This window comes from Archocentrus centrarchus, unplaced genomic scaffold, assembly GCF_007364275.1.
Source record: "Archocentrus centrarchus isolate MPI-CPG fArcCen1 unplaced genomic scaffold, fArcCen1 scaffold_90_ctg1, whole genome shotgun sequence".
Classification (NCBI taxonomy): domain Eukaryota; kingdom Metazoa; phylum Chordata; class Actinopteri; order Cichliformes; family Cichlidae; genus Archocentrus; species Archocentrus centrarchus.
In genome coordinates, this window is record NW_022060299.1 from 116,234 (window position 1) to 246,465 (window position 130,232).

General features: G+C 42.6%; 2 protein-coding genes across 2 annotated transcripts; both read left to right on the forward strand.

Annotated features, from left to right (window-relative positions):
* Nucleotides 1–2,136: 2,136 nt before the first annotated feature.
* On the forward strand, nt 2,137–108,058 carry lrp4 (low density lipoprotein receptor-related protein 4). Its single transcript, XM_030725997.1, has 38 exons — nt 2,137–2,476; nt 48,291–48,437; nt 70,394–70,510; nt 75,111–75,224; nt 75,324–75,440; nt 76,233–76,361; nt 81,479–81,598; nt 81,757–81,882; nt 82,826–82,951; nt 83,758–83,892; nt 84,959–85,084; nt 85,561–85,791; nt 87,104–87,260; nt 87,853–88,070; nt 92,224–92,400; nt 93,578–93,703; nt 94,369–94,577; nt 94,939–95,020; nt 95,135–95,240; nt 95,572–95,773; nt 95,882–96,071; nt 96,845–96,976; nt 97,218–97,358; nt 97,452–97,538; nt 97,619–97,790; nt 97,915–98,077; nt 98,324–98,549; nt 98,723–99,026; nt 99,233–99,451; nt 99,710–99,844; nt 100,012–100,120; nt 100,452–100,596; nt 101,099–101,212; nt 101,412–101,523; nt 101,891–101,952; nt 103,437–103,524; nt 103,654–103,795; nt 104,904–108,058. Exons 1-38 carry the CDS (start codon nt 2,416–2,418, stop codon nt 105,243–105,245), a joined length of 5,709 nt encoding a protein of 1,902 aa, XP_030581857.1. The 5' UTR covers nt 2,137–2,415; the 3' UTR covers nt 105,246–108,058.
* A 9,792-nt stretch (nt 108,059–117,850) lies between these two features.
* On the forward strand, nt 117,851–120,706 carry LOC115777967 (homeodomain-interacting protein kinase 3-like). Its single transcript, XM_030725992.1, has 8 exons — nt 117,851–118,048; nt 118,176–118,367; nt 118,450–118,631; nt 118,803–118,926; nt 119,032–119,151; nt 119,312–119,398; nt 119,482–119,669; nt 120,082–120,706. The coding sequence occupies exons 1-8, from the start codon at nt 117,851–117,853 to the stop codon at nt 120,704–120,706; spliced, it is 1,716 nt and encodes a 571-aa protein (XP_030581852.1).
* The last annotated feature ends 9,526 nt before the right edge of the window (nt 120,707–130,232 follow it).

Sequence of the window (130,232 nt, forward strand, 5' to 3'; positions counted from 1 at the left end):
TACAAAGACAAGAAATGAGTGAATTGTTCAGTATCTTAGTGTTTTTTTTCTTGAGAAAGTCTAAGTCATTTGTCCAGAGCATTGTTCATTAAAATGTTCTGCATCAAATCAAGAATAAGTGACATTGCAGACCACTTTTATTGGGATGAAATGTAATACTGTGATGGATACGCCGCAGGAGAGAGGAGGGGAGGCGTGTGCTGAATGATGATGTCCTGTTTAGGAAGGCGGGAGCTCACATCCCAACTAAAGCTGCCTCGTAATTGGAAGGTGGAGTCCAAAGCCTCCCTTCCAGTGGAAGAAGAGAGACACCAATATGAAGCCTGTGGACATGTGTGTGCTAAGCAGTATGTTTAAAATTAGATCTTAATGTTGTAAATACACGATCACAGTCTTATAAGAAATTTTGCTTTGTCACCCAAATGAGAAATGCTCAAACTTATTTACTATAAAATATTGAGTAGCACAACAGATGACAGTAAATCAATAGAGACAAAAACTGCCCAGTGGTTATAGTCATGCTGCAGACCTTAATCCGGTTGCTTTTTTTCCCCACTAGTCTTTTTTAGAGACTTACTGTAAGATTTCAGAGCTTTTCATTGACACTGAAGCCTCGACTCTCTGCACTCTGAACATCTCCTTCACAGCTATTCTTCCTTCTTTAATACCGCTGTTGATTCTCTCTGCATTCAGGCGTAAGTGCAGAGACATCACGAATGTCAGGCTGAACTGCAATAAAAATCACACAAATTTTACAATTAGTCTCTAGTTTCAGCTGCCACAGATGTGCTTTGTTTTACATTTGGGACCACATAACAAGGCGGGTAATATCATACAAAAGTGCGATCGGGATATTGTCAGAAGAGGCTTTTTTTCCTTGTCTTTTTACACATTTGTGACAAAATAGAAGAAAATAGAAGAGAAAGCTGGAGGAAAGCTCAGTTATGAATTTAACACATAAACATTTTCATGACATCTCCCATTTGTTCAGATTACGAGCTCATCTGGATGTGATTCAGTACATGTGCATTTACTACAATGTACCACATGAACTATCCTGCTATTATGAGGAAATGGAGCATTTTATTTATTTGGGTTGATCGATCTATCTATCTATCTATCTATCTATCTATCTATCTATCTATCTATCTATCTATCTATCTATCTATCTATCTATCTATCTATCTATCTATCTATCTATCTATCTATCTATGCTCCTTGTGTATCTCTAGTCTTGAGGTGACTTTATTTTGCCTAAAAACTATTCTGTTTGGTCTCTTTCATGTTGCCACAGGGTTGTGCAATGTGTGTCTCCTAATGAGTTTAGTGACTTTTTTTGGACAGAACTGCATGGTATCAATTTGTGGTGTAACTATGTCATCCCCATTGGAACGTTTTGTAAGCTAATTCAGGGAAAAGAAATAATGCTTCCACAGCGACCTTATTTTAGAATTAATTACCTTTTAATATAACCATTACTTCCCTCCGGCAACTTTTGTAAATCTGCGGTAGGCCTACTGAATAATGACTGTGTAATGACCTCATCTCATGGTCATTACACCCCACTGTAAAAACCACTGCTCTGTCATTTGCCTCCAATGACTGAAGCGACAACAGAGAAGCCCCCCCCCCCCCCCCCCCCCCCCCCCCCCCCCCCACACACACACACACACGTCTTCCTCTTTTCTGCAACCCACAAGAGAAAAGAAAGGCAAAGTGAGGAGAAAAAAGAACTTTTTTTGCGATGAATGAAGACACACAAACTGTTCCCTCACGGCCTCAGACGCAGGTCTTAAGTCTTCGCGGACCAGCAGCCTTTTAAAAAGACGCAACTTCACAAATGACCCGGAGAGCTGAGATTTTGGACGAGGCGATTCCTTCGTGGATAGGGGAACACACAGCGGGATGAGGAAAAACAAAACGTAGAAAAACAACAACTTGTGGAGACTCTCGATTTTATTCTATTATACAAAATTTAATATCATGATTATGACTCATTCTCAGCGATTTACCCTTACTTTATTTTAGAAGCACTGAGGCATATATACGCAATGCCCCCTAAACTCACACATGGTACAGTCCACAGCTCCTTTTCGTTTCACAGCGTCGGGAACCACAGCACAACATGTAGGAGACCGTACCCGAGCCTTGCAGCAGAGTTAACTTTTTAATCCCGGTTTTGTCGCGTTATCGCACACAAGAGGAGGAGGCGGAGGAGGTGGTGGAGAGAAAGGGGGATAAAAAGTCAGTCATGCTATGAGGTTAGGGTGAAAGCCGGAGCGTCTTCTTGTAAAAGAAGCCCGTTGATATTTAATTGTGCACAGGAGAAGAAGAGAAGAAGAAGAAGAAGAAGAGGAGGAGGAGGGAAGAAGGGGAAGGGAAGCCCAGAGAAGAGAGAGAAAAGCGGGGTACACGATGCAGCTGGCCGCGGTGCTGTGGGGCGCCCTCATAACTTTGCTTCTCAGCCAGAGTCCAGGTAAGAAAATGCGGGTTCAACAACGCCGCGAACCGGGCTTGAAACTGCGTGTCAGTGGGTTTTAGGAAGAGGGGGACGGAGGTGTTTTCGTACCGCTGTTGTTTGGTACTACAATTTAGTTTGGTTTTGTTTTTTAAATTCCTTCTTATGAGCGCATTCAACCAGCACTTTTAAAGTTTGCCCTTTAAAAGTGAGGGAGGCATGTAGGTGATTAAACTAGTGGAACATGTGTGTGAGTGTGCTGTATTAAAATCTTGTTTGACAAAACACGCTTGTGTCCGGGTTCAAGCCGATGGTCCGACCTCACGGGTCTGCAGCTGTCCTTAGTAATAACTGAAACTTGTGAAAGTGCATTCATAATTTAATATTTTCACTTTTAGCACTCTCTGGGGCTTTTTTTTCCCTTTTTTTTGTAGCTTCCCTTTTTCTGACAGCATATGTGTGTTAGTGCTGTATTTGGATGAAATGAGTGTGTGTAAGGTTTCATCAGTGTTTTCTGGTGTTGCATGGAGGTTAAGTACAGATTTTTGTGTGTGTGTGTGTGTGAATGGGTATGCCCGATGCTCTGTCAGATCTGCCACATATCTTGGCTGATGTTGGAATAAGTAACCAGATGTTACATGAGTGCTTTTTAATCTGTGTCTTGTCTGGGATGCCTAGAAGCTGAAAGGCATAAAACGTATGAAAGGGATTTTTTTTTATTCTTTGCTAGAGATAATGTTTGCTTTTTCCTGGGATATTAGCTGGGAGACGTGTGCAGTTGCTTAAATATTCCCTTTTTCTCTTTTGTGCAAATATGAATAATTTAGAGCAAAACTTGAGTTATTGAAATGGGACCTTCATGCTCTTATTTGTCTGATAACTTCCAAGAAAGAAGCAAATGTGGAGCACACTCCTCTGTGCTCTGATTACAAGTGAACCACACTGTTTATCTAGGATAATTTATATCCCCCCCTTCCCCCACACACCACAACAGCAGTACTTGTAATATTTCCACCACCCCCTTTTCTATGTTTCTCGAACACCTTGCATTTACAACATGTTACAACAGCCGCTGGAATGCAAGGACCCAGCTGAAGCACTGTCTACACACACACACACACACACACACACACACACACACACACACACACCGGGCTTAGTGTCATGCACACATGGGCGCTGCACTCTCTGACATGCCGTGAAAAGATTTACCTGACGGGGCCACAAAAATTACATCTGTAATTGGCTGGTCGGACCTCAAATGGACGTTGGTGTAATTGTAACAACTTCTAAATGTCACCAGAAGACTGTCTCTAAAATGTCAACCAGATAAGAGTCAATATCCAATTGAAAACAAAAGCCACCCTGGATGACATCCTATATATAGCGGGGCCTTTTATCCTTCCAGATATAGTTATCAATGTTTCCCCCCTCCCGCCTTCCCTCTTTATCTGGGGCGGAGGGCCGCGCTCGTTTGATTATAGACTTGTCCTGTCATAAAGCAATTAAGCCTGCTGGGACTGTATCGCGTCTTAAACATTTGATTGTGCACTGGGCATGAATGGGAGCTCCTGCTGTTGGCATTTTCCATTGTGGCACACAGCAAACACCACAGCTCCAGTGCTTTGTAATTCTTCTGCTTGATGGTTTTTCATTCCAGTCTTCAGTTGAAGATCCTTAAATCTGAGCATTTTCCTGTTGGGAATCCTGAAAATTGAACATTTATTTCCTCTCTGGTTTATTTTTGTCAGGGTGGAAAAGGCTCTGAAATAGCATTCAAACTGTAATTTGACTCGGACAGTTAGACTTGCACTTAATGAATGATTATTTTAAGACTAGTGGCTCTTTAAAGACAGGATCTCGTACCACAGCTATCCAGTGGTTGGGGAAACTCCAGGATGCTTGAAAATCTGACATCGATAAATATATCTTTAAATGGGAGAAGGAAATTAAATTCCATTGGACTAAACCATGAAATGTTAATCATCTTGGCCGTAAACATTGTCAAAGTGATGCATCAGTCTAACCTTGACAAGCGAATTTCTGTGTTTTGACTGTTGTATTTTAAGATATACATTATGGGTTCATGTGGAGATGAATAAAATGGGAAAGGCTATAATTTCTATGCTGTGTACAGTAAATGGCATTATGAAGGCCAGCTGCTGGTCCCATTTGACAGAAGATGCCCCAGGGCTATAATTTATTAAACTGTGTGTGTGTGTGTGTGTGTGTGTGTGTGTGTGTGTGTGTGTGTGTGTGTGTGTGTAACTGAGTCTTAACTTGTTTGAGGTCAGGATGCCTTCTCAGCTCTAGTCTAGTGGCCTCACCGTAATGGGCTGTGTTGGACTAATGGTGTGTTGGAGAGAGTGTTATACACTTTAATTATGTGCTCTGGGACAGCACAACCTCCGCACCACCACCACCATCACCCACCCACTCCAGCGATCTCCACCGTGCCCTCCTCATTCACCGATCAACTATTGATTGGACTCAGAAGCTGCGGCGCCGTTCCACTGAAGGCGTCGCTGAACATTCGATCACTTTCATATTGCAATAAAGCATCATTTAAAGGTAAATCCATGACGCTTAGGGAATGTGATGAAATACTCTCCTTACACGATGATCCTTATCCTGCAGAAGTGAACAGGACTAAACTGAGACAGTACTCCTGTATGAATCTGACAGCTGGGCAGCCATCCAAAAAACCTCCTTCCTTGAGTGGGTTTTTTTTTTTTTGGTCTGATTTGCTGCAGCGGCCAAACAAAGAAGAAGAAAGGCAATGATGACAGTAAAATACAAGCAACAGATTTGGGCTGAAAAATTAGATTTTTTTTTTTTAAGTCATAAAAATATCCCTTGCAATTTCTAGGACGTCAGGGATAAATCCTCAATTTGGGTTTGTCCAATTAAAATTATATAAAAAAACCCTGTGGCAGTCCATTTAATGTTATAAAGCAGAAAAACATGGCACTGCTCTGAGATGCTAAAAGTGGGGAAATGTTTGACATTAATGCTTGCTAAATGGTTCAAGTTAGTTTCCAGCAGGTTACTGTAGCAGATACGGCACACCTCGGTTGGAAAATAAAACATAATTTTGGACTGTCTTTATTTGCAGTGAGGGAAATAATTATTTGAATCTCTGCTGAGTTTGTACGTTTGCACACAAAGAAATGAACAGTCTCTAATGGAGAGAGAATATCAACCAAAAATCCAGAAAAACACATTAATAAAAATTATAAACTTATTTTCTTGTCATTGAGTGTAATGAGTATTTGATCCCCTACAGATGGGCTATGTGCTCATGTGACACACAGATTACAATCAGTCAGTTACAGATACTCCTGGTCTCAGTGCGTTCTGTGTATAAAGCACACCTGTCCACAGAATCAGTTTCTTCCATTCCAGCCTTTCTGAGCTGTCTCCAGACTGACAGAAAACCTGTGGAGGGAGCTGAAGTCAGCAGCCAAGAAACGTGAAGGAATTAGGGAGCTTCTGTAAAGCAGAGCGGGCCAGCATCCGTCCTGAGATGTGTGCAAAGCTCATGACCAACTACAAGAAACATCTTACAGCTGTGCTCGCCAACAAGGGTTTCTCCACCAAGCACTAAGTGATGTTTTACTTGTGGATCAAATACTTATTTCACTCAATGACATGCCAGTCAATTCATAATTTTTATGTTTTGTGTGTGTTTTTTTTCCTGGATTTTTGGTTTATGTTCTGTCTCTGTCCATTAAAATTAAACTGCCACAAAGTTGATCATTTCTTTGTAAGTGAGCAAACTTACAAATTCAGCACAAGATCAAATAATTATTTATCCCACTGTATATTTCATTATATATTTAATAATTTTGGTGAAAAAATTTAGGATAAGAGGTTGGAGTTAAAAGAAGAAAATGACAAGCATAAGACCAGCAGACAGCGGGAGTTAGAGGAACAGTGGCTGGAAAAGGGGAGGTGGGGAGTTTGGCTCTGTGCTTGCTCTCTGCTGTCGGCCTCTGTGCCCTTCCCTGCCACCTGTATTCCCTTGTCGGATTGATTAGTCCCTTGACATTGCCCTCCCCATCCTGGACCCCCCCAACACACACACACACACACACACACTCATTTAAACACAATCTCACTGGACTTTTCACACAACCTGCAGGCGTGGTTTTGCAGCAAAAAATTTATGGCTTTGTCTTGCAAAATTCCTCCAACACATTTGATTAAGTGTCCTTGGAGTAATTGGGTTGGTATTAACGCTGTTGCAATGTTGATATTTCCAAATAACTCAGCCTACAGACAGATTGATGGCGTGCCATAAGTTGTTTTTGGTACTGATTCCACTCTGTAGACGACTTTTCTCTGACAGGGAATGGTTGATGTGGAGGATGTGGCCGTGGTTTGGGTCAATGAAATGCAACTGCTTTGTCTGTAGTCTTGGCCAGATTTGATTGTTTTGGCTGAAGCTTTTTGGTGGCTTCAGGGGATTGAAAGTTTCATTAATGGATGTGAGACTGGAGCTGCTGTGCTAGATGAGTGTATATGATTTTTGTGGCCTGAATGAGTATGTTTGTGTGTGCCCTCCTCTGGTCTAGCTGGTTAGGTTGGTGTAGGCCAGGCTTTTGCTTGCACTAGGGGAAGGTAAAGTGGGCCAACTGACACCCCCACTGTGCTTTGTGTGTCTCTGCTGAGGGGATGGAATTGCACCTCCAAGGTAGCAGTGGAGGTAACCTGTGATTACTTAATTCCCAGCCCCCCTTCCAACATTCTCGTATGGATAAATGTCAGACTTCTGACCCCTCTCCTTTTTCTCCTCGTGTCCTTCTACCTTCCTATAAATCACCTGCTTCTCTCCCTGCAAGACCTGACTCCGTCCCGAGGGACCCCCGGGGCTGGCTTTCGTCTTCAGGGCCGTATCAGATTTCAGAACATGATGCTACAGCCCCTGGGCCCATTTCAGTTATATGCTCACTTCACTCATATTCAGCGTGTTGCACATGTCAGGTCTTATAGCACACAAGCAAGCAAACAAAGTCAACTGCTGGCAGCGCTCAGTGCAGAGAGCAGGGGCTTCCCAGTCTAACAGCAGAAATTATCCACTGGTAGAAATCTGTGCCAAAGTTGTGACTGTGTTATATTTTTCCTGCTGCTTTTGCGTGCTAAAAAGATATGAGCGGTTGCTTATTTTATGTGTGATGAAGTTTGGTAGAATTTAAAGTAGAGGACTTGATCTCTGAGTAGAAGCAAGCCAAAATTGATCTTAACATCTGTCCATGGGTGAGAGATGTTAAAATGCATTTTAATAGTTTTTCATTTGTATCCATAGTGTAGTGGTTAACACATACGCCTAAGACATGAAAGATCCCCAGTTCACTGGGAGGGCTGCATCAGGACGGGCATCCGACATAAAAATCTGTGCCAGTTTAAACTATACAGATCCATCCACTGTAACTGCTCCTTTGAATTAAAGGAGCAGCTGAAAGAAGTGCTCTTATTTGTATTACGCTGTACAAAGTTGATTGATGGCTGTGGGTCATGCTTGATCCAGTAATTGTAGAGCAGGACCAAAACCAATATTTGGATATTGGTTTGCTGGGCATTCACTTTTCAGTTTTGCCAGTTGGGTGTTCACTCACCCACCCTAACAAGCTTTTTGTCAGAGCCAAGTGAATATCACCAGTTTTGTCATGGAATTAGTATTTTTAACCTGTTTTGTTCTTTGTGATTTGACCTGTCTTGGAACTCTTTGGCTAGTCCATTTTTTTTTTTTTTTTTTTTTGTGTTTGCAGGGGAGCTTCTAGTATAGCCAGCAGATATCTGAGCCAAGATTTCCATGTCCTTTCCATTGGAAATGGAAAGATTTCCATTTGCTAGCTAAATTAGATGGTAGCCTATGTAACCAAGCTCAATCAGGCAAATACCAGCCCTCCTTTGCTCTCCACAGACTGTCTGCATCCATGCAACCAAAGCCTGCTCAAACTTGATACCCAATAGCACTTGGACTACCAGAAGGTTAGAAATGGAAACTGTAAAGCTTCTAGTACCAAAGGTCTTGCCTCCATCTACATATTAATGTTAGATATGTGTCTGTAGAGATTAGAGGTTCACTAAATCAACCACAATGCACATATTCACTTATCCACTGGTCATACATTAGAATGTATTTCTGACTAATAAGGTAACACACAGTCATTGGTTTATTTATATGTGAACAGATCATACTTAATGTCTTCCAAAGAGACCCCCCCCCCCCTTGTTTTTTTTAAGTTTTGCTTGCTTTTGTTTTGGACCCCCCCCCCCCCCCCCCCCCCCCCCCAAAAAAAAAAAAAAAAAAAAAGGTCTGTAAGCTCAGTGGCTGTGTTATGTCTTTAAGTAGCCAAACCCCAAATAACTCAGTGGAGAAATTGGTCAGCAGTGTGATTTTGATACAGATGCAGTTTTTAGCTGGTAACATCAGCAGCAAACAAAGTTTTAATTAAAATCTTAATTTCACATTTAAGTGCTTGGAACAAAGAACTGTTCCCAAGACAGATTCCCATCACTGTTTGACAGTGACTCTGAAACCTCAGGTAAGAGAGGTACTTTCTATCACCACTGCAACACTCTGTCTGCTGTCTTTTATAATTTTTGTGGCATAGCAGTCATGCCATGCCACCACACAGGTCTGGAAATGAAAAAGAGATTTTTTAGGCCATGTAATATGAATCTGAGTTCCTTGGGGGTTGCAGATTATTGGGGACTGTAATAAACTCTAGTTCTCTGTCTCAGCGGGGGTCTGCTGTAGAGGACAGAAAGATAAGCAGGGCTGGAGACTCACTGTCTGAGTACAACCAGGGGAGGGGGAGCAGGGACACAAAGACATTCTGAAGGACACTCACACATACTGATCCATAGTAACTTAATTCTTCATCCTTTCTTGCTGTGACAGAGGCAAAATGTCCACAGGGACATTAATGACATTCTGTCAGATGTGGTAGAAGACATTAGTGTGAAATGATCATGGCATCAATGGATTGTTGTCATGAAAGGGCTCTTTCCATCCCCAAATGTGGTTTTAGCCACGCACTAGAAATAAGCACTCATTCTTATGTATTATATGGGTAACCAAGACATCACGGAATACTCTTTTCAGACAAAAAGAGGACATTTGTCTGGTGCCAGTTTCTGTATGGTTTCAGTCTTTACTTGGGGGCACGAAGGGAAATTTGTGCAGCGATATATTCAGCGTGTCTAATGGGTTAACAGCAGAGTGCAGGGCACACACAAACATATGGTTTTGAAATGGCTTTTGTGTGTGGGTTGAGAAATTTCTGAAAAAGTTTTGAGGACTGGACAGTGCCCTTGTCTTTTTTTTTTTTTTCCCCAGCAGTTGAACTAGGAATGTACTGTACCTGTCACATGTCACGTAATTTATTTGGATTACTGTCATTTCAGCTCTTTGTGAGATTCTTTACTGCATCATGTTGTCTTTCGTGATTGCACTAGTTTCTCCTTTCCCTTCTCAGTTTCACTGGGAGTGCACTGTGCCACACAGGTGAATATTGCATGTGGTTTTGAGCTGATAAGTGATAGAAAATAGTAAGTAAAGGTTTCCCAACAGCTGCTATGCCAAAAATAAGGAGAGTTAAGAGTCACAGAGACACCAACAGGGAAAGCATCGTTGTCCAGCAACTCACTTGATCGTAGTCAAAAACGGCTTTCTCCGTGCTATGTTAGCATAGCTACCAGTGCACTGCTGCCAGCGTGTGGAGCAGCAAACGCAAATGAATAGACGCAACTGGACGGTGTCCCGATCCCCAGTCTAGCTTTTTAAGTCAAGATCCAAATCCAGTCCGATCGGTGAATCCCTACGATGAACTCGCTGGGAAAATAAAAAAAACCCTCAGAGAAGGGAGATGGTTTGTTACTCTGTGCCATTAAAAATCTTTGATTTTAAAAAATACAAAAGTGAACCACACTGTGGCACCGGGGGACATGTTCATTTAACACCCACCACACAGCCACTGTAGTTTATCTTGACTCAGTCTCACACACATCATTATTAATAAATACTCAGTATAGCACTGAATGATTGTTTAATTAATGTTTGCTAAAACTGTAGAAAAACCACATCTTTATGCTCCTCTCACCTTGTAGACTGCAGACAGAAAGCAGATTGGGTGAGAGTTAAAGGTATAAATAACTACAAACAGAGACATATTTCTTTCTTCACCGAATATGACCTCATTCACTACACTGAGGTCAGCGACTAATTTTGTGGGTACGCGTGCACATGCTTTGTTCTAGACTGCATGGCAGCTCGCGAACAGCCTGATATTGATGCAGTTTATGGATCGATCTCTTAATTGATGTCAAAGTTGTGACTCGTGAGCTTTTGTTCTGCTCTACAAGACTCATCTTCAGCTTACCAACTTTGTTTGAACACGCACGCACGCACGCATGCACACACACACTGAGCTTCCTTTCCATTCATTTTGTCAGATCTCCTCCTCCTCTTAGAATGAACACTGCAGAGAAGATCTAGATTTGAGCATCTCTCATTGCTTGCAGACTCCAAAACCTTCAGTTTTCTGTTTTTTTTTCTTCAGCTATGATTGGGTCACTAGTACAGTGTGTGAAGTAACTCCCCTTTTTTAATCCATAAAGTCCTCTATATTGCAAAATTTCCATTATGCTTTTGTGTTAGTATCATTTTTTGTGTTGTTTGCTTGGTTGGTATTGGACACTAAAAAGAGCTTTTTAGCAGAAAATGCAGCTCAGAGCTTCTTTTGATGTTTTCCTGATCATATCTCCTGTTCCTCTTCTGCTCTTTGACATTACTGGCAATCACCCTCTCTGTTCACCAGTGGGGGTCCTGCAAATGGGAGACAGCAGCTGTCTCTTAGATTACCTCCAAAAGGTGCCTTAATGAAGGCTCTTCACCTCTCTCAACACGCCTGCATGCACAAACGGCCTGTTCAGACATTGCTTTTAGGAACACACACTCGCAGCTTCCATCTCAAGCTTCAGATAAGATTAGAGTGTGATATGAGTTTACTTAGACACCACACACAGAGAGTCAAGTCTTTCCATACTTTTAACTTTAAGTGCTGGGCCTAAAGCACAAAATCCTCTCTCCAAAAACCAAAAAAATCCACCCCCAAATAACAACAACAAACAATTTAAAAAACTTCCCCATAATCACTCTGTAATTACTCAACTACAACTGCAAGGATAGAATGAGCTCTATTGATCAGGCATACATGGGAGAATTTTGAAATTAATACTTCCTGGTCTTGTTACCAGGTCAAAAATGGATTTAGATATACCCCTGGCTGACTCCGCAGCTTTCTTAATTTTGTTGCTTTTCTAGCACGATGCTTGTTGCGTCTCTCTGTGCAAAAACGGTCTTGTGTGTTTTCTCCTGACCCAATGCCACAGACTACCTTATTACATTATTCTCTATTCTCTATGAAATACCCCCCATTTTCCCCACGCTTAGTGGGTAATTGTTTTCTCAGTATTCACCCCCAAAATAACCATTTTACAGTAACTGAGCAGCTCTATTAATGGCTTATGACTGTAATCAAGCTCAGCATTTTAGCCTAAATCTCACGGTTAGCTGCTTTTAATGTGTTTTGCAGCTCCGTTAACAGAGCTGCAAAACAGCTGAACGGAGTGGGGTGACTTTTGTGATCACTGCGTACAGTATGAGCACACGGTATATCAGTGTCGCCTTCCCCTCCCACACCTCCCTGGGATTGTACAGCTGCAGGAAAGCACCTGTTACATATCTGATGTCCTCCTAGCTGCTGAAACCAGGAGGAGGCATTCTGTACCATCTATAGAATTAAATCCACACACATGCGTGTGCGCACACACACACACACGCACGCTTACTTGCTTTAATGTAACACTAACTTCCAAAGGCTACAGTCACTATCACGTTTTATAACAAAGAAGAGAGTATTAAGGATATCTATGAGCTTTTTTTTTTTTTAAATACATCTGTCGATCTAAATATATATATATATATATATATATATATAATCTATACATTGCATACCATAGTTGTGGAAAAACAATATTTTATTTCTCATTATACTATTTTAATCAAGTTACTGTTTAATTGTAAAGAGACAAGTCAGTGTTTATTGTTTGAAGCACAGCTTCGCTGGGATTACCAAAACAATTTTGCAAATTACTGACATAGCTCTCCATTTTCAAACACGCAAGTGTAACTGGAAAATTGACTGATTAGTGGTGTTCTGGCCATGTGGGGACTGTTTCTATATTATTTCTGGACAAATTAAGGAGATCAAAGGTCTGGAGTTTTTTCCAAGTGGTAGTTGTTCATGGAAACTGTAAACATGTGGTCCAAAGAGGTGTGGATGTAAGTGAGGGAGGCTATCATCAAGCTAAAAGGCCTATCTAAAAAAGAGCAGAGGCTTTAGGATTGACCATATCAGCTGTTTTTTACATTCTCAAAAGAATGAATGCTCTGGAGAGCAAACACCGACAAGCCTGGAAGACAGTGGCAAACAACTAAAGTGGATGATTGCAGAGTGATCTTTGTGGACTTGGCGAGATTCACAACATCTAGCCAAGTCAAGAACACTGTCCAGGAGGTAGACATTTCATTGTTTGAGTCTGTACTCAAGACATGCCTTCGAGAATGTAAATACAGAGGGCTTTACACCAAGACACAAACCAACACTAAAGAGCAGAAAGGCCAAATTACACTTAGTAAAAATAAAAAAACAAACAAACTGTGTTGTGATTCTTTACACAGATGAACGAAAGGTTGACTGAAGGAAAGAGAGGAGGAAAAGGGTGTGGAGTAGAAAAGGAAGGGCATGTGATCCAAAGTGTACAGTATCATCTGTCAAACAAGGCAGTCAGTGTTATGGTATGGACATGTATAGCACCCAGTGGAACTGGGTCAGTTATTATTATGCTGATGGTATTTCCGATAGAAGGAGGGTGAATTCTGAAGTATTTGGAGTTATTGTATACATACTGCGCTGATGCAGTCATATGGTAGAAAACTGACAGGATTATCCCTCATAGTACACATGAATACTGACCCAAAATATAATGTGTAAGAACCCCAACAGCTCCTTAAGATAATGAAATGGAAGCCAAACTTGCGTTTAATTGCAGATTTTCTGTTCTAAATGTTCCATAACACCATAACAGTATATTTTTGATGTGGACAAATATACTTGCTTTATGCAAATGTATGTTTATTACATATTAAACAATGGCAAACACTGTCCAGATTATTCTCCAGAAAAGCCTCAAAGGTACACTTAAGCATACACTCACACACAATGTAATTGTGTCTAACCTGACGTGAACAAAAATTAAGAAACAGGGAGAAACAACAGCACAAATTAAAAAAAAATTTTCCAGACGTCTCCGTTGTTTGCCGTCCAGCACGGTCTGCCTTTGGCTCGCCGCGTCAGCTGTATGCTTGGCCAGCAAGTGGTATTTGAGACTTGACGTACTACGGTGGTAACTCAATTCACATCGACAGTAAACACAAATAACTTTGGTCTCGTAAAGAGAACCATTTGGCAGAGCTTTAAAGCTAAACATGCCGTTCTTTATCCATTTCTGCTTTACCATCCACGACGTTACTGTTACATCGCTTTCTGACGTCCCAAACCACAGCAGCGGGCCAAAGTTCACAGACCGTGCATGCATTATTCACGTCAATAAAAAAATAAAAAAAAAATAGAGGCATTAAAGGGAATTTGGGAATTATATTAAATATTATAGGAAACTAAGGTGTATATAATCACTCTATTTTTACTTTCCCCACAGTAATTATCTCCATGTCCTTACACACACACACACGCACACACACGAACACACACACACACACACAGAAGCTGCCAAGACTTCCTTGGGGCTCATATGATCTCAGAGTGCCTTTGCCCTTCTAGAGTGACATCTCTCACTTTTGTCCCTTTGACACTGACACACAGTGATGTCACCCAAAAGTGTGAGAGCTGAAACCTAATTCTAGACACATATATAATCTGCAAGAGAGTGCTTGCTTCATTGCTGTGATGAAGGTGAAGCTCTATATCAGATCATTTTATATTTTTTGGAGGGAAAAATGTTTCTCCCACATTTTAAATCTCTGCCATGTCTTCGTGCCTGTGCTCATTCTTCACATCCTGTCCGCCGCTCTTTGTTCTCTGTTGTTTTCTGTCAATGGACCCCTACCCTGCAGGCACTAACTCAGGCCTGTGATGAGGGAAATGGAGGAGGTAGTTGTGGAGGTGGTGAGGGTCTTTATTAAACAAACAGTGAAGGGCTTTGGAGGCTCCATTGAAACCTGGAACTGGAATGGGGACGCGACTGAAAGAGCAGCACTTCCTAATGAACTCGAGTGGCCCATAGAAGCAAGGGCCTTTTCACAGAAGCCAAGAAGGACAAAGTGTCAAAACAAGCCCAGCCCCTCTTCGTTCAGAGGGGCTAAACGCCGCCTTTTGACTCTGTGGAGTGTGGGCATCTGAAGCGGAGGCCATGAGGAGAAAGGAGGGGGAGGCAGAATGTACTTGTTAAAACAATGGGCCCTTAAATCAAGCACCCCTCCTTGCTTCTCTTCTTCTCCTTAGCTCCCCTTCTAATATCGCCTCAGCATCCAATTAGACCTACTCTTGCACAAGCAATTGAAAGCCCCCATATATCGCATGGGGCCTCAGAGGAGAGGCTTTGGAGGCTTTGCGTCTCTGTAGCAGTGTTGCCTCTATGAAAGGTCTTAGTATTCAGAGGAGAGCCCTGTTTGGGCTCCTCAAAGCACTCAGTCTGCCACTGGGGACTTGTGTACCATCATGTCCTCTCCGTTCACCGCCTCTACGCTGCCTTCTTCCTTCTTTCTGTGCCACTCCACCCCCTCTATTCCTCTTCTCTCCCTCTTCTTCCCACTCTCAGCCAAAACTCTTTCTTCTGCTTGTGACCCCTCCATTCCTCCTCCATGCTTGGCTGCTCGCGGGGCCGGGACAGGAGCCGTGCATTGCCGGGGCCCGGGCTCTCGCTGCCTCCCTCCCCTTAGTTGTTTAGCCATGGATGAAAAGCGGAGACAAATATGTCTGTGGTTCAAAGTCCATCCCGGCAATTACAGTGACTGATTAAAGAGTTGGCCTACACACAGGCAGCTATGTATAATACTACAACTCCCACTCTGTGTTTCATAACAGTACCATCAGAATAGAACTGAGCAAAGCAGCGCCTGATAGCGGCCCTTGTTTACTGTGCGCTGATTGAGAGTCGGTGCCGTAAAAGTCTGCTATTGTTTTATGGCCAGAGTTTATAATAAGTAGCAGACAGTGTTGTATCCATGTTTATTAAATTTACAAATGAGACAGAAAAATAAACAGGCTAGAAGAATTGTTAAGGGAACAGTGGCTAAATTATTGCTGACGCAAGCAGTCAAATCACGGCTCAAATGTAAACATGTGCCAGCTTTTTGTGGAAACTTTGGCTTTGCTAGGATGGGAAGTTAGTATTATATCTGACATTTTTTAGATGCTTAAAGTAGCAATACATTTTTCAGTAGCATAGTAATCTTTATTTGACCCACTCTGTCTGTGGGCATGCACGACTGTTTTTTCTGCACAAAGTGTCAAATGTACATATTTCAGTCAGTCTCCCAGCACTGAAAGCTTTGTCACAAACAAAGGCTGTATTACTTGGTTTTGTCTATTTGTAAGGTTGTACTTGGATTTCTGATTTACCTTGCACCTCCCTGCCATCATCACATGCATAAATGTTCTTGAATTCGTTACTGTGGTTACAACATGGGTCGACGTTAACTAAAGGAATATTTAAAACTTTTGAAGCTTGGATCTCTTTATTGAAATGATGTGATGTTGATGTATAACACTGATTTACTTCATACTTGTTGGGAAGGTAACTGACTGAATTTCATCTGGATATCAATCTTGTATTTCTGGCATTATATCATTATATGCTATGACCGTAATGTTGGGTTGGCGAGCTCAAGAAATTGTCCAGAGATTTCATGTCAGCTGCCAAACCGTAGAGTACTGATGTGCCATATAATTGGGAAATCCTGAAAACAAATTATAGGTAAACAATGGAGTCTTACCAAACAGAGCATTGCTCATCTCCTACTATTGAATGTGTTTGGAAAAGTTCAATAGATGGATGTCAGAATATTTTTTTGGGCATTTTTTAAAAGTCTTTAAACACACAGGAAACATAAAAGAGAAAAGAAAGGTATGGAGGATTGAAATAGCACTCCCAGGGCCAAAGTTAGCCTTTAGGACTTGAGGCAAAATTAATAGTAGAGTGTTACAACAAAAACAACAACAACAAAACTCCCATCCAGAACCAGGGGACCCATATGCCTGAACGGTAGTGAATTGAAGCGGGCCATAACAATATTCTGCTGAGAGTCGACACTAATTGGGTCAGCATGATTTTCCACTTTTGTTGCTAGGTGGTTGATCTATGGGGTTTCTATTCTGAGAATCGCCTACTAAAGTTATTCCATTGGCCATCAAGAGACAAATCAGTCTATGTTGGGCAAAGTCCATCGTCTCACATTGTCCTCATTTTCACATAGCCCACATTTATTTTAGAGAACTTGTTCCAAATCAGTCGTGGCCCAAAAAGGGCTCTCTCTCAAAGACTTGCTTGACTTTTTCCTTTCGTAATTTTCGTGCATATATGGCCTTTAACTGGGAGGCCTCGGGCTTGTTTGCCTGTGTTCTTTCGACAGAAACTGCAGTGATACCACAAGCCCATATGGGGATAATTGTTGTTTTATGTGAGAACTAACGATTGGCCCTCTTGATTGTTGGGCCAGCTGGTAACAGGGATGGGGTTCTGTGGTTTTCTTGAAGCCGGTCCTTACAGCATGTCTGCATTTAAGATGAAGTTTAGCAGTAGAAGTTTGACCTGAGTAGAAGAGAAACTGAAAATCCCATGAAAAATAAGGTATTCATGACATTTCCTTGCTTGGGTGGATAAGAAGACATTTTGAGTGTTGCATTGATAGCACATTTTAGAGATTCCATTCTTACTAAGCTATGAATTAACTGGGAATAGCAATTTTGGCATCCACACCATAGACTGTAACATATATAGCTATTGTGACATCACCCATTGGTTCTGGACTCTGGCATTTTTAAGGTTCAATATTAGCATTTGGCTGCCACCATTTTTATTATTTTCTATTCCATTTTCCAGTCTTGGTGATTGTTGCTTTATCCAGATGCAGAGGGTTTTGGTAATAGTATGTATGTTAAATATATAGTATTATGTTAAATTGAGTATGTTAAAGTATGTTAAATTGAGTTTCCTATTTATTTAAGCATAATGCACAGCATCTGTTTCATGGTGATATAGTATTATGCTGTCATTTTTATGACTTCAGGTAAATTGTTTTTCATATGTAAAGAACAGCTAATAGAGAAATATTGGCTCAGTGGTGGTAGTACATGGACAGTCCGTGGGCAGCTTTGGACTGCCCGTCTACCTTCAGAGAGCATCTGTTGTCAGACTCGGGCAGCTTCAGAAATATGCTGTTATTCTGACTTGTGCTGTTGCTGGTCTGTCAGCCAGCTGTGGAGAAGAACAGAGTTATAACACCCAAAGAGCTGAAGCGAAACTCAGTCTTAAACAACCAAATGTGTCCATTGCAGCCACTTTTTTTTTTTTTTTGGTTTGTATGTTTTGTGCTTCTCCCATTCCCACTGAACTCCACTGTCTCTCACTTCCCAGTTTTGTTCCCTGTCAAGCAGCCAGTATTCGACCGACACACTGGATCATCCACGCCGAGCAGTGTGCATTTGGGATTTTGGAGTATTGCACGGGAGCACGTTTGCGGTGGTTGAAAACCCCCTCTCTACAGCCTCTCTGTAGACCTCTTTCACTCTTTATCAACCCTCGGTAGTTGGATGGCTTCAGTTTCACCCAAAAGCACAGCCTGGACAGTTGGCCTGGGGGTCTTTAGCCTTCAACCTAAAGACAATATACACAGCTTTGTGGAACTTGCTTTGCACCAGAGTGTGCGTCCTACACATAAAGCAGCATTTGGAGAAGACTTCTAAAGAGCTTCTGACAGTATCAGTCAGTGACCTTTCTGACTGTGTGTCCTCCTGCAGACAACTTTTGATGCTCGACTGATTCCTGTAACCTTGGCAGCTAAAAGAAGTCAGAGGCACGTTTTAGAGCAGCGTTCATACAATGCAATTGCTTCTGAAATTGCTCATATAACAGGGATGCTGTGTGGGCCCTTTTTCACTTAAGAGAACAGCGAAAAAGGCTCAAGGCTTTTTAAGCTTTTTTTTTTTTTTTTTTTTTTAATACCTGCAGTATTCACATTAACTTTGTGCTTGCGTTAACTTTACAGTTACCTTTAGGTGCATGGTTAGGCTCAGAGATGAGTTTTAATCCTGGAACAGGGAAAGAAAGGTCACGACATGTGGCTTTAGGAAATTAGAGGTGCCTCCTTCCTGTACATTTGCATCCATTTGTAGCAAATCCTTGACAGGTGCTGCATCTCAAATGTGAGTCTCTTTCATGCTGCGTGCATTTGCCTCTGTTATGTTGTGTTTTATGTTATGGGTGTGTGCATGTATGTGAGACAGGTGCCAGGGTGCAGGCATATTGCCCAGCAGTTGCAGAAATAAAAGGGTTCAGCTGGTGCCTGGTGCCCGTCATCCAGCACATAGATATGTGCCTCTGGCAGCGTGCCACAAAAACATACTCGCACCATCTATGAACCACTCAGCTCACCCTGTTGATTGTAATAAATGCACATATGTACTCCCCAAATCTTCCGCTGTTGTTTGCCTTCTTCTCTGCTGCCACAGCTGAAGCTGGCACCCCTGGCACGGCTGTCACCCCCGGGCGTTGAGGTGGATGCTGTCATCAAGCTGAGTGGTGCCAGTTCCTTTTATAATTGGATTTAGTGTTGGAACTCTTCTGCCACCCCAGCCGGATAGAATTGATTTATGAGGGAGGCCTGGGAGACTGTATGTGACCGAGCCCAACAAGCATTTCACTGCATTGATGGCTTTGTTCTCTCTTAGCTTCCCCTCTGACACCAAGCTGTGTGGTGCTGTGAATATCTGGACAGCCTACTAATTTAGATTAGCAAATGCGATATAATTTTATTACTCTTTCTTATCTCATAAGCTGATTAGAAATTGGTTGTAGTTGGTCTTCTGGCCCTGGCTTTCCAACCAGGCGAAGTGCAGAGATTTAGATTGTGGGGTGAGACTGTTTTCTTTTTTTTTTCTTTTCTTTTTTTTTTCAGTGTTTGTCTGATTGGTATCTGGTGTTAAACCTCCTCATCAAATATGAATCAGAAGCTTGAATCCCATTTTAAACCTTTTCAAGTTTTGCTTTTATGAAAGCTTGAAATAATACGCAACACTCTGATGTCAGTGAGTTCTCTTTTTTTTAAAAAAATATTAAAAAATTGAACCACATTTGAAATGAACCAGCTACTAGAACCAAACCCTTGTCACCATTTCAGTATCTATTTGAAGGCTTGATGCCACTCAGTCTCTCACATGCCACTTGCATACTGTAACTCCCCCCACTGTCCACTTAGTCCCAGGTGTAGAGTGTCAGCACCCTGCCCCCTCCTCCTTCCTGCCTCGGGGATTTTGGGTGAAGGCTATTCTTGGTGCAGGAGTGTGCTCGTTCATTTCCGTACACTCCCATCCTTCCCAGTGATAAAACGTCCCGCATCAAGTGACCCGCTCCCAATCCAAGGAGGACGCAGAGCTTATGTGCCTCCAGGATGCACAAACACCTGTCTGACCACTTAGGCAGCACAGAAGCACCCCAGGAATGCAAACAAATCCTCCCCCCAACCTTGAACTGCTTCTGACCTCTGTTCATGTTCAGGAAGGAAGCGGCGGTCGGGATGATGGGTGGATGCTGTACCTGTCATCCACCTTCTGCTGCCTTCTCAGTTGGAGCAACTGGAGTGTGAAATGTCCTTCATGTGGCCCAGTGTAGAATGGAGTCAATTTTTCCATATCATTTTGCTGCACAGCTGTTACTCTGACTCAGAAATACACAGCGGTGTGGCTGGGACCAGCAAGAATTAGGAATGGTGTTGCATAAAGAGATGAAGCCATGGCTTTGGGGTGGCTCTCATTTCATATCCTCGATGGGCTTCTGCTATTTTGGCACATCTTAACTACACTCCATCTGATACTCACAAAGTCTTTTATCACTAATAGATGGAAAGTTGACATAACGTCACAGAGAACAAAGGTAGTGAGAACCTGAAAAAACCTGTTTTTATCTGCATAATTACTTTTTGTGTCTCTGTCCCATAAGGATGTCAGTCAGGTCACATGGTGAGAGGCACATAAATGGAAGTTTTTCCATTTGCTTAATTCCCTTTATCACTGGCAACACCTCTTGATGTTAGCCTTGAATGGAGGTGGTGAGTCAAATGATGGGAGGAAGTACTCATATAAAAGTAAGACAATGTCCAGGGGACATCAGGTGCTGACCTCATGCGCTCAGGGCTTGCTGCTCTGCAACAGAGCCACCATTCAGTGCAGCGTCAGAGTGGTTAATGCCGATGCAACACATGATGCACCGCTAATGTGTTCGGGTCCACTTGAAACGTGCACCATTATGCAAAGAGTAATAAGAAAGTGCTTCAGACCAATTTAGGACTTATTTCTTTTGTCATTCCAGGTTTTCAGCTAGTGGGTATGATTCTTTCTGAACAAAACTGGCATGTTTATATAGCAAATGCAATGCTAGGCAATCTTTTTTTGTGTGTGTTCTGAATTTTTTTCCGGCCTTCATACTAGTTCAGTTTAAACCTTTTTTAGTTTCCCTGAAGCACTTTTGAGAACACCGAGGAGGAGTTTGGACATGTTGAGTTCAGCAGTGCGTTTGTGTGGATGTGTGGTTTTTTTTTTTTCTTTGTACTAGCACTAATTGTGATTATAGCATAGCAAGAGCAATAGTACTGACTCCTTCTTGTCAAAGTACTCATGATCTAAACCCTTTATTTAAAAAATAACACGCCCTGTTCTGCTGCTCCCTGGTCAATTAAAAATGCTGCTAGAGAAGCCTATCAAATAGTATTTGAAGCCAGAAGGTCCCATTCCTAAAAATTCCTTTCAACTCAGTGTTGTTTAAGAGTGAATAAAGCCAGAATATTTTTTTTTTAAATATCCTAATTGCAGAGAAACTTGAGTTATGACAGATATCAGCACATCTTTATTTGTCTCATTGCTTTTGTGTGGTGAAGCCCCGTTGATCTATCAAGCAATTTCGTTTTTCAAAAAATAGGCTGAACTCTGTGCAGAAAGGCACCATGGGTCAGCAAGACCAAAGACTGGTGACAAATGTTCACTATAGGTAAGACTCAGTGGGCTTATTTTGGCATGAAAGCAGCCACATCAAATATGCTTCACTTTCTGTAGTGAGATTGCTTTATCCTTTCTGAAGGCGAGCATGTCGCTCCTGTTAAAAGCAGCAGCAGCAGCAGCTCAGGATCTCTGTGCCAGCGCTGAGTCACGGACGACTTAATGGTGTTGTGCCCTGTTTACTGTGTTTACAATGTCCTTGCAGATATTTCCAATCCTCTGGGAGAGAGAAGCACTTCTTATCTGCAGAGCGATGGCACTAGAAAGGGAGAGAGAGTGAGGAAAGCGAGATGCAGGCTGGGGGAGGAGAAGGGGTGAACATCAAAAGGAAGAGATGCTAAATATACCCATCCCTTTTTTGGCTCTACATGTGCATCTATATCTCACTGTGTGGGCTTCACGAGAGGAAGCCGAACCATCAACGTGTAACTGATTCACTCCGCTGAGAGGTTCTTGACATAGAAACGCTTCCGCCGTAAGATGCCTTTTGGCGCAGCAATTGATTTCTAATTCAGTGTTGGACTCAACCTGCAGATAACACAGCTGGGATACAAGCTTTTTTCTTTCTTTTTTTTAAAATTTATTACCAGGCTGTGATGTACTTAACTTTACGTTCTTTCATTTACTTTGAAATATGAAATAGGCATGGCATTCTTTTTCAGCTGTGTCTGTGTCAAACACGACCAGACAAACTGTCAGTTATTAGCTGGCATTAAGGACATCAAAGACATTAGAAAAATTGAAGGTGAAGGATGGGTAAAAGTAACACAGCGTCACCTATAAATCTGTTATTCACTGACTCTGTGTCTCTAACTTGTCTCCAGTCCAGCCTCTTGATTATTTCCTTATCCCTCTCTCTCTCTCTCTCTCTCTCTCTCTCTCTCTCTCTCTCTCTCTCTCTCTCTCACACACACACACCCGTCTCCTTTAACACACTGTTGACTTTGCCAAAGGCTAATCTGAGCTATTTCCAAACACCAGTCTTTTGTTTGCAACCCTTGCAGGGACACTGGGACAGTGACATAGGGTGAGGGACAGCAGCACAGATAGAGTACCATGAATGTTATCTGCCATGCTGGACTTTGGATTGAACGCAGCTCAGATTTAAGCAGTAGTTGGCACTGAAAAGAAGATTGGAGGTGTGCCAGACGCTGCCCCTTTCTCAGTTGAGTCTGGTTGTCTGGTCCTTGATGTAACCTTGACTCCTCTAGAGCTGGCTTTATAGGCAGACTTCAAGTTCTAGATCTGCTCCAAGCCGGGACCAGCACACCAGACTGTCATGCCCAGACAGGAGTTTCTGTCTCCAGTGTGGCCTTACCTCATGGCTCCCGGGGCTGGATGTTGAGCTATGAAGGCTCGTAGCTTAAGTGGAAGAACAGGGAAATGTTATAATGATGGTAGATGAAGTTAGAGACCTTGATATGCACCCAACTTGTTCTGTTTTATGTCATTGTCCAGATTTCAGCATCTGATATGCCAGAATTATCATGCATGCTTCTCAAAGCAGCAACTCATCCAATTTGGCTCAGTTTTAACTCGTTGGAAACCATAGGGTGCCTCTGGCAGTTTCTTCCTTTGTTGTCTGTGAGCAGCCAGCTGTTTATAGACTTTCTTTGCCTCTGTCTGTAGTCTTGTCAGAGGCCTGTTTTTCCCCTTAGTGAAAGCTCTGTCTTGCTGGTTGTGGGACTCTCAGATCTTTAGAGGTTGACCTCTCCAAAACACTGGGTTGGATTCGGACACAGCTATGGTCATTGTGCTGGCAGTTAATGATTCTGCCCCTCCATTTTCACCCCCCCCCCAAGTCTCCTTCAGTTCCGCTGCCTCCTTTATAGACTTAGGAAATGGCTGCCCCCAAATGGACGTAACTTCCAGGTCAGTGGACGTGGGGTGAGGGGTCACGGTTGGGTTGTGGCAGCCATAAATTGAATGACTGGGCAACTTTTTGTGTTGCTTGATAAATCTGGAAACCTTTTGTGTTGAGCACGCAAACAAGCACATGCGCAGATGCGCGTGGCACGTGCACGAAGATGCAGGAACGTGGGTATGTTAGGATTCAGAGCTGAGAAACACGTGCACCCAGCTCTCGACTTATTCTGTTGATCTTTTTTGAGGTTTTCTTTCCACGCTCTCTCCTTTTCTATCCTCTTCTCTCTTCCTCCCGTTATAGTTTTTGCCCCCGCTTACTTCTTTCTTCAATCTCTCTCCTTGTCTTCGTCTCATTGCTAAGCAACAATGGCAGCCGTGACAGATCTGTGCTTTGGCTCACACAGTGTCACATCTGACTTTAGCCAACCCCCCCCCCCCTTCGTAAACACACATATACACCCACATACTATACAACCTGGTGCCATGCTGGTTTATGATTCTGAAACCCACCCCCACCCACTAAACAGCTCCCTCGTCAGCACCCCCACACTAAGGTGACAGGAGTGAAGCGTCCAGCTGGACGGAACTGTTGTGTTCCTCTCCTGAGGGCTTTGATCTTTTGCCCTTCATCCCCCAAAGCATTGCCTGCCCTGCCAGCCTGGAGAGGGGCCGGATCACTTCTTGATTTAGCACGGCACAGGGAACCGAAGCCTGAGGAGGCATAAGCATTGGAGAGATATGATGCGTGCTTGTGCTGGGTTTTGCGACAGCTGGGACAAGGTGGAGTCCCTTTTTCTAGATCATCCGTCCCCTGTGTCCCACCAGTCAGCCTCCCTGCCTTAACGTCGCCCTAACCAGCACTCACTCTTGGCTCCTCTTAGCTCGACAGCACAGACTCATTGTCTCTAAGCCCCCTCTGGTCTCTGGGGAGCAGAGGGAGAAGGCTGTGGCTCCCTCTCTCTCCCCTTCCTCGGTACCCCCTGATCCCGGCCCCATTTTTTAAGGCTTTAAGACTGACCTGTCAGCCACTCTCTCTTCCCCAGAGTCAATGCAGCCCGGCCCCCTTAAAGAGCCATCCGCATTGGCCTTCTGTTTGAACAGGCCCCACCAAAAGACCCCTTGTGCTGCCCTTTGTGTGCACATAAATAAGATCAGAGTTAAAGTCCCTGCACTCTTGTGTGCAGAGACGGACCCTGTGGGCTAGGAGGACTAATGCCGCTTGGCAGGCCCATTGATCCCAAAGCTCGTCCCAGGACGCTGACCAGCTCCACAAATGCCCTGATGGCTAAGATGCATACAATTTTAGTAGGAAGCTCAAATGTTTATATTGGGTGGTTTGACAATAAATAAAGAAATATATATATATATATATATATGAAACTGCACATTACATGCAACCATATAGAAGATTTTTGACACCACAGCCTATCTAAACACACATTATTTCTGAGATCATCAGCTTGCATGCGCTTCAACATTAGCGCAGTTATTGTATTAATGTTCTGATTGAAATTCTGACACTGTTTGAGTTGCATTCCCTGTCAGACCATCAAACCCATCAAATCTCAGTGTATACCCAAAGCCACGGCCTTATCCACGAAGCTGCTGCAGTGTAAATCAGCCCAGATTTATAGCAGGGCTTGGCTGGAACAGAGCTCTGCTTAAACAATCGTCTCTCTTGTAACTGAAGAGGCAAATAAAAGAGAGATGGCCTACTCTGCCGGCGTCAGGATGAGATGTCCTTAAACTGGAGGCTACCACATGTCTGTCCGATGAGGAAAAAACATAGCCTGTGCTATAAAACTGTGGTCTCTTGTCTTTGACGACACACTGAGAACAAGTGAGGAATATTTGAGCCAGGGTCAGAGAGGAGGAACTTGAACACTGAAGAGAATAACAAATAGACCAAGGTTAAAGGTCCAGTTGCTGCAGAAGGCAGGACAAACCAACTGAAAGAGTGGAAAGGCCAAAGGGCCTGCGAAGAGAGGAAGGAAACAGGTTATCAAGGCAAACCGTTACGAGGGGATTAGTTGAGGGGAAGCTGAGCTTTAGCTACAAACCAGATTACACAATATCAGTGGCAGCTTAGTTAATTAAGTTTAAAGATGCTGGACTCTGAGCTGGAAGTAGAGGAGTCTGGATGAGGCTGGATGATAAAATCCAGAAAGCCGTTTTCTTTTCCAAAGTCTCGTCCTCATATTTGGCTCCCAGTACTCGTCGGGGCAGGAGTGTGATTGTTTCTTCCTTGGACTTTACGTTGATGAAGTTTGTATACCGTAAATAACTGCCAGGCTGTAGGAGTAAAAAGTGACCAAGGAGTTCTCAGGGCATTATTTTTACATTTTCCCCTAACAATCACAGAAGTTAACACCAACCGTTTGTCCTACAAAATCCCTCAGAATACTGTGTATTTTGAATATATGATATAACTAGAGGTTAAAAAAGTTTAACCACCTCTATGTATTTGCAGTGTGGGCTCAGGCACAGAAAAACGTGTCGTTGTGAAAGCATGATGTCAGGAGATATCATATTTCCTATGGCTGTTTGCTCTGGATCCAAATCCCCTTGTCATGATGATTACATGCGTGACCATGCGTCTGGAGCCACTGGGCCACCTGTTCTCATTTCTTCATCATCAGAAATGTACTGAGAGCCTGGGGACAGGAGGTCACCATTGTTTTGTTTTTTACAGTTTTGCAGGCATATGAGATGAAAACAGTAGCAGTAGGTTTACCCATTGCTTTTGGCAAAATGTTGACCAAGATCACCCAAATTAGAATTATTAAGATAGCAACAATAATAAAAGTGTTTAAAAAAGAACATCCCATTTATGACCCTGCCTCTCGCCCTATGGCAGCTGGAATAGGCTCCAGCCCCCCGCAGATCAGTGGAAGAGGATTGGATGGATGGATGGATGGATGGATGGATGGATGGATGGATAAACTTTGTATCAGAGTCAAGATCTATATTTAGAGTTTGCCTGCAAGAAGAAAATCAGCTGGATTGAGATTTTGTTTTTCGGTGGGGAATCTTTGGATTCTTTCTAGGAAAAAAAAAAACCTGCTTTCCTGCTGACAGTGCCTTTAAGAAAAGAATCAATCTTTTCCTATATGTGTGTGTGGGAAGGAGGCCTTTGAAAGGTGCTCTTTTAATGAGTGTGAATAGAGTCATCTCTAGCTGTTTTTGTGTTTTATGCACAACTCAACCATTTTTCCTCTGCCTCTAATCAATCACCGACACCCTTTGCCCCCCTCGCCCTCTGTCTTTCTCTTTCCTCTGTGAGTAAGCGTCTCATTCTCCTCTCGTCTGTACCTCCTCATGTGAGGGGAGGTTGTTATTGGTGGTGAGGAAAAGAAAGGGATAGAGTGAGTGAAATACACAGAAATGAGTGCACAAAGAAGAAAAAGAGTTCCTCCAGTGTTTCTTTAACATGTTTAACTGTGGTCCGGGCTGCCTGGGGGCTTTTGTTTGGGAGCCCTGGTACCCCACCAGGCATTGTGGGAACAGCACAGGACTACAGGGGATGTTGAGGAAAATTTATATAATCTGTTACTGGCAACATTTATCTCAATGATGTCAGTTTTGGAGCTCCAGCGTGTGTGTTACAATGCTCCCCTATACGCAGTGTAACGCACAAAGTGCCATACGTTTTAGCAGCATTAAGAATACAATTTTTGTCATTAAAAAAAGTCACTAATAGTTTCAAATGGATCGTAAAAACACATGCAATATCTGTCAGTCAGTTAGTCTGTGGCACCATAGTGTAGTGGTTAAATACATTTAACACGTGAAAGATCCCCGGTTTGAGACCAGGAAGTGAAACAAATCCAGGAAGAGAATCTGATGTAAAAATGTGCCAAATCAAAAAAACAGGAGAGCTATAGAAACTGAAAGCAAAGCAAGCGTGAACCGTTCTAAGGTCTACAAGATCAGCAAGTTACAAAATCTTCCTCGTTATTAGCCCATTACAAGGCCATCTTGCTGGTTGTTTGGCTGACGCAGGCCAGCTTTGAGAGATGCTGCACTGAGGAAAAAGTTTAAGCAGCTGCAATTTATTTATAGACAACCTTTCTAGACACAAAAGATGCTGGCAGTGTCTTTTGGACTCTACTAGCGTCTTCTTGTTGCTTTTGACACAGGTGTATATACAGGTGATGTGGTGGTGTTGGTGGGATAAACCGGATGTTGTTGGTTTAGTCCCAGCTCACTGCTCTGTGTTGGGATCTGCAAAGTTGGAATGCTTTGAGGAGGAAGGGAGTTTTATGGGGGATGGGAGTTTTGCTAGCGATCTCTCTTATTCCTTTTCTGTTTGTATTGCTCTCGCACACACATGGACACGCACACGCCCCGAGAGCGGCTGTGCAGTTAACTGTAGCTCAAGTTCATTGTGGCTGAGTTCCGGGAGGCTGTGGTGTTGGGGAGGGATGGGGGGGTGGGGGGTGGCAAGGAGGAGCAGTAATTAAAGAGCTTTGGCTGAGGGGGCCCCTGCGCTCTGTTAGATGCATTTCACCCTCTGTCCCCCTCCCCATAATCCCCAGAGGAATAAACAAATTGGGCTTTTCAGCCTGCAAGCTGGGCCTGGGGGCTCCTGTAATGGGATAGACCTGAGGTGTACGTGTGCATCGGACAGGGAGAAATCGTGAATACAAGATATGAGAGGAAGAACATGTGTTTCTTGGTCAGTCTTGTGTGTGTGTGTGTGTGTGTGTGTGTGTGTTTCACCACAAGTGCCGTAAGTGGCTAATTGCTCCCAGCTCAGTGTTGAAGTGTGAAGACAGACAAAGAGGCCTCAGCTTCATTTCCTTAATCCGCGGGTTTGGTTTCTGAACCACATCGTACTGGGACGCCTGTTAAACACCTGAGCGTCCTGCTTGTGTGTGATAATGAACCAAGAGCCGGGTGTGGTGCGTGTTAGATCTGTAGTCCAAATGGACACCCCCCAGGCTGTTTTTATAACCTCTACTTGTGTTATTTCCTTAGTTTTGTGAGAATTATACCAGTTAGGTGTTTTTCATTTTATTTCCCTGAAAGTTTGGTCTAGCTTTGGTCTGTTTGCAGCCTTGGAGAGCCAGTGGTTTTTCCTGTTCCTTTGGACTCCATTGCAGAAATGTTGCTGCATTCCCAAATCTCATTATTTTAGCAGTGCTGATCTTGTCTCATGTCTTTATCTGATGTGATATTAGCGAGCACACAACTGCTTCATAGTTTAAACTGAACTTCTGTTCCTGAATGTTTTTTTTTTCTGTTCAGTCTGATGTATGCTTCCCGACCTGAATCCTCAGCTGCTGCTAATCCATATCTCATTGCGGCAGTGCTGCACACCTCCAAACATCCTAATCGGATCAGAAGTGCAGGAGCATGATGTCAGGCAAGCAAATGAAACCAAGGAGGGAGAGTGTATCTAAATCCTCGTCTTAAAGCTTAAATGAACATCACACGTCCGTCTGTCTTTCACTTAATGAGAACAACCAATGTGGCAGTTTTGTTAAGCTAACGAGAGCTGCACGCACGTGTGCGTGGGTGTGTGTGTGTGCATGCGTGTGTGTATGCCCGTCTGTTTTGCCATCAGGACCTAGGCCACAGCTGATCGATTGTGAAGTGTGTGAGCTTTTTTGTGAGCACAGGGAGATTAAATGAATCCAGCCCCTCTCGTCTTAATGAGCCTCAAGCACATATCATTTCACTGGCTGTTGCACTTAAAAAAAAAACAGAGAGATGAAGAAAAGCTCGCCGTTCTCTTAATCTATTCCTCCGCCTCCACTTTCACCAGTCTTTCAGGCGACTTGAGAGGGTTTTGCCGTGCAAAGCAGCCAATGATTTACTAAAAGGTCCTTTAATCATTACAGGTTTTATTCCCCTGGCCTGTCTGGAGGTCAGTCTCATCGTCTTTTTTTTTTTTTTTCCCCCCCCTTACACAAAAGAAGCTCTGTTTGTCGTTTGGTTGTTGACAGCAGAGGGGAGGAGGAGATTTAACAACTCTCAACTCATCTGCCTGCAGGTCTGATGAGGATCAGCGGGTTGTTCATTAAACATCACTCCCAGTCTCAACTTTTTTGTGCGTCGGCAGAATGTGGAGCCGCAGATGTTGTTCTGTCATTGAAGAAAGGGCAGGAAGGAGAGACCCACAAAAGAATTTTTTATTTTTTTTCTTTAGAAAAACAGCAATGATGCCGGCATCCTGCTGAAACCTCTCTGCCTCAAAGTCTCCTTACTAAAATATCTCTCAAAAAAAAAAAGCTTGTCGGAGAGGAAACGGCATCATCTTTACGCAAAGAAAGAAAGCAAATTTGTTTATGTCCCCAGCCTCCTCTCCCACCCCCTTCATCACCATCATCTTCCTTCTGTTTAGCACCCCCAGATGCTGTTACAGTGAATACATGATGCTTGCTTTCAGCACACATCTGATCTCCCAGCTCACTGCAGAGTCATGAAAAGGCTTCCTTTCTGCATCTCTTAACATGCCTGCCTCCCCAGAATCCTCTGCTTCATTCACTTCTTCCACTTAAAAAAAAAAAAAAGAGTAGGAAAAAAAAAAACTGAGCTGAGGGATGGGGAGGTCGGAGGCTGGCAGAATGGAAGAAGGAGAACAAAAAGAGAAAGTCGATGTTTCTCCTCTGATTCCGTCTTTAATCAAAGTCTAGAATATTCCATCAGTAGCTATCGCTGCCAGTGTTCCTCCTCCACATTCCTCTCTTCCAAAGCGCAGTGGTTTGTAACTCTCTCTGCACTTATCGTCTTGTTTTTTTCCCTTTCATTTTATTTCTAAAGTGGGCTGCGTTTGTTTTGTGTGAAGAATCTTCAAATGCGGCAGAACGAGGAAGAAACACGGCAGTACGAACTGTGACAGCCGCGCAGGAGGGTGGTGGAAAGTGTAATAGAAGAAGTGCAGAAGTAAAAAATTAGTATTGTCAGTGCTAACACCTGCATTTTCATGTTTATGTTGTGTGTGCGTGCGTGCATGTGTGTTTTGATGCATGAGTGGATGGAAGTAAGTCCAGACCTTGCAGGAAACTTCAGAGAATGCTGTAACCAAAATTAAGCCAATGATTTACTCAAGAGTCCTTTAATCATTACAGATTTTATTCTTTAGGCGTGTCTGGGGGTCATGTTCAGTGTCTTTTTCTTCCAGACAAAAGAAGCAGCTTTGTCTGCAGCTTTTGACAGCAGGAAGAGACAAAAAGCTATTTTCAGTTTAGAATTATATCTTAACTAAAAAAGCTGACAGCCAGCCAATGAAAATATGATGCAAATGGCAAAGAAAATAGAAACAAGTGGAAAAAATGAATATGTTTGAAAGTAACTCAGTCACGATTTATAACCCCGACCTATTTTGTAACATGCTCTGCAGCGTACTCTGTATGATTATCATTTTTCTCCGAACTTTGCAGCACCCCCACACACTGTGTCATCCAACAATAACAGGCAATTATTACAGTTTCACTTAACAAATGATTGTTATGCCACGTTCAGCTCACTGATGGGAACAGGGAGGCTCTATGTGTTTTGGAGCGTGTGTTCTCCAGGATGGTGGCCAGCACCCTACAGACATCTAAGCTGGCAGGCAGGCCCAAGCAGGCCCGGCACTAAGATCAGACCTCAGGCAGCATCTCTTTCTTCTCCCAGTCGGGGCCATATCATTCTGCCTGCATGGTGTGTGTGAGTCAAAGTGGCCCAGACAGGGCCGTTCTTTTAATCAAGGGTGTCTGAAATCCGTTAGGACTGATAACACACTTGCAGGAAGAGCTGTCAGTCAGCTTCAGGAGGAACAGAGAGGGAGTAGAAGAAGGAGGAATGGAGGGAAACTGTGGCATGAATAAAGAGATTTGGGACAGTGAGATGGAGGTTCGGCGAGTAGAGTGCAGAGCGGATAATTGAGGTGTGTATGTGTCTGGAGAGCGAGAGTAAAATATTACACTGTCACTCCGTTTGTCCAAAGGCAGGCTGTCTCTCAGGCATAGTTTGTTATGGCTAAGACCGAAACAAATGTATCTAAATGAAAGATGTGAAGACCGCAAGACAGACATGTTGTGCTTCATAATGTGGATGCTTTGTCAAAAATAAAAATGATGAAGAATGACCTTCAACTTCCCGTCTTGCAGCTGGAGCTCGTGGGAAAATATTTTGCTTTGCGTGCAAATAGCAGAAACTCAGCTGGGACTCGGATCAGTTTGGTGAATCCATTAGCACCTGACATGCCAGGATTCATGACGTTACACACAGATTTAAAAGAAAAAAAAAAACATTATCAAAGGTAAATCCAAGTTCCCGGTCTGAAAATTGAAACCATTTCAAAAGTGTATTAAACCTGCATTCTCTCTAATGGCCAGCGTGGGGCAGCTCCTCTGATTGCCTAACAAACTCTGGTCATACAGAAGTCTTTGGGAAACAGCCCCCAGCTCCCTTTTCCAGTGAGCTACTATCATTGATGACTGACTACCTAATTCTCAGCATTGTAGTGCAATAGTAGTGACACAGCATAAGTCAAATGTAAGCACAAAAGTAGCCTAAGGTAGTGTTTTCCCTGGAAACTTTAAGTAAAAGTATCAGATAACTGTTTAACCTTGTAATTCCTGCACAGTATCGTCACATAATAAACCTGAAATTGAAAAATGTTTTCTACCTGGGATGTTGTATCTTGGGTCGAGCTTTCTAATTGGTTGCTTAAAGCCCTGATTTTCCACCGTGTAAGAACATCAGTGATTTCCATCCACCGTTTGCTCTTCCTGTCAAATAGAGTGCAACTATCAAGTGCTCCGGTGATGCTCGGTTGAGTCATTTATTTATATTTGTGTCACACCATCACCAGCCGCCAGCATCTCCTTGTTCGCGTTGCCTAGAGGGGTTTCCACCTTTATCAGGAACCTTTTGCTTTGTTGGGGGTTTTACCTTTTTGTACCCAAATCACTATTGGCGCAGCTCTCTTTCTGGGTACTAAATCGTCATTGGAGTTGACACGTGGCTCTTGCTTTCAGACGCTTTGGACGTGTGCTGGGGAATGTAAATGCATGAGGTCACTATGTTGTTGATATTATCAGATGGCCCTTTTTTCATCATGTGAAAATGTATCCAGGTGTTATTGTGGACTGTATGATATGACAAAAACCTAGTCTGTGCTATCACAGTTGCTAGAGTAGTTATGTCAGGGAGAAATAATTTAAGGGTTCCTTATTACCTCCGCCAAGGAGGTTATGTTTTCGGTCGCGTTGGTTTGTCTGTTTGTTTGTCAGCAAGATTACTCCAAAAGTTATGAACGGATTTCGATGAAATTTTGTGGAGTGGTTGGAAATGACAAGAGGAAGAAGTGATTAAATTTTGGCATTGATCCAGATCACGATCTGGATCCAGGAATCTTTTTAAGGATTCTTCACTATTGCGGGATAGGGGGTTATTGTTGTCTGTCAGCATTTATAAAAATTCATATGCTCATAGGAAAGATTCAAGCTTTTAGATCCAGTTGGTATATTTCTATCAAGTAGGTCGTTATAACTTGGGTCTTATTGGGGAAAAACACTGAGAAATGAGGCAGTCAGACAGTTTTGGTTATACTTGTCATGTTGTATTTCTTTTCTGCTCCAATTAATTTTGCCCAAATTGTTTCTCTGTTTGAAACATTTTGCTGCTGTTTCCTTTTTGTTTTTGTTCCATTTGGATCTAGTTTTAGCGATCGCCCTGTTCTGACTCGTGGCATCTCTGCTGGTCCTGTAATTCTTAGAGACAATTTTAGTAAAACTGAACTGAGGGCCCTGGGTTTTAAAACAAGAGTGAAGTTGGGAAAACTCTCCTCTCGCGCTGTTCGCGCTCTCCCTCCCTCCCGTTGTCTTTTGCTCTCATTATACTGCTGCTGTTTTGGGTGATGACTCGATCTGTTGAATTTGCTGTCACACGCTGACTGGGAGGGGGGCCCGCATGAAGATTGATGTCTTCATTTTCTGAAATGCCCTGGGCCAAATTAACATTTATTGAGTTACATCCAAATTTTGCTTTTATGAGAGTCTAAAATAGGACCACATCTTCCAAGGCAGATATTAAATGACGGAGAACGGCGTGGGACACAAACACTCCTGATTGTTTTTACTTTTATTGTTGATCGAGGTGGGGAGTTTAAATCGAAGAACAGGATTATGTTCTAATTTGATGCCTGCATCATCTACAAATCAGACTCTGATGGGCATTGTTCTTTCACTTTCTCATGGGTGTTGATGTTCTATTGACAGTTGTTAAAATGCTGGAGCGTAATTATTCTCCAGCCTCAGGGGCTCCATAACTCACATCTTCACTGCAATGTGATGTGAAGGCTGTGGCAGGTTAAGCACCGCAGACTGACAGAGCAAATATTTGCAGCGTCTATTTAAGCGGGAGGTTTATTAGGGCAGCAGAGTGGGCTGCTGTCATTTCTGCTTCCAGACATGCGACAAAAGCTTTCTGTCATGTTTAACTTCCCTTCCGGAGTTAACCCGAAATGTGGCGCTGTAGAAGGATCCGGTAGCACGAGTTAGGACAGAAGCTCAGGTGACTGCCTTTTTTCAGAACGGCATTATTAAAAATGAGCTAATAACCTCTGCATCTACTTTTTAAAATTGAATTTGCATGAACAGATTTTGCTTTTTCTTCTAGTTTAGATACAGCAAACGCTCTCACATCCCCAATGGAATATGCACAGCATAGCAACAAAACCAGTTAGAGACGGTCTATAATTAGCTTAAGTGAAGCTGTACCTCTCCATCCTACACACACAGTGGAAAATTGAAAAAGTATGTTTAGTGGGAGTTTTGCTATGGTTGTTAAATTGAGGGCTGCACATTTACTGAGAAATCGTCACCAAATCAAATGTCAGGGAGAGAGGTACGAGGTGGTGGCCTCTTTTTTCAGACACAAGTTATCAGAAGTTAAAAATATAGACCATCTTTTCTCAGCGTTTAGGTATTAGGATGTAATATGTGCATATGCACTCAGGAGTTAAGTACATTCGATTTAGCAAGTTAGAACTCCAGAAGTGTACTATTCTCTCTCTCTCTCTCGTGATCCTGTTTCATGCCTAAGAGGAGTAATGAGTGAGTTTTGTGCAGGCAGACACTGCCTTTGAATTGGAAGCTGACTGTATCATCAGCCGTGTTCTTATGAATTCCAAACGAAGGTTTGAGGAAATGATCGATGCCAGTTGCTCTTACTCTCTTTGTTAGACCCTGACATCTTTCTAGTTTATGATCAATGAGCTGGACAAGGTTCTGACTCTGCAGATGCCTCTAATTTTGTACAGCCCAACACATTTCTAGCGCTGCCCTTTCTTTGCCTTTTCTGTTGTCTCCTTCCTCAAACAGGCAATTGGTTTGTATTGATTTCCTGAGCATCATTCCCGAGATGACTCATCCTTTTGCTCTGGGAGTCTGGCTCCATGAGGAAATGCTTTCTTTAGGTTTCCTGTTCTACTTAAGGTGAGGCTTGTCAAGGTGGAAGGTCCCGTCTGGGCCTCGAGGCTCAGAATAGCTGCTCGTAATAGTAGGTGGGAAAGATTTATAGTGTATTCTTTCTTTAAGAGAAGTAACATCTTTAGTGGGGCCGAGGCTGGCAAGAGGTGCGCTGTAGTGCCCCTGAGGAGAATTTGGCCTTCTTCAACTGTTTTGTAAGCATTTGACAGGTGAAATAGTGTGGGAACTGCGGGGAGTGTTGCTTTAAAATGCTTTTTGTTGCGCTTGTCGGGGATGTGGAGGTGCCTGGTGAATGCTCAATAGCTCTGTAGGAGCCGCTGGTGAATAGTTGAGTGCTGGGGAGAAAATGGCTTCCCGCAAGAGTTGTGCAGATTGTTTCTGAGGCTCTTTCTGTCGGGAAACTGTCCACATTTCTTTCTCCTAACTGTTGGCTCCCACAGAGGAGTTCAGAAACACTTCTTTTTGTTTTTGATTGATCAGACTGACATGCAGTTTGCCTGTTTCTCAGCCTGGAGCCAGTTGGAGAGTCGCCGTATGAACTGATGAGCCACATGTTCCGCTGTGGCCCAGCTTGCTCTCTAACATCCTCTGCCTGCGGAAAGAGACATGCTACGGAGTTTATTGTAATGGCTCAAAACTGCCTCACTGTCCACACTCATTTCCATTGTTTTCACTGTTGGGTTCCATGTGTTGTGGAAATCTCACATGGGGTACAGTAAATCAAAATCAGTTGTAATTTTGTACTGGGCAAGTATGCTTCTGATCAAACCAGTAATTGCTTTGTTCGCTCAGTCTCTGAGTTGGATCCAAGCGCCTTCAGGCTGGAAAGATCCAGCAGGGCTTTTTCAAAGGTGGAAAGACGGTTGGACGAAGACACGGTGATGGTGAATTGCCCATGTTTTGATGATTGGGTCAGTGGGAGGGTCAGACAAGGTCCTGAGAACCCACAAAAAATGTGGGGAGCTTCCTGCTCCCCTTCGTGCCGATTCAGTGTTTCACTTCATGTTAACCGACAAGAGAGATGAGAAAATCTGAGGCAAACAGAAATGGATGGCATCAATACAGGCGAGGATTTTCAGGTAAGAGAGCAAGGAGAGGCAAACATAAATGGAGAAGAGAAAATGGCTCATGTGAAGGAAGCAGCCGCTGACGGACAGTAGATTGGATGAAGGAATGTGGGTTTTGCGGGAATAGCTTGTGGTTGCTTTTAGAGACGGAGAAAGTAAAGCGGAGAGCGAAGCCGAGCGAGGAATTGTTCAGAGCCAGCGCCTGGTGAGGGCCATTGTTCATCCTTCCCTTTTGAGCTGAAGGAGACAGGAGAGTTTCACACGCCACTCGCAGGCATCCTGCTGGGCAGCCCCGGAAGGGGGCTATTGCTGCCGGTAAAGAAGGCCTGGCCATAGGGATAAATTACTCTGAATGGAGGGGTCTGTGTTTGCCGTTTTCTCCCCTTTTCTAAAAGGAGCCAGAGAGGGAAAGAATTCAACCCCAACCACAGGTTGTCCGCTTTGCTTCTGGAAAGCCTCTGCTTTCCAAGTCACCAATTTAACATCCCTCCACCCCCATTGCCCTAAAAAAACTCTCCACTCCCACCACCTCTGGAATGTTTCAGGGTTTTGTTGTCCCGTAGGGTCCGGGGTGGGTGTCTTACATGTTTCATAACTTCATGATGCGCATCACTGTGGTGGAAAGGGATAGAAAATGAGTCCAAATAAAATTTAGAGAAAAGCTGATATTGTCAACAAATGTTTGACCTACATAGTAAGAGTGGGATTTTTACATATCCTGTGTAGTTTACATTTAACTCTTCATTTCACTAGTAACTAGACATTTCCTTGGCTGGAGGAGAGACTTTCTGGAGAGGAAGTTGAATGATATCTTGACCGGCTATTGGTCAGCCTGCCAGTATGGAAACACTAGACGGGAAGGTAATATGCTTGCTGAGCTAAACTTTCAAAATAAGAGCATAGAATGGTTGTCTAGTAAAGCCAGTGGTGTTCTCTTGGACGGATGAAAAATGGAAAAAAAATTACTGAACTAAACCACCAAAAAGACCATTATATCTGGGCGACCTGCCCAAGTAAAGTCTGTGTGGGAGAAATCCTGTCATGTATTGTCATCATTATTATTCTTCTGTATTCTATAATAAGTAGTGGCCTTAAAATTCCAGTATCAGCCCAGCTGTATTCAAATCTATCTTGACTGGTAATTGGATAGAGTTGATTGCCAGACTCTGTGTGTGTGTGTGTGTCTGCGTGTGCTTATTTGCGGCCTCCTCATATAGCAACTCACTTTAATGGCTGCCTGTTGGACTGATGGAGAAAACAAAGAGGTCAATATACGGAATCTGGCAAACTCTCACTCAGAGATCTGAAATTTTACAAGCCCAATTTTTGCCCCAAATCCCAAATGTTAACATCATAGAGAGTCTGGTGCCAGCGTGGGGAGGTTAGAGCTGGGGAGCAGAGCCCTTCATGCTGCGTCAGTTTATAACTGGATATTACAGAGCTGGACCCCAGTGCCTGCTCTCCTCATCCAGTCAAAGCCCATAAAGTGAGTTACAGCTTGCCCGCATGGAATAATCTCCTCTTATTACACTTATCCCTTCAGTGTGAGTTCACATTCACAGACATGGACAAAATTGAGTTGCTAATACTGATCTGGCATCAGGCACTGCCTTGAAGTCTGTTCGAGAGCACTGTGCTCGTTTGGTACTTTACACAGCTCAAATGAGTGTTTGTACAGATGACAAAATTAGCTGGCATTGGCTACATTTGTAATTTATTCAGGTGCTCTGATGTGTACAGTGGCGGAATTAAATAGGGCATGGGTAAAATATGATTTGTGTGAACAGTTTGATGATTCAGTTTCACTGATCTCTATAAACTGGGGGTGTTGCACGGAGGGTCAAGGCCAGACATTTTTGTCCTGACAGGCAGCTCATGTAGCTCTCAGACAGTGACGCAACTGGATTGGACTTGATCTGGACTCTAGTTGCATACAAGCAGAGCAAAAGTCTCAAACTTCTGAGTATAAACAGCCTGTTTACCTTCTCTGCATATATTCTATCTATACTCTGGTTTAATTTTCATTTGAGCTAAGTGAGGTCCACAGCTTTTACCAGCTGGGAACATGGTAGTGATTTTTAATACATATGGGCCACTTAGTTTAGCCTTAAGGTTTCCTTCTGAGGCTTGCATACGTTGGTATAGATATATTCTTTATTATTCTATTAAAGTTCTGTTTAGCATAGTAATGTCTGAACCATGAACACAACACTGGCAGGATTTTATTGCTGATTCTGTCCCTAATTGCCAGACAGTGGCTCTGACCTCCTGTCCTAACTTGTCTTGGCATCAGCTGTCATTATGCAAATATTTTGTGAGTGTCACAACTTGTTTTTCATCTGAAAGATGTCAAACGGTACTGAAACACATCCGACGCCGCCAGAGTCCAATCTCTGAACTGCTTACTTCGTCAGGACAGCTGTGAAACTGGTACTCCAGAATGTTTAGTATTTTCTTAATACATTATTGAAACCAACAGTCCCCGGTTCTTTAGGCAGCCAATGGCTCGAAGGCACCGATTTAAAATGAACACGGTTGTGGGTACTTGGGAGCGAAACTGGGAACCATGATAATTAAAATATGCCAGTAGATTAACTGTTGAATTGACTAATGGACAGCTAATAATGTGAGCTCAGAGACCCGTAGGGAGGACCTCTACATAGAATGATTAGTGTAAAACCACATATTTACTGGACTGGGTATTCCGGTTTGAATAACTCGGACAGCATAAGCGAACTGAAAATTTAACCTAGACTGGAAAATCAACTCTTCTCAGAAAGGAAAGAGGGGCTCATTTGATGCTGTGACCTGTGAATCACTGGCAGAGGCCCCTGTTGGGGGGGTTTGGTGTGTGTGTGTGTGTGTGTGTGTGTGTGTGTGTGTGTGTGTGGTGATGGGGTGGGGGTCAGTTGGCCAAAGAGTCAATCTGTGGATTAGAGCAGGCTTGGACACCAAGTGCTAGCTCAGCACATTACCCAGCAAGCGTAGTGTTCACAGCCAGAGGCAGAGCTCAGAGCTCTGCCGTGTTTACACTGTCGGACTTGACACATGCATGCACACACACACAGACACACGCACATTCAAACAATCCTTTCTGTGCTAAAGCCTGTACACGGTTTTACGCTCCAAATGTCTCCCACTCTGACTGCAACGATGCTCTTTAATCTGTAGACACAAGGAACAGTCCAGAACTTATTAATTCTTCATATTCATTTAGTTATAGAAGATTATTGACAGTGTTTCCCACACCTAGGCTTTATTTGTCTGATTTATACTTGCAATCTCATTTAATCCCCCCCCCCCCCCCCCCCCCCCCCCCCCCCCCCCCCCCACACACACACACACACACACACAGGATCAATGATTTGATGCACTCCAACTGCACCAACTTGGATTGCGGCAAATTCAAGAGCTGCTCCACCGAGCTGACCAAGGCTGCCGAGGAGAACAAAGACTACTATCGCTAGCTGCTCGTGGCGATGGCGTCCATCGAGAGTCACTGTGGAAGGGCAGCTGATTATTATTATCTTCATAAGAGCATCTTGTTGTATTGTTTTAATTATTTGAAGCACTGTGGGTGCCCCTTCTTTTGTGCATCCTTTTCATCTCAGCGGAATTGTTCACACTTCTGCTTTTAAACCAGCCAACCAAATGTTCACTCTCTGTGTCTTTGCCCTCCTCTCTGACTCCATGCAGAACACTGTTGCTTTCTCACCCACTCTTCATAAAAACACCACAGGAGTCCTCCCACACAGGCCTAGGACTGTCAGACCTGCAGCTCTTCTTCTGCCTTGACTATGCTTCCACCATTCTGTACAACAGCTTTATTATCAGCATCAGCTTCTTTCAACACGTGCCATCTTTGTGGAAAAACACTCATCCGGTTTCCCATCAAGCCTCAAAACAGCTTTCCAGCACAGAAAATGGAGGAAATAGAAGTTGTCCTGATGGATCTTTTATGTGTTTTCTCTTTGATCATTATACTGAATCCTTCATTCAAGTCCTGTATATAGCGCGCACACACACATGTACAAATACACACAATTATTGGGTCCCAAAACCACATAAGTGCAGTGTGCAGCAGCCAGAGTCATCAGAGGAGGGTTACAGTAGTGGAAAGTGAAGCATATAGTACTCACACTCATCCCTCTTTCTCTTTAACTCCTCTTAAAAAAATCTACTTTTCTCTTTTTGTTTCTTTTTTTTAAATTAAAAAATAAAAACAAACTTGCATGTATCCCCTCCACCTCATGTCCACTCACATGCCTGTTCAGCAGCCGTCCACTCATCCCCGGCCAAGTTAGCTTTATCTTTGAAGTGACTTCAGAGAGAGACTGCCGGCTGGCCTTGCATGACTCTGTGTGTGTGTGTGTGTGTGTGTGTGTGTGTGTACACTGTACATAGCTTCCTGCTAAGGCCTTTAATTCTTAAACCCTTAAACCTTCACCGGCAACAGGATAATGTATCACTGTGCATGCAATTATGCTGTTTGTTCATTTCAAGTGACTAAAGGACGATATCCTCCCATGTTCTTTTGGGTCACATTTGTACATGGGAGTGCATGTGTGTGTGTGTGTGTGTGTGTGTGTACGCGTGTGCATGACTGGCATTATTTACTTGGATCAAATGCTGCATGTAGTGTGCAGAAATGAGGGTCTGTCTCCAGTCAGGTTGCAGGAGTGTTAACACGGCCTTAAAGGCAGGCTAGCACACACACACACACACACACACACACACACACATATACACACACACACACACACACACACACACCCTCTTGCTGAGTTACGTTATAAGAAAGTGACTGAGAGCTGCAGTGTGATAAGCCTCGTGTTTTAATGAAAGTCTGAGATGAGCAGGTGTGAAAAGACCCCCGCTGCTGGACCAGCTGCCTCACTTTCAGCCGGTTCACTCTGTGTTTGTGTGTATGTTTTGTGCGTGACTAAGCAAACCGGGAGGATGAGCTTGTGATGACGCAGCTGTCCAGAAAGATTTTAAGCAGCGCTGTGAAGATTTGACATCAACTCTAAGCTTGTTTGTCTGGTACTTTGTTTACATATGCGGGTGCACAAACTGGATATTGGAAGCATTTTAAGAATTCCCCCTCTTATAAAGCTTTGCCTGTGTACGACTGCTCAAGCATGTTGTTCCCCTACACTTGTCTTTTTTTACGCCAGCACGACTCAACATGTGTTGCTGTGGTTACCAGCTCGCCACATCAGGGCGGCCTGACCTACAGTCGGCAAATTAGTAGGTGGAGATGAGCCGATGGTAAGGAGAGGGACAGGCAGGCACGATGAGCTGTTCGGCATCATGCAGCCAGGTCAGCATAACCCAGAGCCATCGTGACCACAGGGAATTTGGTGAATGTGTTCCTTGAGTGTTGGTAGCAGCTTTACAGCTTCCATATGCTGTGAAGGATCAAGAGAAAGGGCTGATAGTCTGTTTGTGTAGTTTATATTGATGAACGCATCACCGATCGATTTCTTTCTACGAGTCTAAAAACTGAAAGGTAATAAATTCTCTGAGAATCATCATCAACTCTTGAACCATTTTCAACTTTTTAAGCTTATTGTTTTGGTTTTATGGAGCATTTAATGTGTGGTTTGGTTTTACTACTGTCATCAACTGTGTTTTCAGCAGCAACTAGCAGCTACAGAAAAGCAAAAGTATGAGCTACCTGTCTAGAACCAAACAGTGGAAAGATACCGAGCAGACAAAAAAGTGGACGGGACCAAAGCAGAGCCAAAAAAGGGGACCAGTTTTCTGATTTATGGTCATTACATGGCAGGAAAAAACTGGATGGATTTGTCAGTTTATTACAGCTTGTTACACAGACAATCTGTTCTACAAAAGAGACTTCCTTTTTAATGAATGAAACAAAATTGACATACTTTATAGCAGCAAATATTGCCTCTCCCCTCTGATCTCATCTCACTGACACATTTTCAAATTATAATCATTTTTTTTTTTAAACCAAGTAACCATCTGTTCAAATCTGTAGAGTGTTTAAGGTTGATTTCTGCTCTTTCACTAACTTTTCTATTGCAATGTTAAGCCAGTTTAAATAGAAGATGGCAGTGGTGCTCTTTCCTGTGTGAGGTGGGATCAAATTAAAACTTGAAATTCCTTGTATATCCTGGAAAATAACAGCTTTTGAGCCAAGGATTGCGTACTGCAGAAATGTTATCTGTTAAAGATGAGTTGTTTAGGTCTAAAACAGTCAGGATATTCTAATAATGAAGTTTGTCTATTATTTGGGCCACAGTATTTATGGCTCGCAGCATTTTAATAATACCTCAGAAAGCCAGAACAGCGCTGCGGTTCTTTTGTTCTCTGTTAGTCATGTATGAGAATCGCTGCAGGTGAACAGCCTTTCCGTGTACGTGAGCAGTCAGGCGCCTCATTCTGTCAGCAGCTTCACACAGCGAGAAGTGACGAATGCCGGGCACTGTTGGCTGACAGCGAGCCGGGACGCCAGTTGTGTCTCAGTGTGCAGTGCTGCACGGTGCAGCTGAGTGTTTGGGACGGTTCGGGCTGAACAGTTGCTGACATGCTGAGTCGCAGCTGTTTCTCTCTCAGGCTACGCTTTTACAGCTCGAAACACCCTTTCGGTGTCTTCCTGACACCGAAAGGGTGGCAGGAAGACAGAAAACACACAAAAGACTGGACTCGTTCCTTCTGTGCCCCCGTCCTACACCTCGCATTGTCAGATGATTCACTCCCGCCGACCCCCATCCCTCCGCCCGAACCCAATTTCCCGCTTATCACTTTTTACAGCCGTGCACTCACACACTGTAAGAAAGATGCAGCTCCGACCCTCCAGGTAGACTCCAGGGAGGTCCACGCCTAATTAACTGGTAGCCTTTTGACATTGTTCAAAGCGTGTGGCCACCCGCTCTCCAAGCCTGGGTTACCATTGTGTGTTTTGGCCCCACTGCTCTCCCTTCAACCCTTCACACTCGTCGGTGAACTATTTAACAGCAGCAAATTGTAAAATGGTGAAACACAGGTTGAATGTACCACCTGGTTAGATCTGAGACTCTTGTGCCATGCCAGCTTCCGGGCTTGGTTCTTGCTGTAGGCGGGTCGGGTTTAAACATGGTACCCAGGTTGGTTTGTGGGATGGCGTCTGTGTTTACCTTTTTGAGGACCACCTGTCTTGTTCTACACCAGGCCTGTTTAGACAGTTTAAGGTTATAGTGACCAGCAGTGGAGGATCTTTGGTGGTCTTTGTTTTTTTTTACTCTGCTTGAGGTTTTTTTCTGACTCACTCTCAATGCTGGGCTCTACCAGTAGCAGGTGACGGGAGAGTTTGATTGTCTGCTCAAAAATGACTGACAAACCGAGCCGCAGACCAAAATATGGTTTAAAAATATCCACGTGTGCATTTTTAGACCAACATCTATCCTTGTTTAACGCTAAACAGCAAAGCTGCTGTTGCTGCATGATCCTGTGGAACACACACACACACACACAGACACACAAATCCAGATTCTCTTTGTTGGAAGGCTTTTGAAAATCTACAAGTATGATAAGATCAAGGAATTTCCAAAAAAAGTTGATACTGCTCTAAGAGCTTTCTATCTCTCTGAAACTTGTTGCTGCCAGTTTTCTGAACTCGCAGTTCAGGTGATTACACTGTACGTGCTCCTCAGCCTTTATTCAGATGATGTATTGTTGCTAAACTTGTGCCTACAACTCAAAGTGAGCCGCTGTCTTTATAAAGACAGCCCAGCATGTGATCTGCTATCTGTGTGATTCATCAGAGGCTTGTCATGCTGGTGCTCTTGAAAGCACCGGCCTGCTAGGCCTGGCCACTGCATAGTGATATTGTTTGTGTTTGTGTGGCTTTTTTTTTTTTTTTTCCCCGTCTGCAGCTTTACATAACAATCTAGGGGTGATGATTCCCTCTTTGTTTCCTGACTAGGTTCATGCTCTCCGTATGAAAGAGATATCTGTCATGCTGTACGCTGTCTGAGCGAGCTTTTACCCGTTACCGTCTCGTCAGGGAACATCAAGATCTTTTTTGATTCCTTGATTTTCGGTTTTGCAGTTACGATTACAGGAATAACCTATGAATGTTTGCTATGCTTATTGGCATTTAACCCACAAGAAGGGTTTTTTTTAATATATATTTTAATATTGTCTCCTGTTCCTTTTGGTCCATGTTCACATTAGTTCACAGGAGGAAGATTTGATGACTTGATTGCTTCCTGCTATACTCTAAAGTTTCTTTGGTTGTGGTTGGAGCCAGTGACCTATGCTTTTTAAAGTATGTTTGACAAATGCACGGCCTGTGATGTGGCTTCATGTTGACAAGACTCCTGCTCCAGCTCACAGACTTTAATTTAGCTCAGTGCAAACCTACACCCACAGCTGAATAAAACACACATAAGCTTAAGGCTGCAAATCCAGAACTCTGCAGTATGAGCGACCCATGTTGCACTGAGGAGTGCACCATGGGGAATTTCTGGCTTCAGTCTGTCCAGCAGACAGGTAGTCTGTCTGTGATAGCCCTGTCTTTCTCTCAGTCCCCCTCGGTCTGCGGACTGTAGGAATTATAGAGTGTGCAAGAAAATTAGACAACTTTAAAGACAGGAAGACTTGGATGACGCCATCCTTGTTTACCCCCCTCGTGTTAGTGAGGAGTTCTGGAGTAAAGGGTAAGGAAGAGGGGGGGGGGAATAAGGGAGGCAACTGAGGGGAAAGTGTGAAGAGGGGATGATGGAAAGACAAGAATGAGGAGAAAGAGAAGGAGAGGGGGAAATGAAAAGAAAGAGGCCATTAATTTAGTGCTGTGGGAGGGATCTGAAGGTTACTGAGCTCTCTCTGCCAGGCCCTCCTGGGTTGACTGATGCCTTTGTGAGGAGGCCAGGAACCACACACACACACACACACACACACACAGACACACACACATTCACATGCGCGCTCCAAGAAACTTTGGGTTTGTTGCGGCAGGCCAGCTTCAGCAAAACAGACGTACACAGACACAAATACACACAGATGGTCATTAATGGGCTTCAAAGTGAGAGCAAAATGGGAAACCTTTATTTATTTCCTGTCCTGGTTATGGTTTGCTGTGATGTGTCTGAAGATGTGGTGTCTTTTCTGGGGTTTTTTTTGTTTTTGTGTGGTAGTAAATCAGACCCTGTGTGTGTGATTGACTGTGAATGTATTTTGGGATACCCGATGTTTATTGGTGTACAGACGCACAGTGTATGACATAAAAGGCCAGTAACTGATAGATTACTTACTGCCTCATATTTGATGTGCTTAATTAATCAAAATGCATTTGTGTTGCAGCAAAAATGTCCAGAAGCTCCAGAATTTTCTAGCATCTTACAGTTCACCTTAGATTTTATTATTCTTGTAGTTTGCATATAAAAATATTACTGTACTGTGCTGTGTACACTCTGAGCTTTACAGTAGAATACTATCATATTTTTAGTTGCCATTGTATTGTTATTTTAGTGTTTTTGATGTCATTTTTCCATAAACAGTTTATTACTATTTCATGTCTTAATTTCTGGAGCTCTATATCAATAAGAACACTAATTTCCATGCTTTCGGCATGTCCCCATTCAGAGTTTAGGTTAAAATCTGATTTTAAAGGTTTTAATGTGATTACAGGGACAAGTGCTGCTGTTTTGGGTGCTAGAAAAAATACATTTTCACTCCACTTGAGCTCACCGTTCCAGTAACGGCTTTGCCTGTTTGCTCTTCGCCTTTCGTGTGTAGACAGATCCACGTTAAACTATGACAGCATCATCACTGCTGCCTTTGCGTTATCAGTCTTGCTTGGGCTTAATGTTGTAATACCTTGTATTCAGAGGCTCCTAAATACGTTTCTATTGTAGGTCTATTTTTAGTCACAAATTTGGATGAAACTCTCACACTTACACAGTGAGCTCTACAGAGCCGTGCATTAAAAGAAGCATCGAAGCAAAAAAAAAAAATTGAGGATTTTTTGTGATCAGGTTACTCGATGAATCGCTGTAGTCCTGCTTATGAGTTTATGAGTAATCGGAGCAGCTGCCTGCTTGGCTTGCTGAAGTGTATGCCAGTACAGTCCCCTGCTTTTTTTTATTTTTTGTGTTAAATTACATAGTGTGATTTGATGAAGTGTGATTTTGCTAATTTGAATAATGGGCTCACTCAAGATGGTGACTGCGGTATTATACTGTCATGTTATACATTAACTTGCTATTTTTTTTAAAAAAAAGTTTTCATTTGAGACATTTAGTTGATGGCATTAGCATTTACAGTATTCAACTGTGTTCTCAAAGAATGGCACATTACTGCATGTACATTTGTAGTATGTTACTTACTTTTGTTGATTTTACAGTTTTCATAATAAAGGTTTAACTTTTGGGTTTGTTTAAAGTGCTCATAAGCCAGACGCCGTCACTTATCTCAGCACTGGAAGGCTGTGTGAGTCCACAGAATGGAGATTCAATATTGTAGATCTCACTGATACAGTTAGCCTAAAAGGAACAACCTAAAACTAATACACTTAAGTCACACCTCAGTGATTTTTCTGTCAGATGAGTGAATTGAGTACATTATCAGTTTTGAGCACACAAAAGCCATCAATCACTTTGTTAATCATTAGTGTCAGTACAGTCCAGCAGCAGTCCCATGTTTCACTGTCAGGCTTTCTGAGGTTGAGGAACAACGTTCAGGGGAAAATCTACTTAATCAATCAATTTCTGCTGCCTTTAAAAGACGCTCATCCTACTTATCACAAAGGATTTCAGTTGGGAACATCACAAGACATGTGTACACACACACACATGCACACACACATATACACAGATATATTAAACCTCCACACTCTTCAGGAGCTAAAACAAGTCAGGCTTAACTGCTCCTCACACCTGTTTCTAAATCCTCCTCTATTACACATTTCACACTTTACATTTTGAATTATTGTTATGTGTCATAGCTTTTTTTGTCACTTTGTTGCTGTTTAACTTACTTTAAACTTAAAGGTGTAAAGTCACCAAGACTCGATGTGACTTGCAGCAAAAAACTGACCTGTGAAACTCCCCGCACGGTAGAAACAATATATATTAGAAGGTGAAAGCAACAGGCAGCCTCTGTATCACCACACAGCTTAGATATTTAAGTAGGGCATGTGTGTTGAAAGGAAACGGTCTCAGCGTTTCAGCTGCACAATCACATATCCTTGAAAAGTTTAATTGCTCTGTCATTTTGGGAGCGGAAAGACTTTGAAAGGCTTGGCCTCGCTGACTTGATACGAGACGACTGTTTTAGCTTATTTTACTTTATTCTATATCAAAGGGGTTTGAGGGAGGAAGGAATTAAGACTCGCATGTTAAACTTTTTCCAAAGCAAGGATATTAAAACCACTAAAAAAACATCTCTCTATTGTGGAAATGCATTCAGCATCAAGATGGTTCTCCTATTTAGGCTGGTTTGCTGCCTTTATAGTTGATAAATTATCAGTTAATTTGTCGTTAATTTCTTAATCGGATTTTGTTCATAAAACATCAGAAAACTGTCATGAAAGGTGATGACATCATTAAATATCTTATCTTAAAAATTTACTACAGTGCATGACAAGAAAGGCAGCAAATTCTCAGCTCTGGAAACCTGGAACCATCAATATTTTATTCATTTGGTATTTTTTTCCTGAGAATACTTCTTATCATTAATCACCAAAATAATCATCAGTTTTCTTTTGACTGAGTGCATTGCAGCTCTGTATGTGTTCTGTTATTTCTGCAGCCAAGGACTCTTCAAAATGCTTTGAAAGTTGGTTATACTGAATGTACGCAGAGCCCCAGAGTTCACTGCTTGAGAATGATCAAATAGAAAATAGCATTAAAGTAAAAAGAAAGTTTTTGCTTATAGTTTAAGACTGTGGCTTTCTAAGGCTTCTGTCTAACATACTAAGCAGGGAGCGGTTGATTGTGAAGATTAAAGTAAGCAGGAGGTCACACGCAGGGGTAAAAGTCCCTGTCTCAATATCTACAGCATTTATGTGCATCTGGCAGAATCATTTTGTTGTAATATGAATTCCAATAAGTGAGTTATCCCGAGCATGTGCGGTAAACTAATCTTCTCTTCCTTTGTGTGTGTGCAGGAGTTCAGGGCAGCACTGAGTGCTCGTGTGGGAGGAACCACTTTACATGTGCAATCAGTGCATTTGGGGAGTGTACCTGCATCCCGGCCCAGTGGCAGTGTGACGGAGATAACGACTGCGGGGACCACAGTGATGAGGATGGATGCAGTGAGTCTCCGCCTCTTTATTTTTTGCTTTTGTTATCGTCTTCTGTCTCTATGGTCTTTATTCATCTATCGTGGAAAAAAAGATTCTAGTGTAATCATTTGCTTTTAAAATCCACTTCGAGCATCTCACAAACTAAGAGAAATCCTGTGTTGAATTCACCCCCGTGATCAATATGTGGTTGTAGATAACAAGGTGGCATTGAAACCAAAGCACTGAATTACCTGTGAAAGTAATCCATGCAATCCCCTCTTAGTTTAGTCAGCATGATTGATTTGAAAAGAAATCAACCGCTTGGAGATTAATGAATTTGGACAGTCTGGCATTTCAAAGGCAGTGGTCTCTGGAGCTTGAAAAAGGCGACTGGACTTCTTTTTGTTTCTTGAAGACGTTTCACCTCTCATCCGAAAGGCTTCTTCAGTTCTCAACCAAATGGTGGAGAGACCCAGGTATTTAAACCCCTGTGGGCGTAGTCCCCTGGAGGTGGTTATGACCCTCTATTGATCATGTGCGTGAACACATGTGCCCAGGTGTGAAGGGGGCGTGGGTCATATTTAATCAGTGGTTTCAGTTGAAACCAATTTAGGACTCCGCTCCATTGTTTCCTGTGGCCTATTGAGGTCACTGGAACAAAGGTGTGAATGGGGGTTGAGACGTCTGGGAAGGGAGCTCAGGACAGCACTGTAAGCGGGGGAAAGTTGGTGACGTAATCCACCTCCTCTGTTCAATGATGGTTGTTCACAGTGGACATAGATGGCTTCTTTCACTCCTCTTTCAAACCATCTGTTTTCCCTGTCCAAAATGTGAACATTGGCATCCTCAAAAGAGTGCCCTTTTTCCTTCAGATGCAGATGTACTGCTGAATCTTGTCCTGTCGAGGTGGCTCTTCTATGTTGTGCCATTCGTTTGTGAAGAGGCTGTTTGGTTTCACCAATGTAGAGGTCCGAGCACTCTTCACTGCACTGAACAGCATACACTACATCGCTGATCTTGTGTTTGGCGGGTTTGTCCTTGGGATGAACCAGTTTTTGTCTTAGGGTGTGACTTGGTTTGAAGTATACTGAGATGTCATGCTTGGAGAAAATTCTTCTGAGTTTCTCTGACAAGCCCGACACATATGGGATGACAATGTTGTTCCTCTTGTCCTTCCTATTCTCTGTAGTTTGTGTTTGGCCTTCATTCCTGTGCATCTTAGCTGATTTGATGAAGGCCCAGTTGGGGTAACCGCATGTTTTGAGGGCTTTCTTAATGTGTGTGTGTTCCTTATGCTTCCCTTCTGCCTTAGAGGGAACACTTTCCGCACGGTGTTGTAGGGTCCTGATCACCCCAAGTTTGTGTTCCAGAGGGTGGTGGGAGTCAAAGAGGAGATACTGGTCTGTGTGTGTGGGCTTCCGGTAAACTTCAATGTTGAGGCTTCCATCTTCCTCGATAAGCACCGCACAGTCCAGGAATGGTAACTTGTTATCTCTGGTGTCCTCCCTGGTAAAACGTATGTATTTATCCACTGAGTTAATGTGACGAGTGAAGGCTTCTACTTCATGGGTTTTGATTTTGACCCAGGTGTCATCTACATATCTGTACCAGTGGCTAGGTGCCATCCCTTTGAAAGAACCAAGAGCTTTACTTTCCACTTCCTCCATGTAAAGGTTGGCTACAATGGGAGACACTGGGGAGCCCATGGCACATCCATGCTTCTGTCTGTAGAATCCATCATTGTATTTAAAATATGTTGTGGTAAGGCAGAGATCTAAAAGTGCACAAATCTGATCTGGGGTGAAGCTGGTTCTGTTCAGTAAGGAATCGTCTTCCTGTAGTCGTCTTCTGACGGTCTCCACTGCCTCAGTTGTGGGTATGCAAGTGAAAAGTGAAACCACATCAAAGGACACCATGGTTTCATCTGGATCCAGTACAAGATTCAAAGGCAGTGTAAAGTGAACCTTTGCCTTTGTTGAAGTATGTTTTATATAATCTATCAGCTTTTAATTTAAACCAGAGTTATTTTTTATACTTTTTTCCAAAAACTGTTTCATGAAGAAACCAAACTAAATATTCAGTCTAAATCAATTAATTAATTAAAATAAAATAAAATAAAGACTTTCAGTAATTGACAGTTTTTGATACTTAGTGCATCCAGACATTATTAGGTTACTTGACCTAAATGATTTTGATTTGGACATTTATGAACTGATATTTATGTAATTTGTTCTCATGTAATTTCCTTTTTAAGGGTTTGATTTAAATCGAGATCAATTTTCCATCAACCAGCGTGCCAGATGTGGCTCTAAGGAGTAAATCAGCAGTTGATGACCAAATATTATACATGAGCCCCATGAGCAAGGCATTACACTCCCACCGCTTTGCCAAGACTCTAGTTGTTCTTGGCTGCTCTCTGGCACTAATTTTACATAACTGGATGACTTCTGAATTTTGCTATAAATGTAGAAATGTTCTCAGGCAGTTTTTTCCCCCCTACATGAATAGTGTAGAATAGAAAGGAGGAAAAAAAAAAAAATCTATAATTGAGCCCACATGGATCCCATCATCACCCGGTGAAACGCTGAATGGGTCACCGGTCAGGTGGGGTAGTACTTGTGAGCGAGACGCTCTGCCCCGTGCAGAAAAATGCTCGAGTGACTTTTGGCAACAGATGAAGTTTGGCTGGAGGGAAGTCTTGGCAGCTGAGGCAGACAGGAGTGTTCTCCTGTAGAGCATGTCAGTTTGTCAAGTGGAGGAGATCTCCACACCTTTTTTAAACACTTCGGTGTATCGCTGTGAAATGTCAATGTGAGAGTCTCCTTTTTTTTCCTGTTCCTCACTTGCTCACAGAGATGGAAAAAAAAAAAAAAAAAGCGAGCTGCCCCTTTCTTTGACACTTCCTCACACGCTTGTAGAGCTGTGTGGTTGTGTTTGTGCATGTGCTGATATTCTTTCTCCATCTGTCTTCCTCTGTCACATTAAGCTAGTTAGAGGTTGGGAGAGGGGATGCTAAGCGTTATTGATGTCTGGCCAGTTGAATATTCAGTGTGTCAGATTCCCGTGTATTGATCTGCGTCTTGTTACTTATTTAGGAGACGCATGAAAGCAGATGACGGATATCAGAGCATCTAGCTGGACCTTCCTAATCCATTAGTACTGTCTGATCGATCCTCTGCTCCACCACTGCGTAGCTGCATGCTGGTTCTCTGTTCTCTTGGACTTCTCTGGTCAATATCGTAATCGCAGTCCTCATATCACATAGATTTTGTTTTGTTGAAGTACTCAGCCATTTAAAAACTTCAGATACTGTCACGCAAATGCACCGCTTCTTCTTGCCGCTGCATCAACTTCATCAATGGTCCCATTACATCATGAGGGCCCACAGATCAGCTCATTGCAGTTGTTCAGTTGTTCACCAGTAAAGACTACAAATCATAAAATAAAGTATCACTTTTGTTGCCTTGGTTTCAAATATGCAGGTGAAAAAACCCTCAAGCTCTGATTGTCTACTTAAAGGAACCGTCTGAAAGCACAGCTGACCAGTTGTGGTAACAGGAAGGCAGCTTGAGTGATTAAGATCACAACTCCAAAATTCTGCCATTACTTTTTTCTTTATTAAAATCTTCTCTGTATTTCCAAATATCAGACCAGAGCACATTCATCAGAGGCAGGCGCTTAAAGAGCAAGTGTCTTCCCGTTCTTAGATTATTCCTCTGCCAGCTGAATTATACATTTTCTCAGGCAAAGGAATATTTTAGCTACTTCTTAAAATGAAATAGTGTTTAATTTTATAGTGTTTGCATGTGTGTTTGTATTCTTGTGTCGTGTAACTCTGCTTCTATTAGACTGATTAAATTAAGGGAAATGGATCGTAAAACTGAGAAGAGAGATTTTATGGTTTTTAACATTTTTCCAAACATGGCGAAGAGTTGAACTGAATCTCTGTAAGATGGAGAGAGTGCGGGTTCCTCGATTGAGCAGGATCAGCAGGTGTGTGTGTGTGTGTGTGTGTGTGTGTGTGTGTGTGTGTGTGTGTGTGTGTGTGTGAGAGAGAGAGAGAGAAAGACCGTGAGAATCTAGAGCGACACAGATAAGCACATAAAGATACATTGTCTTTCCTTCAGAATTGTAGCATTATAGTTTGTGTTGTTTGAACCTTAAACTAATTCTCAACAATTTTCAGACAAAGTAGAGTTGTCCTGAATCAGGCTGGAGGAATCTGTGTGTGTGTGTGTGTGTGTGTGTGTGTGTGTGTGTGTGTGTGTGTGTGTGTGTGTGTGTGTGTGTGTGTGTGTGTGTGTGTGTGTGTGAGAAACTCATGAAGATGGCAGTGAAGACAAAGTGTCTGACTGTGCCTATGAAGCTATTGGTGTAAACGTCTGATCTAATTACAATGTGGGGATCATGTGGAAACTGCAGTGCAGCTGTGGCTGTTCTTGTGTGTGCATGTGTGTGCGCGGGTGCCATGTGCTTGTGTTCCCCCAGATAAAGTTTCATAGCTGCACAGAGACCAAAGAGGGAGCAGGGAGGAACATTGGGGACTAAGAGGTGCATGTAAAAATGTTGTTGTGGAGGTTTTTGTGTGTATATTGGATAAAGTATGTGGAGTTGTTAATGTCAGTGCTGGAACTTTAGTCTGAAGGAGTTGGTGTTGCATGAAGGTGACGAGGAAATGGACTTTACAGCTATGGGTTCTCCTCTTCACCTCCCTGTTTATACTGGACCACACTGAGTGGGGGGTGGGGGTCTTTGCCGGTTTATCATAAATCTACCTGTTTTCATAAAATACTTCTCAAGTTTGTACCAGTGAGTGTGTAAGATTTTCTGCTCCACTTCCCTTATTTTATGTTATAATTTGTTCTAATACAAGTTCAAAAAATACAACTGATTTGAAAAGGACGTCATTTTGTGATTTCTTGGAATAGAGCACAACTGATGTAAGCCTGAAAAAGCTTATTTACAGCCTGGTACATAGAACGCGTTTGGCCTCCGTGTTTGGCCTCCCCTTCGTAAACACTCTGAGTGGGTGAAATGTTGCATAACTCATCCACCTGGATACTCAAATTGACAGGTGTCTGGATCAGCATCTGCTAAGTATCATCCAGTATTCATTAAACTGGACCTTGTCACTGTGTGTGTGTGTGTGTGTGTGTGTGTGTGTGCCTGTTGAAGTTTTTTGGAGTATTTTCAATGGTTTATTTGATTCAGTGTTATTGGAGATACACCAGGCACTGGAATTGGGCGTTTTCCTTGTCCCAATAACAAGCCATTTGTTTCGTGCATGCACGCCACGCGCAGAGTGTTGCAGGCAAAAAGTCACACAAACACTCACAGCCAGGTCATTAGCTGTGCAAACTGTGTGAGGAACATAACAATAAAGCTAATCAGAGACTTCAGAAGAGCCTGTAACTTAAAGACTGGTGCAGTTTGGGGGATATCGTAAAATTTAATTTCTTTTATTGTGAAAATATTATTATGCATTGAAGAAAAGTTTATTTTTATTTGCATGTGCTGCCAATTATAGTCCTTAAAATTAGTATGGGCAGGTCTCACTTAGAAAAACATCTGAATCGGCCATGAAAATTTCAGTCAGTGCATTTCTAAACATGATGGCTTGCTGTGTGGTACAGACCATCCCTGAAGTTTGTGCTGCAGCTTTTTTCTGTTTTTGTGTCTGTGCATCGCACTCTTAACTAAGGTTTAGCGCCTCCACCCTTTCATCCATGTAAGGTAACTTCAAAAAACCAACTTGGTGCCGGCTGAAACACTAATGCTGAAGCTCCAAAATACAGAAAACTTAGACTGTATATCATTTTTTTTTGTTTTTATAGAACTTAATGCTGAAAAAAGATGGTGTTATCAGAGAGAGTATTATTTACAATATTTTGTCTCAGGACTGTCTGCAGCTCATGCCCTGTAGTATTGCCAGGAGTGTTAATAAACATCGTATCATAAGACATAATATATGTATGTATGTATTTGTAAATCAATATCAGAATTTTTTATTCCCTAAACATTGGAATTTGTTCACAAAATCCAGGATCAGTCAGGCAGTAGTTTGAAAGGACTATAACACAACCAGCGCTTTGCTTAAATCCAAATTTCTTTTTTGAACCAGTTTCCCTTCTGCTTATTTGGTCACAAAGGCAAAAATAAATTCGTTTTTTAAAACTAAAGTGTCGCGGCTGGCCGCTGCGCAGGCAGGAAGGAGGACCCCAGTATGCAGACTCCAGGACGGTGTAATTCACTCACACGTTTATTTACACAATCTTACAAGAAATAACCATGAGCTCTCCCCGGAAATACACCAGACGGGGGAGAGACGCGAAACAGACTAGACTTCACTCACTAGAACTAACACGACTAAGCATAGGACAGCGGACAACAACCAATGACGCGACAAGCATGGAAACCACAAGACTTATATACACACGCGAGGTAATGGACAAATAGGAAACAGCTGGGAACACGGGTGACGCTAACTACAAGGACAGGACCAGGGGAAGCAAAACTGAACACAAGAGACAGAGACAGGACGACTATCAACATAAAACAGGAAGTAACTTGACACCTGACGATATGACAGAGGGATAACTGACACCAGCACAACAGAACGCAGGGGAACAAAAACAACTATATAACAAGAACATAGAATTCTGGGCCACCGGCCCAGGACCATGACATAAAGTGGCCCGGATAACTCCTGTCTCCAGCCTTCCCAGCCACTTCCCACAGCTATTCCTTCTAATGTTCAGCAAACGCGGTTTTCTGGCTGTTTTTCACAGCTGGAAAAATTGTGTCTATATTCCATAAGGAATACACAATCTTATTCTGTTCCAGTATCCAGAGTTGGATTGGAACATGAACTGGTAAACCAAGTTTGGAGTTCGGGCTCGGCACTTTTTCTCAATGACAGTCTGGTACAAATTCCCACATCAAAATAAACCCTCACACTAAAGTCCTCCTACTTTATTTTACCCGCAGTTACTTATCTGTCAGCGTAAGAAGTTTGTAATTTACGCTCAGTATGTGTCTCAAACTTCAGAATAAAGACCTAAAATAACATGATTTTGAAGCCATTATGCAGAAAAAGTGTGCTAAAAAATAACTAAAGACTGAACATGATTATTGCATTTTCACAGTGCCTGACTAAACTCATAGAGATCTTTATGACAGCATTATGATCATCAGAAGTGTCTAGTTGAAGAGCATGTTAGTGGGTCGCACATCTCAAGGACAGGATACTAATTAGCCTTGATGAAGTTTAATGAAGGCATAACTCACAGACTTTTAATCAAATTAATAACACCCCCATTCTTTCATTGATAGAGCTGTCTCAGCTCAGGGGGGTGTGCACGTCTCCATGTGGCGCACAGGCACATTTTACTATGTTTGATTGCAGGCCAAAAGAATGAGCTTAAGAGGTATGAAGTGCTGCTCCATTAGAGGAATACGTGTTTGTGTTTTTGGCACTCAGTTCCACATCCATAAAATCACATAAGAGAAGGAAGGGCATACTGGCTTTGTGAGTCTGGTTCCTATGGAAATGGCAGTAAGGGCTTATTGTGTTGAAGGTTGCACAGTGAGATCAGGAAAACCTGAAGTGGACAGTGAATAAAGAGGAAGGACATCGTGAGATTTGAAAAGAACGATGCGTGCCTCGTGTTGTGAGCATTCGTTCACCTAACCTTCGTTCTGCTCTCCACTCACTAAAGTGTAGTTTATTTAGAATGAAGAATAAGTGTGGGCGATAACAACTGTGAAATCGTGTCAAACAAAATGCAGTTTGACACGTTATCACAACAGATTACTGTAAAAACAAAAAAGCAAGAGAGAAATTTGTGTCGTCCTTGGATGTTTTTGTTCAGTTTGAAGGTTATAATTGATGTAATAATTGCTAACATTGTGTACATGTTTCACATTTCTCAGTTTCTTTCAAATTACAGATTTGAAACTTTCATTTAGTACTAGTAGCCAGATTTAAAGGGAAAATATTAACAAGGATAAAAAAAAACGCTTATGAGACTCGTAACGAGTTTAAACTTTGACCATCAGTTAACGAGGCTTTGGACTTGGCCCAGAAGACACCGGGAAGGTGCAGCTCTTTGCTAGAAAGAAGGATTATGGGGATTCAGTCCTCACAGAGGCTACAGAGACGCACTTGCGTGCAGTCCTCTGAAAAGCCATCAGCACATTGACTCATTAGATGACTCCACGTGTAGCATTTTATGGACCACCAAATCACTGCCGTGTACCCCGAATACAAACGGTCCTGAAGGACCTTCTTTTCTTTTTTTAATAACCTCGATGTTATCCAGTAGCATTTTTTCACATCAGCCTCTATGCTGCACTCCATGCTGGAAGCCTGTTAACGTTCAAGTGATCGGGCGTTACTGTAACCATCTTCTCAGACACTGAATGGGATTGCCATAGAGCAGTACTCACCTATTGGCTGTGGCCTGTCCCTTTGTAAAAACCCCTCCAGCAGCTGTAGTCTGATTCATTTTTCTGTCTTCCATCATATTTTATCTAGCTCTCAATTTCTCTGACCTCTCTTCCCAGTTCAAGGCAATGCGATTTATTAGAACACAGTAACAGTGGATATTCCCAACAACAGCAGATAAGATAGCCCGGGACAACTAATTCATCTTGTGTTATTTCACCATTCATGTCCTCCCACTTCATCGTCCTCCCTCACTGTTATAGGTCATCCTTCCAGTTATTTCTCTCCACATTTGACTTACACTGAAGCAAACACACACACACACACACACACACACACACACACACACACACACACGTTGCCACACTGTTGGCATCCCGCTGAGTTGAAAGCAGCTGAGGTTGTGAAAGAGTAAATGATTTCAGCTAGTGAGGAGACAGGGGGTGCAGAGGAGATATATGTTGTGTGTGTGTGTGTGTGTGTGTGTGCGTGCGTGTGCGTTGACGATGGATGTGAGATGAAATGGAAGAGGGAAAATCTCTGTTGGGCGAGATTGAAAGCACTGCATGAGACTTGGCTTCCTCTGCTGTCAGCTCACACAAGTCTGTGAGGTTTGGGAAGTGGGTGTGTGCGCTACAATAGCAAACACACACATTCACAGGTATATGTACACACACATTTGCTACTATGACTTGTGAGGACCCTCCTGTCAGGTATAACCAGGCCTCCAGGTGGTGTAATGTTCACCATATTCATGAGAAGAATTCATTTGTCACTGACTTGGTATTCACGACTTGGTGTTCTGAGAAGCTCTGAAGCTGGCACCAGTCAGTGCTAGTTTATTAATGAAACCTTTTGCAAGTTTCTTGACTGTGTATTTGGAAATCAAAGCCTTGCAGTGTCAATTAGTGTTCAAATATTTGTGATCTAAGTCCTTATAATAATAATAAATTATATAATATCTTTGGATTTAAATTGCCCATGTTTTCTTTTTTTACATTTATGTTCATGCTCTGAGACTTGACTCTGATTTTAAATCTAAAGCTAAGCGTTTTACACAGACTTAAGTTAAGCTTAAAGCTTGATTAGGTCTTTTTTTTTTGTCTGAGCCATTTTGACAGGAGTCTGAACAGCTCTGAGTTTTTTCCTCTTGCTTTTTTTCCTCCTAAATGAGCTTTTTGGGAAATAAACTTTAAATGAAGACAACACTAATCTCCAGGTGTCTAAGCCTAAGAGAACTGACAATACTGCAAGACTTCAGATATGTGTAAGGATTAATAGTCTAATCCTGACCCCAAACTCAAGATCAAATCTGAGACTAGTCAGCAAAGTAAGTGAGTGACCACTGTGTCCTTGCATTAAAGTGATTCTCACAAGGGCATTCATATAGCTTCCCAGTACCAAACACACATATACACACACACACACACACACCACCAAAAAATAAGAAATACCCCCCTCTGTCCTTTAATCCACCACTCTCTGCAGTCTTAGCCAATCAGAAAGTAGCTGGGACTGCAGGAGCTCAGCTGATCTGAAAGCAGGAGCGGAGAAGATTAGGACCCCATTCCCTCCTTCTCTCTGTATCGTTTTCTCTCTTCGTCCCCCTCATCTTTTTTCTCCCTCTGAAGCCCTCTGTTTTTGCATCCTCCTTGTCTCTGCCCTCTGACCACAGGAATCCTGCACACCCAGCTCACTTTGCTTTTTTTTTTTTTTTAAACCCAACACTTTCTCATTTAGTTTCTCACTATGCGGCTGAATTTCTGGCGTCACTCAGTTCGTCTCTCTTCCCCTTCTTTTTCACCCCGTTGTTTTGTCCGTCTCCCTCTTTCTGTCGCGGGATTTGCCCGTAGCTGTTTGGACACATTAGCATAATCCTCCTCCTCCTCCTGGCCGTCTTTATCCAACGCTCGCTCTGTCCTCTCCTCCACCTCCCTCCTAAATATTTACTCCCTGCTCTGCAAACGAGGCGGGCACACTTGTTCACACAGAAGAGGGCATGATTAGAGGCTGAGCGAGGGCATGGGGAAAGTGACAGAAGTAAGAGGAGAGACAAAGAGGTTATTGGAGCGGGCCTGGGTTTACTTTCTTTTTAAATCCTGTACAAACTTGTCTGAGTAGGTTTTAAATGTTAACCACAGCAGAGGTTTTGGATTAAAGCTCTTTAGAAGTATAATCAGTACAATTTCATATTAGAGGGCTCAGCAATATAAGCCAGTTGATTTAGGAATTGGTTTTTTGTGGCCCTAGTTAAATGAAAATACTCCTTATATATTCCTTTTGCATTCACAATTGCTTCAAGTTTTTGTTTGTGTTTATCTAGTTTATTAATCTTCATTTGGGTGCAAACAAAGCACTACTTAAGATTTGTAGGCCTTCAAATATAAGTTGGGCAGCTGTTACCATGTCACATTTATCTTGATTTGCGTGAGCCTTGTGTTAACATTGTTTTACATGTGTTAGCCAAAGCCGTGCTTTACCAGCTGATATTGAATTTGGCAGCAGAACCCCCCCCACCCTGTGTTGTTTTGTCAGAGATCGCGCCTATGCTTTGGTTTGATGAACAGAGAGAAGAGCGCTGTGTTGATGCAGTGCTAACGTATAATAAATGCTGCCCAAATCTGCAGGCTTACCTCTTACTCTGACACAGTTGCGACTTCTGTACTTTCCCATTGAGTTTAGCTGGTGTGGTTTACAGTCAGTTTTAAGAGGCATTTGGAAAACAAAAATGTGGGTCTGATTTGTTGATTTTTAAAAATCAATGAAGTGCTTTTGTGCTGTCCAAAACTGAGGTACACGGGGATGTTTAAATGGTGTAGCACTATATTTTTCACATGGCAGCTCAAATCAGAGAAATTGCAAAACTGCTGGCGGCTGAAAAGAATAAGTTTAGTGCAGCGTTTTGGCTCGGTGCCAGACAATAAGGGAATGGCGGCAGATGCCGGTGTTTTATTTATGTGAAGAAAACGGCAGCCAGAATTGAAAATAGTTTCACAAACACAGAGTGCTGTTGCTTCGCTGTACTTCATTATGTATCAATGAAATTTAATTAATTGCACAATTATAGCAGTTCTGCTGAGCTTTTTGACAGCCAAACAAAACGAGCAGTTTGCAGACATCACCTCAGGCTGTGAGAGTTTGCAGCGTGCACAATTAAAAGAATAATTGGAAATAGCAAATGATTGATTGATAGGTACAGGGAAAAGGTGAAGCAACACAAAGGAGGTGTTATATAGAGTCTGTTTAGCTCTTTCCACATAGAACATCATTATTAATGTAAAACAAATTTTCATTGTCAGGTGGTGTCAGCACGTCTGTTTTGGCGCTCGCATATTTTAGCTGGTTGTTCGGCGTTTTGATTTTTTTTTTTTCTACTGGAGGTCATGATGCCCCACATCTTGGAGCTCTTGGAGTTGCTGTATTTGGTGAATACATTTTTAAACGTACTTGCAGTCACAGCTCAGGTTCTAAGTGTTGATTTGGCTGATGCCTCAAGTAGACGTGTTCATGCATCTGATGTCACACAACCAGACAGACAACTGCAGCTGTGTTTGCTTTAGTGGAATCCTTTTGGCATGTGTGTGTGTGCGTGCATGCTTGTTACCTACCTGAGCTCTTCTCAACCTGTGCAATTGTCTACAATCAAAGCTACAGCAGCACCTAGAGTAAGTATTTTTCTGTTGGAAGCTGTTGGAAAGATGCCTTATTAAATTATTTGGTCTCTCCATTGGGATTGGGCGATGGCTTCACATGTTGCAGACACACCCACATTTTGTGAAAAAGGCTACAAACTCACCTTATTTGAGATTACTGAACAAAAACGGGCCTAAATGAAGGACACCTTTCATCCTCTTAACAGGTGGGGATAATATGCTGTTGACATAGGGTCAAGGCATACAACCTGTAACACGTGGTGGTGTTGGTGGAGAGAGAGCAATAACGGGCTAGTTTACCTGGTATGGGTTCCAGGATACGTTGTTAAGAAAGAAATTGAAAATGAAAATCTACAGTGCTGTGAAAAAGTATTTGCCCCCTTTCTTATTTCTTAATTTTTTGCATATTTCTCGCACTTGTCATCAAACATATTTTAATATTAAACAAAGATAACCCAGGTAAATACAAAATGCAGTTTTTAAATGATTTCATTTATTAAGGGAATAAAGCTATCCAAACCTCCCTGCCATGTGTGGAAAAGTAATCGCCCCACTTGTTAAATCGGGAATTAATTGTGATAAACCAATTTTATTTATTTATTTATTTTATAAAAGCTCAGGCGTGATTAGCAGCGAGACCATCTTGAACAGGCGTGATTACTGCCAGATCTGTTGGATCAAATCACTTCAATAGAATCTGTGAAGTAAAGCAGGCTAAAAGATCTCAAAAAGCAACACATCATGAAACAATGTAAAGAAGCAGCTGAGAAACAAAGCCACTGACATCTATCGTCTGATTATTATTATTACCATGTTCCACAAATGGAGATAACTTGGAACAGTGGTGAACCTTTCCAAAAGTGGCTGGCCTACCAAAATTTGAGCACTTTGAAAACTCATGGATTGGATAATTGCTGGTTGAAAAATGGGAATGCCATCTCACAACAGTATATAACTAAGCTGGTGACCAGCAGTTGTTGTGGATGTGTATGTCCCACTGAGACCCCTGTTTGTTAAATGGGTGAACTGTTAAATTGCCAGTATGTCTTGTTTCTTCAGTCATCACATCCAACAAAAAACACCAAACCAATAGAGTCAGTAGAAGAATAAGCTGTTTGACAGAGAACATTTAGCAAGTTTTTCATGGGTGCAACCCACATACTCACCTCTGCTGCTCAGCACGCAAATGCATTTTCCTTACAAATGTGGCAATAGACAGACTTTCCAACTGTACAAGATTTATTGCCAAGACGTCATTGATACAACAAAGAAATAATCGGCCAAACACAAATTTCCTTACTTTTTATGCTAAGTTTAATTATCAGGTTTAGAGGGCAGTTATTTTTTCACACAGGGCTAAGTAGGTTCAGATCATAATTTAAAAACTGCATTTTGTATTTACTCTGGGTATCTTTGCCTAATATTAAAATTTGTTTGATCTGAAAAATATAAGTGTGACACATGCAAAAAAAAAAAAAAAAAAAAAAAATCAGGAAGGCAGCAAATACTTCTCTACAACTCTCAGCTCACATGTTGGCATTAATAAGTTAAACTCTTGAGGAGGCAAACCTCTTAAGTAGCAAAATAACATTGCAAAAATTACACCAAGCTTCACCCCTTAACCCCCACCAAAACCAAAAAAAACTGATGAAAAATGCAGATGGACTCAGCCTGTAATCCAATTACCCAACTCTGCCTCTGATGACCCAAGAATGCTCATTGCAGAGATTATTCTGCTTTGGTCCAACAATTTAATCAGGTCAAAAAATATGTAGAAATCAAAAAGGCAGGCAGAGATGGAATTAACTGAGCAGATACATTACATAAACTACCCAGTTTGAATATAATGGCCCCATGAACCATTGCAGTTCATACAGTTCAATTCAGTCACCTCAAGGCAAGTGGTATCCTGACTGAAATGATTAATAATAATGTGTTTTGTTTTTTAAATCCTGTTGTATTTTAAATGTCTTTAAGTTGGTTTATTATCCTCTTTTCTTTTTTAGCTTATCTGGCTAAAGAACCAATGAGGTTATGCCATGGTGATAGTTCCCAAAAACCGCCGCTATTCCCAGAGTACTGGTTAGATTTAAGTGAAACGTAAACGCTGTGATCACCTAATGGGTCTTCACCCAAATTGTGGTCAAGGTTAAGGGCACATTTGTTGTTTTATGGGCAATTTCTAGGCAAATTAGCAAAGCTAATTACCCTTGTCAATTAAATGGATGAGTAGGCCACATTTAGTATATAAAAAGACGAGATTCCTGAAATGCATTCACTCAGCTAGTTGATGATCCTAATAGTCATATAATGCTGAATTAGACTGTATCAGAGTATTTCCTGTCATTCAGCTTCTTAAGAAGAGCGCGTGTGGGCTGTGAAGATGACAGCACTTGGGTGTTACTCACTGGTGTCAAGCACTCCACAGAGATTTGTCATGGCAACAAGCAAACGTTTCAGCATCAATCTGCCATAATGGACAGTAAAATGTTCAAGATGGTCTCGCTGCTAATCTTAGACACACTTGTGCAGTTCATTCAGTAAAGATACCATTGTGATGCATTTGTATTTTGAGTAATAGATTTTTTTATTGAAACTTTGGATACAAAGCATGCCTTTCTGAGGTAAAAATGATACTGTTTACTGTTTGTGGTGTGCTTTCAGGTGGTTGGATAAGTTAGTTGTGTTGCTTTGCGATGCAGACACAACTCTGCAGCGCTCTTTGCACGGTTAACTTTGCTTGCAGTAAATCCAAAATGTTTCCAAGCAGTGATGATGATGATCTGCCTTCTGCTCTGCCAGACATTTGAATCTTGTTGTGTATTTGTCTTTTAATGTAGTGTTACTCGTACAGACTAGTCCTGGAAACTTCGAGCCTCACGGTGCAGTGAACGGCTGTGATTGGAGCATGTAGGCACGTGGTCACGCACTGATTTATGGCATGCTTGATTTGATCGTGCTGGTTTGACTGTGGGAAGCCTGAATCATGATCGAGAGTCATATTGTGAAGCCCTAGTTGGAAGTTTAGCATTTCTCTCTTGTGCTACATAAGCATTAATCTCTTTGTATTGAGCATTAAAAAAATAAAAATATGTTGTAAAATGGCTCTCTGAATAGGGCTGTTTTAAATAAAGACTGTTCCGGTTTGGTGCTTAAGTATATTTCTGATGGATTACTTTCATATTGCTGTGATGCAGTTTTGCAGTGAGTATTGGACCCAAATAATTTCTCTGCCCCTGCAGTTCATAATTCCTCAGTCTTTCACTTCATTTTGCAGTTTTTACAAAGCAGACGGTGATAAATAAGGTAATAAAAACAGGAACTCTTTTTGAGGGTTTGCTTTATACACCAGACTATGATAAACACTCTAAAGAGTTGATTACTACTTTTTTGGGGCTACATAAACATAATTCTGCTGTGAGCTTTCGATGGGTTTCTGAATGCAAAGTGGGGTTGTGGCGAGGGCGAGGCCGGAGGTCTGTTTACTGTATAGGTGGAGGAGGAGGAGAAAAAAAGTCCATTACACAAGCTGCCGCCAGACACGCTGCCAGAAAAAACTGCTGGCAGCGCCACTGCGCTCTGACGGACTCAAATATGCGCTGGCTACCGACCAGAGCTGCCTAGGATCAGATAAGCCACCTCTGTCGGGGTCGGCTGTGAGAGGGAAAATAAAGAGTGAGTAGAGACTGAGACAGAAGAGGGGGACAGAGGGGATTAGTCTGGGTTTAAGGAAGGGCAAGGGAGATACTTTTAAATTTTGAAACTTATTACATTTCTGTCATTCTTTTCAATGTTGCAGGTTTCTGTGTGCTTTTGGCTTTTAGACTGGAAATGAACTGAATCAGAGGAACACCAGCTCCAGACTGTTAATGGCTCTTTCTGTGCCACACATTGTATTCAGGTCTTCATTAAGGGATTTGTTTTATAACAAACTTAAATTGAGTCTGTCCCATTTAAGCAGTGAAAAGGCTGAACGTATTTTTTTTAATCATCATCATCGTCGTCATCGTATAGCCTGCAGAAACAAAATGAAAGATATGAGGTAATGGGGACGCTAACAGAGAAACACAGATTCCGTTACTTTTGCTGCTGTGTCACAAATGTAGGGAGAAAAAAAATGAGCTCCCAAGCAGAAAACAATGCACATTACACAATTCACAAAGGGAAAAAGTAAGATTTACTGATGTGTACAGAAATTTCAGTTCTCACAAGCGTGTTTTGTGTGTCCCAATCTACACACAAAAGCCAAGCAATTTGAACACATGCGACTTGACAAGTAAACACGTGTGGAGTGTTGGGACTCTTCCATACTGTCAGCTCCACACGGATCCACAACTACATGCTGCGTTTACGTGGTGGTGGAAACGGGAACATCTGGACTCGCGTGTCATTTCACATTAGGAAAAGCATTTTCCAGATGGACAGAATCGCTTCTCGGCCCTTTGATTGGAACACGGGTTTAGCAGCTAGTTGCTGTACAGTAGCCAATAGAAGCGGTGTACAGACATGGGAACACCACGGCAGGACATCCCAGCGGCTCATCCTCTGAAGTGAGTATATAACAGTTTAAGGACTGTCATCAGTCTTCACCAGTCTTACCTCTGTGTATTCATGACATCCTCACACTTTTTAGGTCTGGCTCTCACTTCATGTTCGACTTGAAGAAATCTGTTTTGCTCTCTGGGGTACACATCTGTTTTTCAGTCGCTCTCTCTCTCTCTCTCTCATGTGTTCATCCTCCCATCCGTCGTGCTGGTGTGATAAGCGGCGCTTAGGCAGATATATTGGTCCCATTAGAGGCACTTGATTCAGCTACTCTACAGTGAGGGGGAGGCCATTAACTCAAGGCCATTTAAAGACGGCCACATACATCTTCCTAAAGACGCACACGCACAAAGACACACATGCACTTTGTAAGTCAGATGTGCACATTTTTACTGCAGTCAGTAAGCGTGCACAGTTGACAGAGCTCATTGTTTTCACTTGTAATTCATGATATTTTAGAACAGTATACAGATTCTGTTAGATCATAAAAATTCACACAGTATGTAGCAGTGCAGACGGAGACAGAAAGGGACATAAAGACAAAGCAAAACGAATCACAAAAACCCTGTAAGACCAAATGCGGTGTGGCACCCTCACACTCTGCACTGTTGGCGAATGTCTGCTGGAAAAGTTTAGGGCTTCAGAGCATGTGTGAAAACGGTTACATTTTCTTGTTATCTCTGTGAATATCTAGCTGTGCAAATAGCTTTGGCTGTATTTTGAATGTCTGTTTCTGAGATTTTAGCCTTCACCCTTTTAGCAATGAAGGTCATTAAACCTCTGCAGGGCTCACAGTGCTGAATGTTGTATTGGAAAGGAAAGAAAAAAACAAACCTTAAAAAGATAATCACTTTTTTTAGAAACTCAGTTCAGAAATCAGACTTTCCACAAATATTCCATTCTCCCATTAGACTGGGGCCGGAGGCAGAAATCTCACAGCAGGGACTGATGTGCCTGCACATCTAACAAGGATATTTCACCTTTGATGATTTTTTTTTCTCTCTCTCATCTCAAAACAGGTCATCCATCTCCGTGTTACTGTTCTCTCAACAGGAAGCATTCACTCACAGTAGAGACCCGTGTTTACTTTTTTTTTTTTTTTTTTAATTTCGGCTCTAGGTTTGACATAAGGAGATGACTTCATGCATACACGTGTTTGTTTGCCAGAGTAAAAAGCAGCATAACCAAACAATATCTGTTTGGCTACAAAACATACAGAAAATAGAAGATGGCTTTTATTCATGGAAACAAAAAGCTTTAAAAGTGAACCTCATTCTTTCCTCACAGCGGAGGTGCTGTGATACTTAATGCAGGTAAACCTTCAATGTAGTTAAAGAGGTCAACCTGTACAGTTACTGTCAGGCTTCTTCACTGTGTGTATCAGAGAATAACTGGGGAAGGGAGTGAGGCTGCTGGTGATGATGGGATTCGCAGGTGTGTGTGTGTGTGTGTGTGTGGGAATAACCCATGGTATGCAAGTGGGAATTCTTTAGCTTGGATGAGAAAAGCTCATCGGTGAAGGTCAGGGTGTGTGTGTGTGCGCGCACATGTTCTGTAATGTGAATGTGAAGCCAGCAGCGCTCTAGAGAATAAATGGAAAATGTTCAGGAGCGATATTTTGGAAAGACTTTGAAGCACGACTGAGACAAACATTTTTGTGCTGTTGGAACACTTCAAAGTGTGAGTCTGGGAGGTGAATGAACTGGTCAAACAAGTATTTCAAAAGAAAAGGCACATGAATGAATATCGGCTACAAGTGTTGTGTGAAGATGCTCACGAGGATGCGGATGATGCGGTTGTGTGATTAATGGCAACACCGCAGGAACAAAAGAAGCGACCACAACACACTGTGTTGTGCACCTGTTTTGAGTAGCTTGTAAAACCAAACACTACCTTTAAATGCGGTTTTGCTAATAAGGCATCATTCTCTGAGTGCTCTTACTTTATTGTGGGACTGGGAGGGCATGTACATCATTAAAGCTATTAATAATACCTGTGCTGTCCTGGGAAATGTAGGAGGGAGGCAGGTGGAGTTCATATTAGTTGAGTTCATCATAAAATGATTACTGGAATGCACAAAATGACACAGTGGACGGAGGGTCTTGTGAGTGTTGATAAATGTGTGCGTGTGTGTGTGTGTGTGTCAGCCTCTGAGGAATGCTGTGGTAGAGGGAAGAGCAGCGCCGAGCCGAATCCGTGTGATAAGAGTGATCAAAGCACCTACCTGGCAAACTCCCCGCTGATCCACCTGATACCAGGAGCAGGCCACACCCACATCCCCGCCGATCTCTCTGTCTCTATCACTCTGAACTATTTATTTGCATAACTTTTATATATCTCCCCATTTGCGTGCCTAAACAGTCCCGTACTGTAGCCAGTTGTGTGTTTATTTAGCTGTGCAGCGATGGTTTGCTTATGTCTGCGTGTGTGTTTGTGCGTGCGTGTTAACACCACAATCTCTTCCTCTTCAGATAAGCTGAATTATTTATTGAAATGTTTGCAAAGCGGCATTTTTCTCCTTTTCTTGTTCGAGGCCATAAATCTGTGGACGCCTGCTCAGAGAACGCACAAGAATGCGGCGCAACCACGCCAAAGGTTTTTACAGCTGTCACCAGTCTTCTGACAGGCTTTCAGGACATCAGAAGATCAAATAAATCTGTGCCAGTGTTGAGTTTCTGCTTATTTGGGAATTAATGAATTTATCTAGGCTGAGCTTTTTCTTTTAAAGGGGAATCTTATGAATTGAGAAGGAGCTGCTGCAGTACAGTGCAGGCAAGAATCTGATTCAGATTCTTCTTTAAAATGCCGTCCAAATGTATTCTAAACTGCACTGCTTCACCTGTTGTTGTCATTTTTCACTCAATTTACCCATCACTCCTTGCAGCTGCCCCATAGAAGTCTTCAAAAATCATTTCTTGTTTTTGTTAACGCATAATTAATTAATTCATACAGTACTGTGCAAAAGTTTTATTCTTGTTTTGGGTGTTCTCAAAAACTATCATGTGTTTTAGTGTTTCAAGCAATTCATGCAGTTAAGACGCATAAGTAGTTGTGATCTTGTGCAAGTTGCATAATTTTGATGGCAAAAAAAACTAGATCCAACTTAGTGAGCTTGCTGTCTCTCCTTTTACAGAAAGTGATCGGTGTGAGCATTCAGACATGAAGCTGATCTGTTCAGATGCTGTCAGATTAACTGAAAGGAGTGTCTTTATGAAAGAGGCTCATAAATGTGTCATGTATCAAGCTCGTCTGATGTCTCTGTGAGGTGATTTTCACGTTGCACCGAATGAATCCAGTGGCTGAATGGAGGGAAAAATACATATTACATTGAATGAATGAATACATATCTTGGTATTCTTGGGAACGTGGCTTGCTGAAATGCATTATGTACGCACACTGAGCCAAGCCTCCAGTGTGACTGTGTGATTTAGACGGAGTTCTTCAGAAGGTGAAGATAATCTGAGGGAGACAAAGACAGAGACAGGTTCTCTTTGCTTACATTTCTCTCTGAATAATGCAATATCCATGCAGGGGTATGTGGGTCAGTAGGGCTTTACTCCCCCTGGAGACCAAAGCCACACCCCAGAAAACACACACACACACACACACACACACACACACATACACACACACACACACACACACACACACACACACACACACACACACACACACACACTTAATTCACTCACCAAGCCCTGGCTTGTCTGCCTTTATGCCTGGCTGGTTAACTCACTGCGTGACGTCATACATTTTTCATAAAGTCTGCATTGCTTGGTCAATATTTCATATCTGCTATTGACAGGCGGGTGAGAGTCCACAGTAAGGAGCTGCTGCTCCCTCTTTTCCCTTTCTTTTCTCTCCCGCCTCCTTCCATCCCTCTCTGGCCTGTAATTAAATTAGCTCTGTCTGCAGATGACAAAGGGCCAGTCATTCGGGCTCTGCTTAGATAGCAAGTCGCTGCACTTAGAGCGGATATGAAGTTAAGGAGGAATGCGCTGAGCTGAGCTCAGTACTTCTCTTAAGGTAAAAAAGAGGATGATGCCTGGGTCCAGGTGAACTTAAACCTGACAGAGAATAAACCCTTTTGATTTAGACTGTTTGTCAAACTCTGACCTTTAGGGAGCTAGCGGCCTCTCAAGAGTGATGACTGTATTCTGGTTGTAGATTGGTGAATTCAGATATGCAGACAATCTCCAGGCTGTGATTCATTTTTTTTAATGGGAAAATGTGCACATGAGTGTTTGACTCTTTTGTAGCGCGCTCTAGATAATGTCAGAAATGGTTTTAAAAAAATGCCTCTTGCAGCTTTCCATATATATATATATATATATATATATATAATATGGTTGTCTTGTCTAAAGCTGTACACTGTCCTATGCTGATCCAGATGAAATATGAGCATCACAAAGGAATGGTGGCTATATTTTTGGCCGTGGCTCCAAAACTGCGGTGCTGTGTCACACAGTGAGAGCACAATCCTACTATTACTCATCAACTAATAGGACTGCAGCATGAAAAGATGCCCTTATCAACATGACAGTGGCTTCACCCTGCATTTTGAAGCCTCAGCATTAGTGCTTTTGGCTGCTGCCACACTGGTGTCTTTGAGCCAGAAGTTACCAGCTAACTAGCAAGCTTGGTTAGCGAGCTGGATTCGTAAACTGTTATACATTGACATACACACATATCTACTAATTAGTGCTAAGGAACATTATAAACAAATACTAGAATTTCACTCACCAAAACTGAAGTATAAACTTGAATTTTTTTTTTTTTAACCACATAGCAGGCCATGTTATTTGTCAGATAATGCCATTAAACTGCTCCAGTAGGCACCAACAGCACAAGCACAGTGAAGCGGTCCAGTTTAGGTACAGCTATCTGCTAACACACTTACCAGTCAGAGTGGCACAGACCCTAACATTCAGCCCTAACAGTATCTAGATGGATGAGCTTTTTAAAAAAAAAAGAAAGCACCAGGCTGGGCATGCCAGGCTGGAAGCATGTTGGCTTCATTTTTTTTAGCCATAGAGGTTGCTTCTTGGATAGAAGTTGCCATATGAAATGCTTGGTATTCCAACAAGAAGTTCAAAGATGACTTGTGACAGCTGAAGCTTGTTTACGTGTCCCTCTGTTGTCGCTGTGATCATGCCAAGAATGTGTTTTGGCCTGCAATTTAGTAGGTATTATGAAAGTAGTTATAATGTTGTCATACGGATGTTAACACGTCCCAACCCTCTTGTTTGCGTTTTTTCTTTTGTGGTCCTCGCCTCTCAGCTGTGCAGTTTGTTTGTTTTCTCTTGCTGACAGACTTGTTGTCTGGCCTTTTTCGCTTGCAGTGCTCCCCACCTGCTCGCCGCTGGACTTCCACTGTGACAACGGCAAATGTATCCGCCGCTCCTGGGTATGTGACGGAGACAACGACTGCGAGGATGACTCCGACGAACAAGACTGCCGTAAGTACACTTCGTCTCTCTTGAAAACACAAACAGTCGCAAGCACGTTGACAGACACACACAAGCACACACTCGACCTGCTCTGTCAGACTCAAGGGGATGAGTTATTAAAGTGGACAGATGTTTGAGGCAGCCATGTGCAATGAGGTGTTTGTTTAGAGTCTGAAAGAGTTGCCTGACTGTTACACTCACAAACGCACAGACACTCGCACGTGCACACGAAAACAGTGCGGCGAGAGGTCAGCTCTCCCACGGTCACAACACAAAACATTCTTTGACCTTTGACTTGACTTTATTTCGCTCCTCTGTTGTTTTGAGGAGCTATCCGTGTTCTAAGCAGTGTGTCCAACCTAAAATATCCCTCAGCTCCCTGCCCTGCAGGATTGTGACAAACACTGGCAAACCAAAAGGAAAAACCTGAAGCTGTGACCTCGACAGTCGAGGGTCTCCATTGCCTCTGCTTTGCTGTTGGGGGCCTTTTGCCGACGGGGGGTTGGGTCCAGTTGTCCTTAAAGTGAAGGGTCGATGCAAATCAATACTAAGTTGTTCTGAGTGATTCACCTTCATCCTGTGCTTTCCAGCACAGCGTTTTTGTTGTTCCCCCCTTTTTTTAAGGTGTGGCTAGTGGTCAGATTCTGCATCCACATTTAGTCTCTATATTTACCCACGGCCACTCAGAAGGCTCCATGTGTGCAACCTGATCGGAGTGGATGCATGCTGCAGGCCAGACATTCTATCACAGCATCAGAATTAAGTTTGGTGATTCAGTTCAATCAACTTTAACACTCTGCGCAGACGACTGGAATAGTTAGGAGTGTGACATGTCCCTGATGGACATGACAAATGGCAGTCAGGCAGTGTTCTTCAAGTAACTCACTTTTAAATCTGCGAGAGATTTTCAACCCACGTCTCCCATGTTATACAATTTATTATCAATACTTGTCTGTTGTGTTGCTTGGCTTTATTGATTTAGTTTGCTTCCAATAAAGGTTAACATTAAGGCAACAATGCCCAGAACTAACTGGATGGATGGATGGATGGATGGATGGATGGATGGATGGATGGATGGATGGATGGATGGATGCGTGCGTATGTAATTGCCCACCAAAGCACTAGCATTAAACTGCTAGAGCTAACATGCTGATTATAGCATTAAGTGTTGTGAAGGATTTGGTCACTCTAGCCAATAAATCTTGGAGGTAAACACAGAAGTAGCGGCAGCATGCTGTGATACTCCACTCACTTTGTCTGCTTTCTCTAAAAAAAATTCAAGTAGTGGATATGTGTGCAGCAGGTAGAGGATAGCTTGTGAATGATTTTTCTATCACCTGGTGATTTCTCCTCCTCCTGTGTTGACCCACATAGTGTGAGCAGCCAGACACTGACTCACTTACTGATGGGGGGGGGGGGGTCTGTCTGCTGTGAGGGTGCTATGAATTTTTTATCTTCATGCCCAGTAAATTTCCCTCCCTTCTGTTTCCCATACTTACTATTTCATGCTTCTTTCTTTCTCTCTATTTTTTTTCCCCCACCTGGTCTGGCTTTCTCTTGCCAATATGTGCTGGGCAGTATATGTTTCGCCCCACAAAGAGGTGGTTTCATTTCATTATTTAGAGCTGGGGAGACAATCCTCCACGCTCGGCTGGAACCGAAGTAGCTGTCAAGATTTCAGACAAACAGAGAGAGTGAGGTGTGCCCCAGTGCAGAGGTGTGTGTGTGTGTGTGTGTGCGTGCGTGCGCGTCTGTGTGTGTGTGTGTGTGTGTGTGTGTGTCTGTTGAAAATGAGATTGTTTGAAATCTTGAAGTTTAAAAGACATTTCAATGGGGGAAAAATACATTTCGACACCTTCTTCAGCACACGCACATGTAGAGAGCCTGGTATTGGCTCCCTGTGCTCTTTGACCTTTGACTTATGGCTGCTGTGTGAATGATGAGTTTCTTGAGGGCTTGTTGACCTCTGACCTCCCTCTGTTTACCCCACCTATGGGATGGGAGAGGCAGAGAATAGGGAGCAAATCAATTATTTTCTTGCAACCTAAAGAACAGAACGAGAGTGATTGTCAGTGGTGTAGGTAAAATTAAATTTTCATTGGGATCCACCCAAAGACATTGTTGAAAGGGGGAGGGCGACCTGGCTGAAGAAAGGTTAATTACCAGTTCTGTTCAATACACAGCCTTGCTATAAGTCTGTCATTTATGTGCTATTACATTGGTGGATGTTCATGTTAAACATGGATCAGTATTTGATTACTTGTACATAATCAAATACTGATTATGTACAAGTAATCTCTGTAAGCCAGCAACTCATGCTTCAAACTGCTATCAGTGATTAGTCTTTATAGTTTTTTTTTCCCTGCGCTTGGCTCTATATGATCTCACTGAGCGTAGATGGTCATCTAAGGCACGCTGCCTTTAGCTCTGAGCATAGAAGCTCCACCCATCTGTCATGTCAATCTGTTTGCGAAGGGCAGCCAATCAGTGGAGAACTGGCTTAACCCTAGAACACTAACATCAGGTGATTTTTCACAAATTATTGTGATAGTGTTATCGATCTGCATGTTACTGTTCTAGGGTTAAAGGGGGTGAGAAGGGAGCTAAAATGTCTTGTTTTAGAAATTGGATGAACTGCGGCAAGTCCCATTATGAAAATAAATAAGGATTACTTTGAACTGTTAATCATGCAGACCTACTTCAGTAGAATGCAGAGATGAAAAAAAGTGTAATAATTCCTGAATGTAGGGAATCCTTATCAAAAACTGTCTTTATGTTGTGCTTTTGTGTGAAACACATATTGGAAAGATATTTCCTTATTGGATCTTTGACATTGATCTTTGACACTGACATTGACTTGTATCCAGGCTATGTGCATGCAGTGGCTCTGGGTTCTCATGTCACGTCACTGATCTGAGAAGTGAAGTGTGCGTTTCTCAGGTGCATTGCTGTGATGTTGTAATACTCTTGAGCAAAGATGAGAGCTTTCAGTCGAATAAAGAAGAGCGTTATCCTCTTCCTTTGTCTGGTCGTCTCTTCTGTGGGCATCTTTCGGTTTTTGTCTCTTCTTATCTCTCTCACTTTGTCTCATCTGTCTAACACTCACACACACGGCAGTGATAAATTATAGATTATCTCCTGCCAGGGGCCATCCATCGCTGGTTTTCTTTGACAAACTTGTTTACTCGGCTCCAGCCGTGCTCAAGGCTGAGCATTGCCATCGACTGCACTGGTAACGGTAGATGGCGGTGCTTTGGAAGTGTGATTAAAGAAGCAAGGTGAAGCAGTTGTTTTGGTAAATGAAAGGGTATGAAAGTAAAACGCTGTCACAGTGCTGCACTCTTGTAAGAGGGAGTGACTTTTGTCTCTTTGTTGCATCAACTGTTTGTATGAATGACTAATGTTCCTTTTATCTCCAGTTTCAAGCTTAACTGCCTAATGAAACGCTTGCTAATGTACAGCAGCAGTATGTGTAATTAACACATAAAACATGCTGTTTAAGAGTCACTGCCATTTGTACTCGCACGCAATGTTTGGGCGCATAGGAATGTGCAGAGCTCTTGAGTAACAGTGCAAGAAAAAATACACGCGCACACACACACACACACACACACACACACACAATATAAAAATAGGAAATGGCAGCACAAGATATAAAATGTATCGGTAGAAATTTTTTATTTTTTTTTTAAAGGTTACTTCAGAATAAAAAGGATGCTTGGGAAAAGAAATCTCTCCAAAGTTCAAGCTGTTATAAAAATCATTTTTATTCATAATATTGCATTAAAACAACTTTACAGCAGAAACGTATGGACCTCTGTATGTGCTGAAACATGGGAGACAAAGGTGTTGATCCCTGACACGTTTTTTTTTTTAGCAGGCTTTATTGTCCACAACCATGATACCCTTGAATATGTCTAACTCAGATAAAAGTCGGCAAAATCAGTAAACTGTGCGGTTGCAATGCCAACAAGATACCTGTTAATACCTGTTAATTAGCACTAAGTACCAGACTAATAAAATACTAGAATTTTACCAAACCTGAAGCACAAATTTCTAGGATGGTCTGCAGCTTTTGGCAGGTCTACGCTGGATTCTTTTTTGTCTCCAGTCATGGATTTCAAGACCAAAAAGACGGCACACTCCAGGTGCAGCTTTACAGCTTCTCTAAATGCTTTCTGACCAATAAGAAAGCAGCTTTTTGTTAGTCCAGTACTGTATGTTGAAGTGCATTGATCATTTTAAGGCTTTTAAGGATTGTACCTCGAACATTATTCTGTTTTCTTCCATGAAAGTTGTCAGTATGACCATCCACTTTAACCACCATTCATTCAAGTAGAGCTATTTTCCACGTTTTTTTTTAAGTTTAATTTTATGGTTTTTGTGAGGTGTTAGAAAAGGTGTTTAGGACAGAAAGTTATTATAATTGTCACATTGAAAGCAGCCACTTTAACCTTCTCGCTCACATTAGGACATAAAGAACTGCAGTTATCCAGGTTTAAGGGCAGTTTTAGAGTTACTTATCACAGTCTTTTTAGTATCTGTGCCTTCTTTTTTAGTCCATCTGTATCACACGGTGCTCTGAAACCTCTTTTTTTTGTCTCTATAGCTCCCAGGGAGTGTGAGGAGGACGAGTTTCATTGCCAAAACGGCTACTGTATTCGCAGCCTCTGGCACTGCGACGGCGACAACGACTGCGGGGACAATAGTGACGAACAGTGTGGTGGGTACACACAAGGAGACACTCACCTAAGCCCTAGCGTGCAAGGCCATATACACTCAAACTGTCTTTTAATATGAATCACGTGTTTTTCTATGCCAGACATGCGTAAATGCTCAGACAAGGAGTTCCGCTGCACGGATGGGAGTTGCATCGCTGAGCACTGGTATTGTGACGGAGACACGGACTGTAAGGATGGATCAGATGAGGAAAACTGCCGTAAGTTACACAGAAAGCATGTGCAAGCTTTTTAAAATCTAAACGGTAAAGTTTCACTCACACTTTGATTTATAGCCGCACTGAGAGACCAGCTTTATTTTTGTAGGTCATCCTGGCTGCTCATGGAGCACATGCAGTGAAATATGTTTTTACTGTTAGAGTATTTTGATCACAGGGCTCACAGTCTTTCACATAACTACATGTGCTGCCTCTGATCAAAAAATAACATTAACGCTGTAGGATAGTGTTTATGTATACAAAAGCAAACGAAAACCCAGACACAATAAACTCAACAAGATTTTGAACATGGTGGTCCATGAAGGCTATACACAGGCTAAATGAAATAGGTTAGAAGCAATTAATCATTGTTACTGTATCCAACACTAGAGTAAATGAACAGATGAAGGAATGAATTAAACAACTGATGTGAATGAGAACAAATGAGCACGTGGGCTACTTCTAAAATTCACAGCAAACTGGTTCCACACGAGAGTCTGTCGAGTGAGTGTGATCATAAACTGCAGCGTCTAAAGTCAAAATTATGGCCTCGACAAAGGGGAAAATTTGCTTGCCGGTGTGCTGCATGTAAACTGAGATCTCACATTAACCAGTTTACTACAGACCATGTAAATGTGTTCACTGTCTGAAACTAGAACTGAGCTTCTGCATCGTTTCACGTATAGTTTCTGACAGACTCAGCAAAGTAGCATCCGAACTTCAAAGAGCCTCAGACGGCCAACTGCTGCACCATCTTTTCCAGCATCTGTTTAACATGTCTGCGTGTCTGTGCAGCTTCAGATGTGATGACAGCCACCTGCAGCGTGGAGGAGTTCCAGTGCGCATATGGCCGCTGTATCCTGGACATCTACCACTGCGACGGCGACGATGACTGCGGAGACTGGTCGGATGAATCGGACTGCTGTGAGTTCACTGTGGGATAGACAGACACACCTGCAGCATTGTAAACATCAGAGTTTAGCCTCAAACCTCCAGAGAGAGAAAAAAAAAAAGTGTACTAATCTAAGGCAGAAGTAAAGATTTGACAGAAAACACACTCGGTGTAAAGCTAAGTGACTGATCCAGACCAATCCAGCCTCTCCTGCTGGCATAAAGAGCTGCTGTCATCTGATTACACACAGGCACACATAAATACACATATTCCTTAGGATCACTGCCAGTGATCCTGGCTTTCACCAGACAGTGTTGTGCATGGTGGATGAAGACAAAGCTCCTTTGGGAGATTAGCTCTGTTACATTAGATGAGAGTTAAGTTTTTTTTTTTTTTTCTCTCCCGCTTCTCTTCCCTCTCCCTCTTTTATTCTCTGCTTTTCCTCTTGCTGCAACTCCGCTTCATGTCTTACAGCTTCCTGCACTAGTTCAGCTGGAGTTTAAAAGTACATTAAAGGCTCATCTGAACAGGAAGTTCAACATTAATCATTTTTAGTGGTTACACCAACCGAGTCTGTTCCAAAGTGGGCTCAGATACTGAGCACTGGCACGTAAATCACGCCACAGCAAAATCTCTGTGAAAGAGATGCAGTATCTAAGGGATATTGCTTCAGCTACTGGTGATTTTGTTGATGAGCTGATCTGTTGAGGATCATTATTGCTTCACCTGTAATAGGTCAGAAAATGATTGGTTGGCTGTTCAAAAGTCCAAAGATTTTAAGTTTACAGTGATATGAAACAGAAAATGGTATCACAGTAGATTCTCTATAAAAGACAGCAGGATGTCCGGCACCATATTTGCTTTGTTTTGTTTCTGTAGCCAGCCCTGTTTGGTTGACAGCATTCATCCAATCTGTGGCTACATCAGTATCATACACAGATTTCTGCCGGTGAAGTAATAACAGATTGTTTTGACCTGGGCTGTTTGTCAAAAAGGTCCAGATATATGACTCAGACTGGCCAGTGTGACACCTTACACACCGCTAGCAGCTCTCTCTCTACCCACACCTGTTCCTCAGAGCAGCCAAATACCTGATAAAACACAACATTAAGCCATGATGAAATTTAAACAGGTGAGTTACAAATAATTTTTCGCCTGTAGAGTTGTTCTGAAGAGGAAATTTAGCTGTAGATACCAAAACATTTTAAAGGTGGGAATTTTACCATCATAGTCAGTGGATATTGGCTTGTTAGATGGGTTAAAAAATAAATTGCCTAAATAAAAAAGGGTGACGGTTTGCCACTTTTGCTTGATCACTAATTAAACGAGAAATCAGTTGTTAAAATCATTGCTGATTCACTGTCTGTCAGTAATCTTGAAAAGTAAATCGTTTTATTTATTTATTAACATTTAGTGTTTCACGTCCCGACGTTCTGTTGATGGCAGGTTGAGCTCAGGAACAGCTGCTGCCTGACAGCCTGTGTCATAACTGGAAAGTACTCCGTTAGATCTGTGCTGTCATCACACACACACACACACACACACACACACACACACACACACAGTGAAGTGAAGCCACCGTCCTGACGCAGACTATCATGTTTCGTTCTCCTCGCTCCAGGGACGCTGCCTGCTGCTGACTAATCTCTCAGCTTCTCCCTCCCTGTTCCCTTGTCTCTGATTTCTCACGTTCATTTACTCATCATCTTTTAACTGCCCACCGCATCCATCTCATTCAGAGACACACACACACACACACACACACACACACACACACACGCTCGAACGCAGTGGTTTCCCCCACTTTGATGTGTTTATCTGCAGCGCAGTAAGCACAGCTTCAAAGTTTTGTAACATCGTTTGATCATCTGTAAGGTCAAATTATTCAACTGAGCTGCTCTCTGTTTTTCCCTCTCATCTCCTCCCACGTCCAGGTTTTTTAATTGCGGCCTCACTTTTGAAGTGTTGAACTTTTTTTTGAAAGTTGAGCTGGCATCAAAGCGTATTTGGAAAAAAAGCACAAAAGGGGCAGCAGAAAGACCTTAAGAAATACTTGAAATAACTGTGTTGAAAATACAGAAGCACATAACACATCCAAATTAAAGTATAGCTGAATAGATGCACACGCTTTCAGGTCCTTACTGATGGCTGCGTGTCCCCTGCTGCTGTCCTTCACTCTCACAGCCTGTTATTCTTTCATATTTTTCTATTTCTCACTTGCATTTGTTCAGTGAGAGCGTTCTTTTTCCTATTAGTATTTAAAGTCCTACTAAATTCTCTTTCATACTGTGTGTGTGTGTGTGTGTGTGTGTGTGTGTGTGTGTGTGTGTGTGTGTGTGTGTGTGTGTGTGTGTGTGTGTGTTTGTATACAAACACACACACACACACACACACACACACACACACACACACACACACACACACAGGATTCCTGAGAGGCATAAGACAGCCCATCCTCAGACAGCATTCCTTGGCATGGACTCTCCAGACACATGAAGGGGGCTTTGTTAGAGTCCTCCCTCTCTCTCTCTCTCTCTCTCTCTCTCTCATATGTGAATTCACACACACACGCCCAAAAGCGCTCACGCTTGCAAGCCTCGTTACAACTGTTGCCACTTTGGGCTGCGTGGCTGAGCAGATGAAAGAGCTTACTTGCTGTTTTTTTCTGTGAGAGAGAGAAAAAGAGAGAGACAAGAAAAGGGGGATGAATCATTTGGGTGTGTGAGTGTCGGTGTGTTAGTCGGTGTGTTAGTCGGTGTCCCACGCTGATTCTCTTGGCCAATAAGTCTCTCTCTGCTTCTCTCTTGTGGGAAAGCCACCTGCTGTTTTGATCATCTCTTGCCCAGCTGATAGGCCTGCACAGCGATGCTTAGAAGCTCGACAGCGTCTTTTTTTTCCTTTTTCTCTTTTTGACTGTCTTCCCTTGCATTCCCTCACTTCCTCCCATAACTCGCACCCACCGTAGCGTCGATGGGAGCCGACTTGTGCTGTCAGGAGGAAACATGTCAAAGAAACACACACGCGCTCACACACGGATGAAGGATTTAAGATGCTTATGTCTGATTCAGCTTTAATCTTCTCATCCACCTCCGTCGTCATCTGCTGCCAGTTTGAGCTTCACTTTGATCTGATCACATGTAGAGATGATGTGGGAGATTTAAAGGTGGGACATTTATGATCTCTGCTTATAAATGATCATACAACAGCTTAAATAAACAGATCTAATTACTGTATGTGGCAAAGGTAATATCGCTGCTTGGGGTTTCGCTCATTTCTTCTTCAGACTTTTAGGCACTTGAAGAGCACTCAGAGAGGATAGCAAAGTAAACAATTGTTTATTCTGTGTGACCTACGTGTGACCACACTCTCACTCTTCTATGTGACGATTTTGCAGGTTCACAGTAGAGATCTGACATGGTGAAACTCAGATAATTTACTTTTCTGAAAACTGGGTACCAACAGAGACCTGATCTGAATGGCCCAGAGGGTAATTGGATCAAAATGTGGTCGACCTGAATCAGACCCAAGCAGAGAGGGGAAACAAACGCTGGCAGCAGCACAAAGCTCGACTGATTAACAAGCAGCCACCTTTTATAAAAGCAGCAGCATGTGTGATTATTGTCTTGAAGTCTAAAAATCTGCGATTCCTGATGTGCACTATATTGTCAAAAAGTATTCACTCGTTTGCCTTCACACGCATGTAAACTTGAGTGATATCCCATTCTTAATTTATATCCGTATGTCGGCTCACCCTTTGCAGCTATAACAGCTTTGACTCTTCTGGAAAGGATTTCCACAAGGTTTAGGAGTGTTTATGGAAATTTTTGAGCGTTCTTCCAGAAGCACATTTGTGAGGTCAGACACTGATGCATCCGACGCTTTGCATTGCGCTTGGTGATGTAAGGCTTGAAGGCAGCTGCTCGGCCAAGTAAACCCATTCCATGAAGCTCTCTGTGCACTGTTTGTGAGCTAATCTAAAGTACACATGAAGTTTGGAGGTCTGTAGCGATTGACTCTGCAGAGAGTTGGTAACCTCTGCGCGCTATGCCTCTCAGCATCCGCTGACCCCACTCTGTGATATTACGTGGCCTACCACTTCATGGCTGAGTTGCTGTCACTCCCAGTCGCTTCAGCTTTGTTATAATATCACTAACAGTTGACTGTGGAATAATTAAAAATGTCCAAATATCACGACTGGACTTGCTGCACAGTTGGCATCCTATCACGGTATTCACTGAGCTCCTGAAAGCGACTCATTCTCTCACAAATGTTTGTAGAAGCATTCTGCATGCCTAGGTGCTTGGTTTTATACACCTGTGACCATGGAAGGGATTTGAATACCTGAATTCAATGATCTAGATGGGTGAGTGAATACTTTTAGCAGTATAGTGTAGAGTCATGATTGTAAAACAGCCTCGTTACTAAGTGTGGAAAAACAAAATGAGGGCTACTTTACCTTCAATGGGCTCTGACAGTGAGTGGAGACCTACACACTGGTGGTTTGTTCTACTGTACTTAACCTCAGCCGTACAGCATTATGCCCACGTGGCACCTCATTCACTAGTCAGACAAAAAAAGACTTTCCGTCATTGTCTTTGTACAACTCGCAACTGTAGCTGAACGCAAAAAAGGAAGGAAGCAGCACCTTGCTGCACTACTGAGCATTTGTGGTTTACAAGTAAACAAAAAATAACTCAGCCAATAGCTAAGATGACCTGTTTGGTCTCACTTTATGTTGGGACTGCACTGCATTTTCTTATGTCTTTACCACGCCATCCCACATGTTGAGACAGTGTCCTACATTTTGATTGGCTCTAGTCAATTTAACACATAAAGGTGTGTCTCAGTAAGGTGATTATTTGATGGCTGGACTCAATTTTAACAGTTGTTATATATGAGGAAAAAAGGGAATACAGGAGTGTTCAAAGACTTATCATTCTATAACATCAACCTTGAATTTCCTTTTGTGCTCGCTATAGCAAGGAAGCTGAGAAAATTGCATCCAAATAAAAACACAGTCAGACCTCTAACCTGTATTTTGTGTGTATTTTAATATCCTTTTTTTGGCCTAAGTTTACACCCCCAGATTAAAAAGCACTAATTAGCCATGCATATGTGTGTGTGTGTGTGTGTGTGTGTGTGTGTTTAGCTTCCCACCAGCCATGCAGATCAGTGGAATTCATGTGCAGCAGTGGGATGTGCATCAATGCTGGCTGGCGGTGCGACGGCGAGTACGATTGTGACGACCAGTCCGACGAGAAGAACTGCAGTGAGTAGCTGGTGTCCAGAATTAATGAACAAATCAGTGCTCTGTAATAAAAAAGGTTTATTCTCTTATTCACAATAAGTATTCACGTATAATATTTAAAGTCTTCTAATCTAAGAATGAAAGAATAAAATGTGTGTGTGTGCGCGTGTGTCCCGCAGCCACGTCCATGTGCACGGCCGACCAGTTCCGCTGTGGAACTGGACGCTGTGTTCGGTTGTCATGGAGATGCGATGGTGAGGATGACTGCTCGGATCGCAGCGATGAAGAGGGCTGTGAGAAAACTGGTAAGACTGTGGTTGTTATCTTGTTTTCAGAGGCTAAATATAGCACAAGCTTCAATTGTAGCCATGACAACAGCTCAGAGCAGCCCTCTGCTGAGAAACTTCTCTGTTGGGAAACACAAATGTATTTCAAAAAAAAAAAAAGAGTAGCTTGGATTTTTTTTTCCTTTTCTTTTTTGGGCTGTTCCTTCACTGTGCTGTGGAAAGACAAACCGCAGAAACAGGCCTGTGTGCTGTGATTAAAATAACAATGAACAGGCAGCAGGAAAAAAAAAGATGGAAACTTTTTATTTTGTTTTTGGATACTTTATTCACCAATAAAAGCAGGCATGGTGGTAAAGGAGTTTCACTTTGCAGGAAATCTGTGAGCACTTAATAATGTGTCCTTTCTGCATTTTCTCATTGCACCACTTAATAATGTCTCAGGTACATTTCCCTGTTGTTCGCCCTGACATGTTAGGAGGGGACGCTGAAATCTCCCTGTTAACAGTAAAGAGAGACTCAGTTGGTAGGCCCTGTGTGGTAGGGGGAAAATCCAACAAATAAAAAACTCTTGCTCTCTTAATAAACGCTGCTGATGTACTTGAAGGGCAGACTGGAAGATCAAGAGTTGTTGCTCCAGTCGTGTTAGCAGTGTGTGAAGTATGTAGTGTAGAGGCAGTGTATGCTGTTTGTGTTTGGAGTAGTTCTTACTGTTGTGTGAATGATATTCTAAATTCAGGGCACTGGATATGAATTAAATTTTTTGCACCATACTATTATATTTATAATGTCATATAGTTTAAAGCTGAAATAACTAGAAAGGAGTGATTTAAAATAAATCGGGGAATTAAACACATGTGAGCTGACCATAGCACATGCATTTATATTTAAGGGGGTAAATATGTGGATAAAAATAGCATCCAAAGTGTTTCACTTAGCAGATCTGTGTTGCGTCTCCTTGCAGAGAGTCCTCCGTGCGCCCCTGATCAGTTCCAGTGTGGGAATGGGCGTTGTATCGGCCTGAGAAAGGTGTGCAATGAGGTCAACGACTGCGGCGACGGGACTGATGAACACCCACACCGCGACTGCCGTAAGTATAAGGATGCTGACAAATTATATCGGTGTGTGCACAGCAGTGTGACCGCAGAGCCCGACCGATACAGGAGTTTTAAGGCCGATACCGATGCTGATATTTGGTGTTTTCAAAAATCCAGTGTATCAGCTGAAGTTGTTTTTTTTTCTTTCAGCCACACAAATCAGAATTACCATTTGTTATAGTTAGAAGTTATTTATAAGTCCTTGCTCAGACACTGTGGTTTAAGAATAATCTTACTTTATTGTCACAAACAGCCGTGCTACTCGTTCACTCTGCCTGACTTTGTTCAGATCAGCTGTGTTTGTGGTGTTTCAACAGGGAAGAGTGCCTTCTGAAACAAACGCCAGCACTCATAGCATGTTTGATGGATATTTCTCCCATCTCCTCTTTACTTTATCAATGTTGATTTATCTGCAATTTTAATTGCCAATAATGCAAATGCCAAAGCTGCCGATATATAAGTCAGGCCCTAATAAGCTGTAGTTCTTACATTTTAAAGCTTTGTTTCCTTAAAGTGCACCGAATATGAAGTAACCACTTACTGTGAAGAGGTAATGTTGCTCTCTACAGTATCAGAGGGGTCCTAATTAGAAGCTTATCTTAGAAGATTTTATAGGCTCATCAAGGTAAGATGTAGTCCTTATGTTAGCTTGGAGGGAAGCGCCTTGCTGCTTGTGTGCTTCAAATATTTTAAGGCCCAACAGCAGATGAGTCAGGCACTTTTTATAGTGTATGGCTGTATTTATACTGAACCAGCATGCTGTGTTTATGTTCCTGTAATGTTTCTGTGCCGTGCGCAGGGCCACGCTCCAGCGAGGGTAACTGCAACCAGAATAACGGCGGCTGCTCCCAGAAGTGTCAGATGGTGAGAGGACTGGTCCAGTGCACCTGTCACACTGGATACCGACTGATGGACGACGGCAAAACCTGCCAGGGTAACACTGACACGTGTGTGTGTGTGTGTGTGTGTGTGTGTGTGTGTGTGTGTGTGTGTGTGTGTGTGTGTGTGTGTGTGTGTGTGTGTGTGTGTGAGACAGCAGAGTGAAAGTGAGTGAGCAGGCGAGTGTTAATATTCATGACCTCTGCACAGTTTGACACCTGGCCAGTTGCTACTTTGTGTTAAACATTTGATAGCTTCACTGACTTCCTACATGTGACATTGATTTAAAATGGTTCTCAGTTTGCTACAATGCTACTCCTCACCCCAGAGATTCAACATGCACTTCTTTCATAGCCTGAAGATGGTCTTTTGGAAATTGGTAATATCATTTACATATTAGGGACTAAACAAATATAATTTGGTCAAGTTAAGCCAAGAATAAATGATTCAATTGTACAAAGAGACTCCCAAGCCAACAAGTAAGTTAGAGGTGTCTGGGAATCAACAGAAAAGCAACTTAACCAAAACTGAAGCTAGAATACAAAACCTGAGTGAGTTAAGGAAAAATACAAAAACTAAAACTTTGCCCAATTTGTCCGAATTTCAGCTTCCTAAATATGAGCAGGCACTGAAGTTCATTATTCCAGTCAGTGTTTCTATTTGTTAGCAGGGTGTTTCCCAAAAGTATGAAGAAATTTTCCATGGAATTTCACAGTGAGTTTGGCTTTGGAGTGGAAAGTTATTGATGATGGTTTTGGTCTGCATCTGAAGCTTGTATTTCTGACACAAGCCAGATGTTTTATTGCCAGAACTTTGAAATAATGGAGATACATTAAAATCTATTTGATATATTTTTCCAGCTTCCCACCCTGTATGTGTGTGTGTGTGTGCGTGCGTGCATGCATGCGTGTGTGTGTGTGTGGGCGTGTCAGGAAATTGGTTTAGATAAGGGCTGAAAAACATAAAGGTGTACATGTATTCCAAAAGCATGAATGAGTTTTTCACCTTCCAGCCACCTCTACACACTCTGTGCTTTGTGCCATCATTAACCCTGTGTGAGATTGACTCCGACATCTATATATCCCTCCCCTCCTTTCTTCTGCCTCTGTGGTCTGTTCCAGATGTGGATGAGTGTGCTGAAGAAGGCTACTGCAGTCAGGGCTGTACCAACACAGAGGGGGGGTTCCAGTGCTGGTGCGTTCAGGGCTACGAGCTCCGACCTGACAAGCGCAGCTGCAAAGCTCTGGGTACGAATCACTGTGATTTCATCCCCGATGTGACCGCAGAGAGTTGTCGTGGTTTGACTTCCAATAAAAGTACAGTCGCATAGTGTTTGTACTTGTTTCAGCGGTAACTGGATATATAACTATAACCACTGCTCTGCTCCGGGGTCTTGGACCTGCAATGAGGTCTCCTCATTCAGAGGGTCTGGACTTGATTTAGATATGCAGCAGAGGTAGAGTGCAGCCCATCAGTCTGCTGCAGACCAGAGTTAAATGCAGGTCAGAAATGTCTGTCGGACAGCTGCTGCGACCCAGACCTTTACGTCCACTGAGATTAATGTTTTGTCTCATTTAAAGTGACCTTTTGTCCTAACTGATTTTTTTTTGTGCCTCTTTTGTATGTAGCTATTCTCTGACTTTAACCTGCTAACCTTTTGCTTCTCCTTTTGACTTTAACTCACGCCGTCTCCATTCACATCCTTCTTTCTTCCTCCCTTCAGGTCCGGAGCCAGTGCTGCTGTTTGCCAACCGCATCGATATCCGTCAGGTTTTGCCACATCGCTCGGAGTACACCTTGCTACTCAACAACCTGGAAAATGCCATCGCTTTAGACTTCCATCATAGTCTTGAGCTCGTCTTCTGGTCAGACGTGACTCTGGACCGCATCATGAAAGCTAACCTCAACGGTTCCAATGTAGAGGAGGTCGTGTCCACGGGTCTGGAGAGCCCAGGTGGGTACAGCAGCTAATGGGATGCAGGTTCAGATGGAGGACAACAGGCTCATTTATCATGTTTCCAATTTACTGCTGCTTTCTGTCCAACTATACTCTGCCCTACTTCACTTCATCCATCACCTTATACATAAATGAGTTTAGCAGTACATCAGTACTGTGGAAACTTTGAGAGTCTTTGGTGCGTTCCCCTCGTCTTTGAATTTAGCTTCTTTCTGTGTTCTCTGCTTCACAGTCTTGTTTGTTTGTTTTTATGCATTTAAAGCTTCTTTTCCTTCCTTACATCTTGTTTCATTCTCTCCTGTTTAATCTCTTTCTCCACCCTAATTTGACTCAAACCTTTCACTTAACTGACTGACCAGTATACTGCATATAATATTTAAACTACTGAGAGGAAGACCATGGAGTGTAAATAGTAAAAGTTGCCATTTGGTGACAACAGTTCAGTATTGCAGTGAATAATTATTGTTTGCTCTCTTTATAAAATTTGGGTGCTGAGCATGGGTTTAGAGTCATATGTCATTTAGCTTAGCCTAGCATAATCACTGCCTGACAGACTACGCTTTATTCTTTCTCCTGTTACATCTGTGAAGTGCTTCTTGCTGCACCGAAGGTTAGCTGTGATTGCAGTGAGGCTGCAAAGGCTAGAAAACATCTGTGTAAGAGCAAACCTTTGGTGACTTGGGATCCAAATTTCCAAGGATTGCCCCAGAATCCTTTCACCTATTTACCTGTTTGGGCTCAGTGCCATTTGACAGTTACACTACTGACGCCATAATGTCTAGCTAGCTAGACAGCAACTGAGTGGCAGATGAGGTGTGTCACAGTTGTGAGTCAGTTTTAGATCAAAGAAACATGGAAAGGAGTAATTGGCCTAATAGTTCTCTTTTAAATAGTCCCCATCTCTGTGTGCTTTTTATTATGTGGCACTACAATATGATTTACAGCATATATTTCAGACCACTTGGCTTCAGTCCCCCACAGGTCCCCAAACCCCACTTTGAGAACCACTTCATTAGAAACCTCAAAAGTCACAGGGTTTTTTGTTGAGATTTAACAAAAGAGATACAACATTATAATAGGTGATGGTGGTTTATTAAGTTTTATTAGCTATTATTAGTAAGATGAAGGCTCCTCTATTGGCAGAACACCTCCAAAAATAAGAATTCTAAGTATACAAAGGAAATTTAGGCAAAACAAATGAAAAATAAACAAAGAATATGTATTGCATGTGTTGTTTTATAACACAGGTAACTACATAAGTGGCTCATACTTGGACCAAACTCAAAATGTTTTTTTTTCACTTTTAAAGGTGGACTGGCCATAGACTGGATCCATGACAAGCTATACTGGACAGACTCTGGGACATCCCGTATCGAGGTGGCAAACCTGGACGGGACACACCGTAAAGTTCTGATCTGGCAGAACATGGAGAAGCCCAGAGCCATTGCACTGCACCCCATAGAGGGGTACGAGTCCAAACACACGCACACACATGCAATCTATAATTCACCACAGATGGTTCCAAATGTACACACACTCGTATATACATATCCCCTCTGGATGTGTCCCAGTTGTAGTGTAGCAGCAGAGCAGGGATTAACGTTTGGCAGCACAGCAGTACCCACAGGCGTGCATCTGTGTGGAACAAGTCTTTCATGAAAGGGGCAGCAGCTAAGTGTGTTTTCTTCTTAGCTTTCATATGCGGCAGTGGCAAGAGAGAGTTTTGGATGAAGCCCCAGAGAAATTTAAAGCTAGAAAACTCATTCAGCTTAATAGGTTGCTCATTTGCATGGGATAATTGAAAATATATAAAAAAAAAAAAAAAAAAGTGTATCCTCCCTCTGAGGCCGGACAGAACAGATGAATGATGATGGGGAGGACATAAATTTTGAGGACAGAGGAGACTTTTCTTGTTAAGTCAGGCATCTGTTGTGTCTAGAATCCTGACAGCAATCTGTTTGGCTCTTGTCTTTAGCGAACACCCTGACTATCAGCTCATTTTCAGTCTGCAACTGCAAATTAATAAACTAAGCATGATTGCCCCATTTTCCTCTTCAGTAAGATCTACTGGACCGACTGGGGTAACACACCTCGCATCGAGTACGCCAACATGGACGGCTCTAACCGTCGGGTCATCGCAGACACACACCTGTTCTGGCCCAACGGCCTGACCATCGACTACGCCGGCCGCCGGATGTACTGGGTGGATGCCAAGCACCATGTCATTGAGAGAGCCGACCTGGACGGACGCAACCGCAAGGCTGTCATCAGCCAAGGTAAACGCCCACCGGCTTTGTTTTTTTTTTTAGCCTCAGGTCACTGTGAAGGACTAATATTGGGGCATCATGAAACTTGTGCGTCTGCTCGTTGAATCAATGAAGAGCCTTTAATTCTTCCATACTTGACTGTTACAAACATGTTTGCTGGAGCCTAAAAGGTGGGGCTAAAAAAAGTCCGTAAACTCCCCCAAAGATTATCGCCCTGGTGATTTATTTTGAGTGTGTTTAGCTGTTGGGAATTATTCAGGCTTAATGAAGACAAAGTTTTACATTCGAGGACTTTTCAATTACTAATTTCAGCAGTTAAGACTACAGGAGGCTGCAGCAGTTTTCATAACTGCCCAGTGAAAACACTAATCATGTTTGGATTCCCAGAAGCATAACTGTAGATTTAAATACAGATTCAAGAAGTTTTCATTTTTTTTTTTTTTTATTGCCTTGTTTTACCAGCACCATAGTGAATATGATTGATAATTGCATAAACTGGAGTGCTTCTCATCCTGCATATAAATCATGTGACCTACAGAAAAACCTCAGAAGCTGCTGAAGGTTTTATTTCTTTTCTGAGAGAGGCTGGAGAAACAGAAGAGATGCTGTATGTGGTGTGCAGAGGTCTGGCTGGAGTTCAGACTCTCATTTTCGATTTTCATGAATTATCACGCTCACGCTAAGAAACACACATGTGGTAAACAAAGGGGTAAATGTCGGATGTAGCACACTGACGCCTCATTACTCCATTATGCCATGTGGCGTTAATCAAAAACATATTCCCATTAAAGAGCATGCACATGTGGTTACTGCTGAAGTGCAGACAAACACACACAAACACACACAAAATCCATAAATGACGATGTAAAGCCAAATGTGTGTCTCTGTTTATATTGTTGGTTCCAACTGAGAAGTGTACACGTGCACTTAAAGTGGGGATCCTGCAGTGTGAGCAGGCATGATACTGATCTGTCTCTCACTCACACACACACACACACACACACACACACACACACACACACACACACACACATTCAAGTCAACCTGTGAGACTTTGTGTTGTAGAGAGATTTGTGTTCTTGGGTTCTAGATAGTTTCTGTTGTTTTCTTGCTGCATTTGTACTTTTCATGTCAGCGAACGAGTAGCCATCAGGGCGTCCTGGTCACAGCACGTTGGTGGTGTGGTGATAAAACCCTGCACTCATGGGCAGTGAAAGCAGTGCAATGGTACCAGATCAGGTTGTGGTGGAGGACCGAAGATGAACAGCGGCAGAAACACTTTAAGGCAGAATATCAGTTATTCCAGCTTTAAAATTCCATGGTCTTATGCTTATATTCAAGCAAATCTGCACTTGGAGATTTCTGCAAAGCTGGGTGGAAATTGCTGCCTTGGAAAAAGAAAACACAACCAAGAAATTATTAGATTTTTGGGTGTGAATCTTCAACCACTGGACAGTCACAGTTTCTTAGCAGCGGCTAATAAACACACCTCTGAATTAAAAATCTGTTTTTGTTTTATGGTAAAGAAATTTGCAGCACTTGCGCACCATTTGAATGGTGAGCACAGGCCTCAGCTGATACTCACTTTAAATTTGGGGATTTTATTTTTCTGATGAACTGAAAGCACGTCGGTGATGATGAAGAGCGTGTGAGAGTTTGAAAAGAGAAAGAGAGACAGGGGGACTGTTTGATGAGGATGTGTATGTGTGTGTGCATGCCATCAGTCCTTTGAGCTCTCCTTAATGATGTGTGCTCTCAGGATAAAAGGCTGTAATTGGCCCTGTCCTTCCTCCACAGCCTCTGTTTGCTCAGACAACACACAGGACAAAATAGGACATTTGTGTGCGTGTGTGTGTCTTAGTGTGTGCCTGGTTACATTTGGAGCCACTATGCCCAGGAATGTTAACAAGCATTTATCTCTCTGAACCTATAGTGTGTGTGTGTGTGTGTGTGTGTGTGTGTGCGCTATCTGGATTTCTGCCAGCTCCTCTGTCACTGAGGATGGAGCACAGGCGGGTGTCACAGATATCACCACTATCCAGTCTGCACACCTGTGCACCACGAGGCAGGGAACAGGAAGAGATAGGGCCGTGCATACTTGTGTGTGCGGTGCATGCGTGTCCATGTTTTTTGTGTCTGGACTTGACAAATGCACAACGAGGTGACTTCTGATTCACAATGAGTTGCCTGTTGCATGGCAGTACACCAGACATTTAATATACCCAGTAGGGGGCGTCTGACGTTACACCAGTTAAACATTGTTCTTTGTGGACAACAGCTGAAAAACTGAGCACTGAAATTTGCCATCATCACACCATGGAGCAGCATTTTGTCCAGCTGGAGGCGATGTTCTGTTGCTGGTGACCTATAACAGAAAGTGTGACAGATTCAGTCAAGCTGTGAGAGGACTAAGAGGTGTCATATGTAGGTTAAAGGGGACATAGCTGTGAAGGCTTGATGGGATGGTTAATGCTCTGTCCTCCTGCAGCTGCTCCTCCAGCTGTCCCGGGTAAGAAAAGGAGCAGGAGGGTTGGGTTGGGGTGCGGCGATGACAAGGCATAAGGTGACCGTATCAAAACCACTGTCATATCATAACCATCATCGAGATCTTGGTGGCTTTGAGGAGGGAACAGGGTGTACTATTGTCTTCTCCCTCATGTTGCGATAAGATCAGAAAACACACACGTTCGGGCAGTATCACTTCACACACACACCTGGACCTGTTTGAAAAGAAGTGACAAGGGGAAATGTAGAGGTGCTGTTTTATTTTATTTTTTTTTGCTTGGTTGTCTTGACTGATTAATCTTAATTGAAAATTCAAACAAAACACACCAGTATCCTTGAAGCTTATCGCTGTGATCTCCCTCCATTTTTAGCCATTTACCACTCGACATTTCTGCTGTGACGTAAAACACTGTCATTAAATGAGCAGCGCTGTTTTTAAAAGCCATGCGCCAGCACACTGGCCACATCACTGCGGGTCTGTGTGGCAGCAGAAATCACTTTTTCCATCCATTCGGCGTGCCCGTCCAACTGGCTGTGTGGCGTCTTCGCTGGAGGAGGATTAAGGCTGGCGAAAGAAAAAGAACACTGATTTGGACAAGTGTGGAGGAGTCACCCTGAGCTGATGTTCCCCAGTTGCACACGTTAGTGTTTCACTGATGTGGACTTTGAGAGTCTTCAATGCAAATCAGCCATTTGTTTAAGAACAGAAATGGCCGCATAGTTAAAGCCTCGGAGCAAATTTCTCATTTGCATTGAAAAAATGCTTCCGAGTCTAATAAAAGCTTTCACATGCAAACATTAATACCCGCCAGAACTAGAACAACAAATGGGGTGACCGATTATTGTATTTTTCTCTTTGTTCTTTTCTCTGCTTTGAAGAAGTTTGAAGAGTCTCTGTCGGACAGAGTGACACTGGCTGTGTTTGAACTTTGAGTTTTAAATATTCAGCCGCAGCTGTTGAAGACAAATGTTGACTGACTGGTTTAGAACCAGCAGGTTAGTTAAAAAAAAAAAAAAAATCCAAGCATTTTAGTCATTTTTGTTGTTAAGCTCAAAAACAATGTTAAGTAGCATTTAGACAACTAACAGGCACAAATCTCTCCTTCAGAGCTACATACTGTATCTCAGCTGTATGGCTGTCAGGATTCAGTTCTTACCTTAAAATCTAAAAAGTAAATAAAGTTTTATTGTAAAGACAAGAACTAACTAGTCTGTATCAGTCTGATCCGGTTTAAGGGTGTTCTCTTCCATTTAGTTTCCGGATGGAAAGTCCACATTATATATGGAAAACCTATGAAGCGCCTCTGGTTTTGGACACTCTTGCCACAACTTAACCAACTGCAGACTGGTTTGAGGCAGTGTAATTGAAAGCAGTTCTAAATGGGGATGATATGACATCAGCCAAGCCCACAGCTCTGAGTGGAAGGATGTTTGGAGTGTTACTGGAACAGGCCAAATGTAGCATGTGCTCTTTCCATTCTTTGTGTCGGGACCTAAACTTCATAGAATCATTATTTTTGCTCGTTATAATTTTGACAAGCTCAGTGTCTCTGTTTGTTTCCTTTGATTAACTTCCCACAAGAAAAGCCCTCTTTGTAGGATAAATGTCTTTTTGGTCTGTTGCCTCTCTAAACTCGGTCCCGCTGTCACTCTTTAGGCCTTCCTCACCCGTTTGCCATCACAGTGTTTGAGGACAGCCTCTACTGGACTGACTGGCACACCAAGAGCATCAACAGCGCTAACAAATTCACTGGCAAGAACCAGGAGATAATCCGCAACAAGTTGCACTTCCCCATGGACATCCACACACTGCACCCACAGAGGCAGCCCGCAGGTCAGTATCTAGTTGGGTCATTAGCTAAACACATGGACTGATGTCTGTTTCTTTTCTTTTACTTGAAAGTGACAGTTTTCTTCTCAGTAAGATTTTTATCTGGTTAAATATGGGATATACAAACTTCCATTCATCTTATTTGAAGCTGGGTTGTGGATATACAAACTTAATTGATTATTTGTCACATTTTTCCTCTCTGAATTCTTAGTTTTTCAAGCTTACAGCTGCTTGCAAGTTTCTGCAAGGTCACAGCAGCTTGAATCAGAACAATCAATAGCGTCACAGTGAAGCAGCTGAAAGCATTGCATTGATCTTGTCATAAGCGGCACCAAGAAAAGGAAGGAGTCTGTATTGATTATGTTGCGTTTTGTCTCTGTAGGTTTTTGTCAGAAAAAGCTGTTTCTGTGGTTTTCGGTTCACGGACAGTAACATACAGTACGTCAACAGAAAACTGTGCTGACTGTGTTAAACATAAGTTCAGCTCGAGTTTAAAGCAAAGGGAAGTAGTTGTTGTGTGAAGGATGATGTGCTAAATGCTGAACAGCAAAACATCAAATACATTATCAGCATTAGAGGATGGATGATGAGCTAGTTGAAGACAGAATTGGGAGCCTTCTTTAAGGATATCATTGCACACAGAAGTGAAAACGTGCCTCACACAGTGGCAAACCCCACCGTGCAATGATTTGTTGCTCCAGTGTCAGACCCTGTGGTGAACCGGCCTGCTGATGTGTGTTTTTCATCAGCATGATAGCAAAGACTTGTGTTCTTTGCTAACAAACCGTGTTGAACTTGACTTCCGGCCAAGAGAGAGTTTTTGTTAGCGTGCTGATAAAATACTGTAACGGCCCGACACTAACATGAACTGTGAGCTGCCTCTTTGGTGGCAGAGGGAGGTCAAGCACTTTTTAGAAGAAATTTAGTCAAGTCGTGAGTTCATGTCTGATCAGAACAACAGCAACAACAACAACAAAAAAAGCAGCTTTAGAACTTGAGCCAAATACAGATGCACGCTGTGACCTTTACTGAAAGAGGACGCTAACATTTTTGGATGTATGCTTATATGTTTTGTTGCTGTGGGTTATAGAGGAGAAGATGGATTTGGGGGGAGTTTGTTTTGGTGAGGGCCATGGGTAACCATGATATACTGAGTTGTGTGTGCCCTTCTCCCCTCTAGGTGGCAGAAACCGCTGTGGCACCAACAACGGAGGCTGCAGCCACCTGTGTCTCCCCAGCAACAAGACGTACACCTGCGCTTGTCCCACCGGCTTCAAGAAGGTGGACAGTTACGTCTGTGCCACTGGTGAGTGCCTCCACTGTTTATTGTAGATAGTATAGAAGTACTGTTAATATAATTTAAATATTTTAGTGGTATCTGTCCACACTGATGTTTGGGTCATGCTGGTTCACCTTTTTAATTTTTAATAACCTGAAATAAATTGGAATCTTGAATAAAAAGACTGCTACATCTTCTATTCCGACTGATGAACCGTGTATTCATGCTAACGAAGAGAAAATAATCCTGTAACACATGGTTAATCTGATCAGCCCTTCAATTAAGGTGTAGGCTGTCCGAGAAAACAAAATTGTAGAGAAAAATGTGTGTGCAGGGTATTATAAGACACCTACTGCATGTAAAGTGAGATCTCATTTAGGGAACATTTAAAATGAATCAAAGTGCATATTACAGCTCAGCAGCAAACGACAGTTTGAGCTCAAATGAAGGTTTTTTTTCACTGTTCATTTGTGCTGCTTGAAACTGAATAACATCCACACCCTATATTTAAAAAAGTATTCTCATCATTCTCATTAGTTATGTTAAGGCAGCGGGTGTGAGTTGTAGTATTAATCAATAGTTAAGGTTTGTACTGTTAACATGTCTTTGTGGTAGTGCTGTTTTCCTGTGTGTAATGTTGACCTCACTGTTAAACCTAGAAGACTGACAGAAGACCTTTGGTCTTTAATCAGGTCTTGACAAGTTCCTGCTTTTTGCCCGAAGGACGGACATCCGACGAATCAGCTTCGACACCGAGGACATGTCCGATGATGTCATTCCTCTGGCTGACGTGCGCAATGCCGTGGCCCTGGACTGGGACTCCAAAGATGGCTACGTCTACTGGACAGATGTCACCACTGACTCAATCAACAGAGCACTGTGGAACGGCACCAAGCAGGAGGTCAGTGGCATCTGCAGGCTGACTGAACTCAGTGCTGCAACCTCATCATTTCTCATCTGTCCCATACTTAGCAGAGGAGCAGAGCAGGATAGTAGCAGGAGGTGGCCGGGTTTAGATTTATACATTACTGCCATCTGCTGGGGCTGACGTGAAGGAGCAAGAGCTTGTCATCTTCTGCCTTGAACCTATTCATTACTCACTGCTGCAATTTTACCACATGGAATAACATAAAAACATTATCAAAGCTCAGTGATTGTCAGCATGAATTTAAGCATGTCAAGATCCAAGTTGCATCTTCAGGCTTCAGAAAAACTAGAAGAAAGAATTCAGTCCCTTTATTTAAAAAAACATTTTTTAACAGGTGGTGGTGGAAACCAGTTTGGAGAGTCCAGCAGGTTTGGCAATTGACTGGGTGACCAACAAGCTGTACTGGACTGATGCTGGTAAACGGCCTCTTTTCATGTATTCTAGCATATAATATTTCTTCATATGCATTATCTTCAGTGACCTGCATAGGAGGCTCTTCAACTTGACCCGCTCATGTTTTTGTGTGTCAGGTACTGATCGTATCGAGGTTTCTAACGCCAATGGGAGCATGCGGACTGTCCTTATATGGGAGAACCTGGACCGGCCGCGGGACATTGTAGTTGACCCCGTTGGAGGGTAAGATGATGAAGAAGAAGAAGAAGAAGAAACAGCCTTTATTGTCCCACAGAGGGGAAATTTGGGTGTAACAGCAGCCGCAGTTATTATAAATATAAATAAAGATATAATAATTCACACTATTAAGAAAAGAATATATATAAAATCAACAAACAATATTAACCTTAATACTACTAATAATAATAACACTATATACAATGTACATGATGTGCCTGTGTGTTGAACCTTAACAGGCCGGACTATTTACAGTATATGATGAAGTTTTAAAGGGAAGCAGCATGTGAACATGGACAACACATGAAACTCTAACTTGTTCCTGCTTTCTCTGCAGCTTCATGTACTGGACCGACTGGGGCGCCAACCCAAAGATCGAGCGTGCAGGAATGGACGCCTCCAATCGAATTGTCATCATTTCATCCAATCTGACGTGGCCCAATGGGCTCGCCATTGATTATGAGACCAAGCGGCTGTACTGGGCCGATGCTGGCATGAAGACTATTGAATATGGCAACTTTGATGGTTCTGATCGACAGGTACAGTGTTTGGTGATATATGCTGTCTTGTTTTTTTTCTATTTGTTTGGGATTATGTCTGTTCGGGCATGTTTAAAAATCTCATCAGACCTCTGCTACTGCACACAGGTTTTGATTGGCAGCCAGCTGCCTCACCCCTTTGGGTTAACTGTACATGAGGACAAGCTGTACTGGACAGACTGGCAGTCCAAGAGCATTCAGAGCGCCGACAAGCTCACTGGTTTGGGGCGACACACCCTGGCTGAAAACCTAGAGAATCTAATGGACATCCATATGTTCCATCGACACCGCGAGACAGGTGTGTGTTTATCCACTGAAGCATACAGTGCAGTTTTGCTTCTGTACTGCATCATATTGTACTGCTCTCTGTACTACATCATAAAATGAATGAAGCAAAGCTGGATTTGCAGCTTTAACTTGATCTTTACAACCACAGTGTTGAAACTCTAGCTAATTGATATAATTTACAAGAAGACAAATGGGGCTGCAGCGCGCTGACTTATGAGTCAGCCCAAGCTTTTAGTGTTAACTAAAGCAGCCAAAGTGCAAAGCTGGGTGAGCCAGTCAGATGTCAAAACTGCACCACATTTTTCAAGTGTAAATCATCTTGTGATTATGACGATATAAACATAAACTGCTGCAGTATATACACAACAAAAATACAAATAGAAAATGCATCTTTAACTCAAGGAACAGATCTGTTCTCTTGGACTTGTGACCAAGGACGCCCTTCTCTCTGTGTGCTGCCTTTTTTCTGAGCTCAGATCCAATATTTCTGCTGACGCTGGGGGATTACAGGTAAACTGAACCCAGATCACTGGCTGAGAGAACAGAGCCTGTGAAGCCCATCTGATCTCAGTGATGTATTTTGCTGTATTTGGCTCTGCCATGTGGCCTGAAGGGTTTTCACTGTTTGTTTCTGCAGTGTGTGTGTGTGTGTGTGTGTGTGTTGTTTTTTTGTTTGTTTATTTTGACTCAGTTTCTCCCATACGTCTCCCATTTGTTGCTTTGTAAATGACATAGAAAGTAGGACGATAAGTGACCCGGGTCTGTTTGTGTCTCCACCTGTAGTGCGTAACCCATGTGCAGTAAATAATGGAGGCTGCAGCCACCTCTGTCTCCTGGCGCCTGCTCCCAAAGCCTCCAGCTGTGCCTGTCCCACTGGGATCAACCTGCAGACGGATGGAAAGACCTGCACACCTGGTATAAAACAAACTCTGTCTACATCTCAGAAACATTTGGCCAGTAATAAAAACGAACAGCACATCACACAGCAGTTTCCACAGATCTATGCAAATGTGTAAGATCTTACCTCGTATTCTGTCAAAAACAACCCCCTTAAACAACATATCCATCTCAAGGGGAAATTTAAAAGGGAAGAAAAAAGTATGTCAGCTGCCTCTTGTGTGGAAGACATTGTGATGTGTGATCTGTTTATGTGCAGGGATGAGCAGCTTCCTGATCTTTGCGCGGAGGACGGACATCAGGATGGTTTCTCTGGACATCCCCTACTTTGCAGATGTGGTTTTGGCCATCAATAGCACCATGAAAAACACTATTGCCATTGGTGCTGACCCCAAAGAAGGTTTATATGCCCTCTTAAATGTTTCTGTTTCACAAGGATAGCTGATATAGGAATGAAGTCCTTAACTGTGTGTATGTGTGGCACCTCATTCAGGAAAAGTCTACTGGTCTGACAGTACACTGAAGAAAATCAGCAGAGCCAACATCAATGGGGGAGCACATGAAGACATCATATCTACAGGTGAGGATAGCTTACATGTAAGTCTTGTGATTCCATGTTGTCAGAGTGTCATGACTTTATCTCTCTCGGTCTCTCTGCAGGGTTGATGACGACTGACGGTTTAGCAGTGGATGCTGTTGGCAGGAAGATCTACTGGACAGACACAGGAACCAACCGCATTGAGGTTGCCAACTTGGACGGCTCCATGAGGAAAGTTCTGGTCTGGCAAAACCTGGACAGCCCTCGAGCAATCGCCCTCTACCATGAGATGGGGTGAGCCTGCAAGAGCTTGATGGCCATGTATTTTCATTTCATGCAAATCTCTGTGATCTGATCTTATGCAGCAAACGTGAGGTTAATTCATCTTCCATGTTCTGTTTATTTTTCTGTCCTCCAGATATATGTACTGGACGGACTGGGGAGAGCATGCCAAGCTGGAGCGCTCAGCAATGGATGGGTCAGACCGTGTGGTGCTCATCAGTAACAACCTGGGCTGGCCCAATGGCCTGGCCATTGATATGGCTGGCTCTCAATTACTGTGGGCTGATGCGCACACTGAGGTCAGTAGCGACTCCTCATTACACTGTTTCGCTCAGTCTGAATTATGGAACTGTTCAGTGTAATTATATTAAAAATGTATTTCAACAAATGCTTCAAAGTCAGGAGAAATTAAAGGGCATACATGCACAGTTAAAGATTAAAAGGCTAAATGTTAATTGTCTAAAATGTAAACGCATTGAGGGAGAAGGGATCAGATACTATGATGTCATGCTGGTAATCCCACGCATCATTCTGGTCCTCTACAGCGTATCGAGGCATCTGACCTCAATGGGCAGAACCGCCACACCCTTGTGACTCCGGTCCAGCACCCGTACGGTTTAACCCTGCTGGGGTCCCACATCTACTGGACAGACTGGCAGAGCCGAAGCATCCAGCGAGCCGACAAGAACTCCGGGACCAACACCATCACGGTGCGAGCCAACCTGCCAGGCTTGATGGACATCCAGGCTGTAGACAGGGAGAGGCCTCTGGGTGAGTCTGGGGACAGGAAGTGGATTTTATTTTATTTCATTATTTTATTTCATTATTTTATTTCATTTTGCGTAGCTCACACTGTGATTGACAAGTGATTATATATCACCTGGAAAAATAGAAGCGACTCCTGTCTCTTTGCATTAATCCTTCTCTCTGTGTCCTTTTTTAAGGTTTTAATAAGTGCGGCAGAAGGAATGGGGGCTGCACTCACCTGTGCCTGCCTCGTCCCAACGGCACTTCCTGCGCCTGTCCCACGGGGATTTTGCTCAAGGGAGATGGCAGGTCATGCGATGATTCCCCAGAGACATTCCTCCTCTTCTCCAACCGCGTCAGCGTACGCAGAATCTCTCTGGACACCAGCGACCACACTGACGTGCACGTACCAGTGCCTGAGCTGCACAACGTCATCTCATTAGACTACGACAGCGTTGATGGAAAACTTTACTACACTGATGTCACCTTGGATGTTATTAGGTAACAAAAACAAAAGTTTTTGTTTGTAGCAACTCTGTAATTATCTTTTAGGTTTTAAGGATCAGTAGATAGTTGACACAAAAGCACAAATTTTGAATAAACTTTGCCACTGTGGTGGGGGTTGTGCACAAATAAAGGATTATGTCATCTTCCTGATTGGAGTAGCCCTTTATTGTGCAATGTGTAATGTTTATCTTGTTCTGTAGGCGTGCAAACCTGGACGGCAGTGGCATGGAGACGGTGATTAGCCAGGGCCTGAAGACTACAGATGGGCTAGCTGTGGACTGGGTGGCCAGAAACATGTACTGGACTGACACTGGACGCAACACCATAGAGGTGGCCCGTCTAGATGGAACTAGCCGCAAAGTCCTGGTCAACAACAGTTTAGATGAACCCCGAGCTATTGCGGTGTTCCCAAGCAAAGGGTAAGAGAGAGGAGTGCACTGGGCTTCAGTCACAGACAGAAAAAATGAGGCTTTGACTCTGTAGCTGTTAACAGAATCTGTTAAAAGAGGTTTTAAAGTCAGAAATGAACTACACTGAAACTGGCAGAGGGGCAGGCAGTCTGTTAGCTCAAGGATTTAAAAAAATATGAAGATTTCATTGTTTTATTTTGAAAAACCACACGATTGCAGAGTTGTTTGTGTAATAGACTCTTCGTCATTTGTGCCTGGACTCGGCAGGTTCCTGTTCTGGACTGACTGGGGCCACATTGCGAAGATTGAGCGATCTCACCTGGACGGCTCGGACCGGAAGGTTCTGATCAATACCGACCTGGGATGGCCCAACGGCCTAACGCTAGACTACGACACACGAAGGTCAGGAGAAGCATGTCTGCCATGTGGTCTGTAAATGAATTAGAGAGTTTTTATCATCCAGTAATTCTTGAAGCAAAATTATAATAACCAACAGTTTATCATTGTGTAAGAACTCCACATGCTGTGATTACTTCAGTAATTCTTTAGTGTCCTTATGAATCCTGCAGGATCTTCTGGGTGGATGCTCACTTGGACAGAATCGAGAGTTCTGACCTCAATGGGAAATTACGTCAGGTCCTCGTCAGCCCCGTGTCCCACCCGTTCGCCCTTACACAGGTACCCCTGCCCACCCCACCCCCTCACCCTCAGCTGTCAAATGCTGGGCTGACCCTTTTCTTCCCTGGCTGCTTCTTCCCCCGCTCTCTTTCACTCATCAGCTCACCGTGTGATTCTCTCATTCTTTCAGCTCATGCTGAATTCATTCAACCTAACCATTTCTTCTACTTCCCTTTCACTCTGACCCTCATTTTTCTTCTTCCTCCCTTCCCTTTCTTCCTCTCGCCCCCTTCTCCTTGTCTGTGTTTTTCTTCTCCTCTCTTCTTCTCCCTCGTTTCCCCAGTCGAAGCCGGTGTCCTCCCCTCTAACTCCTTTCTCCCGACTCTCGCAGCAAGACCGCTGGATCTACTGGACGGATTGGCAGACTAAGTCCATCCAGCGGGTGGACAAACACAACGGCCGTAACAAGGAAACCGTGCTGGCCAACGTGGAGGGCCTCATGGACATTATAGTGGTATCTCCTAAGAGACAGACGGGTAAGGAAACTTTTGTTTTTTTCTCCTGACAGCTCCGTCTGACAGGGGAGAGGCCAAAGACCTCACTCTGTTTATTACATTTTGCTGATCAGCCAAAGCTGCTGTGAATGTTTTTGAAAACATTGTCAGTGCGAGATAATTGGTCTGTCAGTATAACACTTCACGTGTTTTGTTATCGAGTAAGATAACCTTTACTCAGGCATGACAAGAAATCTGATTTCTGTTGATAAGTGCGATGGATTTCTTTCAGCACATTTAGTTTAATCAGATAAACAGATAAACGATGTTACTTGACACAGGCTCTGCTAATTGGGTTGGATTACATTTTAATTTATATTAAGCAGCAGCACAGTTCTCCATAAAAAGGCTCGAACTTTGATTCTCTAGTGGCACGGGGGTTTTACTTGATGCCAGCCAAACTAAAAATCTCTCAGTTCTAATGTGATAAAATGAACCAAAGTAAATGCTCACTTAGTTTGATGTTCGCTCTCCTCTCCGTTAGGTACTAACCTCTGTGGGATAAATAACGGGGGTTGCACTCACCTTTGCTTCGCCAAAACCAACAGTTTTGTGTGCGCGTGCCCCGATGAACCAGATGGGCGACCCTGCTCCACGAGTAAGTGTTCTCCGTAATTTAGCAGTCTGTTCCTGACTGTTTGATCTACTACTGAAAAAGTTAAACCATCAATCAAACAACAAAACAACCACTGTTTATACCAGGATTATCATAGTCACAAAGAGGTTTCATATAGCACATCTAAAGCAACAAACGGAGAACTGCACACTCAGGTCCTTGTGCTTCGTGTGTTTATCAGTTTCAGGTTACGTCCCCACCTCTCCTGCCAGAGGGACCAGCAGCACTCCCGTCCCCAACAAGATTCCCAAAGCTCCAACAGACATTCCACACAGAGGACCCTCGCCGGTCAAGTACGTCTGTTCTGTTCATTCATATATTCACTTTCCATGCTGCAGATTGTATTTGATCTAAATGGAATTATTAATTCTAATTGTCTCTGAGTACTTTCACGTTGTCTCACTAATGAACACAGATGTAGATTTGTTGATCTGCCTAATTTGGTATTTTAGCTTTGAAATACAATTCACAAAGTGCTGCCAGACGATCTGTTTCAGGTCTTTTTTTCTGCCTTATACCTTTTTAGGAGCCACAGAGGCTGAAGAATTTAACATTAATAAACAGCTGTAAATATACCAAAGTCCTCTGTGTTGCAGTGTATTGTAAGTTATTTATATAGTATTTATTTTCTCATGCTGGATTTCTTTCTTTTCTTTACAGCTGCACTGACAAGAACCTAAACACAGAAGGGTGCGTGAACACTGTGGTGACAGCTCCTCACGGTCAGTACACCAAAATGTTTGTATGAAGGTAAAAAGAATATATATATACTCTGACATTTGAGAAACTCACCGTATTACTTAGAAAGTAAAAAGCTGTGCATAAATCTTTGCAGAGACAGTACGTCCAGGATGAGTTTCCCCTTAAGTTCAGTGTAAAGGCTGGAAAAACAAACTGCTGGTGAAGCTCTGCGACTAGTGTCAAATACACCTTTGAACAGCATCTTTTTACAGAGTATTGTCTGAGAACTCTGAACAGAAACGCTCTGTGTTTGCAGGCAAAGACAGTTGTAACTGTTGACTGCCAGCTTGCTGTCTAATGTTAGAACAGTTTCCCCCTACTCAGAAGGATGTTTGTGGGAGTTACAATAATAACTGGTTTCCAGTATGTACATCAACCAAGCCAAGTTATAGCTGTGAAGAATATAAATGATATAAGACATAAGATAACGATGTAGCTGACTTAGCACAAATAGTGCTTGAAGAATTCTGGGTGTAGTAACAGCAGTACTTTAACCACACAGAAATTTGTAAGTGTTTTACACAGTTAAAATATGAAACATTGTAATAATTCAAAAGATTAAAGTACATCCATACAAACAATAAAAAATAGCAATAAAAAGCTGCTTTTGCTTTAAGGCTATTCAGTTATAAATGCTAAATACTGCTATTTTTTTACTAAAAGAAAAGTATTTTAAACCTCTCAGGATAAACTCCACAGACACATTCAGCATTAAATCTTAACCAGCTCTATCCTGTTTCTAATGGGGTATTCTTTTTTTTTTTTTTTTTTTAATTCAGTTTTATTTATGTAGCATCAAATCTCAGCTCAAGATATTGTAAAGTAAAGACCCTACAATAATTACACAGATAACCCAACAGTCAAAATGACCCCCTATGAGCAAGCACTTGGTGACAGTGGGAAGAAACTCCGTTTTAACAGGAAGCAGAACCAGGCTCAGGGAGGGGCAGTCATCTGGTGTGACCGGTTGGGGGTGAGGGGAGGGGAGACAGGACAAAAGACACACTGTGGAAGAGAGACAGAGATTAATAATAATAACTCATTAATAAGTGCAGAGTGGGGTATAAACAAAGTGAAAAGAGGTGAATGAAGAAGAAACACTCAGTGCATCATAGGAACCCCCCAGCAGCCTACGCCTATAGCAGCATAACTAACAAACTATAAGCTTTATCAAAAAGGAAAGTTTTAAGCCTTGTGTGTCTGAGGGGGGCCTGAAAGCTGAAGGCTCTGCCTCCCATTCTACTCTTACGTATCCTACGAACCACAAGTAAGCCAGCAGCCTGAGAGCGAAGTGCTCTATTGGGGTGATTTGGTACTGTGAGGTCTTTGAGATAAGGAGGGGCCTGATTAGTCTAGGCCTATTATGCATTTATATGCTGGGATATTGACTGAGCTGCTGTTTTTGTCTAAACTATTCTGAGTTTAAGCAAAAACACACCCTTGTAACGTGTCCTGTCTGCTGTAGGAGAGGGACTCCATATCAGCTATGTGATCGGTGGGGTTCTGACCATCCTGGCCATTCTGATCCTCATTGCCGCTTTGATCATTTACAGGTCAGTGTCCTGCATATGTTTTCTTAATTTTCACGCTTAGGTTCAGAGTGCTTAATTACCTACTTTTGACACACAGGGAACATTAAAATCTGTAAATTGTGTTCTTCTTGTCTCGTTTTTGATCATCAGACATAAAAAGTCAAAGTTTGCTGACCCGGGAGTGAGCAATCTGACCTACAGTAACCCCTCATACCGGACGTCCACACAAGAGGTGAAGATCGAGGCATCGCAGAAGCCTCCGATATACAACCAGCTTCGATATAAGAAAGAGGTAAAGAACAGTCTGCAGCCTGTAAGAAGAACATGATTTCTAATGGATGAATGGATTTAAGACGAATCCATGATATTTTCATATGATGATCACAGACTGTATTGTGGCTAAGCCCAGAGGCAAATGCCTTTACTATTTGTCTCCCATTAGAATAACTGTGCTGAAATAACACGTGACACGAGCAGGTCACAAACACCAGCGCTCATCTTCTCCTCCCCTCCTTTCTCTCCCTCACTGCAGCTCTCTCACCCCTACAACTCCCTCTCTCCCTTTATCTTTTGACCCACTTGTCCCGTGGAGAGGTAGTCACACAGCATGAAGGAGTTGTGTAATTCTGGATTTGTCTCTTTGTTTCACTTCTGCCTTTCACAGCATGCAACCTGAAAAATCTTAATATCTCTTTGGGTGCAGTTTCAGAGCTCTGTGATCAGCAGCATGATGGTGTTGATACTACTGAGTGAATTGTGTTGTGAAGATGACATTTAAACAATTAAGGCATCTAAATGTATGGATGGATTTTGCTAAAGGTGCTACATGTATCAATAGCGACATTAAGTACTGAACTGACAGCAGTTCATCAGCTCAGCGCTAAGTTTCCCATAGAGTCTGCTAGTAATTTGCAAGTAAGATGTTAGTTCTTATCAAAAACTGAAGGTAATTATAGAAGTTAAGGGTAGGAGGAACCTAGCAGCTGTGTCTTTGCTCTGGAAAAATAAGCCCCAACTTCCAGTTTTTAATGCCACAAAGCAGTCCACATCACACAGTCTGGGGTTTTTGTTTCTCCTAGTTACATACCTGTAGCACCTTAATCTGAAAATGAAAAACTAACTCCAGAAATAAAAGGAGCCAGCTGAGGCATGAGACGTGCTTGAATGTGACATTTTGTTCTGGAGTGTTGTGAAGTTGGTCACTGACTTGTGCCCAAGGGAAGTCCACCTTTAGCAGGCTGAAAGCTTTCTGGCTGATGTTAATCAATTTTATTCTTTTTTGAGAAAAAAACAAAGAGTTAAAGATGAAAGAAACACAACTTGACTGACACATCAAAGGTGGATTATCTCTCTAAACCGCTGGCATAGAGGAAATCACTAATTGTGTTGTCGTTGTCCAGGGGGGAGTGGACGGAGGCTACACCAAGGAGAAGATCCGCATTGTGGAGGGCGTGTGCCTCCTGTCCAATGAAGAGCTTTACTGGGATGACCTAAAACAGATCAAGCCGTCTCGAGGCGGCCTGCACACCTGCATGCGCACAGACACCGTGTCCCTGCAGGCCAGCAGCGCTTCGCTAGACGACGGCGAGACAGAGCAGCTCCTCCAGGAGGAGGCGTCTGAATGCTCGTCCATAACCACCCTGACCCCTTCTGCCATCACCCCACAGCGTCACGCCCAGCACAGCCTGCCCGACACCGGCTGGGCCTCCGTACGCAAACCCTCCACCGAGAGCGAAGTGTGAAGGAGGCCCGCTGACCTCCGTGCTTTATCTCAAGCATCGTTACCTAATACACACATGCAGTCACCTGTATTTAGAGCTGGTACAAACACACAAAGATGAATAGGTACAGACACAGTAACAGCTACATATGTAAACTAACGGTACATATCAACCTGGTTAGACACAACTAAGCTACAAAACACACATCTCTTGTCTTTGAAATTGGGGCTCCGTCCTACTTGTCCACATGTGCAGTGCAGTCCTCCGACAGTAGCCTCGGTGCTGCTGCCTCAAGGCAAAATGGAGCATGCTGGAATAAGACCGCAAAGGCCTCCGGGGAGGAAGTGAACAGAGAGACACGAGCGTTACCGTGGAGCCTTTTTAAAGGATAGAGACTCTCAATGTGACAAACGCTTCTCTGTGTAAAACTTCACCTTTCTTTATTGCAAACTTTTCATTCTGGACGAAGCTAAAGGAACATACTCCCTGGACGATGTAACCACAAAGTTCTAATGCCACTCATGTCTTTATTTATGAACCTTTTTTTTTTTAAACTTGTAGAGTGGGTTTGCTGACTTTCAGAGAATGATGAGTGCGCTAAGCTAGAAGTTTTATTTTTTTGTGCAGCAGCACCTGTTTGTTTGTTTTTTTTTCCAAGAGTTGTATTTATGACAGTGCCAAAGGGTGGGACTTCAGAGTCTCCATGCTTCTTTCTCCATTTACACTTCAACAGAAATTTATCTTCATTCTGGGATGTTTGTTTCCTCTGACTTGCCCCCTCATCGGTGGGAGACCTCAGTGTTGGCATCTGCTTCTGAATTCTTATTTTACAGCCTCCAAGGGATTGAACAAGAAATTACTGTAGCAGGTTCTCAGTCGGCTGCAGAAGGCCGTTCATTTTCTGCAGAAGTAACCTGGAAGGAGCCTTTTCTGTTTAAGTTGTACTTCAGTCATCGCTGATCCTCGGGCATAGCAGAAGTCGCCTCGATGAAGTAACAGCCTAAGTGCCAAATGTTGAATTCCTTTTCCTGTTTCAGCTGTATATTTATTTTTTCTCAGATGTACATGTACATGGCATTTTCTCTCATTTTCACAGCTAAAGCTGTTGAGCCATGCAGATAGTTGGTTGTATGAATCCAGGTATTTTCTTCTGTCCAAAAAAACTGAAACCACTTTACTTCCTTGGTCTTTCCAAAAGAAATAGGAAACATGTTTCTTTCTGAGGTTTACATTCCAGGTAGGTGATTAAGTGAGCTTCAAAGAGAAAGATTAACAATACACAAATTAACAAATTTTAGATAAAAACAAAAACTAAACAAAACAGATTTTTAGATCACCACAAATGCTGGTGTGAAGCAAGTCTTGCCGCTTGGCAGCCATCTTTGAAACGCCCCTCAGGCAGTTATCCTTAATTTCTATGGTCACATGGACATAAAAAGCCATGTGAATAGACTCCCCAGTTTTTGTTCATATTATGGATACAGTAAGACCAGAAAAAGCTCTTTTTTCACAAATAAGCGTCTTACCTTATCTTACCTACACCTGCCTGGGGTGTGACCCTCTGCTGGGCTCATGTGTCAGTGCTTACAGCACGATTGGCTAATGTGTTTTCTATTTTGGATGTTTATTGGCTCTTTGGAAGTAGACGCAGCCCAACAGTTAGCCCACAGATTTGTGTTCAGTATTGTTATTATAGCGTCTCTAGAATTCAATTTTCTTACTTCTGGAACAACAAAGTTCCACTTTTCCACTTTATATGGACGGTGCCGAGTTTCAGAGGCAAAGACGTCATGACATCAAAAAAAAAAACAAAAAACTTGGCACATACAACCGGAATTATCTGCTTGGCCAAAAAACAAACAAACTGAGAAGTAAACGGGAACATTTGTCCTTTTTGTTGTTTCTGTTTCGATCCATCATGTGTAAATCTTTCAGGTGCACTCACAGTGTCTGCTGCAGTACAGAGCAACAAAAGGGGTGACTTAGAAACACTGTGCATGTCTGAGCTCATTACGCAGTGCGGGTTATAGTTGAGAAATTTATCACTGACAACTTACTGAAAACTGAATTTAAAGGATATCGTGCATCGCTTTATCGTTAGAGTCCCATTCTGTCTGTTGAATGTGGTACAAATGGAAATACTATATTGATATATGGACAAATATATCTTTTAAACATTATAGAATCATGTATTTTGAAGTATCTGCTACAAGCTCAGCAACACGCTGATCTGCTGCTAGACGAAGCACTGAGGCCAATGAGAGAGGGGCTTGGCAGCTACATGACTACAGTCTCTGATGGTTGGTCGAGGGCAGGCCTGCAGAGCATCATAGCGACCCGGTATCCGATAATCCAGACTCACAGTCCCTCCAACTCTGCTGCAGGAATGCTAAAACTGTACAGATTTTATCATGCGGATATATACAAACATTTTTGTTGATACTGAGTTAAGTTGTATAGTCTTTTGTACAAAGGGATTTCATGAGCGTTTCTAGACTTGTATTAATTTTACTCACTGGAAAGAACAAAATGTTTGTTTTTCTTTTTGTTTTGTTTTTGCTGGATTATTTTAACCACTGTGTTCCCAAGCCTTGTAAATGATAGGGAAAGATGCCAGTTATTTAATAGTGCTCTTTTATCTTATGAAATACTGGTCACGTATAGCTGTTGTAAAGTTAACAAAAAGAGATATTTATGATTTTCATTTTCGTTGTCACTTGATGTGTAAATATGAAAAGACTGTATATGTATGGCAGTACTAACAAGCTGTGTTGTGTGATATAGTGAATTATCCCTTTGCTATCTTTTAATATAAAATTGCATTTGCATTTCAATGAAACTTCTGACTCACTCATCTGTGCATTTTTTTTTTTTTCTCAGAGGAAAAAATGGTCGGGTAAACAGAAAAGACAGAAACAACTTCTGGGAAGATGGACACACTTTCACCAACACACAGAGATGCCATGCACATGCTACAAAATGCATTTTGTAATACATGATTGCATATTAAAGATGTTTACTAATGTTTAAAAAGAAGCCATTACCAACACGAGAAAATGTCACTAACAGTTATATTTTGCTTCCAAGGAGCCAGATTGCTGAAGACTAAGAAAAGGTCTTGAGTCGTAGTTCTCCAGGCTTTCAGAAGGTCTTTCAGAGTTAGGCACTTTGTTGCAAATATATATAATTCCCATTTCTTTAGTTGATTCTATGAAAAATGTCAAAGATAACAGTGTGATAGGCATAAAATAAAATCTCTGCACCACCAGCTGTTGGCTGAAAACTTGGCATATCTCAGCATGCCGTGGAGTTTGTCCTTAATAATTCTAAGGTAAATGGACAAGTGGAGGATGTAAGAGGAAAAGGCGGGCATGAAAGATGATCTACAACAGATGTTCAGCACCTGAAAGTCATGTCCTTTAGAAACAGGAAAAAATCCAGCAAAGACCTGACACAGGACCTGAGAGATGCATCTGGCCCTTCAGTTTATCCATCTGCTGTTCACTGAAGCCTCATCAGAAATGCTCTCAGTAGAAAGGTGGCTGACAAGATGTTATTCAGACACAACTAAGAACAGTAAAATCTGTAAATTTTATGTTCAGAGGAGATCAGGAAAGAGGTACAACAGTGAGTGCCTACAGCCACCTGTAAATTGTGGTGGAGGCTCTGTCACGGTTTGGGGGCTGCACAGCAGCCAGTGGTGTTTCAGTGGTGTTTGGGGATCTTGTCAAAACTGATTTACAAATGCAGAAAAGTACAGTCAGATTTTGATCCACCTTACAAGAGTCTGATTGGCAGTGGCTTAATTTTTTATCATGACAATGATTTGTAGTGGGAGGAAAGTTGTCATTTCACTTTTTAAAGGACTTTCCTCCCTTTTTTTGCAAAGAAGAACAAAAAGCAAAGCAATATAAATAAGTGTAAAAAATTCTCAGGAGCTTAAGCAAATTAAAAAAGATGACTGTATGTACATGTATGTGCACTTGAATCACTCATCTTCACACTCCATCAGCTGCACCCATAGGCGACTAGTTGTGTGAAAGTAACAAAGTAACAGAAACATGAGAGGTGGCTAAAGACTAGCACAGTGCTGTAACTGACATTTTACATAGCAAAGTCCTGCAACACTACACCATGATTGTTTCTAGCCTATAATATCATCAGGGATAAATATAGTGGTTATAGGTGGTCTTACCTATCTGATCCTCTCACTTGTGCTTTCATTAAATTTAAACACCATAAAATATGCCTGATATTTTACCAGTCAACATACAGTATCACTGAGTGACCGGTATGGAGTTAATTTCGTGCCAAAAGGTGGCACGCAGAGAACACATGCTTCTATGGCAAGCCAATCAGGCTATAATTCGCCACTATTCTAATGCATTTAATAAAGATTTATTTAAAAAAACAACAACAACAAAAAAACGCCGGGCGTTTTGAATGCATCATTCTGAGCGCCGTAAAGAACGGTGTTTTTCCTGGTCATGAACGCCGCATTTTACGTCATACGGCGTTCAATGACCAGATCGAACGCCGTTTTTTACGGCTTTCTGTGACTGATAGGATATTAAGCAATCCCCACCTCCCTGGTTTTCTTAGCCACTTAAGTTAAACTGCAGTCAACCACTCGAAGAAGACCAAGTGCAGACCACACTAGTTCATCACAGATTCACTTTTCTGCAACGTAACTGCTTGCTTTGCCCACTCTATCCATTCTGTAGCAAACCATTGACACAGACTTGTGTTATGTACTAACCACACTATACATTTTGATATTTTAAAGCATAACAAAGCAATTCACTGAGAGCCATTTTCATCAGAAGGGGCTACAAACACAACAGCCCAGCAAGCACACCATAGGAGAGGCGAAGGGCGAGAAGACAGCAGCTTTCCCAGACAACAATAACCCCCAATCCCGCAATAGTGAAGAATCCTTACAAAAAATTCCTGGATCCAGATCGTGATCTGGATCACCGCCAAAATTTAATCACTTCTTCCTCTTGTCATTTCCAACCACTCCACAAAATTTCATTGAAATCTGTTCATAACTTTTGGAGTAATTCTGCTGACAAACAAACAAACAGACAGACAGACAAACAAACCAAGCGACCGAAAACATAACCTCCTTGGCGGAGGTAATAATAATAACCTTCCTTTTCTTGTTTGTCATTTTATTTAAAAACCTTGTGGATTGATCTTTTTTCCACTCTCCGAGTTTAAGCTGGGAGCACCGTCGGGCAGCTGTGTGCGTGTTTGTGCTCACGGGCTGGTCCACAAAGTAATGGCAGCGGTCTGCAGGGAAAGCAGCAGAGTCCCATACGGAGTTTCTTTGACTACATAGCACAGATAGAAGCAAATATGTCTGCAGTCAAAAAAACTGAGCACAAAGAGCGAGGGCCAAAAGAAGTCCCAGCTGGCACCACATATAAAACACCAGCACGATCACAAGGTAATTAACACACATAATCCAGCTACACCAGCATAAATGCGGACATGAGGTCGGCCCCTTCCATAGCTTGTGTAGAGAGGCTGCAGAGACTCTGCAAGTCTAATTAGGAGCATCTAACAAGCTAGCTCCAAAACAGCAGCAGCATCAACATCAGGATGCAGCTGGATTTGAGCTTTGACTCCTTCAAAGAGTTTGTTTTGTCACCAGAGGTGGGAAGTAACGAAGTACAAATACTTCGTTACTGTACTTAAGTAGATTTTTCAGGTATCTGTACTTTACTTAAGTATTTATTTTTCTGAGTACTTTTTACTTTTACTCCCTACATTTTTACACAAGTATCTGTACTTTCTACTTCTTACATTTTCAAACAGACTCGTTACTTTTTAACACGTCAGAGAGAAGTTTGCATTTCCGGTCAGTGCGCCGTCAAACATCAAGCGATCTGAGCCTAAACGGAGGAATAATAACACATAAGAGACAATCGTACTGGCGTATCCTCCATCATCGGGGCTTATCTCGTACAAAGGGATTAAATACACAAACCCATATAATTAATGTCTCATTTATAGCGCTATAATCAGGGGTCACAGCGGGCCGGACCGAGTCCGTAAGTTGCGCTGCGGCACATAAACAGCTTAGCTAGCGCTACTGAAGAGGAGCGAGCATGAAGGGAGTAACGTGTGGCAGGTAAATGCAGCGTTTCTAAATGCTCAACAAATATCAGCAAACACACAAAGTGTGTGCAGTTTGTCACACAGTGTGTCTGCTAGCTAAAAGAAGAGCTGCTGCATTTCAGGGAGAGCAAAGAGAGAGAAGTTCACTCAGAGATGGAGAAAGAGGACAGGAGAGGAAGAAGAGAGGTTAGAATTAAAGGTAAGGACTGGAAAATAAACTGAAGTATGCTGACTTTGTGTAATTCAAAGATTCTATGAAAATATTGCAGTTTAGTGTGTAATAAACAGGTTAGCTTGTTGTACTGTATTTACAGTAAAGTTCTGTGTTGGTGCACAGAGGCTGTGTTGATGGTCAGAGTTACAGGTTACATCAGTGCAGCAGAGATGAGTTTGAATCAAAGCTGCTGATGCTGAGATTCATTCACTGAATCCAACATTTCTACAGCCTGTATGCTGTCAGTGTAGGGGATGGAGATCAGCTCAGAGAGCTGTGAAATACTGGGTTACATCTTTGTGAGTTCAGTTCATCCACACAGAGCAGTAAACCTCAGAGCAGCAGCAGCAGGTCAGCTGATCACAGCCTGCACACCAACATCATTTACTGGAGCTCACAATAGAAAGTTGTGATTCTTCTCCCCATGCAGAGCCACTACAGCTGATCTTAGGGTTCCTCCACCTTCTGAATCCCACTGTAACCCCTGAGTATCCTCATGTTGGTGTTTAGGTGGAGGCACAGTCACCCTATACTATGGAGGACACAGAGAACAGAGCTGTGTTTAAATTCCCTTTCACAGTTTGTGATTCAAGCTGAGTACATTCATTAGGATTAAAATTTAGATTGGAATAACGTTTGTATTCTCATGTAATATTATTTTATATTATTACAATAATGTATAATAAGGTTCGGTTAGTTTTACACAAAAATAGCAGGTAGAAACATCCTCCAAAGAACTACTTTTACTTAATTACTTTGAGTACATTTCAGAGCCTGTACTTTTTTACTTTTACTTAAGTAGAGAAGTTGAACCAGTACTTCGACTTTTACTAAAGTATTTTTTAACATAAGTACTTGTACTTCTACTTAAGTACAGAATGTCAGTACTTTTGCCACCTCTGTTTGTCACACACCACATGTAGGTGTTGTTGATCTGCTGCACTGATGCTGAAGTTTATTGGGAGTTTATTGTAGAATTTATTGAGTTTTGGAGTTCATATTTTTCATTGCTATTTTTTTTAATATTTATATTTCACGTTGGTGAGTCTCTCGCAGCACCGTTTCTAACTCAGGGATGTAAACAAACACTGTTGCCTGGAACATGGCAACCCCGGCGCACAATGCATTGCTAGCAGCCTCTCGAGCCCTGCTACCTTAGCTTTATGTACTCACCAACATAAAATATAAAAAATAGACATGCTTTGGAAGCCAGATACGCTACATCGGAATAGAAAATAACACAATATTAAACTGTCTGATTCCAATAGACGACTTCAAAGAGAGAAGCTGAAAAGTGATGAGTTTTATTAAACTGCATTTTTTTTATCTGTCACTTAACTGAGTCCAGGTCACTTCAGTCAACTCAGCTCCAGAATGCAAAACTTTCCAACCAGGGCGCCCTCAAGTGGTAGTTTCGAGGTCATGACTCACTGAAAATTGTGGTTACAAGTCAGAAAAGTTCAGGTATCATTTGCTTGACTCTAAGCAGCATTTTATGGGCTTACCAATGAGGCTTATAAAAATACTGAATTTGTGAGATAATATGCAAATAAATTCAAGTTTGTAAATAGTATGGAGGATTTCTAACTTAGGGGATCTTACAGCTGGATAAACTAATGGGACAGTAGTAGTATTATTGTAGGGTCTTTCCCTTAAAGCACCTTGAGGTGATTGTTTATTGCGATTTGGCACCATATGAATAAAATTGAACTGAATTAAATGTTGTGTTCTCTCTCCTATCAGAATTTGTTCAAACCCTTGGAAAGCCCAGAACAGCTGAATGTTCTCCTACTTGTACAGATCTCCACAAGCTGCTTAAAAAAAAAAAAAAAGAAGCTTTTTCAGCAGTAATAGTTCTCACACATACAAACACACTGGGACAACTTACATCTTCTATTTTTTATTTTTTTAATGTATAACAGGGCATGCCAAGTCACAGCAATCTGGTACATCACAACAGAAGTACACAAGACATCATTGAAAAATACTTGAATGTATCCTCACACACACACACACACACACACACACACACACACACACACACACACACACACACACAGAGTAACAAGATGAGCAGCTGAGTTCATGTTCACCCAGCACGCCTCTGCATTCTGCTCAGATTCAACTCCTCATGGTCACTTTTAGTTTCAGAAAGCAGCTTAAATCTGACATAAAGCTGCATTAGCTTTAATATTACAGTGGGCCAGTCTCCAGTCTGTATACAGTGGCTTGCAAAAGTATTCATACCCCTTGAACTTTTCCATATTTTGTCACATTACAACCACAAACATAAATATATTTCACTGGAATTTAATGTGAAAGACCAACACAAAGTGGTATACAATTGTGCAGTGGAAAGATTCAAAACATTTTTATGAATAAAAAACTGAAAAGTGTGGTGTGCAAAAGTATTCAGCCCCCTTTTCTCTGAGTGCAGCCAATTGCATTCAGAAGTTGCCTGATGACTGCTAATGACTAAAAAGAGTCCACCTGTGTGTAATCTAATCTCAGTACAAATACAGCTGCTCCGTGATGGCCTCAGAGGTTGGTTAAGAGAATATTGGGGAGTAAACAGCATCATGAAGTCCAAAGAACACCGCAGACAGGTCAGGAATAAGGTTGTGGAGAAGTTTAAAGCAGGCTTAGGCTATAAAAAGATTTCCCAAGCTTTGAACATCTCACAGAGCACTGTTCAATCCATTATCCAGAAATGGAAAGAGTACGGCACAACTGTAAACCTACCAAGACAAGGCCGTCCACCTAAACTTACAGGCCGAACAAGGAGAGCTCTGATCAGAGATGCAGCCAAAGAGGCCCATGGTGAGTCTGGACGAAATGCAGAGATCCACAGCTCAGGTGGGGGAATCTGTCCACAGGACAACACTGCACAAATGTGGTGTTTATGGAAGAGTGGCAAGAAGAAAGCCATTGTTAAAAGAAAACCATAAAAAGTCCCGTTTGCAGTTTGCCAGAAGCCATGTTGGGGACACAGCAAACATGTGGAACAAGGTGCTTTGGTCAGATGAGACCAAAATGGAACTTTTTGGCCAAAATGCAAAAATGCTATGTGTGGCGGAGAATTAACACTGTACATCACTCTGAACACACCATCCCTACTGTCAAATATGGTGGTGGCAGCATCAGGCTCTGGGGCTGCTTCTCTTCAGCAGGGACAGGGAAGTTGGTCAGAGTTGATGGGAAGATGGATGGAGCCAAATACAGGACAATCTTGGAAGAAAACCTGTTGGAGTCTGCAAAAGACTTGAGACTGGGGCGGAGGTTCACCTTCCAGCAGGACAACGACCCTAAACATAAAGCCAGGGCTACAATGGAATGGTTTAAAACCAAACATATTCATGTGTTAGAATGGCCCAGTCAAAGTCCAGACCTAAACCCAATCGAGAATTTGTGGCAAGATCTGAAAACTGCTGTTCACAAACGCTCTCCATCTAATCTGACTGAGCTTGAGCTGTTTTGCAAAGAAGAATGGGCAAAAATTTCAGTCACTAGATGTGCAAAGCTGGTGGAGACACACCCTAAAAGACTTGCAGCTGTAATTGCAGCAAAAGGTGGTTCCACAAAGTATTGACTCGGGGGGGCTGAAAACTTTTGCACACTGCACTTTTCAGTTTTTTATTTGTAAAAAAACGTTTTGAATCATGTATAATTTTAAGTGCTATATAAATAAAGTTGGCTTGCCTTGGCTTCTCTGGTGGGGAAGGAGCCTGAGCTAGCATGTGAGGTTGAGAGGTACCGGCTAGATGTAGTGGGGATCACCTCAGTGCACAGCCTGGGATCTGTCTCCTGGAGAGGAGACTGGTTCCTATTGTATGGTCTTTATCTTATAATATAAAGTGCCTAGAGGTGACTGTTTGCTGCGATTTAGTGTTATAAAAATAAAATTGAATTGAACTGAACTGAGGGGCTGGACTCTGTTCCAGTCTGGAGGTGCTCTTGGTGCTCAAGTGCACTCAATCCAGTTATTCTATCATCTTACAGGGAGACTTCGGTGCTCATGTAGGCAATGACAGATCTAGAGCAGTCCTGGATTTATATATTTTGTAGGTGTGTGAAAATTAATGTTCCGCTTTATGCGAGGAGTGTGAATTTTTCCCAACAACCAGGCGCATACCACAAGGTGAAGACTGGGGGTCTGTGGGCTGCCTAGGCTGTGGCTGACTATTCATCTTGGAAATAAGCTCTTTCCGTACCTCTTTTAAACTTTAATGCTTTGAGAGCCAATTGTGTTGTCCATCTTCCAGGTCAAAAACACGTCAAGCCTGACCATATTATATGTATGCAGAATCCATTTTAAATAGTCATTTAAATGTCGGATTGTCCGGTGCTGAAACCTTAGGCTGTGGCTGTAGCTCAGGAGGTAGAGCAGCTCACCTAGTGATCTGAAGGTCAGCGGTTCAAATCCTGGCTGCTCCAGGCTGCGTTCCAGTGTTTCCTTGGGCAAGATACTTAACCCCAAGTTGCTCTCTGATGCAACCATTGGAGAGTGAATGTGTGTGAATGTTAGATAAATGTAAACATGTTGTATAAGTGCTTTGAGCGCTCAGACAGAGTAGGAAAGCGCTATGTAAGAACTAGTCCATGTACCATTTCTGATAGGCATGAGATGTTCATCCATCCACTTATCCTGTTCAGGGGGGGCTGGAGCCTTTCCCAGCTAACACAGGGTACACCCTGTACAGGTCGCCAGCCTGTCGCAGGGCTAACACAGACAGCACTTACACTCATGCTCTCATTCACACCTATGGGCAATTTGGAGGAGCCAATTAACCTAACCCCAGTAAATGCATGTCTTTGGACTGTGGGAGGAAACCCATGCAAACTCCACACAGAGAGAGAGAGAGGGCCGGGCCAAGGTGGAATGGAACCCAGGCCTCCCAGATGGTATTCTAACTGTGAGGCAGCAGTGCTAACCACCGTGCTGCCCATGAGATGTTCATATTGCAGATAAAAGGACGCATAGTACATACTTTTCGTCCTTGCTCGTAATCGCTGTCTGTGTTTACCTCTGTGCTGCACACAGATGCTGCAGTAGTTTGGTTTGGAGCGTAAAATGTGTTTGCAGCACAAGAAAGGGGAGCGTGTTCTCCCACGTTTGTGCCTTTCAGCTTCCGTGTCCAGATGAGGACTCGCCCACACTCATACGTAAAGGATCAGTTCACAAAGCGTGGTGGAAACGCAGGCCCGGTTCATTGAAACCGACACCAGGACTGGCAGTAGCAAATGACTGATGGGCCGGTTCTGGCCCTTGGACCACCAGTTGAATAGCCCTGGTCTACAGCTTAGTGTCAGCATCTTACCTAATCATATCTTTTAAATACATGTGGCACACATGAGCTGATTAGAAACCCTCAAACATCAAGCAATACACCTGAGCATCTCCACAAACATATAAGATTGTCATCTCTAAAGAATGCAGGTACTGGGCCTCTTAATGCTGACTTAAACAAGACCTTTTCCTAAGTAACTGTTTCATGTACGGTTACATTGGTATTAATGTAACTGACGCAATCCCAAAAAGATGCGTCTGCTCCCGGGATCAAATTGGGAACCTTTTGCTTGCTAGGCAAATGTGTGAACCACTATGCTATGGATCCACTTGATTAATGCATAATAAAAATAATATAAAGGCATATATGTCACTTTGGCTCGTGACAGAGTACTATTACAGTGTGCCATATGAATGCTTCCTCCAGCAGATCATGTGTGTAAGAAAGTAGGCACTAAAAAGCTATGCAAATGTGGTAAATGCAAGAGGTATAAATATATTAAACATCTCACTTAATGCAGATGTTGTAGTATTATTACTATTTTTTAATGAAAACATTCAATTCAATTTAATTCCACACTGAAATCTTTTTGTTCTGTAGCAGATTTACATTCAGAAAACCTTCATTTTACATGTATGAATAAATTAATATCAGCTATAAGTTTCCTGTCATTTTCTAAGCGTGGTCAGAACCTTTGATGTTAAAAGCCACGGAATGTAGAATGTTGTCAGACTGCAAGAAGGGTTCAGGGGCACCTGATCCAGTCAGAACCTTTGGGATGTAAAAATGCCACAAAGTAACAAACACAGAATGTAGAATGTTGTCAGACTGCAAGAAGGGTTCAGGGGCACCTGATCCAGTCAGAACCTTTGATGTTAAAAGCCACGGAATGTAGAATGTTATCAGACTGCAAGCAGAGTGAAGACTGAACAGTTTCACCAAACCTTTGGAGTGACAACAGGAAAAAATCGACGCTCGTAAAAGTGACGGCATCAAACATGTACTCCAACGTACAAGCCCAAGACGAGTTAGTCCCTGGAAGCCAGCTCACCTCCATCTTCTCCAACTACAAAGTATTAACTATCCTCGGAGAAGGGACTTTTGGCAAGGTTGCAAAATGTGTCAGGATGGCTGACAAGAAGACCGTAGCCATCAAAGTAATGAAAAATTACTCAGTAGAGGTGGCAAACATTGAGGTACAAAGTGCTCCTTTGAATTTGTGTTTCAAAGATGTGTGTAGTGGATGTGAAAACTGTAGAAATACTTATTGTGTAGTACAAATGTCAAACTAATGTAAAACCCATCTGTGACCTATGTTTCCAGGTGGCTATGCTATACATGCTCAGCATGCATAACGGCAACAAACACAACTTGGTTGAATGGTATCAGGCTTTTATGGATAGAGGTCGTCCATGTCTGGAGTTTGAGTATCTTGACAAAAGTCTGTTTGACTTCATGCGAGAAAGACATTTTCAGCCACTCAGTTTAATGGAAATTCGACCAATAGTCATGCAGGTATGTTTAACTCTGATAAGTGCTTTGAAAATGGATACTGATCAAATTTTATCTGACATTTTTTTTTTTTGGTACCGTTCAGATTGCAATAGCTCTGAAACACCTGAAGTCTATTGGAATCATACATGCAGACCTCAAACTAGAGAATGTAATGTTAGTCAATCACCAACAAGAGCCATACCGAATTAAAGTGATTGACTTCGGCCTGGCTCATGTCACCTCTGCTGCCACAGTGGGCTCTTGCCTTCAGACCTCTCCATATCGGTGAGTAGCTGGACTCAAATCTGATCTCTTACTCACACAGTCACACAAACCTCCTGAGTCTGTGCTTTCTGTTAGGAGTTTCTCAGCTGTAGTACAAATCATACTTATCCAAATGATCACAATTGATAACAAATGTAACAATTACAATCATTGCTCTCTGTCCTCCATCAGGGCCCCGGAGATTATTCTAGGGCTTCCGTTCACAGAGGCCATAGACGTTTGGTCTCTGGGCATCATTGCTGCCACTCTATACCTCGGTTTCCTGCTGTACCCTGGATACTGTGAATATGAGATGGTGAGTAAACAGTACCCCTAAAGTCTGTTTTTTGCTTGGCTGAAATATATGACAAAATTCTGTGCTGGACTCCCAGTTTGACTACATTTTCTGTTGTATTTACAGCTGAGATATATAGTAGAAACCCAAGGGAAGCCACAGGACAAAATGTTAAACTCTGGGCAAAAGACCTCCCTTTTTTTCCACAAAGAGGATAATTCCACCAGCAGTAATTGGAAACTCAAGGTACTGACCACTTCACCATTGCTCTGTTTACTCCTGTATGCCAGTCTCTAAACTCATTTGCAATCTATTTCTTTTCTAACCCTCGATTTTTAACATATTGTCAAATATTTTGTTCTGAGAGCCCGTTTGTCCTACAATTTGCTGTTTCCTATCTTTTCAGACACCTTTAGAATTTTTCGAAGAGACGGGGACTTGGTTCATAGAGAGAAGAGAAAGAAAGTTTACCTCTCTGAATGACCTCTTACATGTAAGTACCCTTTGGCCATTCAGTGAAGAAAAAAAAAAAAAAAGTCTTTTTGGTTGACATTTGTTGCTTTCTTCATTTTTCAGCTCCGGGAACCTGAGCATCAAAATTATGCTGATAAAGTGGCAGAAATGGCTGATCGCTTGATGTTCATTGAAATGATTAAAGGACTGCTTCAGCTTGATGCTGAAACACGGATTACACCCGAACAGGTGCTGGATCATCCGTTTGCAAAAATGAGCCACATGGCGTCCTTCTACCACCTGAGCTCCTAGTAAGTCAACACTGTTTATTTAGAACAATTGTTCTCCCTTAACCTCCCACTGCACACACGTACAACACATTTCCCCACAGTAGTAAAAAGAAACAGGTTTAAATTGAGGTAAACACAACCTTGGTTGGACAGTAACACAACATTCCCCTCTTAACTCCTATGTAAACAATAAGGGTTTACTTAGTTTTTCACACACTTGTCATGGTATATGTCATGCTTTGCAGTTCATCTGGGGTTGTATTTATCCCCATTTTAATCCCTAATGAGGACCAGATTCAACTTTTTAACTGAAAGAAGATGTGATTTTTTTTTTACCGTGACTGTTTATTGTATATCTCACGTTATGTGAAAATGTTTCATCCATATGAGTGAATAATTTAGCATATGGAATGATTTGCTGTCTGTCTTGCAGTGTACAGTCCTGTTATCAGCACACAAAGATCTGTAAGAAAAGCACAGTGTCTTCAGATAGCGGGACAGGAGTGAGTGGGTCTCTGCAGCAGCCCATCTCCGAGACCAGACAACCTGCCCAACAGCAGCTTCATCCCCCTGCAGCCGAGAGCAAAATCCTAGAGAGGCCCCCTTCCTCCAGGACCACAAGCCCATCCCAAAACAACTGTCCTCCCCCTTCAATTCAGAGAAGCAGACCCAACTGCTCCAGGCCCAGTCACTGTGAAACTGCCCAGACAGTTTCACTCAAACCAAACCCTGATGAAGATATAAAGGTCACCAGTCAGTCATTAAAAAGGAGGACAACTGACTGGAAAGATGTGGGTGAAAAAACATCCCCCTCTTCCACAGACCAATACCGAAAGAAATTCCGGTATTCTCCCGGGCCGTCCTGCTCAACCAACAGGACGCAGAGTTCCATCACAGGGAATAAGAGGACCATCAGGGTAAAACTGCCTTCCACAGCCCACAAAAGAGGGCCAGAAAAGACCATGAAGGCAGCTGGAGCAGCTTTGGATCCAAAGGACAGTCGGGCTGATGACCACCGCTGCAGAGAAGCAAGAGGAGGAGCAGCAGCGCGCCATTGAATTTTTCCCGCAAATCGTTGGCACCATGGCGATTAAGTGGAAGTGGGTGGGATGTTCCAAAACTCATCTCGCTCTTAAAGTCAAGCCTTGGCTCTGTCTCTCCTTTCTCTCTTCTCTTTCCCCTCACCCCCAACAGGCCGCGGCAGATGGCCTCCCCTCCCTGAGCCTGGTTCTGCCGGAGGTTTCTTCCTTTTAAAAGGGAGTTTTTCCTTCCCACTGTCACAAAGTGTTTGCTCATAGGGGGTCACTTGATTGTTGGGGTTTTCTCTGAAATACTGCAGGGTCTTTACCTTACAGTATAAATGTTGTCAACTGGCTTTACAGAAATTTTTAAACTGAATAAAGTAACACAAAATTTAAAAGTAAACTGTTTCTTCATCATTGTAATAGTCAGGAAATTAAATAAGACCATTTAACATGTGTCAGTGTTTCACTGTGGGTTAGTGATATTGTTTTCCTTTGAAGTACTGTTCCATGAAGTACTCAGTACTCCATACTCTAGTGTATAACATAACAATGCAACATTAAAGCATCATTTTCTATAGAACGTACTCACTGATGCTGCATCTGTCATTTTGCATGAAAATGTTAAATATATAAAGAAAGATATTTTTGTTTATAATAGTTTACAATTATAAACTCAAGACTTCAATGAATATGAATAATATGAATTATCACGGTTTTATTCAACTAAAGGAAAGTTTGGTCAACGAAATTTGTCCTCTTCATCCAAATGATTGCTCGTGATGGCATGAATTGCACATACAGTAACACAACACAACTGTTAAGGCACCAGCAGCTGCTTCTTTGTCATCACACACACAATCCATTATGGTTTGATGCACTTTAACATACCGGGAGTGAGGCCTCAGAGTAGGGTTGCCACCTTTCACAAATGAAAATAAGGGACGCCCACCACGGCTTCCCAGGGCCATGACCAACACGACCCAAGTCGCCCGACTCACATTTTATGTTGTTTTTTTGTAAACGGGTGATCAAGAAAGCAATTAGTCATACATAAAAATATTTTTTTTTTTTTAGCAATGAAGACTTTAATGCGAAAGATTGCTTCATGTAAAGTGCTGTTAAACAAAGCTACATTGCATGCATCCCTATTTAAAGACCTCAAAGCTAGAACGACATCTAAAAGGTCTGGGTTCGATTCCACTTTGGTCCCGGCCTCTCTGTGTGGAGTTTGCATGTTCTCCCTGTTTCTGCGTGGGTTTCCTCCAGGTACTCTGGTTTCCGCTCACAGTCCAAAGACATGCAGTTACTGGAGTTAGGTTACTTGGGGATTCTAAATTGCCCGTAAGTGTGAATGTGAGCGTGAATGGTTGTCTGTCTCTCTGTTGTAGCCCTGCAACAGGCTGCCGACTGCCCCACCGACCCTGAACAGGATAGATAGGATAGAGAATGGATGGATGGATGGATGGATGGATATATCAAAGTGCAATGACACACAACTTGCACACAAGCTATTGCACAATTAACTTAGTGAATGGTATACTGTATGATCTGCTGCATGACAGTAGCACTAGCACCATCAAAGTCAAGCTTTTAGCTGGACTTTTCATTTTTTCTCTTTCATCTTTCTGAGATAGTTCATATTTTAAAAAGACTTTTAAACAGTTTTTCATCAAATCAAAATTATAGACTCTTGTCTTGGGACAAATCATTTTGTGGGTCATTTTATGATATGTGGGCATATCATAAAATCATATAAATCACTAAATAAAAACCATAATATTTGTGCCAAAATCCCCCAGTTATGTTTTATGAATTTTTAAAATTAATATGCAAATGGAATTTGCACTTTTTTGGTGGGACATGATTTTGCCAAAGTCCCAAGAATTAGAGGTTTACTGTTAGTCTATTGGCATGATTTGCTCTTTTAATGGCCATATATATGTATACCAATACTACTTTATATTCAGTTAATGATCATTCAGACTCAACACCCTAAACAATCAATCAACCCAAACTAGTCTAATAAAGCACAACAGGAATCTGCATCAAGAATAACATAATGTTCTATATATCAGTGTCCAGTGTTGCTCTCCTGATCCATGCTGCCTTATATCAGACAGCCTGCTGTACGCACTGAACATACTCGCCGAAAAATGTTACAGTTTGACACAGTATGTAGACCATGTTTGGGTATGATTCACGGTAATACACAATAGTTTTGTCTCTTGCACCTGTTTAAGATGAATATTAAGGTCACTGCTGCACTGAGTTTATTTTTTATTTTATAGAAGATATGATGGGCTGAGCAAATGTGATGCACTCTTGTGGAATTCCTATTGTCCAAGAGATTATAAAATCTCTTTGCTTTGACCAACTGGAGCAGGAAAAAAACTGCAACCTCTACAACCTAATATCGTGCACCTGCAGGCATATTTTAAGTATATTTTGCTGACATACTCAGTGCACAACTTTTATTTTTCATAGAGTATTTTTGGGAGCATTGTTTCTATCTGAATCCCTTGCATAGATCTAACTATATGTAGCGCTCCCCGTAAATAGAAATATTAATAGGGGTAGGGCTTTTGGGTTCTTATGCTATATTCACTATGTTTTAACCCTGATTAAGTCAGTGTCAATTTAAGCCTTGGATTTAGGTTACACAGTACCAATAAAACATTTCGAAACACACTTTTTAAAACTCACCTTTAAGGGTTTCTGTCTCTCCAAGAGTTTTAATCAAAAAACCTGTAAACACACTTTTCAGATGAAATGGTTTCTATTTATCTATAAGCTATAAACAAACTCACGGCACTCAAGTTTTAAGAAACAATATGAACAGATTTACTTAAAACTATTAGTTTTGATCAAAAGATAGAAAAAACAAATACAATTACATTAAACGGTCTTCAACATTTAACTGACTCGAACCCCTTTGTATAAAGTCACAACCAATATCATATGTGGGCCCACATACACACACACACACACCTAAAGCCGGCAAACTCAAAATTACTTAAAACCAAATAAAACGTTGCAGGCCTGGTTCGTGGCTAGTGTACGTGGAGGCCCAAAACACAATGGCCGTTTCACTCGTTAATGAGCCAAAATAAATGAGTGGTACCTTAGTATTTTGGTTGCTGGTCTGTAATCCAAAAGTCAGGTAATTGCTCTGAAGCAGATCCTTCTCACCTCACCGGCACAGCAGAGTCCACCGTCTCCTCGCTCACCTCGCTTCCAGAACAGGTACAGATGAGGCTCTGTCAATCCTCGAGCAGGGTATTTACTCCGTTCCCGGTCTGAAAACAGTCTTTCCCCTCTCACACAGTTCAACTGGGTTAGTCCAACTATATGCAAACAGTCTGTACACTTGTAGTGTGCTGACTCACTGCTATCAAGCTCGTTAGCTTAGCCGTAGCACACGCGCTAACGCTCGGGCTAACATTAGCATACGGGCCACAGTCATACACAGTCTTTGACAGAAGAATTGGCCATCCCTCTCGTCCTCGCAACAGGAAGAACTTATGCTCTAACGACAGATTGTCGAGCAGACAGTCCCATAAGAAACACAAGAATCCCCGCTTCTGTGTACTTAGCCTTAAAACTCGCTTCTGTCCTGTTTCGACACACTCGTTCTTAGCTCCTCTCCTTCTCTCACCCTCTCTTACTCTTGACACTCCCTCTCCCCTCTCTTACTCACGCATTAACCCCATAAATGCTGGTTCAAACAGTTCTTTGTCACACTTCACATTTTTAAAAGATAACCAAACAAACAAATCACAGTATTAAATGTATTTAAACCTTTCATTACATAAATAACAGTTTTTAACTGAAACATTTATATATTAACTGGATTTGAACAATCGCTTTTAAACCAAACCAAACACATTTTCTAACCGGGTTACACCCTCCCCCATCTAAATGGTTTTGATGTCCTCATCAAACAAAATGTACTCAACTTTTAAAATAAGCTCGAGGTAAAGGGTGCATTAGCTACATTCAATTAGCTCTGGCCAATCTTAATGATAACACCTCTATGCACTATGGTGATCGGCTTGTCTTTTGACATACCAGGCTCATCATAAGTTAATCTGATGACTGGTTTCACTGTTCTTTTTGGACGAGCTACAGGTTTGCTAACCATTTCTGGGCTAGAAATTTGAGCTTCACTGTGGCAAGGGTTATCAGACTCTGGGTCTCTTTCTTCCTCAGGAACTGAATCTTGATCGCCATCTTCATCCATGCTGTGGGTTTCCTCCTCCCAGCTGTCATCCTGGATGGGGTCAGATGGTCTCGCAGTTTCTCTTTCCTTTTGCAGGATTTCTCTCAGGAGAGTACTGTAATGTTTCTCAGGACCATAATACTCCACATCTGAAGAGGAATCTTCACTCTCCTGCAACTTTTGAAGAATTTCCTGAGCTTCAGGCGAGGCTTTCTTTGATCTCCTGTGTGTCTTAGGTCTTGTCGTTGTTTGGACATGGGAAACGTCCTCAGTCTCTCCCATCGGCATTCTCACCCGTTGTCCAATCGGCAAGAGATGATCACGATGTAGGGTCTTGACTGGTCCTCCTCCATCTTCAGGTTTCACTTTATACACTGGTAGGTTGGGCATCTTCCCCATCACTACATATGGTATAGGACTCCATCGACTCTCCAGCTTATGTTTCCCTTTCAATCCTAAATTTCTCAGCAACACACGGTCACCGATATCCAGTGTCTGGAATCCCACTCTTTTATCACACAGCCTTTTGTTCCTTTCATGTGTCTTATAGGCAGCTTCAGAGGCAAGCTTGTAAGCACTCTGCAAGTCATCTTTCAACTTAGCCACGTAGCGTGAATGGCCACCCTCGGCTTTGCCATCGGGAGAGGTTCCAAAGCACAAGTCTACAGGAAGTCTTGCTTCTCTGCCGAACATTAAAAAATAGGGCGAGTAGCCTGTGGCATCACACTTGGTACTATTGTAAGCGTGAACCAAGTACCCAATGTGTTTGCTCCACTGCCGTTTCTTCTCAGAGCCCAGGGTTCCCAGCATGGATAGAAGAGTTCTGTTGAATCTCTCGGGCTGCGGGTCTCCCTGAGGGTGATACGGTGTGGTCCGTGATTTCCGAATTCCCATCATGTTCAAGAGCTCTTTGATTAACTGACTCTCAAAATCTCTTCCCTGATCGGAATGTATTCTTGCTGGTAGGCCATAATGTATGAAGTATTTGTCCACTAGGATCTTCGCCACTGTCTGTGCTTTTTGATTCCTGCTTGGGAAAGCTTGAGCATAGCGTGTAAAGTGGTCAGTCACTACTAATACATTGCTTATGCCTGCGGAATCTGGTTCCAAGGACAGGAAGTCAATGCATACCAGGTCCATTGGTCCACTGCTCGTGATATGATGTAATGGTGCTGCTCGATGACTTGGGGTCTTTCGAGTGATGCACTCTCCGCAGTTCTTTATGTACTGTTCAACATCATGTGCTAGTTTAGGCCAGAAAAACCTGGTCCTCAGCAGGTCTGTAGTTCTGTCTATACCAAGGTGTCCAAGATCATCATGAGTGGCCTTCAGCACAACTCCTCTGAACTCCCTTGGTAAAACGAGTTGAGTGAGTTCTTCTCCAGAAGATCGTTTACTTAATCGGTGGAGTAACCCATCTTTCATCATCAGTTTCCCCATCTCTTTTTTGAAAAAAGACCGTTCTGGACTGGAGTCATTCTCCTTAGACCATTTGCCACCTTTTACTGCTTGGATGACAGATCTCATGACTTCATCCTCTTCCTGAGCTTTTATCAGCTCCTGCTTTGACATTTGTCCTAGCGATTGCAACTCCAGGTGCATTGGGAAAGCGTATATGTCTGGAACACAATCAGGAGAGGCTCCCAACTGGTCCACATATCTTGTCGGATTGCTGGTAGTCCCATGGATGCAGATTCGTTTGCAGATGGACTTCACACCAGTCTGAGGTATGGTCTCCCAATCCTCAGCACTCTCATCAGGCATGTTCCTTGAGAGCAGATCGGCATCTATGTTGTGTCTGCCTGGTCGGTACTGTACCTCAAAGTCATAGGTGGATAAGGCAGAGAGCCATCTGTGCCCTACCGCACTGAGCTTTGCTGTTGAGAGTATGTACGTGAGGGGGTTGTTGTCTGTACGTACCGTGACCTTGGCCCCATACAAATAATCATGGAATTTATCCACGACAGCCCACTTAAGGGACAGAAACTCCAACTGGTGAATGGGGTAGTTCTTCTCTGATGACGTAAGCTTCCTACTGGCGAAAGCCACAGGCCTCAGACCCTCTCTGTGCTCCTGATAGAGAACTGCTCCAAGCCCTTTTAAGCTGGCATCTACATGCAAGATGTACGGCTTGTTGGGATCTGCAAAAGCCAAGACCGGTGCATGAGTGAGGCAGAAAATAATCTTGTGGAATGCCTCTGTGCAAGACTGATCCCACCTGTCGCCAAATGGCTCAGACGTCTTAAGGTAAGTCTTGGTATGAGCTTTGTCTTGCTTCTTGCCCATCTGGGTTGGGGCATAGCCTTTGGTTAGGTCTGACAACGGCCTGACGATGGCTGCGTAGTTGGCTATGAATCGTCGGTAATAGCCACAGAACCCTAAGAAAGATTGGAGAGCTTTCAGGTGAGTAGGCTGTGGCCAGTTTGTAACTGCTTCTATTTTGGCTGGGTCAGGCGATACACCATCAGCCGATACAATGTGTCCAAGGTATTTTACCTTTGGCTGGCAGAACTGGCATTTGTCGACTGAGATCTTCAGTCCAACTTCTGCCAGACGATCCAGAACTTTCAGGAGTCTCTCCTCATGCTCTTCCAACGTTCTGCCAAATACAATCAGGTCATCAAGGTAGACGAGGACCTCAAGCAGATTCATGTCACCCACCGCCTTCTCCATCAAACGTTGGAAGGTGGCTGGGGCTCCGGTTATCCCTTGTGGCATCCGCTCAAACTGGAAGAACCCCAGTGGGCAGATGAATGCCGTCTTTTCCTTGTCTTCCTCAGCCATTGCTATTTGGTAATAGCCACTCCTTAGATCAAGTACAGAGAACCATTTGCTCCCGTTCATTGAGTCCAGCACATCATCTATGCAAGGTGTTGTGTACTGATCGGGGATGGTTCGGCTGTTCAACAACCGGTAGTCGATACACATCCGTATGGCTCCATTCTTTTTGCGAACAATCACGATCGGAGATGCATAAGGGCTACGGGACTCTTTGATGATGCCAGCACGCAGCAGTTCTCGGAGGTGCTTTCTCACATCTTCTATGTCAGCTGGAGCTAGGCGACGTGAGCGCTCCCTGAACGGCCGTGGATCTGACATCCGGATCGTGTGCTCTACTCCCTTTGCTAGTCCAACATCAAACTCATTTAGAGAGAACACCTGGGACCTTGTCGATAACTTTTGCCGGAGTCTCTCCTTCCACTCCTCCGACACAGGTGAGTCTCCGAAGTTGATCAGATCAGCGTCAAACTCTGTGGCAGCTGACTTGGAAGGAGTGAGAGAAGTGACTTCATCTGTCAGATACATATGTCCAATGACGGTTCCCACGGGTAGGACGGTCTCAGTCAAGGACTCATTCCGAACCCAGATCCTAAAATGGTTAATGTTCACTTCCTCGCTAGGCACTACCATAGGCTGAAGTAGTACACCGCCTGGGAGTGGCGCTTCAGGAGAGGCGTCAACCATCAGGATTTCATGGTCGATGTGGTGCTTGTACTCGACTTTGCAGACTGCTCTGCAGTCTCCACCAGGGGGCAGAGTCAGTGGGCCAGGGCCTTGCCATGTCACACAGCCAACATCATCCTCCACTTCAAGGGCTGTCGCCATACCAGGAAGTATTAGCTCTGTGTCCTTACAAGATACTTGTATGCCCAATGTCTGGGTGATGTCAATGCCATTGTCCCTGCATTGCTGCACAAGACGTCTGATGTGACTGGCATTGGTCCCCACAATAACAGGAGTCTGATCTGCAGTTCGAGGCTGGGGGCAAATAAGAGCAAGAACTGTAACAGTCTGGTTGGCTCCAGAAATTTTTGCTGGATATTCGAAATCAACCACCACATACCCACGGTAAGGATAGCTGAGTGTTGATTCACTTAGCCCCCACAGGGCTAGACCAGATACTGGGTGAATTGGGACATCAGACAGGTGAGTTTGATACCAAGACTCAAAGATGATGGTGACTTGAGAGCCACTATCTAGCAAGGCATCACAGGAATTTCCATTTACTTTTACAGGCACTATACTGGGTGGGCCAATCAGACCTTCAGGAATGTCCACCTGCTGTAGTGTGGTAACAGCACTTTTCTTTGCCCCACAGTTAACTTCACTAATGGGGATGTCGCCTTTCCCTTTTGTCACCTTTAAAGCATGGATTAGCTTTTTGATGACCTTGGCCTGATTTTCAGGGTTTCGACACTTTGTAGCAAAATGTCCATTTTCTCCACAGCGATAGCAGAAATTATCCTCTGACCTTTTCGACTGTGTTTTCTGAGCATGTGTAGCAGGTCCAGAAATCTCCATGGCTGAAACTAAAGCAGGATGTTCTGACTTCTTGTTGTTAGCTTTCTGTTTCAATCGTCTCACTTGTTTTTTTAAGGCATTCAGCTCCGCATTGGGCCTGTTCTCTGGACCAAAAGATGTACTTACAGGTGTAGCCTCTGTGTACTCATCTTTGACATGAACTGGTTTGGTTGCTACTGATGCAAACATTGACTTAAGTTCTTTGATTTCAGCCTTTAATTTCTGAATCTCAGTTTGCTTTGTGTCCACTTCAAGATTAGCCTGTACTTGGTGTACTGAGGTGCTGAGCTTCTTTCTGGATGCTTCGTACTCCTCTTCAGTGCGAATCTCAGTCAGAAGCTGCAGAAAGTTTGGTGGTGCTTTTTTCCTTTCTCTCAATCGCAGCTGGATCAGCATTAAGTCTGAGGCAATAGCACCCCTTAGCAGTTGCTCAAGTCGTGCTTTATCCATGTCGCTAGCAGGGAGGCCTCCTTTTTGAATCACCTTAGGTAGTAGCCGCTCTAAACGTTTGAGGAAATCTGATAATTTCTCTCCTTGTTGCTGTTGCATCAATCGGAAGGCAAAATAGAGATCATCCCCAGACTCCGCACTTCCAAACGCACTTTCAAGGGCATCCAAACACTCTTTTGGGGTGGCATCGGGGTTGGCATGCCGCACTGCTTTTATGATTTCTAGCGCGGGCCCTTTTAGGCTTCCCATCAGCCTGCGTCTTTTCTCCCTGTCAGAGCACTCGGACTCCTCCACCATAATCCATGCTTGCTCTAGCCAATGGTCAAACGGTTCCTCACCTGGCGGGGTTGGCAGAGCTCCTGAGAACATGCGTAGTCGGCAATAGCTCCCACCATCAGCTGGTTTTGTGGTCTTCTCCAACAAATCACCAACAACACGAAGGATAGATTCAGTGGCGCTTGTGGGCGGGGATGCACTAGGGAATAAGGATTTTAGGTCCTCCATTGTTTTTCCTTCAGCCTGCAGCAAGCCCTTTAGTTTACTATTAAACGTATCAGCAGCTGCCTCCACTTCTCTTATGATGATAAT

Bases quoted from the DNA above. Each gene is read 5' to 3' on its own strand.
- LOC115777967 (XM_030725992.1), top strand. From the start codon at position 117,851: ATGTACTCCAACGTACAAGCCCAAGACGAGTTAGTCCCTGGAAGCCAG. The intron at 118,927-119,031 runs GTGAGTAAACAG...TTGTATTTACAG, and splicing joins GATACTGTGAATATGAGATG to CTGAGATATATAGTAGAAAC. The intron at 119,152-119,311 runs GTACTGACCACT...CTATCTTTTCAG, and splicing joins GCAGTAATTGGAAACTCAAG to ACACCTTTAGAATTTTTCGA.
- lrp4 (XM_030725997.1), top strand. From the start codon at position 2,416: ATGCAGCTGGCCGCGGTGCTGTGGGGCGCCCTCATAACTTTGCTTCTC. The intron at 70,511-75,110 runs GTAAGTACACTT...TTGTCTCTATAG, and splicing joins CTCCGACGAACAAGACTGCC to CTCCCAGGGAGTGTGAGGAG. The intron at 95,241-95,571 runs GTAAGATGATGA...CTTTCTCTGCAG, and splicing joins GTAGTTGACCCCGTTGGAGG to CTTCATGTACTGGACCGACT.